The 144179-nt window shown below is 39.1% G+C and overlaps 6 protein-coding genes across 14 annotated transcripts; 1 reads left to right on the forward strand and 5 right to left on the reverse strand.

Moving 5' to 3' along the window:
• Window positions 1-6793: 6793 nt before the first annotated feature.
• On the reverse strand, window positions 6794-44555 carry LOC147165766 (uncharacterized). The gene is made up of 7 exons (XM_086089920.1): window positions 44425-44555; window positions 44237-44315; window positions 42416-42516; window positions 36316-36410; window positions 7803-7945; window positions 7532-7697; window positions 6794-7460 (listed from the first exon to the last, which is right to left on the reverse strand). Exons 1-7 carry the CDS (start codon window positions 44551-44553, stop codon window positions 7307-7309), a joined length of 867 nt encoding a protein of 288 aa, XP_085946046.1. The 5' UTR covers window positions 44554-44555; the 3' UTR covers window positions 6794-7306.
• Window positions 44556-47424: 2869 nt separating this feature from the next.
• Window positions 47425-66889, reverse strand: opa1 (OPA1 mitochondrial dynamin like GTPase). Of its 7 annotated transcripts, XM_086089743.1 has the most exons (31): window positions 66733-66889; window positions 65592-65916; window positions 65137-65233; window positions 64882-64989; window positions 63338-63391; window positions 62125-62201; window positions 59528-59686; window positions 58111-58164; window positions 57846-57950; window positions 57625-57711; window positions 57389-57502; window positions 57202-57282; window positions 57048-57122; window positions 56877-56948; window positions 56540-56639; window positions 56307-56437; window positions 56045-56117; window positions 55867-55939; window positions 55635-55750; window positions 54636-54700; window positions 54100-54176; window positions 52279-52444; window positions 52005-52157; window positions 51793-51901; window positions 50515-50594; window positions 50287-50427; window positions 50084-50200; window positions 49901-49994; window positions 49629-49739; window positions 48306-48377; window positions 47425-48063 (listed from the first exon to the last, which is right to left on the reverse strand). In XM_086089743.1, exons 1-30 carry the CDS (start codon window positions 66759-66761, stop codon window positions 48313-48315), a joined length of 3108 nt encoding a protein of 1035 aa, XP_085945869.1. In that variant the 5' UTR covers window positions 66762-66889; the 3' UTR covers window positions 47425-48063; window positions 48306-48312. The 7 variants fall into 7 exon arrangements, with proteins under 7 accessions (XP_085945869.1, XP_085945870.1, XP_085945868.1 ...); XM_086089744.1 differs by having other exon boundaries at window positions 47425-48377; window positions 59528-59683; XM_086089742.1 differs by having other exon boundaries at window positions 47425-48377.
• A 1070-nt stretch (window positions 66890-67959) lies between these two features.
• On the reverse strand, window positions 67960-97022 carry atp13a3 (ATPase 13A3). Of its 3 annotated transcripts, XM_086088812.1 has the most exons (34): window positions 96791-97022; window positions 89159-89244; window positions 86960-87047; window positions 86696-86869; window positions 86060-86290; window positions 85795-85865; window positions 85488-85571; window positions 84195-84264; window positions 83934-84068; window positions 82580-82652; window positions 81817-81948; window positions 81550-81732; window positions 81127-81284; window positions 80665-80853; window positions 80457-80518; window positions 78768-78918; window positions 78465-78581; window positions 78252-78269; window positions 77734-77887; window positions 77400-77520; window positions 77091-77215; window positions 76785-76945; window positions 76515-76643; window positions 76356-76435; window positions 76224-76266; window positions 76019-76128; window positions 75825-75921; window positions 75511-75583; window positions 75260-75437; window positions 74856-75034; window positions 74679-74767; window positions 74520-74600; window positions 73862-73945; window positions 67960-72239 (listed from the first exon to the last, which is right to left on the reverse strand). In XM_086088812.1, exons 3-34 carry the CDS (start codon window positions 87008-87010, stop codon window positions 72051-72053), a joined length of 3792 nt encoding a protein of 1263 aa, XP_085944938.1. In that variant the 5' UTR covers window positions 87011-87047; window positions 89159-89244; window positions 96791-97022; the 3' UTR covers window positions 67960-72050. The 3 variants fall into 3 exon arrangements, with proteins under 3 accessions (XP_085944938.1, XP_085944939.1, XP_085944940.1); XM_086088813.1 differs by lacking the exon at window positions 73862-73945; XM_086088814.1 differs by having other exon boundaries at window positions 72088-74412.
• A 6771-nt stretch (window positions 97023-103793) lies between these two features.
• On the reverse strand, window positions 103794-110014 carry tmem44 (transmembrane protein 44). Its single transcript, XM_086090128.1, has 10 exons — window positions 109245-110014; window positions 108494-108620; window positions 108341-108431; window positions 108042-108202; window positions 107625-107711; window positions 107352-107522; window positions 107123-107248; window positions 106931-106996; window positions 106680-106811; window positions 103794-104029 (listed from the first exon to the last, which is right to left on the reverse strand). The coding sequence occupies exons 1-10, from the start codon at window positions 109430-109432 to the stop codon at window positions 103847-103849; spliced, it is 1332 nt and encodes a 443-aa protein (XP_085946254.1). The 5' UTR covers window positions 109433-110014; the 3' UTR covers window positions 103794-103846.
• Window positions 110015-110095: 81 nt separating this feature from the next.
• On the reverse strand, window positions 110096-116321 carry lsg1 (large 60S subunit nuclear export GTPase 1). The gene is made up of 14 exons (XM_086090126.1): window positions 116096-116321; window positions 115015-115141; window positions 114721-114841; window positions 114555-114641; window positions 114380-114466; window positions 114235-114295; window positions 113979-114155; window positions 113279-113620; window positions 113026-113127; window positions 112794-112937; window positions 112576-112699; window positions 110997-111076; window positions 110719-110883; window positions 110096-110633 (listed from the first exon to the last, which is right to left on the reverse strand). Exons 1-14 carry the CDS (start codon window positions 116192-116194, stop codon window positions 110454-110456), a joined length of 1896 nt encoding a protein of 631 aa, XP_085946252.1. The 5' UTR covers window positions 116195-116321; the 3' UTR covers window positions 110096-110453.
• A 703-nt stretch (window positions 116322-117024) lies between these two features.
• fam43a (family with sequence similarity 43 member A) lies at window positions 117025-119005 on the forward strand. The gene has a single exon (XM_086088190.1). The coding sequence runs from the start codon at window positions 117240-117242 to the stop codon at window positions 118266-118268; it is 1029 nt and encodes a 342-aa protein (XP_085944316.1). The 5' UTR covers window positions 117025-117239; the 3' UTR covers window positions 118269-119005.
• The last annotated feature ends 25174 nt before the right edge of the window (window positions 119006-144179 follow it).

Below are 144179 nucleotides of genomic sequence, written 5' to 3' on the forward strand. Positions count from 1 at the left end.
TACTGCCATGATGACCTGTTAACCAGCCATCAAGTTAACATGGGCAATAATTATTACTGTATTAGCGGTGCTTTTACATAAGAGTCTAATTTGCACTGTGAACACATTCATAATAGATATAGACTGATATGTTTTTTTTCCTTTCTTTTCCAGAGCCAATACAATACCGATTACTAGTAGTTAGGGATAAACCGATATTTGGCATTATGACAAATATTGGCATCGGCCTTTTTACCAATCTGAAGGCCGATAAAGCTGGTATCTCACTGAATGTAGTGAAGTTAGGGTTTTCATCAGTATTTGTAAGATGTTCACAAACAGCTTTTACTTGTTATAAAGACATTTCGACCATATTCAGGCAATTTTTCACTGCCTGTGAAGATCTTTTGAAGCCTTTTACGAACCCTGACGAAGAACCCAAATTGGCTACATTCGCGTGCATTTGTCACTCAGTGAGATACATGTATGAATCTATTTAAAATTCTACTTTATAAAAAATTATATATATATATATATATATATATATATATATATATATATATATATATATATATATATATATATATATATATATATATATATATATATATATATAAAAGTTAAAATAAAGAAATGTTGAAATTTTGGAAAACTTTACAGTAGAAAACTTTAGGGAACTATTTACTTGTTTAGTGTTTAATTTAGCTTAACACATGCTGATGGAAGCTTCCTGCAATTTTTGTTATATTTTTTTTAACAAAGCTGTCATTATAGTTTAAAACAAAAAAAAGTACATTTTGACACTAATATTTTCAATTTTACTGCAAATGAAAATCGGCTTGAAATATCGGTTATCGTCCTCCTTGACTACTAATAATTGGCCTTGAAAAAGCCATATCGGTTTAGCAGTCAAGGAGGCCGATCAACGATATTTCAAGCCGATATTCATTTTCACTAAATGGGAAAATATTGGCATCAAAGTTAAAAAAAAATACAAACTCCAACACTGTGTTAGTTTATTTTGGGCATATGTTTATTAAACAACTTTTAAGATTGACCTCTTAGGGTCATTAGCATGTCTTTAAAAGTTAAATAAAATCTAAACAATAGCTCCCTATTGTTTTCTACAGTAAACAAATTTTTCCAAAAGTTTGAGAAATCGTGTTTGCTTTTTTTACTTATCTTAGGTTTAAATAAAACAGAATGCGCAGAAAGTTCAAAGTTTAAAGTTAAGTGAAAATTGAAAGAAAGAGTTCCATTAAGTTAACACAGTTTTAAATTGATCGGTTATCGGCCGTATGGTCCTTTCAAAAAGGCAGATGCCGATTTTTGTTAAAAACACAGACTTTTGTGAAGTGACTTGAGCTCACTGCCATTATACAGCACTCGCATCTCGAGTTTTTGCTTGGCCGAACGACGACTTGTATCCCCAAAAACTTGTAAATTGGGTCATTTTTTCCTCAAGGTTCCATTGTGCTGCTAAATGGCTGCTAAGGGTTTTGTCATGGAATCTGACGGGTGGCTGATGGGTGTCTCTTGAAACATCACATTACTGTTCAGAACATCGACTTGTTCTATATCACGCCACCTATCAGTCCGACATCAGCAATTCCAGCAACGGGATAATCCCATGTCAACATGTCCTGATCTATGATTGGACTGCCCCCTGGACTCTGATCTACCCCACCCCCCCCCCCTCTCCAAATCGGTCTGTCCTTCATCGCTGGGTCCCTCTGGCCAACATGGGCCCCGACAAAGCCCTAATCCATTACCTCCTGTCACAGAGGCTGCCCTGGAACACGCCCTCACGGTCCAGCATTAGCCTAATCCACTGGGCTGCGGCTGCATAAGAATGGAGCGCCCACGCGGCTTCGCCCAGGTTCTGTTTGCGCGTTCCATCTGAGTCAACGCACTCCCCCGGAAGGATGAACAACACAGAAAAGACCAGCACACCAAGACATCCCTGGACCACTATCGCATTGTTGACCGTCACAAGCTTTTTTTGTTGTTGTTGTTACCTTGGGTGGTGATGCGGGCGGTCTGTCGGCCTGTCTGGTGTGCTAATGTGATCCCTGAAGCAAACATAAGACTTCCTGATGTACAAAGTGCGCAAGCCACTGGATGCCACCTTCAAGGGGTTCATATTTTCAAATGAATGCAAAGGGGGAGAGGCGTCTGTGTCAAGCTATCGGTGGCCAAAAAGCCTAACATCTATTGTCTCAATAGCAACGATACACTGAAAAAGTCAGTCATTCATCGTTTTGTTTATACATTTTATAAAAAGTTTTCCTGAGACTTGTGAATATTACTGAAATTTGGAAATTGAATACTATGCTTAAGATTGTTTGGAGCTCCATCAATTGAAAAAGGGGATAGATCAGCGAAACCTGAGCTTCCTTGTGACATGGACCGGATTAGTAACTTTAACCTCGACCTATTTTGATGAGCGGCAAATAAGCAAATCAAAACAAATGATTCAATATCTAACTCACCTTTGCGCCATTACACTCACAGCATTGCACACAAACTTCTAAGTAATGAGTCTTTCTGGAAATTCCTTGTGTATATATTTAAAAAGAAAAGTATTCAGATAAGTTTTTTTTAATGAATCAAGTATTGATTTTATGTCAAAATGGAATGACTTTATTTTAGTTTGTAAAAGTGAGACTGTATACATTTCTCACAGTAAAAATGTAAGAAAACAAAATAACCTGCTCAACGTTTATAATGTGAGAGAACATTCATATTTGTAAATGAGAACTACAAAAGGCTCAAACTCATTGCTGACTTTTGTTTACTGGCACAAATAAAGGACAATAAAAACAGATGCGACAGCAGCCTACGGATGTTCCCCTAAAAAAAAATGTTCCATGCACCAAAGCAGTGTAGTAAAGGACCATTTTCTCTGAAGTTGAAGTTAGGCTAAAGTTTAACCACCTGAGGCTCAACATCAGGTAACATTATAAGCAGCATTGACTCTGGGTTAAAAAGTAAGTGTAGATAATTACCTATTCACCTGACCAGCTAACCAGTTGGGAGAAAAAGCAGTAATGGTGTACTTTTGGTGTTTGTCACAACAACTCCTTTATGCAAAACCAACATCTTTTGATCCTGCACATATACTAATACAATATGACAACGCGGGTAGTGAAAATTGTCACCCACGATTAATGACTTCAATTCCAAATGGCCTTCCTGCCATTACTCTGCGTCCTGCTTCTCTAACCTTGTGTTCCAACAGCCTCCGACTGAACATTCAGAGTCAACACTGTCCTCTAGCGGCGGATATAATAACTGCACCCAGTGACAAAATCAAAAGCTATGGTTCATGAAAGTATTGAAAACGCTACAGTAAACTCAAGCACCTGTTGGCAGATAGATAGATAGATAGATAGATAGATAGATAGATAGATAGATAGATAGATAGATAGATAGATAGATAGATAGATAGATAGATAGATAGATATTTTATGGACCATTTGTGCTCATTGATGAAGCAGGCTGTGAGCGCAGTCATGTTCTCACTAGTCAAATTGTTTACTTTTCAGAGGGTGTGTGAGTCACATGGAAGCAAGTAACCCTGCATCTTTTCCCCAAACGTCACTTCTCTGGGTTCCTCCCCTCCTTCCCACGCCTCAGTTACCGTCCCTCGTTGTCTCTCACTTAATCCCGGGCCTAAATGTGATGAGCACATCTCCCCAAGGCCCCATCAGCGCAGAGGTTCACAATTTCTGCAACACATATTGTCTAGCCCGAGATGAACACACAAGAGATTATGGCAGCACGGGGAGTCGTTCTGCCTGAGGGAGAGGGAGGTGGCAATGGGAAATTTGAGGATCTCCTGGGGATTTGCTGGCATCGCGTATAGCTCCTGTGGGGAATAGTCAGGAGGAGTCATGACTGCAGCTGAGGTGTGATGGTAGACTGAGCAATCAAATTGATTTCTACTTATCATACACATAACAACTTTTCCTGTAGGAGTGGTCCATTTCTGTCTCTTGAGGTACAATCTAAATGAATGTACAGTAATACGCGTTATTGGCCTTTATGTATTGCTTTATCCTGTCTGCATCCAACACTTGGGATGCTCAGAGGCCTCTAAACTGGCGTCTGCTCCTCCTCACAGGCTCGAACGCGCAGCACCTACGTTAAGGATCGCCTTGCAACACCTGCGGCGCCACTGAACACGCATGTTCTACCAACTGTGTGTGTGTCCTCTCGTCTGAAGTCCTTTTTGCACAAGAATTTTCCCATTAAGAAACCCCTGAAATTACTTCACAGACTACACTGCCCTTGTCCTCGCTTTAATCTGGCCTTGAATCATTATTATTGCACTCGCAGGCTCAATGAAGGCAATAGAAACATAAAGCCTCGCTCAGCAAGCTAGCACAACACTCTTCTCCCCTCGCCTTTGTCCGCTCTCGGTTTATGCATTCATTTTTGCCGGGCGTGTGGTCAAACTTGGCCCTGGGAAAAGCCGCGTGTATTCCTGCCTTTCATGTGCCCCTCATGGTCGGGGTATCTAATGGTCATAATCGAGGCGGCCATGCTGGGAGCGCATTTGAAGGAGCGGTCAAGGAGCCCCTAATCCTCTCATACACAGTTTGTAGTGGCGGCCCCCGATACAAGAGCAGATTTTGTTGCAGGAACACTGAGAGAGAAGCTGGGTGGATTTGAGTTTGGGGGTACTAGAAACACACACATGCATACACACACAGCCGGCAGGTGGTTTACTGACATCCTGGAAACCCAGATTAATAATAGAAAGACAGAGGAAGTCAATCCAACACATTTTTTTCAATAATATGTTGTATGTGCCCCTAGTCCACTAATATAAACATGCTAGCGTTTGTGGAATTAGAGTTAGCCGTTTTTATCCTCTCCATTTTGCCACTTTCTGACAACTGAAAATTACATCACCGATGATGAATGAGCAATTTTGATGTCATTTTCCGTTGACAGCAAGTTGCAAAATGGCCCCATTGTAGTTGTGGAATATGAATTCAGCAGCAAAATCCACCTGTTTCTATCCATTTCTGGTGGCAGCCATTTTGCCACTTTCTGACAACTGAAAGTGACATCACAGATGCTCAATGACCAATTTTGATGTCATTTTATATATTATTCTTTCTTTACACTTTCTGTCAACTGAAAATGACATCACAGATGCTCAATGAGCATTTTCAGTTGAAAGCAAGTGGCAAAATGGCCGCCACCAGAAATGGATAGAAACAGGTGGATTTTGCTGCTTAATTCATCCTCCACAAGTACAATATTATTCATCGTCATCGAGCTGCGACCATTACGTCATCGCTGGAGGAGTATCCTGCAAATGGTGTCCAGTTCTGAAATCCTTCCACTCTGGAGCCCGGTTTCAAAAGTGATCGGTTTCAAGCTCCGAAACCACGCCATCGTGTTGACGAACGGCCTAAACGGTACGAAACTTGTGAGGATACATTGAAACTGGCTTTCATGTGAACGGGGCCAAAGTTTCCTGATTTCTTTCTATCCCGTTCGATTCATTGGTTGTTTGTACTGTTAATCCTTGTCCAAGTAAAGTCAAGAATTGACTGTGTCGACCCATTTTAGTAACTTCAAACGAGTTCAAAGTATGAGTGAGGGGTAAAGCTATTATTTTAAAATAATAGTCTTTTCTATATCGCATGTGGCACATATCACCAAAAAGTCAGGCAGTATGGAAACATGGAGTAAAATCGACGACTCAAAATAAATAAGCAGTATAAAAAATGCCAATTTTTTACGATGCGTTCATTAAAGCCTCAACGCTGCTGTATTCTGTTAAAATGACTTGATTGTTTCGGTGGCCGGTCGCAACAACTCCGCAGAGGTGGTAGATCAAACTGAGCTTTGGAGATTAGCAGAGTCAAGTGCGGTGCGCTTCTCAGTGCCAATAGCCACTCCTCTCGCGGCGAGAGAGGTGCTCACAAAGTAACACAAGTGAAGAAGATGCTTTTTCTCTTGAGCAGCCAGTAGTGAAAGAGTGGGGGGAACCCTCGTTTCTAAACGTCGGCGGGGGCCTCTCCTGACAGATAGCAGCAGGGCGCCTGCCTTCCGATTACCCCCCGCCTTCCACCAGACATCGAGTTCAGCCTCTCCACCGGCACCTGGCCACTCAGGCGACTCAACGCTTATAGAAGAGAGGAGTGACATAGGAGAACAAAGAATGTCTACTTGTGGAAGTGGGACGTATTATACACACTGTAATTTCTAAAGTCTCACATAGTTCATTGTGGGATGCGGACGGATTTACAATGGATTTTCCCCCCCCATAATGTATTGAAATAGGAATAAGGCCCTTCCTTTTGGGGAAGTTTGATCTTTAGATTGTAACACATTTTTCCTCTTCTGCATTACTAGCACTTTTTGTGGTTTATGTTCTGAATGTTTGTACATTTTACTGTGCTGTATCAATTTTATGTCTATCTATCTATCTATCTATCTATCTATCTATCTATCTATCTATCTATCTATCTATCTATCTATCTATCTATCTATCTATCTATCTATCTATCTATCTATCTATCCATCCATCCATCCATCCATCTATCTATCTATCCATCCATCCATCCATCCATCCATCCATCCATCCATCCATCCATCCATCCATCCATCCATCCATCCATCTATCTATCTTGCTAGCTAGCTTAGCTAACTATTTAGCCTTTACCCTATTTAGGTATTTTTGTCAATTCATGCTCTGATTCAGACAAATACTTTTTTTATTTTTGCTTTTGCTTGAGTCAAATTATTCTAAAGTAACAGCAAGCTTACTTGAGTGCAATCATTGGCTACTGGTACTAGCTTATAACATTAATGCGGTAGAAACGTCCTACTTACGTACGTAAGTACATATTTCTTTGAAAAACGTTTCTATCCCCAAAATATAAAACGATTAAATGAAAAATAGTGATCACAGCAGTACGTGAATGAATTCAGGACACACACAAAAAGGCCTTTCTGCATACATCCGTTTTCTATACTATCATCCCAGAAGACTTGAGGCAAAAGGTAGCGTACACTGTGAAGTACGTCGAGACAGAAAACCATTTACATACCACTAAAGCAACCTGAAATACTAAACAATTGACACGTTTTGGCTTTCAGTTCATATAGAACGGTACCACATACCGAATTGAACTGCATTTGCCAGTTACATGTACCACTTGATGCTACTATGGCTTTGCTATTGCTTAACAGGCCAACCATCTTAAGCTGAACGAAACTGAAGAAGACAAGATATATAACACGTGGAAACCTCTTCTTCGTCTTCCGTGCGGCCCCCTCCTCCTCGTCATCTTCGCCTCTTTCACCGACTTCCCGTGTCACCATGTCGTCTGGTCCCGCAAGGCTGCAGGTTTCTGGTCCAGCGGCCCGGGACAAGGCGGCCATTAACTGGAGGGCTGTGCGGAGGGCGCGGGGGACAAAAGACCCAACACGCTGTCCCTGCCCTCAGACAAGGCCTGAAACAAATGTTACAGAGCCAGCGCAGAATGGAATCATCCGGCCGGTGTCACTGAATACATTTACCTACCTCAGAGTCCTTTCAGACTGCTGCTTTGTTTTAGCCCAGGAAGAAGGGAGGGCGTGAATGGAGGGGGTCGGGAGTGGGGAGGCCAGCGGGCAATGAGAAATAACACAAGGAGTGGAGGGAGGAGAACCAAACAAGCTCCTGGTTTCCACAGTGACGGCCTCAGCTCCTAAAACACCACAGGGTTTGCTTGTGTGTGTGTGTGTGTGTGTGTGCGCGTCCTCCCCCACAAGGATGGCGGGAGGTCTTGTTGATTGTTGTGTTTTTGTTTTACTTTTTGGCTTTCCCTGCTCCTCTTTCTGCTCCTTTGTCTCCTCTTCTCTCCTCTTTTGGAGGCTAATTGGAGAGCCGGACAGGAGAGCAAACGCCACACAAGCTCCTTCTAAGCTTCCCCACTCCACTTTTTTGGCCAAATCTCTGAAAGAGCACACATCACAAAGTCAAATCGGAGGTTGGAGTGGCTCACTGTTGTTGTTTTTCCTTGTAAAATACTTCAGAAGTTTGCTTTTCTTTGCACAGACGACAGGAAGGACTTGAGAAGAGAGAGTTGGGGGGAATCAGTATCATGTACATACACAAACGCATTGAAAGCTTGGTCGTGTTGGTTACAATGGGATCAGCAACGATGTAGAGAAATATATTCAGCCATAAAAACACATTTTCCTCTCTACAATTAATTAATTAATTAATTACAAATGTTGATTTAACTACAATTGCACCAATAAAAGTTGATCCTGTGTACGGTTTTACCTCCAATACCAAGTGAAATCTCATCGCTTGGCCTAACAAAAAGTAATTAGCGAGTCATTTTCTCCCATAATCCCTTGAGCTAATCTCCTCCAATCCACTGCCTTTGATTCAGTCATCTTTTCACTCATATTCTAATCCATTTTGCTTTGGACTTTTTGTGCGGCTTGCGGCGTGCCCGCCTCTGCACAAAGAGCAGTCGCTGAGCTATGACATTAAAAGCTATTGTTGAGTGGGCTTCGGCCGCCGACCGCATGTATGGGGCCCGCATTTGCGGAGGAAGTGCTTGTTTTCATCCCTGTTGTCATGACGACGAACACACTGCCTCCCGTCACACGGATTGCAAGGCAAATCGATTCTTTCATCACTTAATGACATTGTGAATCATCTCTCAATTGATTCATAGCAGCTCTCAAAACTGAGCTGAGCTTGAAACTTGGAGTGTAAAAAAAGTACTTCACTCTCCAAGTACCACCGGTTAAAACTAATGCCAGGTTTTATTTACCTCGAACCTCTGCTCCTGTGTGTAGCCAAACAGAGAGTCACTGGCATGAATATGGACAAACACGGACTATAGGTAGAGTTTTATTATCCGTTTTATTTGCTTGACATTTGGTGGAGAAATCGAAAATAATTTGCGCACTTGGCAAAGCCAAATTTAAACAACATATTAGTTGTATGATCTTTGGCATATATGTCATCTCAGAGCAACACTGACCGGGGAGACAAACCCTCACATGGGTTAGCTTAGCGCTTGCTAGCTGCTACGACAGACATTGATGGTTTTAAAAGGTTACTAAAAGCGAAAAAAAACAAAAAAAAACATCCTTGGTTTCGCCGTTGGCCAGTGTATGGCAAAGGATCCTGGAGGATAAAATAAGTTATTTTAAACTAAAATTGACAACCTTTCTGTAGGGTGCCGCGGCATGTGTTAGCACGTTAGCCGCATATCTACACTACAATATGTTTTTAAAAAAAAAAGTGCATTTGAAGCTTGTAAAGCGCTTTGGACAACACGTGGCACTATAAAAAGGGACTCCATTTATCATTATAATCAAATTTGATTTGCCATTTCTTTGGACTTTTTCAGCAAAAGTACAATTAGTAGCTCATTCAAATTGACTTGGATTTGGTGGTTAAATGGTAACGAATATGCTAATGCTCATTTGCTCTACAAAGGCAATAATATGTATTACATATTACTCAAGGAAACATTTGTGTCAGAATAACAAGAGAGAATGTACAAACTTTAGCAATAGGAAAAGAAAAAAAAAAAAGAAAAAAAAGGAAAAGAAGTCCTATTATGACTTGAGCATCGTACATTGTGTAGTCTTTTCAAGTGGAAATTATGTCACAAATTTGGTATGTTAAAAATGGATGAATTTCAAACTCTTAAGTGTTACGGGAATTATGGGACAAAGACATTTTCAAGAGTATAACTGGAGACCATCCTTTGCTCGAAAGATCATCTAAATCTTAAACTTAAACAAATACCAAATGCATGCATATTGATGATCCTGAGATTTGACATCACCCACAAAGAACCTCATCCCTCTTCACGACACTGAAACTCCAAAGTGTTCTATGCATCATTCATCGTTTGGTTGCGTGTCACATTATCTGGTCCTTTCTCACAAGTTGCCCGGCGTCTGTGTGCGACTGCTTCAGACGTCCTCTTAACTGTCTGCCGCCGTCTCACCGCTAACAAAGAGATATGTTTGCCATACATTCACCAGCGCCGTATGTCTAATAAAGCAGGGGGCTTCTTTTTGTCAGAAAAGACAGACACCTCTTTTAAACGTGCTTGCTGGCTAATTGAGTTTGTGGGCAAGGCCTTCATTCACTGTCAGACCTTTGACAAGAGACGAGGACCGCGTTCAAGACGAGCCAAGTTCTCCCCTCGTCAATCTTTTTCCCCAAAAGTCAACAGTGGGCCAGACGTGCGCACACACGCACACGCACTAGAATGGCAGCGCCGAGGGGTCTGGGACATCCCGCAGTCTGCATCCTGTTCCTGTTGAATGGCCCTTGTGTCACAAAGGACAACTTGGCGACGCTTGCCTGGCTACCTGCGTGGGACCTGAACGCCTCCCAGGACGACTTGCGGAAGTCTCTTCCTCCCTCCTTCTCTTTCACTCTCCCACTCTCTCTCTCTCACACAGCTCATCCCTCCAGGACAGGCCTCCTGAATTAGTGCTTATTAGTCGACTGTTTGACACAGTGACTGGTTTCTCTCTCTCTCTCTCTCTCTCAACCCTTTTTCACCCAATCCCTCTCTCTACCTCTCACTGTTTGCTCTCTCCCCGCTCTCTACACCCCTCTTTCGCTCTGTCTGTCACATCCTCTTTTTCTCTCTCTCTGCCCTTCTTTCTCTCTTTCTATCTGTCTTTATTCAACCCCCTCCTCTCTCTCTCTCTTTCTCCGTCTCTCCTTCGTCTCTGTCTCTCTTCGTCTCTCTGTCTCCCTGTGTTTCTGTCTCTGTCTGTCCCTCTCTCTCTTTCTCTCTCTCTTTCTCCGTCTGTCTCTTTCTCTCTCGCTCTCTCTTTCTCCGTCTCTCTCTCTCTCCATCTCTCTGTCTCTCCTTCGTCTCTCTTCGTCTCTCTCTGGCTCTCTCTCTCTGTGTTTCTGTCTCTGTCTGTCCCTCTCTGTCTCTTTCTCTCTCTCTCTTTCTCCGTCTCTCTCTCTCTCTGTGTTTCTGTCTGTCTCTCTCTCTCTTTCTCTCTCTCTCTCTGTGTTTCTGTCTCTGTCTGTCTCTCTGTCTCTCTCTCTTTCTCTGTCTGTCTCTTTCTCTCTCTGCGCCTCTCTCTCTTCGCCTCTCTCTCTCTCCATCTCTCTTCATCTCTCTGTCTATGTCTGTCTCTCTGTCTCTCTCGCACTCCCTCTTTCTCTCTCTCTCTATGTCTCTGTCTGTCTGTCTCTCTTTCTCTCTCTCTCTGTCTGTCTCTCTTTATCTTTCTATCTCTCTCTCTGTCTGTCTGTCTGTCTCTCTCTGTCTCTCTTTCTCTCTCTCCCCACATACAAATTAACATACAAAACAGTCTGGGTGACTCGCCAATCCTCTCTCTTTCTCGCACACACAAGCATGGGGACAGTGAACTGAAATGTGTGTCTGCCTGCGCATGCCAGTTTGTGTAGCCAAATCTGACTTTGGCAAAAATGCTTTCTTCCCATGCCTCTTGCCCTCTCACTGGCACACTGCTTATATAAGCTCTGCCACTGCCAGCACAGTACTGTGTGTGCGTATGTTAGGTTAACTGAAGACTGTAAGGGCCCTATTTTCGTGCCCAGAGCTTTCTTTTGGTGTTTTGCTAGACTAGCGTCATTGCGCGCCAATGGGGGAGGGAATGCAGTCGCCTCCCGGCCAATTGAAGCGGCTCCCAGCTCATTTCCTTTCAATTCAGCGCAGAGAGGTTCGTAGATGGACACTTGGAAGACCAAGTGTGACATTGTGGGTTTTTCATTGTACAGTAGTTTGTTTTTGTTTTGACGTTTGTTTTGGAAATGTTGTTAGTTTTAATTAGATTTTAGAAGCGGCTTAATGTTTTTTAGGTTTTTTTATGGTTCGTTTTAGTTTAGTTTCTATTAGTTAAATTCATTTTTTTAATATATGGAGTATTTGTTGATTGCAAGATAATTAAAAAAAAAAGTTTACTAAGCATTGTTTAATAAAGTAAACTTTCTCTATGAATGTACAGCAATACAGCAACTAAAATATATACATTTAAAATGAACCCCAATAGCTCATAGATAATATAAGTCAGCTGCCCTCTTGTGGCCATTTTACGAGCAGGGACTTGAAATTAGAAGAATAGAAAAATGTCATTAAAAATGCTATATAGGTCTTTTTTTTGTATAACAAGTACTAGTGGTATCGGTTTTGGTGACTACTCAAACGTTGACTAATATATATATCGGTCTGGAAAAAATGTCCTTAACTCATTCACACCCAGCCATTTTCACTGAAGCCCACAGAATATTGTGTTCTATTGCTATAAAAACATGGAACCTACAAAAAGAAAGATTAGAGTCTCTTCTTTCATCAGAAAAAAAAGTATATTTGTATCCGTTTCTGTTGTGCTGCAATTAAAATTAGAATATAGCTAAGTTTCATCATTATTCACAAACCTGTTGAAAACACTTGCAAAAAGAGCTGAATGCAAGATGGCCCTGGCTGATCTCTTATACTCTGCTGCCACCTGCTGGCCGTTTTTGGTAATAACTATCACTGCTTGAAGTGACCTCTTCAGGTCAGAAGCTGCATCAAAGCCTTTTCTGTATGCTCTAGCATAAAAACGTATAAATAAGTTTTTGGGAGTGAATGAGTAAATAATTGACAAAGACGAGAATAGGACATTTTCGATATAATCATAGCTGATGATAAAAATCATTTTCTTTATTATTTTATTACGTTAACAAAAATGTTTGATCAATTTTAGTTGTAGTTAAGTATAATGGTTTGGTCTGTAATTTGATGTCAAAATGGCTACAAATAACTTTGCCAGGTCACATGATGAACCAGTCATTTACATGAGCGACGCTGGCCCCTTCAAGTTACAAGTGCAGCACCAAAAGCACCAGGTGCACCAACACGCGGCATCACTGCAACGAATCATCCCTCATCTTTGATCCTCGACACATGCGTGTGTACACGTTAAGACAACATGCTGGCGGGTAACCCCAATCCACCGGAGGGTTCCTGCTCATTACCCAGAGGTCACAGCCCCCGCCTGACCACTTCCTGCTCGCCTCCCCCTTCCCGCAGATGCGAGCACGCTGGGCTGCAGATCACGCGTGCAGCTCACTAACAATCCGGCTTCCTGGCCCAGATGGAGGGAAGACACGTCGCGCCAGAGAGCGCTGGCTTCTTGCTGTGCTCACTTCCTGCTCTCTCACGCTCTCACTCTCATTCATGACCCTCCTGACTATTCACGACAAAATACTCTCAGGGACATCTTGTTCCAAACTTTCTCCCTGCTCTCCTTCATATCAAGCGTGACTCATATGGGCCTCAATCAGGCTTGAATGAGGAACTTTCCACAAGTGGGCCTTGGAAAGCTAACTGGAGGAAGTGAGCATGTAAGCAAATTGTGCTATTGATGGCTTGACCTAATGATGTGTGTTTGATTTATGCAGTCAACAAAACAAAGAGTAAACAAGGAGGAACAGCCATTTATGCCCTCATAAGAGCAGGTGAGCTGGAGCCCCCTAACCCACCTGGCACACACAATGGATGGTAAAAGTCTACACACCCGTGTTCAAATGACAGGTTTTTGTGATACCTCAGGCTTCTGCCAGAAAAGCCTACTAGAACATCCGGACTTTATTTACGGTTAATCAGAGGCATTACAAACGGTGGCGGTTGGTAAAAAGGGGTGTGTACACTTTTTATATACAAACAGCCATTCACATCTAATACACGTTAAACTAGCATACACAAAGAAAGGCCATGCAACACAAAGAGACATGGAAACCAAAAAGCCAAGCTGAGATTTGAACCCAGAACCTCTAAACTGTGAACAAGTCATGCTAGCTAGTAGCTACTACATCTCTGTAATTTACAACAAGGAAAACAAAATTCCACATAGAAAACGTTGAAACCGTTCTAGGGTTCAAGTGTTTTATTTTAAGTTTCTTTTCATCTTTTGAGGGGTATATTTTGCACTAACAAGGCGGTTAGCTTCCAATCGAACATGCATGGCTTTTAGGGTGTCCAAATCTGGAGTTTTTTTTTTCCATGTCTACTCTGTGCTCTCCTTTAAAGAAGCACATATTGCGCCTTGTAATTCCCCTCCTTCCTCATATTGTTGTTGTTGTTCATCTAAGAAGCTTGGGGCGCTAATTAGGGAACTGACAGGCTTCCCGTTCACTGTTATGTGTTATTTTTGTGTTTCTTGGACTTTCGTTGTGTGTTTTTACATGGCCAATAAATCTGATTCAGATTCAGGTATGAAAGTTGCACTGCACTGTAAACATGACAGGGAACAGCACCTTAGTAAATAACCAACTACTGTATTCGTTTCTAGAAATTACTGTAAAGTGCTGTAATAATAATAATAATAATAATGCCACCAATTTTGTCGTCAATATCTTTCACAACATCGCCCGTGTGTTGTCAGCTTGAAATTGTACCGTACATAATTCCCACCTGATTCCCACAATTCTTCCGATCGATAGCATGCGTCTTTTTGGAAGTGCTAGCCAACAGCTAGCATCCAGCGAGGCGCTAGGCTAAAAAAAGGCAGTCAAAATGTAGAGTGATGTGCTGAATGGAATCCGAGGACATCTTATTGATGCCAGATGGGCTTTGTGAGTGCTCGATTGGCCCCAAGAAAGAGAGCTTGCACAAACATTATTGTTTACCGGCGCACGGCCATTGTTGGCGCGGCGTCCGCCGCTGACGTAGCAGCATCCTGCCAAATTAGAGCGCAGCGGCAGGGGTGCTGCTCTGCCTTTGCTTTCATGGTCGCCGCAGGACTCCGCACAGGCTCTTTTGTGATTGGTCAGCAGCCGTTACAATGACCCTCCGGGAGACTGACCCCCTGACTCACCGCTGGAGGCCCGAACGAGGTCCGAACGAGGTCAGACGAGTAAAAGCCGCTGGTCAGGCCGGTCCGGGGTTGTTGACTCGGGGACCTGACCCTGGCCCGCTTGCCTCCCGCAGGGTCAGGTCTGGAACTCAGAAGACCTCGGTCTCCCGCTGAGACCAGGGGATGAGCAGCTATTCAGTGGACCTTTTGTCCGGATCAGCGCTGACCAGCGGGGACCTATCGGGTCAAGCGGGCCGGAATCCCGCTGCTGGCCGCAGAGAGTGAAATCAGACGTTCTCATTAGGGAAGCCATTCTACTCGGGAGAAATGTGTGAAAAGTTCCAATTAGCTGGAATTAGTGGTAGGGATGCCCCAATTGATCAGATTGATCACACTCCTGGTGTTCAGTGCAATTCCTCATATTCACTAAAGCATGATGGCAGCATCAGCCATGCAGCACTAACCCCGGAAAAACGACCAGATGGTCAGTCCACCTTTAGTCATCAAAGCAGCTGAACGCCACTAGGCCTCTTTGGAACATCTCAAGATCCATGAAAAGAATTGACAGTTTGTACAGATGATGTATTTAACAATTTTGGAATATTCTTAATAGCCCAATGTTAGATTCATGAACAAATGCAATGCTTTTCTTTGAAAAATTAGGACATTCCTAACTTTTTTTTTTCTGTACAACCCCTACCACCAAATGGCCCCTGATTTTGAAGCTCACACACTCTAAAAACAGTTGGGTCAAAAATGGACCAATCCTCTACTAGGGTCAATTTGACCCAACTTTGAGTCAAGAAATGTGTCTTTTATGTAAAACAACTCATAAATATTGGTCAGATCCTTTACTTGGGTCATTTTATATGAAACCCAGAAAGTTGAGTCAAATGTACCCATAAAGTGGATCGGTCCATTTTTGAACCCTAATTGGGTTACTTTTTGACCCAACTGTTTTTAGAGTGCATGATTGGGTCAATAACTCATCTGTAAGAACTTGATTTTCTGTGGAAAAGATGTAAAAATGTCAACTAATTGTTTGGAAAGACGATATTCTCCTTCTTGGCTACTGTCAAGGTGCCCTTGAGCAAAGCACCATCCCCATACCATACGTCTTTTTCTTAGGCAGGGAGAAGTTCATGGTAGTACAGAGTTAGCGCAGAACTGCAGAATGATTCGTTGGCGACGGGGAGGCTCAACTGTATATTCCTGATCCTAAACTAATCGCTATGGCCAAGTGTGTCACGGTTGGCTGTGGTTTTGGACCCAAGTGTGTGTGTGGGATGGGGGGGTGGGCAGAGCGAGGAGGCCGAGGTAAAGTCCAAAACAAAAGGGTTTTAGTAATTAAACAAAAACAAGGTGGTGCACAACGTGCCTACAAAAAACAACAAAGTCCTAAATCGAAGCAAACTCAAGTGGCATGATGATGAACTACATGGGAGAAACGACCAAACTTGGAAACGACAATGGACCGACCCAGACTGGACAAACACAACAGACTAAATACACCAGCACTAATGAGACACACCTGGGGAACACAATAGGGTGAGGGCACCAATTGGTCAGACACACTGGGAAGGGAAGAAACACAGGTGGACGTGATCAGACATAACGAGACAAGGGGAGAAATCAGGAACACTTAACAAACACCAACCGCAGACAAAAACAACAAACATAATAAACAAAATCCAACCCCTACAAAACCGAAACTTAACAAAGTGCTTGAAAGAAAGAACCGCTGCTCGGCCCGGTTCAAAACGAACCGTGCATTCAAATTTGTTTATTTGCTGTGACGTATTCTTCATGACGCCACTCTTCATAACATTCAAAATGGCGCACGGGGGAGATAATAGTTTGTTTCATCCAACATGAAACTCAGTTTTTAAATGACCAGAAACGCACACTCATTAAAACTCCAGCAGCTGACAGCACGAGAAACATTTATTTCAAAAGAAGACGAGTTTCAAGAATATACTAACAATGCCGCTTACCACTGGCGGCCATTTTACGTTACCACTTGATAAGGCCGCCTAATTTGAATACAAAGATTTCTCCACGGCGATTTTATGTTATTTTTTGTCTTTGGTGAAAATGCCTCCGTGTATGTACGGCATACGGTTGTACTGATAAGATTGGGAGAAGCTCTCCATGCACATTTCATCGGTAAGAATGCTATTACACGATCTGGGTCGGTCATGAGCAGAAGGTCGGCCATATTTGGCTGCCAAAAAACTGAATTTAGCACATTCAGTTACTTCACTCTAGACAAATAAATGTATTGGATTTTTTTCAAGTCAATACTGGAGGAAAAAAAATCGGATCTATCGTTGTCATTTCATTTCAACAAAATATCCCCAAATGGTGAAAAAAGGTGCAGAGGTGAGGAGGCGACTTGATAAGACATCAAGACAGGCGGTGTCTTGTTGCGCACGTCCATCTCCCCCTCATCCATCCGTCAAGCAAGCGGCACATCCATCTCTCTCTGTCAACAAGCGATGACCAGGCTCAGGGCCGCAGAGGAAGCCCCTGTCAAGATAGCCCCCTTATCACGGCCCGCTCAGCCCCGCCTGTTCCCATCATCCATCAGGCGGGCAGCCACCTGGACGACTGCTGACCCTCGCTACGAGCTGATTGGACGGTAAGGCGGAGAGGACACACAGGAGTGGAAGAGATAAGACAGATAAAGGGGCTTGCTTACATTCTTGCGAGTCACCAAGTTGGGATGTCCACCGCGCAATTTTCTACCGATATCTTAAATGAGATGTTGTCCTTTTTAACAACGAGGGAGCATCTGGCCTTTTCTCAACAACAAACAAGAAAGCTATTTTTAACTCCATTTATGATTGCCCAAATTAGTTCATGGGATTAAAGAGATGATAGTTTGCTACAATGTTTCTTCATAACATACAGCCATTAAAATGTAATGTCAGATCTTATGAGTCCTTTGGCACAAGGTGCCATATTGAACTTAGAGTGACCAGTATGAGTGTGAGGATGATGTAACACACCTGCACCTTCACCCCTGAGACCCTGTAACGAGCCAGAGGACAGTGGGGAGGGGAAATGGATAACAATTTGAGAAAAAAAATTTGTTGAGTTCCATTTTCATGCTGATTCCAAAATGACAGTTTTTTTCCCCTCCTCCAGATAAGCAACATTCAACTGGTTAGCTGTAGAAAGACTGTAGTAAGAAGAGCTGATTCAATGATTGGACTCATCTACTGCTGCTTGGCAACCGGTTGTGCAGTCACAATTGAGACAGCTTGGTAAGAGGTTTGTACAGTTCCCAGTGGGTCCGTACTATCAATATCTGATCAATGCTAACAGAAAGCTAGCATAATACAAATTCAGAGGATTAGTGATGTGATTTCATTCTGAGTTGTTTTTTATTGGTATTATTGTTATTATTTAGTTTTTAAAGGTATTCCATCTTAGAGTTTTATTTACATACATACTTTTTAAATATTTTATTTTATTTTTTTTTAAAGAAAACGGGGATCTTAGAGCTAAAAAAAAATTGATGGAGAAAGACTGAGATCAGTTTGGGATTCCGTACAAAAAAATTAGTTGAGAACCTAGACCCAGACTTAACTCACAAAAATTGTGTTCCCCAGTGTAATTCGGCCCAATTTGGCCATTTTTCACTTAGGGGTGTACTCACTTTTGTTGCCAGCAATTTAGACATTAATATCTGAGTTATTTTGAGGGGCAAGTAAAATTACAGCATTACGCAAGGTGTAGGCTGACTACTTTGCATTGAAATCCTATGATAATAGTGTCTCACTCCTCAGGGTCAAGTGGTGTTGGCACCGACAGGGCTTTGCACGTCATGATTTTTAGCACAAACGCGTCAGACAGACACGTCTGGATCCTGTTTAGCATTGGCAGAGGTCTGCGCTCTACTTTCTATTTGTATTTGAGTTATGGAAAGTCCTGAGACATCCTCTGAGATCTCCACCTCCTCTTTTGTTTGCTTTGTTTGTATTAGCGGCCCGCAGGAGTGAATTAGGGATGAAGAGAGGAGCATCCATCTCCGTCTGGATTTAGACTCCCGATCGTGCAAAAATAAGTGGCCAATTAAATTGGTGGCAACCGTGTGCGCTTGTCCCTATCAGACTGCAGATTAATGACCGGCCAGCGCTTTCCCTCCCCACGCCCATTTATCAGAAGCGGCAACTAGGTCAGATGATGATTAAATGTCCGGACCACCGGGTCCTCCTGGGGCCCGGGTCCTAGCTTCGCCGTTGGCTCCTGGCTGGATTTAATTGCTGGCCTTATTCCTGACGCCGAGAGGAAAAGGAGGCCATTGCATTGGCAGCTCCTATTAGCGCCAGAGTACTGCGATGTCTCCCATCTTGAAGAGCCCACTTCATTAAAAGATTCCCACTTAGGCACAATTGGACCTTTCTCACACTCACTGTCAACCACCCAGCACACTTTGACACCCTGCTGTGAGATAGTGCAAGTACCAGTGCAGAAGTTAAGAAATTGATGATTTGGGTCCAATTAGAAAAGTGAGGAAAAGGAAAATAGACTTAGTCAAGTTCCAGCTGCTGTAAAGTGATCTTATTTTGAAATGACAGGAAGTTGATTAATCAGGAGGGGGCAAAAAAGAGGAAGTAGCAAAACAGGAAGCAAAACAAAACAGCTGTAAACAACAGAGATGGTTGATTCTGAAAGATTGTTTGTTGTTGTGGTTTACACTTTGTGTTACATAAATTTACTTATTTCAAATAACTTAATTATTGTAATAATAAATAAAGTGATAAACATGGTTATAATCATGTCAATTGTGGCTTTTTTGCCACTTGGACCTAGGGAAAGTCTGACTTCCCACCTTCCTCTATTAGCCTAGCCATTATGCTAATGCTAATATGCTAAACTTGTATTTATAATTTTCAAATGTTCAAGTGCTACTTTAATGCTGCTCTATTAGCTTTGCAATTAGCTTGTTGCGCTAATGCTAGCATTCATTTCTAATTGTCAATGCTAGCTATCATATGGCCTGCTAATGTGATAAACTGGAGTCATGCTAGCATATCTTAGCTTATGCCATGTGTTTATTTTCTTTGTAAGGATGAATACCTGTACTAATTTTTAGTTTATTTAAAGTAATTGTAATGATAATCTAAGTCTGTTTCATGTTCTTTCATTTAATGGTTTTCAAATGTTCGAGTTAATGCAAAAAAAACGAGACAACCGCCAGATAACTTGACGCTGTTCCTGGGGTAAGCTTGTTCCATTAAAAATACGTAAATAACCATACAGACAAATGTCACACAAGTTTAACAAAAAGCTTAGTTACCTACTGATAAGATGATGATAAAAAATTAATTAAAAGCACATTTATTTTCTATACCACTTATCCTGTTCAGTGTTGCAGGTATCTATCGAAGCTAACTCAAAAGCAAGGAGCTCAGCATTAAGCACTTTCAGTGTGTCACTTTAGGGGGCCTGCAAGCACACACACACGCACGCAAACACTTCATGTCTCTTTTAACTCATCGATCAGCGGGCACTCTTGAAATGTGATTAGTGGGTGCAAAGGCAGCGAGAGACGCTTGATGAAATTAGCCTAGCAGGCGCGTGTAATAAAATTAACGTGTGTGCGCGTGTGTAGGTGGGGTCAGCCACTCTCACATGAGCATCTGTGTCAAGAGTCTTACTATCAGCTGCTAATTGACTACTGAGTCAACAAGCAGAAGCGTGTATTACTCTTAACTCCATAGATACTTGTTTATGCATTCCTTTCAACTCTTCTATACGTAATATATTTGTACTTAGTGTCAAATCTCCACTTAATTAACCTTTAAAAAACACAGAAATTTAGAATGTATTTTTTCCATTTTAGTCCCCTTTTCATGTACAAAAATCGATTTTGAGAGGAAGATAACTGAAATATTCAATCAGCGTGGTTTCACATCTAACCGCAGCGTGAGTTTGGGTATCGTTGCCATGTGAAAGGGTTCCATCGTGACCCGGGCCTTTCAGTCCCAAAGCTTTTCAAGCGGCGGCTGGCCTGACAATACACCACTGGACTCGGAACGGCCCCTGAGCCGATTATGAAGCACTAACAACGGCCATCTTTCTGGTCCTGCGAGGGGGGGGGGGCACAGGGGCCAAGGTCAGCGGCCGGGATGACCTGTGATCTCCCGCCATGTTTGGACACGTCTACGCACAAAAGCGTCTCATTAGAATATGCATGGAGAGGAAGGAGGGCAATAGGGCTCCGGACTGTTGCAAGCGTTTCCATGCGCGTCTACGTATGATGTTGGCATGGCGACCTGGTCAGTGACCGCCGGACCACCGGACCGTCTCCCCCGCATGTGTCCTCTCTTGTCCGAGGTCTCATTGTTGGGTGGCCAAGGGGAGGAATTACACCAGGGATGATCCCGTATTACTGGGCCGGGCCGCTATTCAGGTTGCTCTTAGTTTTGTTGGCCTGCTCTAGTTTTATCCTCCTCCCTGAGTCGCACCACTGAGCCTTGCTCTTTGATGTCCTTATGGAGTGACCACCACGAAACCCAGCGCTGGAAATTCCCTGACTCCTGCCGCACTCCTTAAATGCAACACTAACACTTTGTTGCCTTTGGAAAGTTGAAATGACAAGCTGTCATTGTGTGAATTTTCATTTTCAAAATTTTAAACTAGTTACATTATATATAATACAGAGCAAGTATTTGTCATCAAATGAACATGTGAAAGAAGATACTGGCAGTCCTATTTCTAGATTGGGCATGACCAACATATTTCAATCTATAATCAAGCATCAAATCAGAAGCCAGAAAATAACTGTTCAACTATTTTTCAATTTATTTTAGGGCTGTCAAAATTAATGTGTTAACTCTGGAAATTGATGTAAATTAACTCAGTGTAGGACTCACTGGCGGGAAGCTGAATAAACAGACTCAAGGTAGTTTTACTTTCTGATTTACTTGCTTGTTGGAGAACTCGAAAGTAATTTGCACACTTTGCAGAGCCAAATTGAAATAGCACATTATTTGTACGCACGCCTTTGGCGTATCATCTGAGGGCAAAATACCCTGCTGAAGTTACCTCAATGGGGCCTCGCAAATCAATGCTGCTGCAGTGTAACAAAATCTCGAAGTTCTGAGAATTGTTTCTATGACAAAAAAGATGGCCTGTAAAGCAGAGCCCATTTCGATCGTTTTAACAGTTGTATTTTACAAAGGTATTCTATACAGGATCAAAGAAAGCTATTACAACAGTTTTTGACTCTAAATATACTTTCTATTTGATAGTTTTACATTAATTTCAAGAATTTACCCAAGTAAATATCTGTTACAAGAAAAAGAAAAAAAAGTAGAAGCAGAAGTAGGAAAATTAATTAATCGCGATTAATCACGGAAAATTGTACTATTAACTAATTCACTCCAAGCCATTTTCACTGAAGCAATCCCCTTTGCTCCCGGCTATTTTACTGGATTTTGACTGATTTTGCAAGGCTCATTGAATATTGGGTTCTATTGCTATAAAAACATGGAAGCTAGCAAAAGAAAGAAAGAGTCTTTTCTTTCATCAGGAATTTTTTTTAAATATTTGTATCGGTTTGTGTTTTGTAGCAATAAGCATTAGAATATAGTGTCATCATTATTCACAAATCTGTTTAAAACAGTGGGGGAAAGAGCTTTTTTGCAACATGGCTCTGGTTGGTCTCTTATACTCTGCTGCCACCTGCTGGCTGTTTTTGTAATAACTACCATTGCTTTAAGCGTTCTCTTCAGGTCAGAGGCTGCATCAAAGCCTTCTGTCTGGTCTAGCATAAAATAAAATAAAACATTTTTGGGGAGACCATGGCAATATTTAAAATATAATGTTTTTATACATTTTTGAGAGCAAATTAGTTAATTAATTTTAATCGTTTGACAGCAATAATTCATTTTAAAGGAGGGATTGATAACAAAATGCTTGCAATATCTCACATCTCAGTGTTGTTAAAAGTGAAGAGAATCTGCAAGAAACAAGAAATCAATACACATGATTTGCCTTTGTGGGCCACATAAAATGATGTCAGGGGCCAGATCTGGCCCCTGGGCCTCGAGTTTGATACATTATCTTTTAAATATTAACAAATGGCAATTGTGTGAGGGATCAGGTAAAATAAAATCAAGCACATTTGTGTACAATTTATATTTACTTAAAAAAATCAATTATCATACTTTTAATGAAGTTTCATAATAACCAAAGGCTGTTGTTGCAGTACAAAGAGAAATTAGAATTTTGAAAGTCAGTTCAAGGGCAATAGATTTCTTGGCAAATAGATGAAAAAACAGAATTGTTAAAAAAATTATGTTTATTCAAATGATATGGATTATTTTATTTTTTTTATGTGTTTTTTTCCCTTCAAATTGAGTTGTAAATCTTAAAGGTCACATTCATGGTTGACAAAGTTTTCAAATTATTCCATCTGACATTTAAACAGGGGTGTGCAGACTTTTTATATCCATTGTGTAACTCCTGATAGCATAGAATGGACTGATCCTATTAAAAATGTTGATGCGTTCGCAACCGTTTGAATGCGACTCCTCATCTCTATAGCGCCCCCTACATTCCCAGCTGTTACGACTTTAAACAGCGACCTGCAACTAACCTCCAAAGCAGTGCGTGCGCGTGTGTGTGTGCATGCGCCAGTGGTCCAATACATTTTTATTGCTCACGTCATACACAGCCAGAGGGTGTGTGCGTGTGCGTGTGTGTGAATGTGTTCATGTGTGTCAGGAATGGCTGCCGGGGGTCCTGCTCTGCGTGTACTCATTCAGCACAGAGGTCGTGTGTCAGGGGTCAAAGGGTGTATGCGGAGCGCATGAGGTGGCTTGAGGTGCTGGTGACCTTAGGTGGGGGAGGGGCGTGATGTGGGTGCGTGAGCGTGTTATGAGCGCACATGCCCTGAGGCAGATAGGCTATCTTAATTGGCCTCTGGAGACTTTTTGTGTGCATGTGTGTGTGTTTGAAAGTGTTTGAGGGCAACCTGCTGTGACTTATTGGAGATGTATATACTGTAGTATGATCCTGATCTATATAGTATTGAAATATAGTATTTGAAAATCTCCGGACACATTATTAGGTACACCCGCCATGCAATTCAATGCAGACACTTTTCCATCCTCTGACACCACATTGGTCTCCACATTGAACGGAAGTTAGAATTACTATTTATGGATCATTACAGGAGACATTATGGATTTTTCCCCCTCCCATAATTAAGAGTTCAAAGGGGTCTTAATTTACAATTGTATATAAAAACGTACTTGTACTTTTTTCGTGTTTGTATTTGATGACTTTTTAATCATTTATTTGTAGGTCGATTCAAATTCTCTCAGAATATATATATATATATACATATACATATATATATATATATATATATATATATATATACATATACATATACATACATATATATATATATATATATATGTATGTATATATATGTATATATATATATGTATGTATATATAAATTGATTTTATGTACGCTATTTTACATCCTCATTTATAAGACATTGTCATAAGTTGATCATATAGTTGGTATAAAGCAGACAAAATAATTGAATTACTTCAATTTTGCTCTCCATAATATTCTTAATTTATTGCGATTCACCGGAATGTCCACATGAAAAAGAATCACCCTCGTCTTGTTAGCCAGTGTGCATGTGTGTGTGGCACTGTTTACTGAGGGACTGTCAGCAGGCTGAGCACATTATCCACCTATTAAAGTCCTGACATTATTTACCTCGCTCCTCTCCAAGGGATCGCCTGATGAAAGGCTGCCAAGTGCTTGTGTGTGTGTGTGCTTCACTCCAGTCTGGAGAGACGACGACAACTACAGTCGTTTCGTGTTGGCAGAGCAAACACTGCTAAGCATCCAACAGCACACACACACACAAGTGAAACAAAACACCGATGCTAAACAATTAGCTGAAAGCAGTTGTTAAAATTTGCAAATGTTTTGCTACATTTCATTTGAAAATATGCATGTTGGTACAATTTTAATAATTTTTTACAAAGAATGATTTTGAACAGAAGTCAAGGAATAAGCTTTGGCGGGCCGCATAAAATGACTTGGCTGGATCTTGCACCGTGAGCCCTCGACTTTGACCCACACGACTCAAGTCGATGATTTGTGGTCGCCATGACAACATCAGCTACGCTACTTCCATGTGTCATCCAAATGATTTTCTGTTGATATTTTGTTAACGGATTTCTGCTTTAAAATGCCCGAACAATAAATCATACAGCTTGTGTTCAGTTTTTTTTTTTTTTTGATTTAACAATACTACTAACTGGAACTCTACTGAAGAAGAGCCCACAACACACATGAACAAAAACACTCCGATGTAATGTGTCTGGGTTTATTGTGGTCCGGTTGGCTGTCAAGCTGCTCTAAGATGACCAGTAAACAGTTCTGCGTGACTGGCTGCTCTCATGTTTGCCAGAGCAGAGAAGAAACGTGTGGAGGTCAAAGAAGGTCAGTGGGGCAAAAGCAGTGACCTTTCATCTCGGCCACCAGTGACCAGCAGGTGAACAAACAGAGGCAAGGAGGGTGGGAGCGAGAACGAGAGCGACGGAGTGTGGGCCTGAGAGAGAGCGAGAGAGAGAGAGAGAGAGAGAGAGAGAGAGAAGGGGGGTTGATTAAAAACAGGTAGAAAGAGAGAAAGAAGGGCAGAGAGGGAGAGAAAAAGAGGACAGAGAGAGCGAAAGAGGGGTGTAGAGAGAGGGGAAAAAGCAAACAGTGAGAGGTAGAGAGAGGGATTGGGTGAGATAAAAGGGGTTGAGAGAGAGACAGACAGACAGAAAAACAGAGACAGAGAGAGAGAGACGGAGACAGAGAACGAAAGAGAGAGAGACGGAGACAGAGAAAGAAAGAGAGAGAAAGAAAGAAAGAGAAAGAAACAGATAAGATTCCCTTTTAATTGCATGGCACAGTGTGGATAGCAAATTTCCCGCTTCTACTTTACTGGTCATGTTAAAAAGTTTTGCTTATTCCCATCGCAGGTCTGGGTCAATAGGAGTGGTCAGCGTGGATTCATAGGATTGAAATATTAGGTTTTTTTTTGTTTTTATGGGCAGCATAGTGTATTAGTGTTTATCTTTATTAGAGACTCTAAATTGTCCACTGATGTGAATGTGAGTACAAATGGTTGTTTGTACATATGACAGGCGACCAGTCCCAGTCCCAAACTCAGCTGGGATAGGCTCCTGCTCACCTGAGACCCTAACGAGGTCAATGCTATAGAAAATCTTTGATCAATATTTTATACTTTACTGCCGTGTCCAAAAAAAAAAAAAAAAAAACTTGTACAGTATTGCTAATATTTGTAATTTTTGGGTGACTTAAGAAAATACTTTTTTTGCAGGTAAAAAAAAAAGAAGGAAAAACTGGAGATACACGCAGACACATGTTAAATAGCCACAAACGAGCTCATTTGCTTAAATCGTCCTCATAATCCAATTTGTAAGTGTCATTTGTGTCAAGGTCATGTGAAAAAACAATTTGTGTGTGCGGCGCCAGGATTCCTGACGCCGCTGTGCATGTAAGCATGGCAATTCCCCCGTCTTAATGTAGAGGGACGCTGGGCATGTTGGAATTGAACAATGGTGGGAAACATCACACATAAGCCTGTTTGTCCATTTAGCTGGCAGAAGTCATGTAAAACAGGCCTGTAAATCAAATTAAAGGACTTGAAATGAGATTCACTGAAAAGAGACCCCCCCCCCCCCAAAAAAAAAGTTGACGCTGACTTGGTCAACCATGTTTGTCGTGTGATGCCGCCAACATGGCGGCGCGTGTTTACATTTGGTTTTAACGCCCGCTAAATCACTATTGACGGCCAGTCAAGTAACCTCACCAGACCGTTGTTGGTCGGACACTTAGGCGATGAAAGGTGGTCCTCGGCATCCCCCCTCCGACGACAAGTGACGGCGGACGGATACAATGTCAACCTGGCAACGCGGCCTGGATCTGGCAACCGGGATCAGTGTTTACCTAAAGGCTCAGGCGGCTCAGGCCACAGCTCACCTGCCGCCCTGAATGGCTACATAATCCTCCTTAATAATCCATGCAAACCCACACAAGATTCTCGGGCCCAAAGCGCAGCCCCCCCCCCCCCCCAACCCAACCCCTTACACTCGATTAAGAAACACTTTGTGCCTCCATCACTTGTTCCATGGCAACTTTGCAGAGAGAGAGTTCCCACCCAGCCCATTTTTACACACACAAGTCCCTTTTCAATGCTTGCGCCTGTTCCTGCATTACATCACTCAATCACTCTTTAACTGACTGCTTGACCACACAGGCTCGTTTGAATATATCTTTACACATCGTTAGCTGGGGATTGTCTTTTTAAACTTTATTTATACCACACAGTTTAACTACGAGATGTACAGAAGATGGGTTATTTTTAACTCATTAACTGCCATTGACGGCTATAGACGTCAAAAATTATTTTTTAACGATTTCTGTTAGTTTAACATTTTTTGGTTTAACGTATGAAAACCTAAAAAAAAAATTATTGCACATTTAGAACAGATTATTTTTTTTTTTATTAAGCGTGAGTTAACTAGTGAAGTAATGCGATTAATTACAATTTTAAAAAAATAATCTCCTGACGCCCCTAATTTATAATAATCTTTTCTTTTCTTTTTTTAATTGTGAGTTAACTAGTAAAGTCATGCGATTAATTACAATTAAAACATTTAATAACGCTTAATTTTTTACATTTTTTACTTAAAAAAAAGAAAATATTTAAAAAAGGCAATTAAAATTTGTCATCGTAATTAATCGCATGACTTCACTAGTTAACTCACGATTTTATATCGGTTTTGAATATAAAATTTAAAAAATCTAGTTGTCATACTCTTGTTAATGAAAGTGGAAAAAATGTTAAACTAATAGAAATAGTTCAAATGAATTTTTGACATCTATAGCCGTCAATGGCAGTGAATGAGTTAATAGATTAGCTTTATGCTAAATGGACAAGCTGCAGTCCCATTGGTAATCAGGTGGATACAAGGCCTTATTTCAATTTATCGGCGCTCGCAACGACGGCCGATACCTTTTAGATGGTTTTACGATCAGAATTTGACGTTAGAATTTAGAAAAACAGAAAATTGCCATTAATTTCATGCAATTTTAGGGAAAAATGCTTTATTGGAGATTTCTTTAAAAATGACCTGTCAGTTTTTTGAGGGGGAAGTTTTCTGAATCAAAAGTACTAGTGTTCGTAATCGTTACTGGTGATTATTCGGGTTGAGAAATCATACTGGTATCTGTCTAGAAAAAAATGCTATCAAACATTTCAAATTTTTATACCACGCTTTGTTCGATACACACAAAATGAATGTCAAATAACTACTCTAAAATACAATTATAAAATTGATGTAACAATTTAAACCCCAAAAATATAACAAAATTAACACACATATTAAGTTGATCAAGCATAAACGATGAACATATTAGGTTACTTACAACAATACTATTCAAACAGAAATTAACAATACCTTAATAAAAATAATTTAGATACATAATAAATTTAATTGAGTAACAAGTTGACATGTAATATTTTAAATAATCTAAATGGTGCATCATTTTGAGTGTACAAAAAAATTTTTTAACCGTTAAAATGAATTTATAAAATACAGTACTTTTATGTCATCCAAGCAATGTTTGTTTGTTCACATAATTAATGTTTACATTTAAATTTGTGTGTTAGGAAAAAAATACATAACTGTTAGGGGTGTAACAAAACCTAAACATTGAAGAAACTTAAAATAAGGCTGTCATTGGCACCGATACCTGGTATCGGTACTCGCCCATCAATACTTACAAGTGTTGTATTTTAGTAGGCAGATGAATGTTAAAATAGCATTTTAAAAGACTGATACTTACTAATTTGGTCTGTAACATGTCAGGACATTACATATGGAAAAATGCTGATCACTGTTTTCCAAAATAAAAGCAGATGTTTGCAAATGTGCAAATTATGAGATTTAGATAATTTTAAATTAAACAAGATATTCAAACAATTAATGGACTATCAAAATAATTATAATTGAATTTGGCAATAGACTAGTTGTCGAGTATTCAAATAACCGTTGCACCGAATCAAACCGAATCGTTCCATTTTTAACCGTTCTTGTATCGGATCGCTTGACTGGGGAGATTTACACCCCTAATAACTGTGGAATCAAAGCAAAAATAAGGAAAAGTCAATGTTGACATTTTTTAGGGCTAAATGCTCAAATTCATGAGGTACGCTCAAAGTCAACTCAGGAACTCCTTCACAAATTGTTCCTAAAATACATTATTAAGATTTTATTAAGCTTTATGAATTTTACATTTTGTAAGAGGTGTTTGTATTATTTAATTATTATTATATTCTTCTACATGATGGAATGACATTTTCAGTGACTGAAGATTCGATTTGTCATTCAATTAGTTAAAAATATTTAGTTATTAATTCTTTCTTAATTTTTTTTTACAAGTTTGTAACTATTTCACCAGAAATAATGTATATATATATATATATATATATATATATATGTTTTTTTTTTTTTTTTTACATGTTTTTAAATTATACTCATTTTGAATTGTCCATAAATATTAGCTTTTTGGTATGCTGTGTTTTCTCATGCATTCCATATCATTGGAATCCCAGTCTAGCATATGTGCGAGAGTTTTTTTTTCTTTTTTCTCTGTGGGTGCGCGTGGTAGACGAACGATTAGCTGAGATGAGTCGGAAAACACAGACAGCGCATCACCATGTCACAAAGGACTGATTCATTTGTGACGTCTCGTGCGGGGAGACGCTGAGGTCATCTTGCGAATTCTTGAATGGATGAGATCATCGTCTAACTGCACACACACGCATATATTAATGCATACTGGACCACCTAAGAATTCACACTTCCATTAACTTGAAGCTTTAAATCTGCTCATAATTTATAGCTCACACACACACACACACCCACATACACACACACAAGAACAGCCTTTTCTATATGTGTGTGTGACAAACAAAGGTCAGTAACCTCCATGACTTGGCTAAAATCCCCACGGGCCCAATTCAATGGAATGGACCCCACAACGCAATGGGAAGAAGGCCCGGACATAATGAACACAAAGGGCAATTGTGACGGCGCGCTGCAAAAGAACGAGGCCCCGGGGACAGTAGACGTTTTGTGGGCTGAAGGCGAGAAGCGAGATTTGGACTCCAGAGTCTCAGATAAGATTCATGCGGGAGGTGACTGTTTACATTGACATCCTTTGTGTGGATGGGACGCCGCTGACTCAAGTGCTGACAAGTGACTAGCATTGGCCAAATGTAGTGGCCTCTACATGGCGAAGGGTCACTTGACTTCCTGTACAGTGTGGACAATACGTGCTTGTTGGTCAAAGCTCAATACAACAACGCTACTTGAAAGGGAAACAGTTCTAGAATTTAATATCACAAACGTCTACAATTATTAGAAAACATACACGAAAGAGAGAGCTAAAATCGAAAAATTCTAAAACCTAAAAGACGCTTCTTATTTGGAGATTGACCCGACGTTTGGAATCTGTGGTTTGGAACACAAAGAATTTGTCACTCAGAGCAAATTGAAAGGGAAAAATTCCCATTAACACACCCCACACCACATGATAATCGTCCACAGACATCAGGGGAAATGCTTAAATTTGATTATCGGTATGTGTGCACACCAACAAGCGTTTGTGATCTTAAGTCATTCACTGCCATTGACGGCTATATACGTCAAAAATTCATTTTAACTATTTATTTGTTTGATTTATTTTTTTCACTTTTGTTAACAAGAGTATAAAAACCTATAATTTTTTGTATTGTACATTTAGAACAGATATAACATTTGTGATTAATCATGAGTTAACTAGTGAAGTCATGTGATTAATTACAATAAAAACATGTAATGGCCTGACGCCCCTAATTTTTAATAACCTTTCCTTTTTTTAATCTTTTTTTCTTCTTTTAAAAGAACAAAATATTCTTAAAAATTCTCGGCGTCAGGCGAAATTTATTTTTTAGTTGTAATTTTATTTTTTTAAAGAAAAGATTATTAAAAAATTAGGGGTGTTTGGGAAAAAAATGTTAAACTAATGGAAAAATTAATTTATGGCAGTGAATGAGTTAATAGTAAATTTTGTCTTTAAAAAAAAAATGGGTGGACCTAATCCGATCCACAAGCTCAATTAAGATCTCCATAAGAGAGGAAGAGAACAAAGCCAGTGTTGCCAACAAGAAGGCAAACAAATGCAGACATGGTTGCTAATGTCCAAAATCAGCCATCCTCACTATTTATGGCCTTCTTTCCCAAGATGTATTCACATTTTCCATCATATACTGACCAGTGCCACGCCCTCTGCCACAAGACAAAATGCATCTGTGTGGTAATGTGGGGGATTTGGAAAAAAATGAACAAGACGGGCTCTTTTATTGGGAAGAAAGACTAGAAATGATGCTTTGTGCGCATCCGCCGCTGTGGCACATTTGACAGGTCTGGCCCGGCAGCTTTTGTGTGTCCAGCATAAAGGGGATTGAGGGAGAAACACAAACTCAACTAGTATGCCGTTGTGGTGCTGGCTATTAGTCAACGTGACGGCCTTTGCAGATGCTAATGGCGTCTAGTGTGTCCCGGTATGCCTCCAGAACGTGGCCATGTGATAGCACAAAGGCATCCTGACGGAGGTTGACTTTCAACCACGCACCCCCAAACCCCTCCCTCCTCCCTTTTCTTTTCACAGCTGCTACATAGTCATTAGACACTTTTCCTTCAAAATTGCCGCACTGAAGAAGCATGTTGGCGAGAGCCGTCTAAAGCCTCAGGTGATGGTATTGCCCCGCCCCCTTCGGTGAAAGAACTCTGGTGGCTGACTTGATCATTATTCAAGCCCTCATTCAGATCCACAAGCAATCTGATGGGCCATTCATTTGACACCTGAGAGTCCACCACACAACCAGCAACATCACTGAAAACAAATTAACTCACGTAAAGTGCAAGGTTTGGCAACTAGTTTCAATGAGTGGCCGACCGCTGGTCATTAGTTTCCAAAATTAGAATCGTGTATAGGCTCGAAGCTCGAAATAAGTGGTTTGGCATACAACTACTTCGACAACTGCTTAAAGAAAGAAGAAGGACTGTTATGTCGAGATTGTTCCAAAAAACTTTACGGAGTTAACGTCATCTAACGTGGGTTGTCAGAGGTCGAGGGAAGCTCTGTGCTAGTTACGCCGAATATGCTAGCTAGCTAGCTAGCTAGAGTGACAAAACACGTTGCGGAGTCGCTCCTAAATCAGTAATCATCGCCTCGATGGAGGTGAATAAGATACATTTCTGATAAGTATCGTCCTGACAGAGGGATGATGAGAAAAGACAAAGAAGCCATGCTAATTGCTAAGCTAACCTTAAACTGCCACGGCTTGAGATTTTAACACCGGAATAAAGTGCTCGTGAGATTGAGTTCACTTTTCACAGACGTCTGGCTGGAACTGCATTACAATGGAGGACATTCAACTTTAAATAGCAAAATAGCAGGCAAATTAACAAACTGAACTCTGAAGAGAAAATCATACTCGCTAAAGGGAACCGGAAATGTATGAATTTCTGTTACGGTGCACGTCAGCCAGGAGAAGTGGCCTATGAGCTTAAAGTATGTTAATATACTATTAAATATTGTAATGTTATTGCTTTGTTTTCATAGTAGTCTTGAGTTTTGATTGTCACAATAAATGATCTTTTTTGCGTTAGATGTTAGATCAAAATCAATTTAGTTTTGCTTCTAAAGTCTAAAAAAACAACAACAATTGTTTATTCATTCAATCTTGCTCCAGTTAAAAAAAAAACTCCACAAAGTTAAAAAGTTTCTGTAAACTGCTCTGCAAAAAAACAACAACTATTTCGAGCCTTGAGTATATAACAAACATGCCCAATAAAGACTAAATCACATTTTGATAACCTGCATGTTTTTTGAATGGAGGCCTTTCAAGAGTAGTCCAAGTCCATCAGTGTCTTTCTTCCCTCCAGGTAGAGATTCCATCACATTCTCACCAAAACAGCAGATGGTCCATGCTGACAGGGACAGTCAAACCTTAAGGCAGCTCTCCATTCACATCATATGATGATGAAGACTTGCACGTGCAGTCTTTCCCATAGAGGAAAGGCCACATCAAAGCATGTGGTGATACGTAACCGGCGGCCACATGGCTAATGGTCAGAAAGAGATAGCATAACAACAACAAGTCACATGAAAGAGAGAAGGAAGAGATTACTGGAAAAACTTCCAGTCACTTCCCCTCATGATCACACATCTTTTGTCCAGACATTACATGGGACGAGCGAGCTCTTCACTCTCACGTACTGTCACACGAGATGAGCGAGCGGTGTAAAGCGCTCTTAATCGCTGATTAAACAGTGGCGGAAGAAAGTCGGACTCAAGATGGTAACACAGCCTCGCAGTCTTGGGCCTGGCTGGCTCTCTACTTGCTAATCTGCCTTGATCTGCCTCGAGCACAAACTCAAACAAACAGCTGTGATGAGCAAACTGGCAGCTCGATCCTGCTCATTTGGCTACGACCACCTTCAGTGGATTTGTTTTCCTACGAGGAAGCCCGATGACAACAAAAGCTCGAACTCGCCATTGCAAGGAAGATTAATCATTGTGGTGTGGCGCTCAAGGCGACACTGTCCTAAGTGTCCATTTCAGGTCAGGACAAAGGTGACAAGTATGCACGTGCTTTGCAGTGAAACCAAATCTCACCACGGCCTGTGTGTAGCACCTTTGATGGAGCGCGGCTGCTGAAGTATCTCTTTCCTAACAGATGAAAAGCACACGCTTGTTAGGAGAAATGTGAGCACCCCGCCCCTCTCCTGAAACAGTAGCACAGATTTGGAGGGCTAAATAAGACCTAAAAAACGGAATCGCATACAAATGTTTTTGTACGGTTAAGAAAATTCAAAATCCCAACCTTAAATTCTCTGTTAACACACTCAGACAAGGTGGCAGAGCATTAGTGGGAGATTACGACACCTAATGGAAGCATTAAGGGAGCCTGTGTGGGGGCACGCTGATAAACCAAAGGAGCAGGTGTGGGCTCGAATGAAACATGAACCGAGCTCCGCCACAGCGCCACGCGGGTCTCCACAAGCTCGGCTCAAGCGCGACCGGGAGTGAGCCGAGTGAACCACAGGACGACATAACTCAATCCGGGCCAATCAGAGCAGGATTACCAACATCTGTCCACACGGATGAAAAGGATTTTGGAGGTGGAGGAAAAGTAGGCTGCCAACTGTGGGATCATCAAAACACGGGAAAGCCCCCAGCTTGGGCTTCAAAGCTTGACTTGTTCTGATGTGGCTGATGATAATAAAAGCACTGCACAGCTTAGTGCAGGTAAAAACGAATACATTTTTTACTTACCAAGAAGTTAGACTAAAGGGTTTGCGGGATATCACGGTACCTGAAACCAGACACTGATCCACTACTGATGTTGGACATTTCCTCGCTAGTTTACAGGATAACACAGTCTAACCCAATATACTCTCTTTCCCTATCCTGATCTATTCTAAAACCCAATACTGAAATGGTGGCAGGATTTACAGAAAAATAACTACACTAAGGGTCAGGAAACGAAAATAAGCTAGCAGTATTAAAGTGACAGTGTGTAAGCTTTAGTGGCATCTTGTGGTTAATTAATCATTGCATCGATTAAAGAAAACTCTATGGATTTCAATAATATGCCCAAATTTTTTTATTATTATTCTTTTTTAATATACTTTTCACAGCTGGGGCCTGCACGTGGTCATACGTTTTTGGGTTTGAATGAGTTAAATATAACGACCAAACTTTCATCACAGATATCTAGTAATCCTTCCCTTTTATCGGGATGCTACATGACTTCAATATCAGTCTACGTCCAAGGGTACGACTGAAGGGTGTCTTTCAGTAAAAAAAGCTAACATTAAGAAACAGATATTTATTCCCCCAACCAAGGACTTCAGCAGCCCACAACAAGATTTTCTTAGTGAAAAGGCAACAAAACACAGCGGACAGAGTCACCATTACTGTTCCTCTATAGCAGTAGCAGTTGAGATCTAAAACTCGATTCCTGTTTACTTAAGAGATGAGCCCCAAAACACGGTCATTCAACCGCTTGTCCCTTTATCTCGTCATGAATATTCCCATAATCCTTTGGCTTGTATCCCAGAGGCCCCTTCTTTTAAGATGTGGGGAGTTGTGTGGGCTACTCCGGGTGGAGGGATTCCTGCCTATTGACAGAAAGAGAGGGAAGCCCAATCCTCTTTCTTGCCGCTTGATCTCCACATTAAATGATATCTCGTTCACTCTGTAGGGTCTGCTAAGCCTGCGCAGCAGAAGGAGACCTGCACCACAAAGCTGCTAATTGACCTGTAATTACCTCAGACATTGAGATAAAGTTTTTATTTGGGGATTTTCCCATCTATCCTGCTTTTTAAATACAATGGGGTAGGCAAAAACATTTCCATAATATTATAACTAGAATCAACAAATCATGAAAATGGGGTCGCAGGTTGTAATTCCAAAGGAAGTTTTGTGATTGCACACCGAAGCAAGAATCCTTGAAGAATCGGTGGGCAGAAGAGAGGGTTCACAAAATGAAGGACAGCGAGGCTCACATCTTACCCAGAGGCGAAAACAAAATAATCCTCTTTCTAGATTGGTGCTCACTCTTTCAGACTGGAGGTAAAGCAGAATGATGTCAGTGGTCAGGTGCCAAATGTCGAGGCTTCTTTTCCCTCCCAAATACTGACAACAGCAGCAGCAGCATCTCTCAGGATGGTCACTAGAGATGCAGTATGAAATTCAAGTCCCAGCTTGTCATCAAGCACATCTCAACTTTACATCATCTGAGTGCCAAGGTCACGGTGTAGCTGAGGACCTGGAACAGTTAAACATTCTGTTCTTTCCATCTTTTGTAAAACAATCTCTTAATGTAACAAACAGAAAACTCCCTTTTTTTCCCTCCACGTGAGGCTTGATTTGTTACTAAATGTGGATTGTCACAGTGTAAAAAGCAGGCCGAGAAAGACATGGAGCAAAAAAAATAAAAAAAAGAGCAGTGATGATAGACTGAACACCATGTCAATGACAGAGCAATGAATCAGTTCTCGTACTTGCAGGGCTTATCTAGAAAACAGATTCTTGGGAAAAAGCAGTCAAAGATGAGGAAAGACATGCGGAGGTCTGAAAAGGTTCAAGCTTGAGGTCAGCCACGGAGCAGATCGAGCTAAAACTACATAAAGCCGAGGGAAAAAAGAGGGTCAAAGGCTGTGAATTGGCATATTATCATTTTTTTTATATATAGAAAAGAGGCGGGCAGCAGCACAACACTGGGAATTTGGATCTGATGGGTTTAACTAAGGTCATGAAAATTGTGTGTCATAACGAACAGGTTACAGACAATGAGTCGACAAATTGTTTGCATTGAACTCAAGCACGCACCTGAAGTTGTAGTGAAGTCTTGAATAACCACACGAGCCTGAGGATGTGATGCTGACAAGTCTGCTGTACATGCAGATCTTGTCATAAATCTCCACCTACACAAGTGAACGCCCGCATTAGGAAAATACCAACTACAGTACCAATTTGTGGGGAAAGATAACATACCATGCACATACTGTACATAGCTAAAATCATTTTTATTGACATATCAATAGCATTTTCTGAAACCACTTATACTCACTTTTTAGGTAAAATTTATTCAAAACGGATATCCCAATCATACATTTTTTTGCACCCGGGTCCGAGTCTCTAGTTTTTGAGCATCTCCCAATACCGAGTCCCAAGCCAATATTTCGGCAATGCATCAGCAACAAAGTAAAGTACTAGTTTTAGTGTATGTGTACGTGAACTACGCTCGATTTGGACATTTTTACTTAGGGGTGTACTCACTTTTGTTGCCAGGGGTTCAGCTTTTAACGGCTGTGTTAAGCATTATTTTGGGGGAACAATACATTTACACTGTTAGGTAATAGGTCACACTAAATGGTGGTCTCAAAAAGGGGCCGCAGCCTCAGCCACACCGGCCCACTGTTATATGGAAACCAAGGGGAGTAATCTGATGGAATCCAGAAAATGGAAACATTAACTCATTCACTGCTATTGATGTAAAAAAACATTTGAACTATTTCTATTACTTTTGTTAAAAAGAGTATGAAAACCTGGATTTTTTTAAATTTATATTTAGAACAGATGTAAAATGAGTGACTAATCGTGAGTTAACTATTGAAGTCATGCAATTAATTACGAGTAAAAAATTTAAATCGCCTGACGCCCCTAATTTTTAATAATCATCTCGTCAGGCAATAATTTTTGAATTGTAATTAATCGCATGACTTCACTAATTAACTCACGATTAATCACAAATTTTATATCTGTTCTAAATGTACATTAAAACATATCCAGGTTTTCATTTTCTTGTTAACAAAAGTAATAGAAATAGTTCAAATGATTTTTTTTTACGTCTATAACCGTCAATGGCAGTGAATGAGTTAATTTGTTTCACTAATTTTATGTTCTAAATGTACATTTTCATACTCTTGTTAACAAAAGTGGGAAAAAAATGTTAAACTAAAAGAAATAGTTCAAATGAATTTTTGACGTTTATAGCCGTCAATGGCAGTGAATGAGTTAATAAATAGCAATAGCAACTAATTATCATGCATTCTTGTAATGTCAATGTAATTTCGAACCGTCAGTTGCTGCGCATATACCGTACACGCATCATGCCAGGTGCTGGCACTGACATCGTCAAGCGTCTCATTATCTGTTTGCTGGAAGTGTGTGAACTGGAGATGGACAAAAATTCACACCTACAATCACAGAGCAGGAATTGATTCCACACTGACTGAGTGAAAGTCCAAAAAAAATGAACTACCCAGCTTTGTGCCAGAGAAGAAACCGCACGTGCACACCATCTCCAGTAGATGCGTCGAGCAGAGGATAACAGATGAACACTTCCCTTCGAGCCTTTGTTAATCACTCTGGACGTATCTGCTCTAAGGAGGAGATGAAAGGAAAGGCAGAGAAGGCATTCCTGTGTACAATCCTAGACAACCAGAGCGTTTCTAGAGTCCTCCCTCTTCCCCATTAAATCAAGAGAAAACGTGAGTGCAAAGACTCATTATCACTGTTCTATAACTACAAGTACCCCCAACATCTCTAGAAAAAGTTTTCCTAGAAAGTTAGTGGAGGCAAACTATTGTAAGAAACAATTTTCTATTGACTTCCATTAGCTATTGTCAACATTGCCATTATCACGATCTTTTAGGTTGGATTTACACAAGGGCCCAATTCAGACTCAATGTCTCCATATGGCGAAGGCAACGCAAATCCTTAATACTGTGTTCATGGAATAAGAATTAAGCGCATAATAAACCCGTTTTCATCCATCTCAATGTGCTGATATTTTTATTTTGCACCACCTGCTGCTTTCATTTGACGTCAAAGTGCCCTTGACACCTGGATTTTGATTTTTTCCTGAATCCACATTTGGAAGAGGCCAGATTCCAATCTGTTATGCTGCCATGGCACATATCTGAATTGTGTCACTTTAACATACAATTTCAACTGAGCCTTACATACACACAGGCGACGAAGATCACAGATACTGTACAGTTACGCTCATACAAACTAGCCGATACATCGCAAAAAAAGTTTAAGAATGCCAAACTTGTTCCAAATAGTCATCTGCCTCCAAGACTGACGATGTACGTCCACACTTGTACACTTTGTGAAGCATCTCACAATGATGAACATGACATCTCACACTTTATTAGCGAGTAGTCATTCTAGAAACATGCTAGCATCCTGCACTTTTTCCAGTGCAATACACACAAACGATCGTTCCGATGAGGTGCAGCCAAAACAGCCAAGCGACATCCCAGTGGGTCTCCAAAGAGGCCTGTGGTCGCACGTTCGAGTCTGGGCCTCGCTCCAACGGAGGCAAGGTGCCATACAGCTGGTCTGGCACACGCTCTTGTGAGTGTACACACACACACACCTTGTGCGTTGTCGTTTGAACCAAGTGATTAGCGCTGCTTTCACGCTCTCACTAATGCACACACCTAACCCCGATTTGCAACCTGAGATGTAACAGGCCTTTGTGCAAGTAGGGGCAAATACAAGTTAACAGCAGACTGCCCCTAGGAGCAGATTTCTGCCTTGGTTAAGTGTTTATTCTTCCTCCCACCTCCTTTCTCTTCCTCCTGTATTCCTTCGCTTGTGTTCATTTCAGAGGTGGTCAGGTGGAGGTGCAGCCCGCTCAGTGGGCTGACCGAGGCTATTTTCAGGTCATAGTTTAGGCCTGAAGTAAAATGATCTCTTGGAATTTTATTCCTTTCAGAGCATTAGGAAAACAAGTAGGGTAGTAACTTAATAAATGTTATAATACAATAGGTACAACACTGCAATATAAATAATCTGTTTGGGGACTCTAGCTGACCTGTTTTGTAGATAAATATGATTTAACCTTTACAGAGGAAATAAAGAAAATGGAACTAATCTACCATTACAGTATTGTAACATTTCAACATTCAGGAAGAAAAAAAAACACAAAAAAAAAACGTTTTTCTAATACTCTGTAATAAAACTAAAGTGTTCAAAACACTTAGTTTTGAATGACACCAAAGCCTTAGAAAATAAAGTTTGGACAGTGACAGGAGAGGGTGCCATCTTGTTACCCAGCTTGACATAATGTCACTATGTAATGTAATTGACTAGTGTTCCATGTTGACTTTCTTTAATATTATTATTTTTTTTGTTTTATTTACGCTTCTACTGAGCCATTACAAACCTACCCCCACCCCACCCCCACCCTTCTGAACACTTGTTGCACTTAAATTTAACCTTTAAAATGTTGAATAAGTACCGAGCTGCTGATTTTTTTTAGGCTATGTTCATAAATTAATGTGAGTGGATGCGCTCCTTGACACCGCATGAGGACAGTGATGACAAACCACCATCTTAAAAACTACGTTCAAGTTTGTTTGTTTGTTTTTTTTAATCTTAAAATGGCTTACCAGAAACTGGGTTACAAATGTCCCAAATGAAAACCCGTGATAGAGTGAAACTGCAAAAATCGAACAGTTAAGTAGGGGGGAACACTGCATTTCCAAAATGTACGGCATATTTTCAATAGAATCTTCACGTTAATCTGAGATTATAGTCATGGACAACTACAAAAGAAATGGGCTCCGATTCTTAAGAGAGCATACCGGTAAACTTTTTGCTTGTTTGTTTTACCAAGGTAAGCAGCCTGTATATAAAAAAAAGAAGTATTTTCTCTCTCAAAATGAGTTCATAATTCATCTCTTGAAAGTAATGATGTTGGATTGATCTTAAAAATTAATGAACGTAGGGTTTACCTCGCACACCCACAGTTGTCGTCTTTTGGAGTTTTTTCGATAAACAATGCATCGTCCAGGTTGAATGAAACAGCCTACAGCTGCACAAACAACAATTTTTCCAAAAATCCACTGAAAGAGCATAATGCAAGACAACATGGCATCCGTAAAATATAGTATGTGATGTGGATTTTAATCAATGCGGAGCAGTGTGGGGAGATTGAAGAGTGAGTGCCCAGTTAACATGTTTTCTATGACTGACTGACAAATAGCATATAGGAACGCAAGCATAGCCAAAAGTGTGTAGACATGCATGAACTCATTGTTGCTTTGGTCATATTGTCCTGAGCAGTAAAAACATAGACCAATTTTGCCCATTATACGGACACGAGATTGCAAAATTTTTTACTTGTGTATCAATGGTCATCATGACACGCTTTTCCTGTGTGCCATCATCCACAAACCTTCGTGTTGGCAAAAAAAAAAAAGGGAGGAAAAAAATCAAAACTCACTTGAAAAATGTATCCTTCGATCCTCACTGTGCTGACATAATGCAGATTTTCCAGAAAACCTGGGTCAAATTCCAAACTTTTTGACTTTATGGGTTAAATGGTTTTCCACATTTTTAATACAAATATATACAAATGACTGCACTGTCCAAAACGAGCAGTTAAAAAAAAATCTGTTTAATTTTGAAGATGAAGATTGCCATTATGGATGATATCCTTGACCACTTTTTGATCACTTCACTGAGGCTGCTGGAATTATCGAGCTATGTGGCAACGATGCCAAACTATAAACAGGACTACAAACCTGCGAATGTACTTAAAAGAATAGCAGTCAAATGTTTCTGCAGACTTTTGCAGTTGGTCCAAGAAACCATTGTGCTTTGGGCCTTGTCAATGAGCCAGCCCATCCGCCTGGACTGATGCAGCCCACATATGCACACACACATCCGCAAAGTCTTCAGCAGAACAAGTGTCAGACAGCTGATGACCCACAACTGCCACTCAACCATTACCCTGACAGGCTCTGCAAGATGACGTTTTTGAAAGGAAAAAATATATATATATTCTGTCTATAACCTAGAACAATAGTGCAAAAAAAGTGACACCATGTTTTTAATTCCACATGAAGAAGTGTACATGGGTGTGTTGCGCTATATTGTTCAAACTTGCACAACACATGAGACATTCCAACTAGCGCTTGCATTCCCACATCTGTTGCTGAGTAGGATTTGGTTTTGGGAATTGAGAATGTCAAGTCTGTTTGGCGAAGTTAGGGATTTACTTGCAAGGCGAGGTGGGTGCACGCATTCCCACGTGTGTGTGACTTTAAGGGAGAGAAAAGCGTGCTTGTTCGTTGTTCGAATGTCGGTTTTAGGTGGGCTTGCCCTTCAAGCTTCACTCTGCTAACCTGACTTGTGTGTAAGAGCTGTTAATAAACATTACACGAGATCCATGTGTATTTAGACAAACTATAAACTTTAGATCCTGCTCCTTAAGGATATGCGCATGGGTGCTTGGCAGTACAAAAAGAACCAATAAAGGCCTTTGTGTGCTTTCTAAGCACAATTACCTCTCCTGGTCAAGCAAACCAAACATTGAGATAGACCAACTGGCCTTGTTTTGATCAACTGTCGCATTTTACAATGATCCCTTATCAGGATGCCAGGATACACGTTCTAAGAGGAGCATAAACAATGGATATTGTATTCTTAGTTTTAAATAAACGTTTTTTTAGGGTTTACTATGAAAATATACTACTAATTCTACTTACTTTTAAGTCAAGGTGTTCTGGGAAAACTGCATTTTCAGAAATACACAGTAGCATTTTCTTCTTCTTTTTCTTTTTTTTTTAACAAACGTATTATTGACTTCAAGACAGTATTGATACTCGTTAACAATCTTGTTGGGCATAAAAGGTTTTCTTTTCTTTTTTTTTTATTTAACTGACTGGTCTGGCTCAATGGCTGAATTTTACCACACTAGTTCCTTTCTTAGCCACTGCTGCCACCTACTGACCACTTTGACAAATGTTATAAGTGTTGCAATCCTACACCCTTCTAAAAATGTAGACTTTGATGGCGAGACGGTGCACATATACACATACACACATGCAATCTTTCACACCTACAGACAAGTCTGCAATTCTAACTAACAGGCAGGTTTTTCTTATGTGGGCGGAAGCCGGAATACCTGTAGGGCAATCCATGCAAACTCCACACAGGAAGACCGGAGCCCAGATTTGAACCCCCGACCACTGATCTTTTGATATAGCTGATGCCATATTCTTTGACCTGGAGTGAAAATCAAAGAGTTACTTGTTGGACCACAATATACAACAATTATTAAAGTACTGGTACATTATATACAGTTGTGTTAAAAAATAATAGCAGTCTAACATGATTAACCAGATTAATCTTTTTTGTTGTTGTAGAAAATCTATTTCTACATGGCAAACAATTTACCAGTAGGTGTAGTAGAGTAACAGAAAACTAACAGACCCAGCATTCTTGATATGCATGGTCCTGAGTCTGTGCAATTAGATAATTAATTGAAAGGGGTGTGTTAAGAAAATAGCAGTGTGGAGTTCAATTAATGAGGTCAATCATTCTGTGAAAACAACAGGTGTGAATCAGGTTGCCGTTATATAAGGGTGAAGTCAGCACCTGTCCTTTCTTTTAGAAAACCTGAGAAAAATGGGTCGCTCCAGACATTGTTCAGAAGAACAGCAGACTTGGATTTAAAAAAATCATTGCATAAGGGAAAACATATCAAGAAGTGCAGAAAATAATAGGCTGCTCGGCTAAAATGATCTCCAATGCTTTAAAATGTAAAGCAAAACCAGAGAGACATGGAAGTAAACGCAAAACAACCATTCGAACGGATCGAAGAATATACTCAACCAGTGATCAGCTACAGGGAGATCAAAGACGGTCTGAAGTTACCTGCGAGTACTGTGACAATTAGAAGACGCCTGTGTGAAGCTAATCTATTAGCAAGAAGCCCTCGGAAAGTCCCACTGTTAAAAAATAAATACAAATAAAGACGTGCTGAAGAGGATGCAATTTGCCAAAGATCACATCAACTGGCCTAAAGAGAAATGGAGAAACATTTTGTGTATTGATAAAAGTAAGATTGTTCTTTTGGGATCCAAGGGGTTGCAAACAGTTTGTCAGATGACCCCCAAACACTAAATTCAAGCCACAGTACACTCTTAAGACAGTGAAGCATGGTGGCGCAAGCATCATGATATAGGGATGTTTTTCTTACTATGGTGTCGGGCCTATTTATCGCATACCAGGGATCATGGATCAGTTTGCATAGATCAAAAGGGGTCATGTTGCCTTATGCTGAAGAAGAAATGCCCTTGAAATGAGTGTTTCAACAAGACGACGACCCCAAACATACGAGTAAACGAACAGCATCTTGGTTCCAGACCAACAAAATTACAGTTATGGAGTGGCAAGCTCAATCCCCGGACCTCAATCTGATCAGGCGATACCAAAAGTGCTGTTTCTGAGGCAAAACCAAGAAATGCAGAGGAACTGTGGACTGTTGTCAAATCATCCTGGGCTGGGATACCTGTTGATGGGTGCAAGAAGTTGGTCGACTCCATTCAACACCGATTTGAAGCAGTTCTCAGAAACCAAGGTTATGCAACTAAATATTAGTTTAATGTGTCACAGGAATGCTAAATCCAAGAAAATTTGAGTTTATAAAGTAAATAATCAAATCTGTAAAGAAAAATACAGACACTGCTAATTATTTTATCAGCACAATTTTCTTTTCTTTTTTTTATTAAAAAATTGACAAATTTCTTCATGTTTTGATTTAGAATATATCTGCAGTATTCCTAACATATAAAAATAAAAACTATTGGACTACTACTTTAGTATTTTAACACAACTGTACAAATTAGCCCATGTGATTAAGTGTTGGTATGGTATTCAACATACACAAGAGATCATATGTCAAGCGTGCTTGTGGGGGGAAAAAAGCTTCCAAGACACATACTGTCTTTGAGGCGTGACTGCAAGGTTTGTTCGATGAGCAGAAATGTTGCATCCCACTCAAGCTCGTCTGAGATCACCCTCTAATGGACACACACCACAACAAGAACATTTTAGGAACATTACAAAAGGCCATCTGACATATAATGACTTTGTATTCAGTTGGCCAGAATATGCTGACAAACTGTTTACCAGGTCGTCGTTCCACTTGATGCTCTCGTCCTTCAGCTTGTCAAAAATGTCACCCTGGTCTTTGCCTTTGTACTCAGCCATGAAGCGAGCAAATTCGTTTCCCAGGCAACTTAAAAACAAGACCATCATTGTTGAACAAGTTAGATGTAAACAAGTAGCTCTGTGAGACAGGTGAGAGTCCTAGGAGAGAAATTAAGGAAAAGTTATTCATGCGCATGTGTAAGTTGTGTGTCTTACTACACTATAGCAGTGGCGGTATAAGTTAATGAGGTGACAGTGAGGAAACAAGCATGAAATGCTTTCGATTGACTCACTTCCAAGTGTATCCCCACAAGTGCAGTTGCACTTGACTGCAGATTCCAATACAGTTTCACTATGACCAGTTAAGTCTCCCCTTATGGAATTTTGACAATGGAGCAGTATCACATCATGTCCCCATGAGACCAAAGTAGAGCTATGACTCATTTATCATGACCGGATGCTCATATTTCAATATGGCTCCCTTTTGTTGCGGATAGCCATCTACACTGTCAATAAGCATGATCTTCAATAGTGCGGGTTGGATAACATGTCCATGGACCATCCATCAATGAATGCCGTTAACAGCAACTCCCAGACTGCTAATGGTGCTAGTTTAACAAAAATCAAATGATGACTTAACAGACTTAAGTACCTCTAAGGATAAGAGAGGATGGGGACTATCGCACACTCTTGTCAAAATTCTGTCGTTAATTTCTCATTTAAGTGACGGCTTCTACACGTATACACAGCCCCACATGCACCCGGTGCCAAGCCACTGATCCCTATTCACAGTGCTGATTAGGCTAATTGCTGGATTGCGGGGCTGCAGTGGCGCCAAACAAGGATGGTGGCTGGCTGAGGGGAATTTGATGGGCTGTGGATCGATACAATACACAATGGACCAATGGGAACTGCAGGAGCATGGCTATAAATCTCTGGTTCTCTTAGCCTGTGATTGTCTCAACTAATTGCTGCAGGAGGGCAGAGCTTACATAAGAAAAGTGGCAGGATAGCAAACGTATGGCCAATCAAGTGGGCTGGGAAAGGGAGGTTGAAAGGAGTAATAGTACATGTTCAGTTAAAGGACAATGTCCTACTGGCACTGTAACCGCCAATGGATTAATAGCTAAATGAACAATAAGATTAGTTGTTAGTAAACAGTTAACTAAAATCTACTTTCAATTAGGATAGATTAAATCAACACTACTTTGCTTTTGCCACGAACAATGACGAGAAAGCTAAGCCCATCAGGAGAAAAAATATTTCAGCAAACAGATTCTATTTGCGGATCAATAATTAGGTCACTGTTAGTCACATTCAAGATAGTGAGATAATATACTCAAGAGACTCTCAGGGATCCTGGCGGAATTTTTATTTTTTTTAACAGTGTTGTCAGTGAGAACTTGTAACAGTGGCAACACAAGATGGCTGCCCTCTGACTTCAGAAAAAAGAGGCCACTTGAGTCCAGATTTTTCGACCTCCGTGGCAAAAACTAGGCTGGACTTGAAATACTTCCTGTTTTCATTCTTCTTTCAAATTTAGTGTCAAACAAGTACAGTCATTGAGTGGTCAACATTGTTAAATATACCCAAATAAATGTGGCTCTCTAGAATGGATAATAATTATATGCTGTCCATTTCTGCATGTGTTACGCAAACTTTCCATGATACTAACCTTTTGAAAAAGTTATGAAAGTTTGAAACTTGAGCCGACAGATGAGCCGGGACATTTGCAAACTGTGATGTCAGTTTCAGTTGACAGCAGGTGGCAGTGCAGGACAAAATGGCAGCCCCTCAAATGGATAAAAATGAGTTAATTTTTCAGCCTCATTCATTAAAAAAAAATCTGTACTTACTTACCCAGGGATGGTGGCTGGTGGTGAGTACATGCCATCGATCATGCTTTGTAATGTGCAAACATGCAAAAAAAAACAAAACTGATTTTAATAATCAACCCGTTAACACAATAAATTGTTGACTCACCTTCAACTCTAGAAGCTGTCAAACAACGATTATTACATCTTGTTCCTGGGTGGTGAGTCTCTTCACATAAGAAATAAAACACTGTTCTATATTCTTTTTCAATCCATCCAGTGCTGATTTTGTATGTCACAGTAAACATAGCAAATGTATGGTCCTAATATTAGCATCACATTTTTCTTCTGTGCATCTTGTGTGGTTTTCACTCTCACTACTTAAGACTGTTGGAATTCTAAAATGCAATAAATGACCACTTGATCATGATGACGAAAAAAGTTTTCTGTGATCTGTTAATTGAGAAGTTGTGGGAAAAAAACATCTTTCATTTGTCAATTTTATTCTTTCCTTTAAACACAAACGTAATAAATAAAGAACATCCGCTGGGTCACACCATGCAAACATGACTTTCAACATAAAAGATTATTTCGCAACCATCTCCCTGGCTGGCTTTGTTTTGGACAAGTGTGCTTGTCCTCATATGTATGATGCAGTGACATGGGTGCCCCTAATTTAACATCAATGTACCTGTTTGACAAAGCACAGGCTATTATGTCTGTAGCCAGCCATTTACACATATGGTACATACAGAACAAGAATACTGGGGTGCACATAGCCTGTCCGCACACCCTACATCAAAAGTAGGAAGAATTAACGTTTACATGGGCGACAGTCAAAAGTAGTCCAAATCAATGTGCCCTGGGGAAGAAAATTAGATCTGGCTTATGAGAGGAAAAATAAACTATTGTGGTTGACAAAGTGCAAAATATTAGAAACGGCTGTGGGTACAATTTAGTGCTCTTTCTGCACCGTTGCAGACTACAACCAGATCGGTAGATGCTTTAATATATTAAACATTATGTTAAATTAATACCAATAAAAAATGAACAATTACATTTGAAAGGGCATCATTTGTGTTACAATACAGTATTTGTGTTGTTACTTAGTAATCATGTGTAGCCATTGTTGTGTTCCCAAGTAGACCAGAAAGAAATGCGGGCCTTTTCCCATTTATATATTACACTTTTATTACATTATTCTTAGTTTACTATTTGTCCAAATTAACACACAGGCATGCTAACCTTTTATTGTAACAATTGTATTTACACATTTAAATAAAGTGGACTATTTTAGTAAAATCTTTTGGAACACTGAAATATGCACCCAGCTGTGAAAGGTTGATGATGCAAACATGACGCGACAATGACACAAAGGCACACATTCGCACATACAGAAAAACAGAATATGGAATATGATTGTATATATTGTACGGACTTTGTGGACATAATAAAATAAGTACTTTCTGAAACTCCAGTCCAGCAGAGATGATGCTTTAAATTATTATGTGTCCAGGTCCACAGTAGATTCTGTCCAAATGGTGCCATTACGATAGATGGGGATTCAATGTGATGCAAACTTCAAGGGACAGCACAAATACTTTGAATCTTTAGTGCAACCAAACGGGGGAGAGGGGGGGGCGTTCAAAAGGGGCAAACAGCCAAAAATGTGTCTTCCTCCAGATTTAACTACAGGAGGTTCTGTCCTACTTCTGACCGGGACAGCTCCCCCCAAAAAAGAAAAAGAAAAATATATTCCAAGAGAAAGTCTTCCTTCTATTAAGGTCCATCTTTCCACCGATGTCTGAGGAAGTCAGGGAGGGAAGGTGTGTTTTAAAATCAGATGAATGGGCTGTGGGTGACGTGTGTGTCATCCGGCAGTCTAACACGGTCACATTTGATTAATCAGTGCATTTTTTTTTCTCTAAGCGAAATATTACCAATAATTCTCAACAGTTCTGTGAAACAGAGTAGCGGAATAAAGAGACAAGAGACATTCCACATGTAAAATGAAACATTTGGTTTCATATCTCCTAACTAATCTACCTGTCTTTTATTTCTCCTTGTGTAGCGCTTCTATGAAGGCTTCAAGCTTCTCCTGGATCTCACGAACTTTCTCTGCAAAGAATCACAAATATCAGGTTTCGCTTAGACACATACTCAATAGTCACACATTTGAGAGAAATGACGAATGCATTTTACAGAGTGTCATTTGCAAAAAAAAATATTCCACTCAGACTTGTTTTCAAGTTCCAAAACATTGTCACCAACATGGACAGCCTAAGATAGAACTCACTTTCTGTAGTCGGGAGAAAGAAACCTAAAAATTCCAACCTTTAATTGTCTGTTAACACACTCTGATTAGGTGGCACACAGCATTATTGGGAGATTACGACACCTAATGGAGGCATGCTAACAATCCAAAGGAGCAGATGTGGGCTAGAATGAAACATACAGACGGGTCTCCACAGACTTGGGCTCAAGTGCGACCACAGCGCCAATAAGAGCAGGATTACCAACATCTGTCCACATGGATAAAAAGTCCTTTGGAGGTGTAAGGAAAGTAGATTGCCGACTGTGGGATCATCAAAACAAGGGAAAGCCCCAACTCTGGCTTCAAAGCTTAACTTGCTCTGATGTGGCTGACGTTGCATGTGCTACACAGACTCAGTGGGCTGTTCAGCGCAGGGAAACATCGACATATTTGCATATTACCAGTTGGCCAGAGGGCATAAGAGGTTAGAGTAGAGGGCTTGTGGGTGTATTAAGGGAACTAAACTGAAAGGAGACACTGATTCACGACTTGATAATGGCCGACAGACACCTCACTAGTTTACATACACAATCTATTTTAGGATTACACTCTCTAGCCCTATCCCGATCAACTTTCTGTCAATACTTTTATTAAGTCAGCATTGTTGTTGAAACCACCAAAATATGTGTTAAGATATTTTAAAGAGACACTTCCGGCTGCCAAGAACAGTCATTTGGGTCGGACCACTGAAGCCCTCTCTTTTTGAGGTGGGTTTTGCATATTACTGGCATCGGGTCAATACTTCCATTGTCCAAAGTTAGTCAATTTCACTTTTTTTTTTCTATTGACAAATCGATACTATTGGTCAGTCCCCACGTGGTTATGTTATTTTGACAAATTCTTAACCAAATTCACCAATCTAAAGTGTTTAAAATGGCTTGCTCTCTTTGACAATCCAGTGTTAACAATCCTTGAACAGAGCTGAATAGTTTCACATTAGCCGCTCCGTTAAACACTGCTGCCACCTACTGACCACTTGGAGAACTCATTTTATTGTTGCGATATTACACCCTGCAAAAAAATAAATGTACAAATACGTTCAAATTATGTCTTACTGAGATCCTCAGCTAGTTGGACTCGGCGGCCAGTAATCAGCTGAGATTTCTTCTCCGTATCCTCTCCAAAGTCCTCCAGCACCTCCTTAACATTTTTCTCTAATCGGCGCACTGAGGAGGATAAGTATTGAGTGAACAAGTCCAAAACACACACAACAATAACTCATAATCTAATAGCTATGTATTGAGACAATCACTTCAAAGACTAACTGACAGGCAAAAACTTTGGATATTACAGAATGGAGCCCGATATCCAAAGTTTCTATCTTTACCTTCAGTGTTGGTGAGCTGTTGTCGTAGTGTGTTGGCTGTGATGACCAACATCCTCTGAATTCTCCAGAACAGAACGACATCATTGCACTCCAACTGGGAAAACGTGTCAAAGTCACTCACCGAATATAGCTGAACTGAAGATGATAATGACAACCTTAGAATGTGTCTTCTCTTCTTTTTACCTCCGAGTCAACAAAGTGCCTCTGGTAGTAGTAGAAGCCCCTTTTGCAGAGGTTACAGTGGGAGAGAGCTTTTTCCAAAAAGTGTCGTCGATATAGCTGATGCCATGTATCTTTGATCTGGAGCGGAAATCACACGGTACTCAGTGAAGCACATTATAGAGCAATTATTCCCGTACAATAAAATGTCAGTATCATGGACTCACAAGCACTGGGTCTACCTCTACCGCTCGTCCTTCCAGGTTCTTCCTGACAGTGGTGACCTCATCATTGGCTAGGTAAGCAGTGTGCTCATCGTGCAACTTAAGCAAGCGCTCGAGCTCTGTTTTTGTTTCATTCCGGATATGCTGAAAAAGTGAGGCAAGTTAAGCACTTAATCATGTGTTATATTAACTTTAATACAAAATAGCCAGTGAACAGTGCAGAAACACTACCTGATCTGGTGTTCGGTTCTTCCAGTTCATCCACCTCTCCTTCCAATCTGGACCAACCATATCTTTGATTACAGCTTCGGCTGCAAAATACGGAAAATGATAAGGGAAGATTAACACACAATTCCCCCCCCCCCCCCCCCCCCGCAAAAAAAAGGTCTATTTGGTCCAGTGTTAGTGAAGTGGCACCATACACAAATATCATCAAGCATATAGTCACAATATAAACTTTTCCAGAAAAAAACAAACAAACTCTTCTTGCTTGAGTTACCGGACACCGCATTGCGGAAGTTGCCAGCTAGCTAAAGAGGAGACTGAAGGGAGAAACCCCCATAAACAAACAATAATTGAAAGAAGTAGGGAATAAAGGCCAGGATAAGCATTTCAAATGAAGTACGGTTGCAGGCATGATGCAGTTATTGCAGGTAAGGGTTATTCACGTTTATTTAATTTAATAATGTTTTTTGCAATAATTTTGTTCACTTGAAATATGGGTAGCTTCAAAAAATGTTGCTCTAACCGTAATTGATTAACACAGCTAGATGTAAATACTATGAAATAAAAGCTGGAATTCTGAACTTTTTTTTCTAATAGTCATCTTTTGATCTGAAATGCAAATGTCTTCAGTATACAACAAAAACAAAGAAACGGATGACCATTTCAGTACTTTTGGAGGTGACTGTATTTAAGTACTAATGGAAATAGCAACATAGCAAGATTTTGCAAAAATGACAACCTGAGTAAAAGCACCAAGAATTTTGAAAATCAGATGATGGATGCCAAGAATTTTGAAAATAGGATGATAGGTCTGGAGAAAATTATTTTTTATGTGTATGATATTTTCAGGCAACATTTTTGTATAATATCACCAATAGAAAATCTGGTCAAAAAACACATTCAAATTACAATAAATCAGTATAACTTGATTATTTCTCACCTTATCTCCTTGACCCTTTTATTTTCATCTGCTACTTGGAAAACCCCCTTCTCCAACTTACAGACAACTTTCAATTAAAAATACCCCCAATAAACTCATACAGGCCGAAATTCTGAGGGGTTCTCCAAGTCGATCCGTCAAAATTATTGGGTTGTTTTAAATAGTGTCACTTGCCCTAAAAACTTGACCTAAATAATGCAAATGGGAATCGCAGTTGAATAGGTCGTCTACTTTTTGGAGGTGTTTGAAGTGCGCACTCATATTTTTTAGAAAATTCCACAAAGGCGGGTCACTTGTCACATCGCTAACAGAATGAAGTTTCCAACACAAAGCACGTCACATACTGTCTTTGAGGCGTGAATGCAAGGTTTGTTCCATGAATTGAATTGCTGCATCCCACTGAGGCTTGTCCGTGATGGAACGGTCTTCTAAGGCATTGTGCTGGATCACCCTCTGATGACACACACCACAAAAACATTGCAAGAACATTACAAATGTCAGCTGACGTATATGACCTTGCATTCAGTTAGCCAGAGTATGTTGACAGTCTGTTTACCAGGCTGTCCATGGCCCTCTCGTTCCACTTGTGCCTCTTGATGCTCTCATCCTTCACGGCCTCCTTCAGCTTGTCAAAAATGTCATCCTGGTCTTTGCCTTTGTACTCAGCCATGAAGCGAGCAAATTCCTCCTGCAGCGTCTCCCAAGCAACCTAAAAACAGATCAGTGTCGTTAAACAAAGCTGAAGAAAAAATATGGAGGAAGTTGTAATGAGGTAATTTGCTTCTCAACATTTGAATGAATGGATCGACATCTTTGTTAAAAGTCTTTACCTCGAGGGCTTTGTGTGGAAGCTGCTTGTCAGTCCACTGCTTCAGTTTAATGTCTACAGTTGTGTTAAAGGTCCCAGAGTCCATTGTTTGTGCAGCAGGTAGATAGATGTTCTCTATCACATGCGTTGAAACACGCTCCCACAGCTTCTTCTGCAGGATGGCTTCCCTGTTACGGTATAAAATGAATCATGCCAACTTCAAGACTCAACATAAAGGGTGACAGCATTCGATTGATAATCACGGTATTTGGTTGTTTATAAAAGCAGGCATGCACTTAACTGTATATTCCTATACAGTTTCACTATGACCCTGTTAGCAGTTAAGTCCCCCTACTATCCCCTCATGGCAGGCTGACAATGGAGCAATACCGCCCTTGCCTGTGCACCAAGTCCCCATACGACCAAACCATAGCTATGACTCATTTATCACAAATGGATGCTCATATTTTAATATGGCTCCCTTTTGTTCTGGATAGCCATCTACACTGTCAATAAGCATGATCGCCAATAGTGCAAGTTGGATAACAGGGCCACCAATGCTCATGTCCGACCATTAATCAAGAAAATTGATTGCAAAGACATGATGGCAAGCATACTGGGCACATCAAACCAGTATACAAAGATCCCTATTCCCTTCAATACCTCCTTACATAAGCTTCCCTCTTATTGAGCGATGGTATTTTTATTAATTCCAAGATGCCTTTTCTTGTTGTCCAGAGCATCTTTGCGTTTAGTATGCCTTGAAAGGCTAGGCCTTTTCTCTGTTCCATGTTCTCTCCTGCTTATCTTCAGGATCCTCACCTTTTGCAGCTGACTACAGGTTGAAGGCAAACAGTGGCAAGTATATAGCAATTATAAATGGAGCAGTGTGGGGAAATGATCAATTTATTACACTCACTTCCATCAATCTTCTCAGTTTCAGAGACATTTTAAACCCTGTTTACAAAAGCCTTATTCAAATATGTTTTTCTATTGGAGTTTAATTGTGATGTATCCATATCAGGTCAGTAGTTGGTACAGTAGTCTGAAGTTCCTGTTAAGTGATTATAAATGTGCCCTCCAAATTTGACACATCACAGAGAAAAGTGTTCTTAACAACCCTGCCAAATTTGGGCAGATTGTAAAGTATATAGAATGTCAATTAAATACTACAAAAAGATGCGATAAAAATCAGGATATTTCTTATGCCTACACATAACTATTTGTTTAAGCTGGGAAAATATGTCTGCGTAAAGCCGCCGGCGTATGAAATACTGTACTGTATATCCCCACCCAGACGTCACTGGATTTTTCCAATGAGGCACTTGAAAGCGGCCACCCCAGCGCAATCCACACAGACTATAAATCAAGTGCGTCACCCAAAAAAAAATCAGGAAAACTGAAATGGTGAGAATTTGTTTAATGCTATGTCTCCACAATTAAAAACTACATAGATCTTAGTCTTTACACATTAAATTTTTTTATTTTTTTTACTTTTGTCATAAACAGAGCATTTATCCAGCATATTACTCCCACTGACCCCGAACTATGGATTGTTACACACATCCAAACTTAGCCCACCATCATCTTTCGTCTACTCGCATCTATTTTTTTGCTTCTTATATAGTGCATAAGCACAAATTGGGGCTTGGACCAACTTTGTTTTTAGAGCAAAGCCAGTGTCAATTTCCAATAGCATCCATATGCAATTGCTAGGTTTGTAAAAATGTTAATCTACCAAATAAAAGTTGTACATATACATTGCATCTTACCATTTACTTAAAAAATATATATATATTATTACTTTTTTTTTCTTTTTTTTTTTAATATTAAATTATCTTACCAGTGCTGTGGGGTTACTTGACTCAAACTGATGACTTCATCCAAGATTTCATTCTTGGCCTTTTCATATAGTTCATTCTGTAAAAATATATCTGTACAATTAGTCCAGTATCAGATAAATTCATTTAGTTTGTTCATTAAAGCATTATTTCTATTATGAAATTATTAGTTCATAACATAGCTGCAGTAATTTCTGGACTACAAGCCGCTACTTTTTTCACTTGCATTCGACCCTGCGGCTAATACAAAGGTCACAAGGGGGTGCACTATAAATGAAGCGCAAGAGCGTCAGGCAGAGCAAATCAAGTGAGCCCAAATACAGTAGGAGAGACAGAACGAGAGCAAGACAATTTGCACCCTCATTATGGAAAAGAAAGTAGAGGGAACCCGGTGCTAGGGCGGCTTATAGTCAGGTGCGCCTTGTAGTCCAGAAATTACTGTATATGTGACAGTTTCTTGTTTCCATGTCAACAATTTGTATTTCAGGGGAAAATGTTGTAATATTGAAGAGGTTACACTGTGTGTGTGTTTTCTTACTCGGTCCAGTTCTCTCAAACGAGGGTATTTGTTTTTCCACTCAGTTTCCAGGTTGAAGCGGGAAGCTAGTAATAAAAAAAAAGGTATAATACTTGAATTCTGAACATATAATTCATGAGTATCATTTTAATTTAGAATAACATGCAAGGAAATTAAAATTTTGAGATAATATTCCATTTCCACGAAAAAATGGTTTGCAAATCAACAGCACAGACATGACATGAGCTTGTGTGTTTCACGTGTATGACGTAACAGCAACTCCTAGACTGCTGCTAATGGTGCCAAGCTAGACTAAAATCGGGTGACGATTTACACACTTACTTACCCCCTAAGGACAAAAGGGATTGGGACCATCATCCACTCTTGTCAGAAGTCAGTGGTTTAGTTTATCATTATCATTTATCTGAATAGTTTATACATGTTTACACAGCCACACACACACAATAGCAAGCCACTGTTCCCTATTCAAATTGGAGATTGGGCTAATTGCTAGGTCTTGGTGCCACAGTGGCTCTGAACAGAGATGGAGACTGGTTTAGTGTGATTTGATGAGCTGTGGATCGATACAGTACACAATAGGCCTATGGGTACTGCAGGAGTATGACCATAAATCTCTGGTTCTCTTAGCCTGTGATTGTCTCAACTAATTACTGCAGGAGGGCAGCACTAACATGGGAAAAGAGGCTAGACAGGAAAAGTATGTCCAATCAAGTGGGTTGGAAAGCAAAGCTGGGTGGGGAGCACATGTTCTGTTAAGAGACAATGTCCTACTGGTACTGGCACTGTGAAAACCAATAGATTCATACCTTAATGAACAAGGTAATGGAGCTAGTTCAATGAAAAGGGAACAGTGTTTTTGTTGTTTGTTGGAGGTAAAATGATTTGAGTCTCTTTGAAATGGATGAAAGGACGCCATTGTATGTAGAGCATATGTGAGGTCGTAAGCCAGCTTGTTTACTGATTGTTTTTCCACAAAAGTAATTTTTTTTCTTACACTACCTTTAAAGACGTCAGCTTGCTGCTCTACAGACTCTCTGACCATTTTCCAGAAACAGTCCGAGACGGCCAGACTCAAGTTCTTCGTGGTCACCTGGTGGGCCTTCAGCATGCCGTCCCTAGTGACATAAGGCAATAAATTGGCAGCAAAACTCTAATGAATGCAATAAAACATTGCATTTAACCTTCTAACAAATGTATAAATGCAAGGAATCACTACATTGATTACGCTTACCGCAATAATCTGGAGTTCTGGAAGAATTCCTCCTCATAGTCCTTAATCGAGTCAATGCTCTCCCCACTGCTTCCTATACATGGATCAGCAGCAGGAGAAATTCCGTCATTTCTGGAGTTATACTAAATTATATTACGAAATAACATTTACTCAAAACAAATCAAAGCCAAAGAATGACCTTTTCCTGTTACGACAGCAAAGTATCCCAGAGCCTTCATGGGAAACAGCTTGCCCTCAACTATCTGTTGGATCTGAAATAATAGATTTGTTTTTTTATACCCAGCAGTCCATGAGCATCAGATTAAACTAAGGATGTGTGCCCTCTTTTGGAGGAGCAATTTTTAGCTCTAATTGATCAATTTCCTGGCCAAATAAAGTATTTCTGTACTTCAGTCATATGGTCTGCAAATATATTTCAAAGGACTCTAAAGCAGTCTTACTCGGCTGGGGCTGGCCAGGTTCTTCTCGGCTAAGTCCACTTTAGTCAACACAAAGATGGTCCTTTTCCCGTGGGGGTCCATTTGACTAACCAGATCAGTTACAATGCTCCGCTCTGCATCCACGCTGCCATCTGGAGGGAGACAGATTAAAAATAAGGTTTACGCTGCCAGTCACTGTTACCTCCTGGCTTCAATATAGTAATTTTAATTGGAGATGCAAGATCACAGCTCACCCTGAATGCAAAGGATGATTGCATTGGGATTCTGCATGTAAGCCTTGCTAATACTGAAGATGGTCTCCTTAGTGTCTAATGCCATGCCTGTCGTCACCGTCTGGGAAGGACGTATAAAAAAACACTTAAAATGACTGCACTTTAAAAAAATTAATAAAAACATGATAGAATGCAATGGCTGTCTGTGGCCTATAATTGGCTGGTGGCTGGTCCAGGGTGTAATCTGCCTCTCGCACAAGTCAGATTGAGATAGGCACCGACTCACCAGTGACACAAATGAAGATGAGTGATACAGAAAATGGATGGACAACAAAAGACATCAGACAGGTTTACTCACACTGATGACCCCTGGCAAATCAACAAGGACCATTCTCTGGATTCCTGGGCCTTTGACACTCAAAGATATTGTCTGTTAATTAAATATACAATCAAATTCACAGTTAACACATTAAGATGGAAGAACCAACATTCCATGCTTTCAATTCAAATGTAAAACTAAAGGACAAACCTCGCAGCTGACAGTTTGTCCTTCTTTCACGCTCTTTCTCATCCTCAGCTCAATCTCATGCCTCAGAGCAGCCAGCTGCACAGCACGAAGAAGAAATTTTGTTTTTCTGAATATTTGTGCCAGATGGACAGAATAAAACAAGTTTGTGTCTTACATCTTCCTCCTTGGTCAAGTCAAACTCGCGGCCACTGTCTTTGAACAAAGCCACATGGTGCGGGCCTTCACTGAGGGTCACCTGCAGGAGAAAAAATAAATAATTTTATTAATAAAATAATAATGCACGTATTTCCAAGTACTTAAAAAAAATTGCAACAAATTACATTCACTCAGGTCCAATGTACCTTAACAGGCGAACGTGTCATCATCTCTCCAGATCCTCTAGGGAAAATCCTGGCCTGTGCAATCATCTCCAGGACGCTAGTCTTGCCAGCACTCTGATCGCCCACTACAACCACCTTTCAGGACACAAATAGCGGGAGAGGAAAGGATAGGAAAAAGGATGCAATCCTGGTTAGGATAATACAACGCAAATCTTCACTCATTAATCAGTCATGCAGTTTACCTAGTGCATTCTTACCCTGGGTAAATGATCCTGTGTGTTGTAGTTGGCGTCATAGTCAGATAAGATGTCCAAAACTTCAGAATACAGATCAATAAGGGATTTCTACAAACACAACAAAGTGAGACATACTTTGACATTCCTGTTATCTTTGGTGTAAAGACAATTGTCCATTCAACGATTGAAAATACTTCCTAAAATAGGTGGGTTTCAAACGGTGCATTTCTAGAGCAACCCACCTTTACTTTCCTTTGGTGAATCCCTTTATCGTCTTTTTGCAGAACAACTTTTCTCAACTCCTTGTTCTCCTTCTCCAGCCTCTCCAACATGCGCTGATACTTAAGCTATGAAAGAATGTCAGAAAACAACCAGTGTCAGCAAGGTCCTCACATTCACTTGAGAACAAAACAATAGGTATATACTGTATTTTTTTATATATACAATTGCAGCCAAGTAAGGTATTATAGCTTCATGCAGTAAATAAGTGAGTGAGTGCGAGTCTACCTGGGTACGAAGCAGGTCCTCTTGGAGCTGGTCTATCTTTTCTCTATCTGAGGACTAAAAATCAGAGAAGAGGGGAAAAAAAGCAAAGAACAATAACAAATTGAGTTAACGCTTCCTTGCTGCAGGACTTCGGATCTTCTTTAATTCGGCATAAGCATGAAATGTGACCATTTCCCACACAACATGCACATTGTAACAAGAATAATTTAAGTGTGAGATGAAGAATAAAGAGACAGTGGTGGGGGGATCAGGCACACAGTCCTTATTCTGATAGTGTTCTGTTCCTTTCACCTGATGCAAAACAAGAGCTCACACTTCACACCAAAGGACATAAGCTCTTAAAATGATTCAAAGATTGCAAAAATTTTCACAGGCAATTCAAGAGTGACTGTTGATTCAAATCCCATTCATTTACATGATTTGTACATGTGCAGCAGATTTGTTTAAATTATCACCAACAAAACAGGAGACAGCCCAACAGGAATAAATGGGAATTGGCAGGAGAGAGTAAAGACAAGCAAACAACTGCAGAGCGAAAGACTGTTACAAACTTGATGAACTGCACAAACCGTATTAGATTGTTTGTAATGTTAATAAATAAGAAAGCAATGTATTTAGAAGTGATAATCCTGCACACTCCTTGACTGCACCAGAAAAGTTTCCAAAAGTACAGTTCACACCATGCATACGTTTTCCATTCTTAACCCCATGCTCCCATTCACAAAAAGAAGTAGTAGTAGTAGTGACATCTGAGACCAGACAATGAAGGTCCATGTTTGGCCTGCCAACAAGCTACTCACGTAGCACATTGTAGCTTGGCAATATATAGCTGAAGGTGGTGGGCAAACGGACATTCATGTAGGGGGTTAACTAATAGTATAGATTTTATTTATACAATTCCTCAGCTATTAAATATAGAAATGAAACATGTTGCAATGTATTTGCTGAAACGGTTAACACTTCCACTTCAACTAAATGCCTACTGAAGCTTACGCTTATAAAATGAGGTAACATGACTTTTGGAAAGGCACTGCATCATACTGAGAGGGGCTTCTAAAATTCCAGCTACTTCATTTAGCATGGGAGTTAAGATATAAGAAGTATTAACATTAGTTTTTTTGGGGGTGTGGCAGTAAAATGCAATATTGCGTGTAGTTACAATAATGGTTTACTCAACATCTTGGCGGGATTTAAACTTTAGCTCCAAGTGCCCAATTTCGATTTAATATCTTTACTTTATTAGATTCACTTGAACCATGCAGTGTAAATCTTGCCCTTGTTAGTGGCATACGTTAAACGCTTTTCATCAAACAATGCATTCGGCCATTGGGTACACGATTAGACAAGCTGTGAACCTTCTAAGTGGGATTTGTTTTATTGATAGGGTGGCTCTTGGCGCGGTGGGACCGGGGTTCACCTTGCGTGTGTGTTGAGGGGGGCTGGGGTTCGGAGGCGGAGTGGGAGCAGGCTCTGGCGGTGGGGGACGCGCATAATTGGCAGCAGCAGCCCGCCGGACCTCCTCCTCATGCTGTTGGATCTGCTGCTGAATAAGAATGAGCTCGCCGAGCAGACCCTGCTGGGGTACGTCATAGTGAGAGACAGGCAGGAGCAGCAACACAAACAGCAACCAGCCCACAAGGCCATTGCTGGATCCCAACACAGGGCTGACACATCGCACCATTCAATGGTACGGTTTCTGTCAATCATCCCTGGGTCAAGGATTCAATTATGAGAGTCTTGCCACCATCGTCAGTGCACCGCAACAAAGTCTGAGGCCAAACATTTCAAAACTGACGTCAGGAAAGGTGACTAATACCTAATTAGCACCTCTCAGCAAGTGGCATCATTCGGTTCCCTCATCGCTCATCATGATAGAAGAGCTGCAACGGGTGTCGTGATTGTAGGCTGCTTAAGACACAACATCATTTGTGGTAGTACTTACTATTACGGATTAAAACCATATTGACACTGAAGCACGGTGAGGCTGCTGTAGATGACAATGATTAAGCAAGCGCAGGATATTACTCCATGAAGGGGTGAAACACATACTAGAGCGCATCTAATGAAATTTAGATCACTCCACCCCCATCATGACAATATATTTGTGCAACATTAAGCAGTGTAAACACATCTGTTAACTTATCAATTCATCATCACAATATGGACACAAGTCTTGGGGGCCCATCCCTCAATGACTTAATTAAACCTTTCGGACAACTATTTGCTTCCAACTTTGTGAGACTGTGCTCCAGTGCACAAAGTAAGGACTATTCACGTATGCTTGGCTGAGGTTGACATGGAAGAATCCAACCAACCAAACATGTTATGAATGAACAATCGAGCCAGGCACTCTTATTGACATCAAATTCTTGTTTCAAGTCTTCCTAAAAGAGAGGATGCTGTTTCAGCATCACAACTTGAAGCATTCCAACTTTATCCATGTATTGTATGTTGAGTAACTTGTGTTGTATGCTATTTTATGCGTCATGTTGGAGATGTTTGCAGATGGGGGAAAAAAGCACATCAGGGGAAAAGAGCAACATTTTATAACCATTCACATACAAATAAAAATCTATACATAAAACAAACTGGGGGGAAAAGGGACAGAGAATAACAAAATAATACAAATGGGATGACGCAAAGATGACGTGATACATGAAGGAACAACTCAGCAGTGTGCATAAACAAATACTGCCGCACAGTGAGTACAATTTGGGTCCTCGATTTACAATGGAGCTCTGTTTCCCAAGCGGGGACATAACAAATTTGTACACAAGTTGAAACTAACACAGTAATAAAATCATAATTAAAGTATACCAGTATATTTGTGGTAACTGAGCGGGCTTTTTTCTGTGTAGTGTGACAACGTGTTCTTTTTCTTTTTTCTTAAAAAAAAGAAGGAAAAAAAAAGACAACGTGTTCTTCTACTGCTGCCCAAATGAGTTCATTGCATGCTGTTTGAAATCGTGTATCTTTTGACCATCTTAAACCAAACACCCAATTATGTGATAATAACATTCTTTTACATACTCAGCACCGGTCTTCTCCATCCACTGACATCCTTTAAACATGTCAATTTTTCTAAACCATAATCTGTTAATAAAGGTCTTTGGTCAATTAAGCAAAAATACGTACCAACAATCGTGTCATTGCCAAATTTGAACATTTTACCTTTCAAATCAAAGTCAGCAAAGGCAACATCCTCAGATGTCTCAAAGATTAATGTCAGAGTGATTATCCCGTGGGGTGTGTTAAGAGGGATTCTATTTTTATTTGTTTTAATATCTGGTTGCTCAACAATCAGGGACGACGATCGTAAAGATTAAACTCATTCAACACAAAAAATCCTTATATTTGTGGTCAACACAGTTGTTCTGCAGTTCTGAGTTCATCTATTTTTCCAGCACTACTTTTTTCTTCTTCGGATTTCTCACAAAAACAGATATTTGGTTTTGGGGAGAATCTAACTCAAGATGCCATTACATTGACTGTAATTATTTGTGGGTGGCCCTTTCAAACGGCAAGACCCCATTAGCATGCATAAAAAATTCACCAGCACCAGTTTTTTTATTTTTTTATTTAACCAATTAATATATACTATCATTTCCATGTTCAGCCAATGTAGTAAGGGCGCATTGTGTGCACCTTTCCTGACTTAAGCACACAGGAGTGGAGAATATGCCCCTGTAAGAGCAGTAAGCACAGACATGGTGATGTTGTCCACATCATGTGGGAGCTCTCAAGTTTTTCAAAATTTGGTCAGATGGAAATAACTGGGTATGTGTGTACCCTGCTTAACATATTTCTCCACAATCAGCAGAAAACAAATTGTGCGCTCTGAGCATGTCAATGTCAACATCTATACTCAGGGTTGCTAAATGTCATCCATATTCACTCTGTCTAAACAAAATAATATTATAAAATGTAGTTTGCACCATACATCTTGCAATTTTGGTGAGCAAGAAGAGGCAAGTAGCAGGAAGCAGATATGAGGCCGAAGGGTGGTGAATTTACCTTTTTGTACTGCTTGTCATCTTGTGAAGCAGCCGTAGAAGCATCTGTAGCTTTCAATGGCGGCTCCCCTGAAGTTTCTAACGGAGAAACAATCGCATTAGATGTGACTGAGAAATATTTTCTGCATAATGTATACATTCTTCAGGTGACGATATTCATTGCTAAATGTCAGATGTGTGGAAAATCTATCCGATATTTATTTCATAAATTTTAAATGTTCAAAGTGTATTGTAATGTATGTATTTGCATCTAATGAGATCTAATAAAGTATTCCAAGATTCTGCACCCTGGCTGAGAGGTTCTCATTTAACAATACTGTACGTTTATTAGTGGGGTTGTAGTTTGCAACAGAAATCCAATTATTTTTGTCATTAGATTCAGCTAAAGTTATTTTCACAAAATTCAAAACACATTATCAAAACGTATAAACAACTCATGGAGGTGACAACAGTGATTTAACATTTAATGGCTATGTTTGGGTGTAAATGCCTCAGGATAAATACATGTCATTACTAATATGAATACAGAGAAATCACACACACTGGCCAGTAGACCGTTATGCCAGATTAATTTTGTGTTTTTATGACTCACAGTTGTCCACTGAAATTTTGGTTTTTCTGTCTCACTGGAAACATGATGACAAATTCACCTCAGAAAAATGTGTATTTTCCAAACATCTGAGCATTAACTAGAGAGAGTGATATTGTGCCATTTAAAACAGAACATACGGAGCAGAGGATAGAGAGGGTGGAAGTCAAAGGAGGCATAAACACACTAGTTAGCAAAGATTAAAAAAATTAAAAAGGATTAAAAAAAATACAAGGAAAACATCGTGGGATTGCGTTGGTGAGGTTTCGAACTGAATAAAAAGCAGAAATCCATGTTCTGCGGCAATTTAAATAGAATTTGTTATCTAGTAATAATTGGATCCAAGCAAATTCAAAGGGATGCTTGAGACTAGTTTGAACATTCAAAAGTTCTATTCTACGCAGTGAGAATACTACTGCACACTAAATTCAGAACCTGCATTGACTGTTTGATAGCAGTAAAATAGAAGCCAACATCCAAGCATGGCAAGGACTCCAAAAATGGACAGATGGGCCACCAAACCACTCGAAGATGCTGGTTTAAAAAAAAAAAAAAAAAAAAAAAAAAAAAGCAGCAGAAAGAAAAGCGGTAGGTGGACAGCACTAATGAGTTTTGGTGTACACACCTAACAACAGAAGCAGACCAGAAGCTCCTTTGACTTCACTACCCAAACTCACACCTGCGAATAATGTGGAGGAAAACAGAGGGGCATGGGAGGAGGAGAAAGGAGGAACACAAGAAAAAAAATTCATGAAAGACAGAAGCAGAGGGATGATGGTCAATGCAGGGCCACAATGAAATGATGTGCAAAATAACGCATGCTTATGCAATTGTTAATTGTTGTGTCGTTAAGTTAAAAAAAAACATGATTAGTCTAATTAAATGTCTCTTCTTTTATTGGCTATATATATCTGGAGCGGTTCGTATTTCCCCACAAGTCGATTACAGACGGCATCTGCTGCTTAAAGGCCGCTTCAAATTGTACGTGTTTTGTCGTGGCTTTCAATGACATTCACAAATCTCATATGAAGGATCCATGCTTCCATGATGTGAAGCAAGACCTCATCTGTCAAAATCTGTTCATTCTCAGTATATGTGTGGTGGCTGTGTCAAAATTCTAGGCAGGAGAACGTGCATTAAAAAATGCCAATGCCTTTATGGGGGTCTCTCACATTTTAAAGAGGTTAAAAATCCGTATGTGTGTATCCCGCCTAAGTACCAAGATTGTAGCAACTAACCAGCTGCTTGAGTTTTAAGAGATGGAATGTTTATCTTTTTTTTATATAGATTATATTACAGGTTGCCATGCATACAGACAAGTCACATGCACTGGACATGAGATGAAACGCTTATTAAGCAATCACAAATGTGTTCGCTGACATTTAAGTATTTCTACAAAACGCTGGGAATGTTGACAATTTCATTTCAGAAAAGTGGTCTCATGGCTTGCTCCCACATTCCAGACACATTTACTGGAATGGACAGATGACTATGTTTGTTTCACGCACTATAAAAAATAAATGGATGGACATTGTCAGTTAGCTGTAAACTAATAATAAAGACCCTCCTTATTGGTCATTCAAGTTATTGTTTTAAAATATCATTTAGTGTTAAACTTCTTATTTTTTTCTTTTTAAATCTATGTGCAAAAGGAATGTTAAAATGTTACTTAAAACGTTGCCTCTTCAACTTCAAAATATTTCATGATGGTGACAATTTGGCCCGCAAACAGATTGATTTCATTTGTCATTCCTTTCATAGAGGAAAACTAGTTTTGAAATTGGAACAAATTGGAGGTCGACCAGTGTACTTACTTTATGGTGAACTGATTGCGTTTTCCCCCACACCCATCAGATAAAGCCCACACAAAGCAAAGAAGCAGGTTAGACCCTCGCTGTGTTAGCTAATAGGACTTCATATTTCATTTTAATGACTGCAAGCCCAGTCACAGTACCCACCATGTAACTTCTAAAACTACATCACAGTCATAAACAATCTGCTCTGTGGCAATGGTTGACTTCCAAGTTGTTCTCATTTCAAACTACTTCTCTCCGTGGGAAAAAAAAGTGCAAAGTTGCACAGGATTTATTTCACAGCTGCTCAACCTCCAAGTTTTGTTTGACTTTTCAGGAACATGGATGAGGCATGTTAGAAGCTCTTTTGACTCACCAGAGGACAGGAGACTTTTGATGAACGTGAAGTTCTCTCCTATCTTGTCAAAGTCAGGCAGTAGTTTGGCTATCTCCTCCATCTCCGGTAGAGCTTTGGCCAATTTATCTGAGGACAAAAAGACTGACAATTAAAAAAGTGATTCAATGAATTACAAGCATAATTTTGCCATCAATCAATATACTGTACTGTCACACTGTATCACCAAGTATGTTTTTGTCTTTCAGTATAGGGTACAACAATGTCAACACTTACCAAGATCTATTTGTTCGCTCAGCTCCCACACAAAGTCAGGAATGACCCAGTTGTATTCGCTAAAATCAGGCAGCATATCCTTCCACGCTTCGTAAGTCTATAAGTGAATTGACAAAGGTGAGCAAGCTTCACACTGAAATACTGAACAATAAAATGTTAGCTTTTATGAGGAGTCTTGTTTTTGGATGGTGGCGTAGAATTTTTGTATGGCTGCAAGTGCACCGATTCCTAAATGTGGGATGTAGACCCTTTCTGAGTGCACCATTAAGTAAAAAAGTGTCCTAACCTGTGGTATAATTCTTGATTGTTGAATAATTTTGACAAAAACATATCACAAAGACATGAAATGTCAAATTGTAAAAATGAGATTTAAAGCTTTAAATGATAACTTTGCTCTGGATGAGAATTGGGGTGATGGTTACCATTCAGAAAAAAACACAGACTTGCATGCATACCTTTTTAGCCGTGTATCCTCCTCCCACAGCGCTGCCAAGCAAAATGTATCGCAGCTTCAGCAGCCTCGCAACGAGTCGGCCCACCCAGAAGTTGCGCTTCTGCTGGTAGCCCCTGCCCCCCGATCCCGGAGGCGGCTTCGGTGGCCGCATGGGCAACCGTGACATGGAGGTGAAATACCGGGCCGCCGTGCGATGAGGAGGACGCTGAGAGTTTGTGTTTCCGTAGTAACGGTGGTGGATGGCACGGTACAGAGGGTGCAGCTTCTGAAGTGGTATGCGAAATTTTACCCCCGTCCTGGTGGGGACCAGATTCCTGCATGCCATGCTAAAAGAACAGAACAATTTGACATGATTCTCTCATTTTGTTTCACCTGTTTATTGAAGAATTGTGCAGTTACTGAACTTTCCACATTTAGAAGAAGTAGAAGACGCGATTGCTGCATTTGAAAATATGCGTGTGTGTCCTACTGCCTGATGACCCTGCCCTGAGTGTTATGGTCTGGGTTAGGCAGGGAATGCCGATAACAGTCTATTTTCAGTGGCAAAACAAACATCGTGAAAAGACAGAAAAGGGGTGAAGCAGGTAGGTACCGCCGCCCAGTGCATTACCCAAGCCAGGCGATTGACCAATCAAGAGACGTTCACGGTAAAATAAAGCCAGTAGGACAGTTGCCGGTCACGGCAAAATGTCCACTGACTACACTCCATTTTCCCCCTCCTTCCATTTCTGAACCGCTTGTCATTGTGACAAAATTGTCTGCGTATAATGATGACAATGACGCGTTGTGATAGAAGTAATGTATTAACACGTAATTTAATCAAGGAGAATATACATTGACTTAAGAGTCAAATCATTCGTTATCTTTATCAAGCTAGCTGTTAGTCTAACCAAGCTAACGACAACATACGCCCAAACAAGTCCAGCTCACGCTACAGTATTTTACATAATGCTTTGAAAGAATTAGCAGATATTTCAGCAACTACATGTACATAAATATTTACTGAGAAATCTAATAAAATGCGATTAACATATCTCTTCTAAGACTGTCAGCTAAGCTAACGCTGCTTGCCTTTTACCTCATCGTAGACGACTGGCTAATATTATTAGTATTAACCGTTTCTTTATTAAATGTAAACTTACCATGCAACTTTACTCCCAACGCGCAACATGGTGCTGATGTTACCAGCCGAGATGATACAGATGTATTTATAAGTCACACATTAAGCTTAGCCCAATGCATCTTTCCACAAGATACACACCCGCCTGTCTCGTTAGCTAAAGGACACAGGCTAGAATGACAGCCAAGTTCCGGTATCCCGGTCCCACAAACAAATCAGCCCTGACGGAACACAACACGGTAGTTCCACCACAGATTCAGAGTTCAGTGAGCAGTGAAAATATACTCTCAATTGCCTTCAAGTTTCCCAAAATTAATTAAATAAACATTAAATAATCCAATGATTAACAATCTATTTATTGAAAATTGCATCAAATAATTAAAGCGTTAAATAATTAAAGAACATTTGAAATATTCTTCTGCTCAATATAATACAGTATTTCACACTTTTTAAATTATAAAATTTTTACATTATTTATATTATTTACATTATTTCGAAAACTCTTTGCTGTCATTTACATACATTTCATATTTGCACAAAAATAAATAATTGTAATAAACACTCAATTAAATGTTTATAGTATTTCATACTTTTGAAAAATTATTTAAAAATAAATAATGCTGGCCTTTTCACAAATTTTATATGGGCACAAAAAATAATTATTGCAATAAACACTCAATTAAAAATTGACAGCGCTTACAGGATTTTTAATAGTTATATTTACAGTACTGACCGCTATGATCTGAGTAGTGGCTGTTGGGGCGACCGGCCAATTTTGATCCCTCCTGAAGAATTTTTTTTATTTTCTTTTTCTGACAGGGGAGCGTACATAACTTTTGTTAAATTTATGGTCATCAAACACAGCAGGATTTTGGTGATTGCTCCACCCTCACCGTGGTATGAAACATGGTACTTTGAAATCCTACCTCCTCTAGCATTAAACCCAAATTTGAAACACATGTTTAAAACCCTACTTTGAAACCCCAAACCAATAGTTTAAAACCATACATTGAAACCCTAACCCCAGTTTGAAACCTTAACCCTAGTCTAAAACTCTACTTTGAAAATCTATCCCTATTTTAAAACCCTGCATTGTAACCCTTATGGTAGTTTAAAACTCTAGTTCTGCATCACAGATTGTAAGATTCTACATCATTGTTATCTGACTCAGAAGAATATCTGCTTCATATTTATAATAAGGATATTTTTCGTACCCGGACCTATATCACAATGAGCATAGGACATAATTGTTTGAAAACATTTATTGAAACAAAAAAAAGTCTAAAGAACAATTTTCAGGGGTAAAAAGACAAACATAAATATAAAATAAATTATTAAGTAGAAACATTTCCACACAATGTACATCTCTGCTGATAAAAATATATATATATACACCCAATTGAATGGATGGCTGATGTGTAGAAGCTGTCAATAAAAGCAGATCCAATTAGCTGTACTGGTGGTTGGTCAGTAATAAAGATGCCTCTGCATTCGACTTGGATCATAATCTTTGTTATACACACCCTGAGGAAACATCCATCTGAGCCTATACACTCAGTGGCTGACTCAAATGCCATTCAACCGTTTGTCAACAAAACATGAGAATAGGAAGCTAATGCTGCCTGTCAGTATATTATTGTACCTGTGTTAAAGCAACATCTCTACATAAACCCAGGGATTCAAAATTGTCACCAAAAAAAAAAGGGCAATTTTTTAGCATAGAAGAAATTTTCATATTTACACTCAGCAACAACATATTAAAGTGGCAATTGGTTTTAAAAATTAAATGTGCATTATGAAGGTGCACAGTCAATGAACACATTTGTTACAAAGCAGTGGCAAGTGAGTCAATTCATGGATGTTAGCGTTTATCAGTTTTCACTTTTTTACACTTCTCCAGTAGAAATTTGCTTTATCGTGTACATTATAGACCCAAGCCAGACAAATATTGAGCCAAGTAATAGCAGCAAACTAGTTCCAATTTTAAAATAACACAAATGCCCATGATTCATTCCCAAGTGAGGAAAAGTACAAATGAATCCAACTTGATATGAAAGTGAACACACAAATAAATATAAAAGAATGTATAAATTAATCAAAACTTGATTGTAAAAAAAAAAAAGAAGTACAATACCAGCCCTTAATATTCCAAAAACCTATACAATTTTAGATAACCATATATTCAGATTTTTATGCACACAGAAAATGTACATCTCAAAACATAATATAGACAGAACCCAACTTTTCATATTACAGTCAACATTTGTTCTGTTAAATGCATTGTGTACAGAATGTCTATACAACTTATTTTGTTTCTCAAATAACCAATCAAGATAAAAAACAAATGTCTAACGAAAATAACAGCTTTGCATTAGTAGCATGTTACTCTCTTCATAACAATACAATCGTGCCTTAGGTGGTCTCGCCACGAAGAAAATGTTAAAAAGCTTGAGTACATCAGGTCCCCGAGCAAAGTTTTTGGCCTGATTTTTTAATCATTCTGCAAGGAGGCAAAACATAATAATAATACTAATAATCCCAACCATTGTGCCAATGCATACATAACAAAATAATCTACTTGTTTTCAAAACTGAACAGGTCACAGGTTAATACACATGTGTTACCTTAAAATGTTATCTTATTGATTAAAAATGGCTTTTTCACTTTTAATGCCACCCAAAAAAGTTGTGATGCTGCAGCTGCTTGTACTGGACAAAAAATCCTAATGATTAAGCTACACATGATGTATTGTAGCAGTAAAATACGCACAATCCTGTTACATTATTATACTGACTTTTTTGTTTGGACACAGAGACCAAGCGACTACATTGGGTTGGCCACTGAAGAAGAAGAAAGAAAAAAAATAGAAATACAGATTTCTGTGATCCTCAGAATGAACTTTCTCAGATATTGGAGCCTACAGCTTTGTGTCCTTATTTTAGAGTCATATTTGAACATAAAAACTACAAATAATACTATTTCAGCATTCTGCAAAGAATTAGTGTCTTAAATTCTATGCAGTGCATATCTTTCCCTTGCTATTAGTCTGCTATATACGTAAGTGGCGAACAATTGACATATTACCATCACATGTAACCATCTGATTCTACCACACTGTTGGCAGCTAAAAACATGTACTGTCTCCAAATGATACATTTTTGAGGAACATTGATTTCAAAACATAAGGGCATTGAATATATTGGATAGCCCTTATATAAAGCATCAGTGTGGATTTAAACGATTTCAGTGTTGCACTAGGGTTGCTTGGCAAAGCAGCGATTTGATGAGATGCAGAATGCATAAACATTGCACCTTTAATGATTCTTCCATGGGAAGAGATTTATAGCTGAGATGAGCACAGATTTTTTGGGGGGGTGAAGTAAAAAACAAACATAGGAGTGGCTCGCAGAGTTTGTAGTTACATTCCCAATGCACAATTGTACAGTTTTAACCTCATTTGCTCTAACAGCATTTCAACATCCTGCAAATATGCACCGTGTATGTTCTTTCTGAATGATCACATCATTTTGCCACTGAGATGACTACATACTGTTGTGGAATTTTCATCTCGCCGAACTGCTGAAAATTCCACAACAATATTGATATTTAGACAACATTAATGATCACACTTATGGTCAGCAGCAAAATGGTTTAGCTGGTAAGGCGCAGCAAAGCAAAAGTTATTTTGAAAAATTAGGATATACGTTCACACTGTTGTCTCAGAGGCAGGTTGTTGGTGGCATGACATGGTCTTTTTCATGTGACAAATTAATTGTTGGCTGGTTTCAAGAAAAGATATCTCTCACTGTCCAGAAAGTCATTAGTGTTCAGTGCTTGTTGTGCTTTGTTGTTGAGTATTTGATGCGATTTAAACAGTATTTCACTAACTTTCACAGTCCCTGACACTGACTTACTTATAAGCATCCACGATGAATATATAGTGCTGCGTTAGACTTGCAAAAATAAATACAGCAGACATCTATCTAAAATGTAATTATACACTTCTTTTTTCGTGTGTGTATTTCGTTTCAGGTATCAGTCAGAGAGGTGTAAGGCCATCCACATTTAACGTCTTGGTTTTTGTAAGAACATCACTACTTTGCTCATGGCTCGCCAATTAACATTGGTGCAGTGTTAAAAAAAATGTACACCTGCCAATCAGTTTCCCTGTCCATGACTGCAGTTCTGCCCCAGTTTGAGAAGTTTAATGGCCGCCAAAGCACATAGTGCAATTCACCCTATTCAATACAGGATTTGTTCTTGACAAACCACACAGTGAAAGGTCTGCTATTACCATCACTGCTGAAAACAAACTCTTATAGCAAGCACAAAGCCAGAGAAAGTATCCGGGCAAGGCTGCACTGACCAGAACTGCAGCCAGCACAAGACATACTTGCCACGCGGCAATTTCCCAATGCTACTTTAATGTTAGCTGAAGTGTCCTGGGCAAAGGAAGAACACAATATGGTTTCTTAAAAAGACAAGATGTGAAACGCTGATGGCATCAGCTCTTTTCCAAATGATATCCAAAAAGGAAAAAAGAAAAAATGAAGTATACAGCAACTGTGGACAATCTGTATGATCAAGTTGACGACAGCAGTTAATTTTTTTCGTGCCGTTTCTGAATGAAAACCTCGCTAACTAGAGATCTTATTTAAATTGAACTTCTACTACACAGTAAGAAACAGGACTTGCAGCAGGACACCTTCAACCCAATCATCTAATCCACTTTGTAATAAATGCCCCTATAATATCGTGTCACAGAACTGTGATAAAATTGAGCAATTTAACATTTATCCTAAAAGTTCATTCACCTATTTTAAAGGTACTCTTTTAGTCAGACTAGGTCATGGATTTGAAAGAAAAACCTACTCTTAATTACTTTTTGTCATGAAAACCTTTCCAAGACTCCATCCAATACGGCACAGGGCTCTTTCAGTCTAACTCTTAATACAGCAGTAGCCTGCAAGCTTCAAATATACAAATATATCTTTAAGCTGCATTTCTGAAGTTTCCAATATATGCATATGAACCTCAACATATTAACAAGACATAGCTTCTAACCCTCTGCCAAGCTTCACTTCTAATATTAAGGGTAAAATTATTTCATTTAATTGACTCAATCTCAGTCCACAAGTTGCTGAACCAGACATCATCATTCAAACGTCTTGGGAGTGGTTGAATTTGTTTGAGCTACAGCATTTTTACAGAATACAATCATCAAGACCAGTGACAAGCAGAGATTATGTGATCGCTTCAATAAGTTAATGTGCAAACACACTCTTTGCTTTGATAGTTCCTGTACGAAGTGTTGGCTAATGGTAAGGGTTTTTTGGGATGCTAGAAAATGTTCTTAATTTGATAAGAGGAGCCATTTTCAGGAAAGGCCTTAGCTTCAGTAGTAGTGGTTGGTTTGGGGGGCCAGTCAGGGTCCACGCTGAGCTCCTGGGCCAGATGCATGTAGCGTGCCTTGCGCGTCACCTTGCTTGGGCAGCATACATACCTGTATGCCAACAGCTCAATGCCTTTCTGAAATGTCCACAATCCCACACACAAATTATTCATTTAAAAACATTGAAAAAATGTGGAGGGTTTAAGTAATTGATGTCACATAATGTGGAGTTGTTTTTTTTTTAAATATTTGAATCACAGGAGACAAAGACATACTCATTTGCATGCAACATAAACATCTCTAAGGAATGCTCTATTCTGAATTAAAAAATATATGTATTGCCCAAAACGAGGAAAATGTGATCTCTTAAAATACACCGAATATCCAGGTGCTTGTTTAAAAGAAAAGAAACATTCAAGTGAAATTTAATTTGTTTCAGCATTTCAATTCAAAAAGTGACTCATATAGATTCACTGCAAAGCATAATTCTGAAGAGAACTGTTTGCATTTCAAGAATTTAGAACATTATAAAACCCTTTTAAATGTTTGCTGATCTCAAGGTAGGAATTGACCTTCGTAAACGTGCAAAAATAAAAACCGTAATAAATTAAAATAAATAAATAAATGAATAAAAAATAAATAAATAATTTCAGTGTGTCACTTTTTGCATTGAACAACTGAAATAAACTAACTTTTCCAGGATATCCCAATTTAGTGAGACGCACCAGAATTAGTATTATAACTGGTTTGCAATGCATTGTGGGGCAAGGTTTGAAGGTCGCACAGGACAAGATGATTCAAGATGACCACCCCAACCCCCCACCCCCCACAGTTGTCTGCTGGAACAAAACAAAACAAAAAGCCAAAATAAGTAGTTACACAGAGCCAGCATGTTTAACTACCAAAACAAAAGCCATGTCCTAATTAATTGGACACAGCCCATGTGGTCTAAAGTCAATCCTTGTTAAATGCAGCAGTCCCTCAAATGTCTATGGCTTTATGGGCTAAGCTCATGTGATTGCACGAAAAAGTCACTAGTATAGTTAATTATGCTGCCTTCTTTCATTATGGATTGAAGACCTTCAAAAGTCAGCCACCTGAAATGCATTGCACATCAGTAAGATATCAGCCTTGATTTTTGTAAACTGTATCTATAGTAGATAATAAAAGCAATACATTGGCAGACTGGATATTGTTTCCTTTTCTGACCTAATAAATACATTTGTAACGCTTTAGGCAATAAGTGTCATACTTTTTCACTACAACAGACTTACATGCACTTCAAGAACCAAAATTGAGCATAACATTTAAAAGAGGCTTGCTGAGGAAGTTTTTCTGTCTAACACAACCCGTAAAACTTCAAAAAAAGCGTATGGAGTAACAGATAAAACAAAAGGAGTCAAATATGAACATATGGGTGAATGAAGACATTAATGATTAGTCTTCTTCAAACACACATTTCACTGCGGTAGCAAGATGGGTAACTGGTTGAGGGAATTAGATAAGCACTCGTAATAAGGAGTGAAAAGGCAAATGCAGCAAGTAGAGCTTTGAGGCTAGCAAATTGCAACGGGAGGGGTAGCAGACTGAGGGAGCAGGTGGAGTATGCAATCATAGGTCCGAGGGGAAAAAAGCCTTGGTAAGTTGACCACCGCAAAGATATTACTGTTGATCATGATGAGCCAAAATAAAAAGGGAGGGAACACCACACAAAAGGGAAATGAAAGGGCTAGAATAGGAGATGTCATTTTTTCCCAACCTGTGGTGGTGGGGCAACAGGAGTGATGCCCTGCTTGTCTCTGCTGAACACAAACTTCCATAAGATGATGTCAATGATGAAGGTCTGTGGCGCAGTGGGCAGGGACAGAATTACAGAGAGGCTAATTTGATTTCATTTAGTTTTAAATAATTTTTTTGCAGGGTCTTGTGTTTTTGTTCCCTTTTATTATTGCAATTAAGTCATAATTTGGGCAAAAGCAACTACAAAACCAACAGGACAATGCACCAGTGTATTAGCTCACAAACAACGACAACGATTTTGATTGATTTTAGTCACAATTTCATTGTAGTTAGCAAAACAGTATACTCTAGGGTGTGTGCTAAGCATGGTGCGGATGCAAAGGCAGCCAAGTGTTAGGAAGCTCAATTAAAACTGCTCCACAGAGTGGAAGCAAGAATGACTACCAATTGTCATGCACTTGAAAAACAATACAGTAAATCAATATTTCCCCTGAAACGCAACCAATCTGACAAATATCAGGAGGAGTCTAAAAAAGAACAAATTGCATTTTAGAACATATTTAAGTGATCCTGCTGTCAAGAGAATGGGACAAAGATGAGGACATTGCAGGACAAACAAACAAAAAATCATCATGAGAAAACCACCTCCTGTTACCATATTGGTTCATGAGTCTTACCTCTACCACGACAGAGACGGCAGCATTGACCACGATAATAAGCAGGAGTTTTAGTCTCCAATTAAGAGGAACGCAAACAATCTGTGAAGACCAAAATAAAAATGTTCAAACAAGCAACTCCTTTCATTTGTGTAGTCTGATATTTCTACACTTTTTTACCTGTAGAAATTCATCAATGACCTCAGCAGGGTAGAACATGTTGGTGAAGAGGAAAATGTACAAAATCAAAGTAGTCACGACAAAAGGCCCTGGCAGAAGCATATAAAAGAAAAGATACCGTTATGTAAATGTCCAACTATTTACAATGTTGTTATTGTTGAGAAGCAATGATCATACAATTCTTGTAGCTTGGTTGCCTAAAAGGTTTGCCCTTTGAGAAGACGATTGCGACCATAAGGTACTGGAAGCAGGAAACATAGAAAAGGCTGGTGTTCTCATAATTTTGGATGTTGTGGTCATCAACTTCAGTTTCATTGAGGTTGGACATATTTATGTGTGATGACAAGTTGCAGGCACTGAAAAAAAATAAGGAGATGACCACTGAGTCTTAAGATAAAAATTATAACATTTGCATAATCCTTTTATACATTCAACAATTAAAACTAAAGAATTGCAGTCATTTTCTATTTCAAAGCTTTTTCAACAAACATATAAGTTTTCCAAGCACATTAAAGCTATTTTTAAATATATTTTTAAACTGCCAAGAACAACTATGATCGTGAGTGATGTCAGGTTCTCACTCAGATAGTGGTGTCCAGACAGTGTACCAGGGCTGGACTTGGACCCAAAAAAATGCAAGCATCTGGAAGCCAAAGCAGATGAGGATCTGGCTCAGCACAGAGAAGAGCAGAGGTCCTGAGATCAGGCCTGATGGAGGCGGATGTGCAACTAGTTCTTTCCATGCTGGGTTCAGACTCACTGAAAAGGGAGAAATCAACCACCGATAAATACCACTGTTTATTTTCTTAAATGTATTTGGTCAGAAACTTACTGGTAAAAACAACGACAAGGATGATGGCTATATCAATGAAAAGGAACTGGAAATCTCCAAGGTTACTGAGAATCTAAGGGGGAAAGAGAACATTTACTTTGTATGAGGCAATTCACTGCATGAATCCCACAGGCAGGAGTACCGTAAAAGAAGACTCTAGGGGTGCATGACTAACAGGGGCCAAAATATAGTATTTTCAACTTGCAGCATTGATGTGGTGGAACAATAGTGATATTTTCTCACACAGTGCCCCCAATACCCGGCGGCACCCCTGCCAATAGTAAAATTATTGTGAGCAGAACAGTAATACATACGGAGTATAGGAGAGTGACACTAATGTACTGGATGATGCTGTAAAGGGCCATGAACTTGAATACACAAAAGGAGGTGACGAGAGCAGCACGGCCCTCCCTGCAAAAAGCCAGCGAGCACTTGTTATTGTACTATCCCATTTAAAAATATACACTTTAAGTATGCATAAAAATAAAACTTCAAATGTGAAACCAACCTAATGAGGCTTGGGACACAAGAGATATTAGGTGTTCTGGAGGTGAAAGGAGATGCTACAGAAGCCTCAAGCTCTGATAAAGAGATGCCACTATGCGCCCTCTTTAAAGCCTGAGAAAAAATAATGGCAAAAATAAAGGTTTAATAAAATCTATGTTTATTATTATCACTATTATGTTCAATAAATGAAAAGGCCTGCAACATACCCCACAGTCGTTTGCTCCATCTCCACACATCCCAACAAAGTAGCTGTGATAAAAGGACATTTAAAAAAAGAGGTTCAAAATGTTTTATTTTGTACTATCATAACAGATTTTTCTAAATGTTTTTATACTCACTCCACATCCTGTAGTGCCTCAATGAGTTGGGTTTTCTGATCCGGGGCCATTCTGGCAAACACCGTCCCATGTAGCACCAACTTTAAGGCAATCATAAAACAATTATTAGAAGCAAATGGTCTTTAAATATACAGTAATCCCTCTGTTAAGGCCTCACACCTTTGGTAGCATGTCTGGAAAATGCTCCAAGATGATTGCAAATGATTTTCCATTCATGGCAAAATGGTACCGCTCTTGCTGTTTGGGCTCATTTATAGAACATACATCCTCCAGACTAATGTTCACGTCCTAAAAACAGTAGTTATAAATAGATGAGCACATTTCAGTTTTATTAAGCAATGACATTGGGGCAGAATCTTCCATTTTCAGAAAAAAAATAATACTGTGTCTAACTAAGGTCATTAGTGCACGTATTTTCATTTGTCTCACCTCCAGATGTGCTGCCTTACTTGGCCTGTCAGCACACCTCCAGGTGATTCTGGCCGTCTGTCCATCATGTGGTGGGATGGCGTCTGATATTATGACCGTGTCCTGTGGAAGAATCATTCCACAGTCCCGAGCCACTGAGATGGCTGTCAGCATGTTATCGCCTAAAAATGCAGAGAGCATACATATCATGATAAATGTAGTGGTTATATTGGCATCTGGTTTTCATGTCATCGTTCTTATATAAATAACACACAAAAAAGTGACATTATTGCCTTTATTTTTGCTATGCTGGCAGTTCATTCTTACCTGTCACCATGACAGTTCGGATGTTGGCTTTATGGAGATCCTGCAGCACTGCTGGCGTTTCTTTTTTCAACTTATTCTGCATTATTATTAAACCCAGGAAGTCCATGTTTGTCTCGATGTGATCTCTAGTATATGAAAAGATATACGTACATATTTTAACTCAGCCCCAAATTACATGCTGATTCCAAGTACGATATTCAAAGATGTTTGATTTTTTTTTTTCAGCACTGCAATACAAATAAGGCCAAATTACACATAACAATCCACAGATTGTATTTTCTATTTGTTAAAAGTAAAAAGGCACTTTACCTGTTTACATTCTGGACCTTGTGCCACGTGAGTTTGGATTCAAGACGACGGTGAGCCAAAGCTATTACTCGGAAACCTTGCTTGGTATAGCCCTCCAACACCTCTGCAAAATTATCTGGCACTACAAAGACACAGTGAGATAATGAAGAGCGTTACTATTTTTATTGAAGAATAAAACAAACAAACAGTAAAGGCTGACAATCTATAGCCTGTTTCAGTAAGTTATAATTATGACTGAGCCACAGCAAAACTGCATACATTAGACTAGAATCTTATATAGTAGTATTTTAAAATAAAATAATCACTGAAATAGAAGGGAACGTTAATAGCTCACCTGTCTCTGTCTTGCAGTGGCGAGCCACCACCTCTGGTGCTCCCTTCATGTAGGCATCCATACGTTTCTCCCCTAGCAGACGAGCAACCACACACATCCTCTGGAGTGCAGAGGAAAAGGGAAACTGCCGTACGATACCTATCTCATACTGGGACTACACAAAAAACAAACATACAGATTTTGAAGTCTTGTCTACAGTATGTCACTGAAAGGGAGAGTGAAGTGCCCTTAGAGGCCACAAGTTACACATCCTTGGCTGATAAAAAAAACAAACAACAAAACAGAATTCTATACAAATAATGACAACTCCAGGAATCTCCCAAATTCTTAAAATCTTCTGAAAAAGCAGGAACTCTAAATTAAACAAATCTGAGAGCAATTATTTTATGAAGTTAGTTGAATCAGATCTTACTCTGTCATAAGACATTTTATTAGATTAATATTTCCAGGAAAACCTAGGAACAAAACAGCAAGAAGAAATTTGATTGGTATTTAACAAAAAAAAGTGTGCTACTTACAGGCAGGTCATACAGTTCCTAGAATGAAGGACAGAGAATAATAATCATTATTAGAAAGAAAAATAGTTTGTTTTCTGCAACTGATGAATGTTTGGCTGGAAAATGTGATTGAATCAATCATGCTTAAAATAGAGCACTGTTGTATTTCCAACTCTTTGTGGGATCTTTGGGGTCTCTCATCACAACCACCCCTCAGAGAGTTAGATTACTTACCATGTCCTGCTCTGATGATATGGGCTGCGAGGGCAGCAACTGCTTTGTGGGTCTGACCACAGTCGGCATAATACGGTTGTGGAGAGCCGTTTCTTCCTCAGTGGCTTCTTCCAGGATCTGGTGGGAAAAAGTTGGAATTTATTACCTAGATTTAAAAATAAATTTTTCTCAACGCTCAATTAGCTGTTTCAGTACAGCATTGCAGCAGGCTATCCAGCATTAACTGTGCAACAAAATAACACAAGTCACATGTTATTGTACCGGACTGTATTCTGTAGACCAGTATGCAGGTACTGAACTCACCCAGCCAGTAGCCTCAAACATTTTGAGGTCCAGTGGGTCTCCAGACAATTGGCCCTCTATTTTGGTCAGAGAATGGCATGTAGCCATGCAAGCAACAAACTGGGACTTTACTAGACTTTCCTTGGAGGCTTTTTCATCAGATTGCTGGAAACTGAAAAGGTCAATAAACAAGGGAGATCAGTTTAATGTTAGGAAAAACACACATTCACAATTTTAATTGAATTAATAAATACAATTTCTGGGAAAAATTATGAACAGCGCACTATATCCAGATTGGTCATAAAACGTAGTCTGATCATCTAAATCACAAAAATAAATAGCATGCTTAAAATAATACCCCACAAGCACGTAGCCTACCAATGTATATATACATGTTTTCATAGAGCATAGCATCAACATTCACAGGAAAAAGTAAGTGAACCCTTGGGTTTATTTACTAGTTCATGGCAGCAATAATCTCCTCTAAACGTTTCCTGTAGTTGCAGATCAGACGTGCAACGATTAGGATTAATTTTGGAGCGGACCATTCCTCTTTATACAACTCTTGCAGTTCAGCAAGATTCCTGGGATGTCTGGTGTCAATAGCACACTTGAGGTCATGGCATAGTCAGAACCTTAAATCAGAAAGAGGTCAGGACTGTATATACACTTGAATAAAGATGGATAAGGTTACAGAAGTGTCTAATGGTCTTGATGTTTGTTTATCAGTCCACAGTTACACAAACTGTCTATAAATGGAGGAAGTTCAGCACTGCTCTTCCAAGGAGTGGCTATCAACTAAAGATCACAGCGCAGAATGCTCAATAAGGTTAAGTTATTATTTATTTATTGTTAAAGGCAACCCCAGTGTCAGCTGAAGACTTACAGAAATCACTGGCACATGCCAGTCTCTCTGAAAAAACAAACAAAGCAAAAACATTCTTGCACAATTAGTGTTTAATTTAAATTAAAGAGCACTTGGATGTTCTACAGCACTACTGCCAAAAATATTCTGTGGACAGATGAAGCCAAATTTGAATTGTTTGGGAGGAATGTGTGGAGAAGAAATGGTACAGCGCAACAACAATTAAGACCTTATCCCAACTGTGAAGGGTTGGGAGTATCATGGTTTGGACGGGCTTTGCTAACTCATGGACAAGAGAGCTTGCTATGATGAATGGAAAAAAATAATGTAAAGGTTTATCAAGATATTTTGCAGAAGTGCTTGTACAGAACAGCTGAAGCTCAAAAGAGAGTGGGTGAAACAGCACAATGATCCAAAAGACAGAAGCAAATGGCTTAATAAAAAAAAAAGGAAACATGTTCTGTAGAAGCCCAAGTCAAAGTCCTGATCTAAAACCAACTGAGATGCTGTAGCATGACCTTAAGAGAGGTATTCACAGAAGACAGACACACCAGGAATCTTGCTGAACACCAACAGTTTCTTAAAGAGGAATGGTCCAAATTTCATCCTGATCTGTGTGCACATCTGATCTGCAACTACAGAAAACAATTGGTTGATGTTGTTGCTGCGAGGTCAACCGGTTATTAATTCCAAGGGTTCACTTACTTATTCCTCCCTGTCCTGTAAGCAATTACATATTATGCTTTATATAAAAAAAATATGCATACCCTTTCCCATCCCACTGTATCAACTACTCAACACTAATTTATTATGTATTGTATGTAACCTGAATAGTATGAGATTACCTGCCATTCTCTACTCTTTGGACTCCCCAGAGGTCTAAACCATCTTCAGTAAGAGTTCCTGTCTGGCATAAGAGTGAGGTACACAATCATCTACATTTAGCATTTTAATAACCCACAGTGAGATAAGTAAACATGATAAAATGTAAAAAAAAATTCAAAAAGGGTTGGCATTGCAAAGCATTTATCATACACTTGGCTTGGTACTCACCTTGTCAAAGCAGACCAGATTGATCTGCCCACAAATATTAATCCTTTGTGGGCTGATGCAAAAAATGCCAATATTTTTAAGGCGTCGTTGGGCATACACAATACCAGCCGTCATGGCTGCGGGCAGAGCTGGGGGAACGGTAATGGTAATGATGTCCAGGGATTCGATGATGATGATATTGGCTGGCACCTGGGAAGTCAGAAAAAATTCATGTTTTATTTAAAACTGCTACTTAGTATGTAACTCATCTGGAAACTGTTGAGGGGCCCTTTTAAGTTCAAGTGCCAACAAATCCAAAAACTGGTAAACAGAATACATATGTGGTAACCATTTCACTTGCATTGTTACACTAGTGTGAAAAGCTATATTCAAATCAATCTTTGGAAAGTGCAGAATGAAGAACTTTTGGTTTGACTGAAGTCACTTCAGAGTTTGCTACCTTAGTGTGTTCACAAAGATTACCTTGTTTCTAATGCTCATGGCGATGGAGTAGACAAAGCCAATCCCAGCCACACCCACCAGACACAACAGAAAAAGGTAGGCATCACGGTACAGCTTGAAGTCTGTGGGTTTGGGGTAAAGGATGGAGCGTACCAACTGGCCTTTGGCTGTACTGAAACCTACGTGAGATGAGGTGAAATTTATAGTGTTAAACATGTAAATGGCCAATTTCTTAAGAGTTATCAACATGGTCTTTGAATCACGTTCAAAGTATTTAAATCATATTTTAAAGGCAGTATGGGTTCATCAGTGGTTAGACCTTTGAAAAATGTATTAAGATGTGTGGTAACAACTGTTAAAAAAATAAATAAAAATAAAAAGGAAGCCTAATGGTTATTTATTGGTGGAAACAAAAGTATCAAAACTCCTGAGACACACGCCTACCTGTGCAGACTACTACAGCTTTGACGAGTTCACCAGTGTAAAAACGTGTTTGGATAACATTTGTGCCGCAGAAGAGTGTGTGTCTCTTATGCTCATCTATGCTGTAGGCACTTTTAGCCTCGTCACCACTCTCCCCTGGCAATTGGTTTGGAAGGTTGGTCTTTGTTACTGGAACACTTTCACCTGTTGAAAGGTAAACCGGTATGGCATTGTGCATGGCATTGGATTTTGCAAGCCTCTTTTAAAATATCAGATTATTTTTCTGACCTGTAAGCATGCTTTCATTGACAATGCATGTGCCGCTGACCAGTACGGCATCACATGGCATAATGGTCCCATTACTGGGGATGACTATCACATCCCCAGGCACCAAATCAGTAGACATAACCTCTTCAATATCTGTCAGAAAATAAAATACATGAGAACCAAATAATGGAAATTTTAGGAAGACAATTTGATTGCCATGATTGGAAAAAGCAAAAGAGGATGGAGTATAAATGAATAAGATTTAACATTTTGCAACAATGATTAACATTATGCTCATTTTCTGACAATGTTACGGACCAAATCAGTAACTGAATCATAGCCCATTAACGGAAAAAATAATTGTACGTTCAATCTATTATGAAAATAATTATTCACAACCGTAGGAGGAATAACCTGAGATTGACAGGTGAGGACAGAACGTTAAGCAGCCTATAACAAACTAGTAGAACTTCACATTACTCAGTACCAAAGAAGTAGCCCCGTTTCAAAAAATGTGGTGAGGATAACATCACTCACTCTCATTTTGCTTACAATAAAAGTTAAACAATAATCAAATATTTGCAATAAACTAATGTAAAATACACATGTACTGCATCTGAAAAAAGATAAAATAATTCAATAGCTGCAGCCGTATTTCAAATGTATAGTATGCACTATGCAGCACATATAGTACAACTTCTGCCAAACATGTATCAGGCACAAACACTGAAGCCAAAGATGATCTTTTGATAGTAGGAAAATAATAAGAAAAAAAAATACAAACCATTATTGGCTCGGCATACAGATACACGTACAATACTGTGAGCTGCTACCATATCGTGAAGCATGACATATTGCTAGGGAATGGAGACAGGTAAATATAAGAAATTGCACAATACTTTTTGATTTAAAAAAAACTAAGCACAACAGCCTTAAATATTGAGGGCAAATGTGAAAAATATGATGACAACCATTATACCATGAATGGAATTCATGGTGACAATGAAAAGGGTTAAATAATTATCAAGCAGCTGCAAACATCTTTACAATTATTACACTCCACTTCTAATTACAGCTATTTATGACAGTGACATTAAAATGTTACTGAAATGATTGAGTAGTAATAAAGGTACTTGCGATAGGGAACATATCAGGTTGGAATACATTTATTCACAATCAATAAGTACCAATTAGAAAAATTATTTTGATATCACAACAACCATACAGTCACCAAGTGACACGGGAACAGCTTATGTATGACCAAGTGTCTGTGTATTAATAGTTACTATAACATGACTCAATTCAATCCACGTAATATTGAAATATTGAAATGACAAAAACATTATCAAAATCTGTTACAGCAGTGGTTCTCAACTGTTGCAACCCTAGGACACACATTTCCCAATTAGTGGTATAAGTCAGGGGTAGGCAACCCCGGTCCTCGAGAGCCGCAGACATGCGTGTTTCAGATGTCTCCCTCCTCCAACCAGCAAACCCTGGAGAAGCCTGATAACGATCCTCCCTTGTGTTGGAGTGTGGAGAGATCTAAAACACGCAGGACTGTGGCGATGATGATAAATGATTATTTTTTTTTTTATTAACCAATAAAATAAAATCAGATTTTGCTGTTGAATTGAAATGGAATTGAAAAACAAACTAATTAAATAGGCTCTGGACAAAAGTCATAGTACCTTTTTGTGACAATGTCTGATTTTCATTGTTCTATCTTATTTTTCTTTTATTATCAGAGGGCTACCAACAATTTTGTTCATGTGTGTATTTTTAAATACAAGACCATTATTGCTCATTATGTGTGCGGGGGGTGGGGGGGGGATCTGAAAAATAAAAATCGGTCATGAATCTAAGAACGGTTGAACCCCCTTTTTTTTTATTCTTATTTTTTACTGCCTGACCACGACCAAACCCATAATGAACCTGTGACCCACTTTTGGGTCCTGACCCACCAGTTGAAAATCACTGTGCTAGAGAGTGAGGTGTTTAATTTATTTTCTGCCCATTACCTCGCTTTTGATAAGATTGTTGACAAAGTCCACTATTTCAGAACCTGGCACACGTTTTGTTCTTGGATCGAGTTTGACACAATGGTTAAATGCGTTTTAAAATTTCAACATGCTTACCTTTTTGATGGTATAGAGAGAGGTAGCTATGGATATAAATGACATGATAACAATGGCAATAGCGTAATAGTAATATTCGTCGGCACTCCACAATATCACACTGAAGAGTTGGAAGATATAGAAAGGATTAAGGACCTATAAACGAAGGAAGAGATAGATATCAGATGGGCTAATGCAGCAATGAAAGATGTGAGAATTGGAATTCTGAAATTGGACATTTTTACAGCTGAAACGTTTTTACAAACTCCTCATGGGGCCTACCTCTTTTATAAGCAGCTTGAAAACAGAAGGCACTTTCACTTCAATTTCATTCAATCCAAAAAACAGTCTCCTAAAAACATAAACAAATGAAAATGTTGAACCATTCTAATGCCCATTTTGTCATCAAACAGAATTAGAATTACGATAAACTGGCAAATAAAGGGAGGTCACAAACTCTACCTGTGATCATATAGTGACCTAGTAGTGGTGGTTTTTGGTCAGCTAAAAAGTTTGCTTAGCTGATGTAAAATGTGAAGCCAGAAAACATGACCAATACGGAGACATCATGGCAAACAAATGTAATCATACATCTAACATGCCTAAAAGGTCCTCTTTCGTGGGCCGAACATTGGCACTTAATTTGTCGGGGGAAAAATCCACCTAAAACAGTCTGTTGTAATTTTAGGCAGATTTGGGAAATCTCACATAATGTTGAAAACTGTCATGTGTGACTAACGTTACAGGGGTAAGACAAGCCCAATTCCACATAGTAGTCTGTGTGTCTAGTAGGGATGTAATGATAACGGTAAAATCGTGATACAGCGATATTAAAACTGCCACAATATATCGCCGTCGTCATGTCAAGATATTAAAAGCAAAAAAATCGGGTTATTTTCCATTTGTGCAGTTCTAGCACCCTCTTGGCGGCTAGTTTTTTAGTGCAGCTTAATTTTCACAAGGCATGTTTTGGCCCTTCCATTTTTAAAATCCACGCTTATCGTCAGATGAAGGGAAACGTAATATGCTTGTTAACAGAGTCAATATGTGGAGGAACTCAATGTGTGCTTGCATTAGCAACTAAGTGCCTCAATATATATATTATTATATTTTTTATGTATTTAATATTTATAATATTTGTATCATATTTTTCATTGCTGTAATGTACAAAAGCACAATATTGTGTGTGGTTTTTTTAGTATAAGATCATGTTTTTACAATATTGTGACCTTTTTTTGTACCTCTCCCCACAAAATCGTGATAATTATCGTATCGTGGCATTCATATCGTGATAATATCGGATCGTGATGTTTGGATATCGTTACATCCCTAGTGTCTAGTGTCCTATTTTAGTGATTTAAAAAGAAGCAATTATTTATAGACTGTAGCCAAAATGTATTGATATTATTGAAAATGAATGCCAGTTTCCTTTTTCCCAGCAAATAATACAGAATGTGAGCATGTTAGTGAAAAATTGACCTTCTTGACATTATATGTCCTTGAAGAGGCTAAATGCCAACTGATGAATGGTCAGGAGATGACCAGCAAAAGTAAACGTTGTAAACCAGATATTACCTGTACTCTTGCTGGTTCCTGGTTAGGCCTTTGCTGTGCTCTGAATGTAGAGTGGCAGCGGTAAAATTGAGATAATCCAAGCCACTGTCGGACAAAGTCACAGCATTATACAACATTGACTGCATAGTAAAGATTCCCGTTGTCACTGACAGCAATTCAAGTGTTAACTTTCATGTCAAAAGAATGTGTATTATTTAACAAATATGTAAATTACATTTTGATGCTCATTGGTTTACACAGAGTTTGGTGAAAACTCGACCAATTTGGCTAACTCACATATCACAAAAGATAGTGAAAAAACACTTACGATAAAACTTCAAAGTTCTGCACTCTGTCATTCCAGTAATATTTTGTGCTGTGTAGGGTAAAATAACGTATCTGAAAGACATAAAAAGAGAAGAGAAAATTATAGCTGCTGCTCATGTAACGTTTGCTTAATACATATGTCAGCGGTCTGGAATTTATTTTATTTTTTAATGTTTATGATGTTTTCTGGTTCCAATCATGATTGACCATAATTGTAGAGGTTATTTACATAAATGGAGCACACCGAGGAGACAGGTTTTCCCTACCTTTGCCGGCTGGTATTCCACATATCTTCTGAAGAGGTCCCGAGCGGGGATCCCATCAGAAGAGTGCCGTGTGTCTCCATTGGCCAGAGACTGGGAGGAAGAGGAAAAGGGACAAGAAGGGGAAGAAAGGGAGGAAGGGGAGGTGGTCTGGGTCTCCAGGCGGTGGAAGGGGTTGCTTCCTGGGGCTAGAATCACTCGAACCTTAGCCAGGAACCAGCGCCGGAATTCATCCTAGTTAAAAGTACAACTTTAATTGATAAAATGAATATACATAATATATATATAAATAAGTTTTTGGAACCATGGCAATATTTAAAATAGAAGGTTATTGTGTTTTTGGGAGCAAATGAGTTAACAATGATCCTTGTTTGCTTCCACACAGGCAACAAATGCTTTTTAAATGACTACTGTTGCAAGTTATCAAATTATTGCTGTAATTATTACAGTGTAACGTTCCTGGAGTATGATCAGGTGTGGGGTGGCCATCGGTTATTTCGGGAGTTTCCTAAACGGCCGGTCCATTTTTAGGCACAAATACAAATGGAACCACAGTGGACGGCCAATGTCATTGATCGCATATGTTACATTTTAGTCAAACATTAATAGCCTCACAAAGCTTTTTCAACGATTACAAACCGTGGAACGCAGCAACACCACTTCGGCATCACAGGCTGTGGTAGGGATGCAGGTGGCCTTGACACACCACTCTGGCATCCAGTAGAGCAGCAGGAGTAGGAAGCCCCCTGTACAGAGTACCCCAAGACCCACAAGTGCCAGCCGCCAGCGGCACAAACGGTAGCCTTGTAACTCCTTGAAAGTGGAAGTAGAACAGAGTGCACTATGTAAAATCTCTGAAGAAATTGCATATTTGCACTTGACACATCAATTAAGGATGCTCACCATCTCTTCTTCTTCCCCCTTGTTGAGGACCTTTAAGTCTTCCTTCTCCATGATTCAAAGCTGAATGCAAAGCACCCTCCTTATGTCACTGCAGCGATAAAAACGTACAAAAATGATTAATGCGCCCAATGTAATATTTTGCAAGAGTAATATGCAACTTTTTGTTGACCTTGTACATTGATGACATGCCAAAATTTCTTCAACACAACATCAAACTGTCTAGTCATTTTTGGTTATTGTCTTATTCAACGCATAGATTCAGGGTTGACCTCAGTGTGTATCATATGCAAAACTAGCTGGGGCCCAATTAAATGCCCCTGCTTGTTGTTGGTAAGTGGTGGAAAACATTACTTTAAGTACCAACATAACAGACATTCATTTTCTCTTGTGTCAATCATGATCAATTTGTACGTTTGATTTTTTTTTTTTGTATTACGGTAACCAAAATTGTATTAATCGATTTATCATGTGATGCCCAGCTCCAACAATAGAGGTGGAAATATTGTTGCCTTGAGGGGATTCCCACTTCTTGAGGATGATTTGAAAGCATAGCTCATAATATAAAATGATCTTTATATTATTTCAAATTTGAAGTAACATGCATCTGTAGTACTTGTTATTTTACTAAAATTGGTGCTCACTTCAATGATGCTTTAATTCTAACATCTAAATTATAAGACAGTTTTATCTCCATGGTTAAAAAATAAATAAATCACTTGGCCACCTGACCAACACATTAGCCTTTCAGCTAGAAAGGCCAGATCGCAAAAGATTTTGCTGTCAACATGTTTCAACCTCCTAGGACGACGTCTGACTTAATAACTTCTGTCGTTAAACGTGTGATAATGAGTTGTGTAATAGGTATACTGTAGTCAATAGTTTGGTGCTAGTACTTTGAGGCCGGAATGGCACCAAAAGTTTTGAATTTTCTGCGAGAAGATAGCGTTACGCCACAGTATTGGCTGGAGGAGCTAGGTGCAGCATTAACTCGGTTTTGAGTTTGAATATGTTTTCACTATGCATTTACATGCTCATCAGACGTTATCATGTCACCTTACACCTAGCGCAGAAGTGCTGTGTGCCTACAGTCCATTCATTGCCCAGCAATTGCTGGAATCAGCGTGATCCTCTCTTGGCTATGGTATGCGCATGTATTATTGCTCCCTGCTATATTCTGGAAACTCGATTCCCTGAAGTTGAAACAAATTTACAGATGGATGTTCATTAAGCTGAAGGCAAGGTGCCAACAGCAGTAAGAGAAGCATCTCTCCCACAAAAATGGACTTGATTATATGGGGCTGTCATATCAAAGTGTCAGACAGCTGGTTTGCTATTTCTTGTTTTATAGTTAAAAGGTAACCTATTTGATACCACATCCTTTCCGTTAATTTCTTTATGAAGTTCCAGATCTTCCAGTCAGGGTTTACTTTTAAAATTTGCAAAAAGATCCAGACAGATTATTTATTTATTTATTTTTAAGATTAGGGGGAAGTGATTACCAGTCAAGGGTGAATATGCACTTATCCAAGGCTATATCCGTCAAGTTGAGGGTGAGGATGGTGATACCACATTTGAGTATCTGGTCATCTTTTTTTGACAGAATCCTATTTAGTGATTGTTCTATGGATAGCAAATCTTTAAGTTAAATTAACAGCCCAAGTTTGCTCACTCCCAACAAAGATATTAGAGTGATGATGCCAATTCCTTGATTTTCTCTGCTGAGTGGAAAGCTACCCGGTTTACTGTCAACAGTTGAATAGGTTAGTTTTTATTGTTATGTATTTAGATCTCGATTTGACACAACTTAAGACACCTTCTTCTTCACCTTCTCTTTGAACGCAGGCATTTCTCATGCAAGAAAAAGTACTGGAATTACACACAGAAAAGCACATCATCATATTGGAATTATTATTATTTATTTTTTTTAAGAGTAAGAAAGTTTTATGACAAGTATGGATTTGCGCCCTTCTGAACCTGTGAAATAAAGTTTACTCACAGCAAACTAGTCACCTGGATACGTAGGCTTCCTAGCAAATATTTACATTTAATAAACTGAACAGGTATAACTTGAATGAGCCGTTCTGTCAACAGGCTTGTAAGGGCAGAGTCACTTTCTGATGAAGACAATGAAACCACCAACGCTCACCCCCTTCTTAAAACATCCTAAGACTGCATCATTTTAAAGAAGATACCACTAACCTTCCTGCTTCTACCCTGAGAGCCTAGGACAAACTGCCCCAGGTGGTCTCCTGCAGATAGCTTGCTCTTCCCACCAACCTGGAACCCTAAAGGAACAAAAAAAAAGGTCACAAAAGCTTCACATTAACACATCATCATGAGGAAAATGACAATTAAGGTATATTGATGTTATTAACCTTTCATTGAACATTATTATATATTACGAAATAAACCCCACAAGACGACAGTTGGTCATTACAGGGGTAAGTTTACTTGAGCTAATTTTTGCACATTTACCTATTTATAAAAGCTCATACAGAGACATAATCACCATGATTGTTTGGTATCCAGTGGGGTCAACACACACTAAAAGTGGTAACTAAACAAGTGTGGCTAGGAGATTGCTGGCCACATTTTGTAAGAGGTGACCCAGTGCCAACCCTGATTGAACTCATTTATAATGAGTCAATAATACCTCTCATATCTTCATAAGAAACAAGTTCAATATCTAATTTAGCATGGCCAATCAAAATAATGTATGAAATTATAGAGATATGCTGATAATTATGACATTACACTGTTTTAATTAATTTGAAGGTGTTTTGTCACATGTAGCTACCAAAACTTGGCTGCCGCTAAAAGAAAACAATTGTCTCGAACATTGAAGCGCATCGTTAGTATGGTTTGGGGAGCAAGCTGAAACAAAAAGGCCCTTGTGCAAGATATTGTGGCAGGCAGAAACTATTTTTATTACCCGAGAATGATGAGGACTCCCATCAAGACACATTCGTAGTTTAAGTACATAGGCTCCAGTATCACAAACATGTAAGGGACAATCAAGGACCTTAGAGCTTGACATTAAAACGACAGGATGTACTCAGCTCTCGTTATGACTGTGGAGCAGTGGGATCAACTTCTTTGCCGGTGCGATAGCAAAACCTTTGCAATTAACAGTGAGTACAAATCTAAATAAACAAGAGCTAAAAAAGAAAGAAGTGGAAAACGTTCTACCTCATATCATGTGAATGATGTTGTTTGAAAAAAAAAAATACATCAAAACGGTAACATTTCCTTTCTAGCCATACTCCATCATGACGAACACAATGTAGCAGCCACGGCGTGCTGCCATGCACGTGCATTGGTGAGCTGGGGGTGTTTTCTTTGGGCAGCGAAGCAACGCAGTATGGACGTGAGGTGGCAAGTGAGGTGATACAAATCTTGCAAGCAGCTTCATGAATGCAAACTAACTTTATTTTATTATTTTTTTAAACACTATTTCTGACATTTAAAGTGAATAGAAGCAGCTGAGGTCCACACACACTCTGAAAAGGACGGGGTTTTGTTTGTTTGTCTTACAGATTTGTCACTATGATACCTCAAACTGTTAAGCAGTAACAGTTAAGTCCAAAAATGTTTCATCTTTGTACAAGTGCTCAGCATTAGTTACATATTTTACACAAGATGACCTCTACCTTTCTGTACTGTTCTTAAGGAGAGACACGAAAAGGAAAGGCGGAACAATGAGCCATGACCTAATGACAAAATCCATAATTCATGGAAGCATTTGGAGGAAAATGCATTTTGTTATCATCATGCTGTGACCTCAATGTGCTTTCTTTATCACCCCCCCCCCTATTCTTGAGCCATAATAGCAACGCTTTGCTCCCCTCAAGGACCAATCATGCCATTTATCAAAACAGGCCTTAACAAAAAATCCATGACCACTTACCCTTCCTCTTCTGCCTGATGGACTAAACAAGTCATCACCTGCCATTCTTGAGCATTTATCACCTTCTAACAACATTGTGAGTGGTTATTAGCAATCAGCTAAGGAAAGACTAGACACATGTAATTAGTAGGAATGTGTATTTAATCAAGCTTAATAAAGATTTTACATAAATGTTGACTTACTCGTAATAGTTGCATATGTTTCAGCAGCTCCACCTCACTCTTAAGGGTTGTTGTTTTTTTTATACCTTGTTTATCTAGTCTCTCAAATCTCCATGCAGTTTCCCTAGGATTCATTCAAGCAGCGGCGGCCTGCCATTCCTAAATCATAGCCGCCCCTCCTTCAAATTTCTAATTAAAGCAGTTAGAGACTGGAGGGGAGGTGAGTGCAGCGCGCAGCTTTACACCGCATGCATAGTAAAAAAAAGACGACCAGACATCATTGGGAACTTTGTGAACGGCCGCCATCCCAAAATCATATTCAATCACTAATCAAAGACGCCAAAAAACCGTGTGATACGGCACAAATCTTCGGCTTAGCAGCTAGCCACTAATCAGAGTGTGAACGCTGACGTCTCTAACTAGAGGTGCATTCAAATACAGTTAGACATTTCATACACACAGAAGAAAAGTCCTTCAATGCATTACCATTAAATATTAAAAACTGCAAAATCATGCTGCACCTCCCCAAAAAAAAGATTGCCACCACCAAATCCTGTGATACCAGTGCAAAAGGTAGTGCAGAGCCCTCCGACAATTCAATGTATGCCAGCCCCCGCGCCCCGGGCTCGATGTCTAAAAAATTCTCCCGATTTTTCACAACACAAAATTGGAAAGTATGGCAGACTGGCTAGCCCCCCACTGCTGAAAAAAAAATCCTACAGTAAACACTGCAGTGAGTTTCTTTCTAAACATGGGCACCTGGTTTAGGCTGGCTATGACTCCTGGTTGCAGTCAGAATTTGTGTTTTTCTTTCTTTTTTTCCCCCTGTATCCACTATTGTTGCTGAAACGGTGCAAAGATCACCATTTTTGGATGAATAAATGTTTTATTATCTTGATCTTGATCCTCAGATGTATTTTAATTTCCTTTCTTCCTCCATGCCTAACTGGATTAATAAAGCCTGTCATGTGTTTCGAACTGGTAGGCAACCACTTAGTGGTGCAATCAAATACGGTTTAACATTTAACTTACACTGTCAGTAGCCATTCAAGATACATTTTGACTTGGGTGTGATTTGTGCATGGAAGAAGTCCAAGATGCAGTCAGAGCAAAACCAATCTGGGTATTTGGAGGAAAAACCTGGGAAAATACAGTAATCCTACAGATCTAAAGTTTAAATCCAACCACATGCTGTTGGATTAACAATATTCCTTTTATAAAGATGAAAGTAGAGGCTTGGTACTCTCAAGTATTGTGTCACATCTCATGCTGACATTTTGGAAAATCATATGCTTCCATCTTTGCGTGAACAGTTTTCTGTACTGAACTGGAGTGACCTACAGACACAACTGAACTCCATGCCACGGCTGTTTGATATACTTTTGAACTTCACAGAAGCGGGTGTGCACATAATGTGTAGTTCTCAAATGAGCACCAGAAGTTGTTGTTTGATGTTCATTTTTCAGGCTGTCAAATGCTTCAACGTTTTCAATCATGATAGCTGGCCAGAGAACAAGGATGACTAGTGGGCCATGGTGGTGCTGATGACCTTGAATGCCTGTCGGGAACACTTCGCCACAGTCCTGAGAAGGTTACTATAATATTACGAGTGGTGGTGGACTGGTGGTAATGGTAGCTATTTTTTTCGTGTGAATGGGGAATATTTTTGCGATCAACATATTTTTCAAAAATGCTGTAAACACTGAATTTGCAAGAGAAGAGTTGGTTGGTAGGCTTTAAGGTAATCGCCATGATGTTTAAAAGACAAGACCTATCTCTGCCAAGAGGATTAAATCAGACACTCGAGCATCTCTTCATTCAGATACAGTGGAATATCTGATAAAAATCAGTGTCGCGGGGCCAAGTCTGTAAGATTGGCTAGAGAGTGTATAGCAATCATGGTTTACCAAGGCCAAAGATCAAAAAGGCCAAACTACATGAGAGTGGCATGTGATAGATAACAGAAAATAATTTAGAAACAATGAGCTAATGCTTTACCAATAGCTAGTAGGGCTGGGTTTAAAAAGAAAAAGAAAAAAGAAAAGAATAATCAATATCAAATCGATTTTCCTTTTCGAGCCCGATATCGATTCATATAACCATGAATCGATTATTTTTATATCTCTTTTTCCCATAAATTTAAAAGAAAATAGATTTTTTAAGGCCAAATACTTTTGTATCTTACTGTTTTCTTGAAATTTACTGTTCACATGAATTTAAAAGTTATTTCTTACATTTATGAAAGACCTGACTTATTAACCTGGCAGTAGCCAGATTGATATTGTGATTCACTCAAGGGAGTTTCTCCACAATAACAATCTGAGACTGCTCCACCGTGATTTGCTCGGGAAAGGCGGGACATTCTGTACAATACTTCGAGCTGATTGGACGATGCGTCATGCGCGATTGTTTTGACCAATCACGGCCACGGATGAAAATGCCGTCTGCGTTCTCGTCGATAAAGCACGAACATCCTTACCAGCTAAAAATGCACGAAGCGCCTCTCGCTGTTCAACATTCAACAAGGAAACGGTGAGTAATTCTGAAAGAACAAAATTTATTGCAGCGTCTATTCACCCATGTTAGGTTTGTTTGTTTGCCCCGGCGGTGGCTTCCTGGTTTTGTCACAGCTGCACATCACGCCCCGAACACAATGTCGCTCTGTGATTGGTCCGAACCACCAGAAAATCAAGGGGCCCGGTACAAGATGTATTCTACGGAGTTTGTGAACTCACAAATACCGCGAAAATTCATCTTGCAGAGCAAGGGTGCTGACCTATTGCACTTCAACACAATTCAGAATATTTTCAATTAATATTTACAATTTTTTAATTAGAATTATGAAAATATTTTTTGTTATATATTTTTGTCAATGTTTCTGTAAAAACTTCATTAAAAAAACTAAATCATTTAACCAGTTGCTTCCTCAGCAAATTTTTATTTGGAATTTAATGTTTGTAGAGTTTTTATCATGTCCTTGATATTTAAGATTAAGAAGTTATGTTCCATAATTAATCAATATCGGATCAAAGTTAATCAAAGGGGGGGGGGGTGGAATGGCGTCTAAATTGAATCAAACTGAACTCTTGTGAATTTAAATCGAATCAACTCAGGAAATTAGAATCGATACCCAGCCCTAATACTCAGGTTTAACAGTTTAAAAGTGTGACCTTATAATGCTAGCAGGCTGTGACAAACAGGTGAAAGCTAATGTGTCTTACATAAGTTTGTGAGTTCACCATGAATTTTACAGTATGATATGCGATAAACACCTATTCCCAAAGTTGATAACAACATTTTATTAGCACTAACAATCCCTCCCTTGGATAGTCAAAGATTAGACAGTGATGAAACAATTTTTCAGGAAAAAAAAGAAAAGTGTTTTGCCTTTTTAATTATGTTAATCACTGAACTCGTACAAGTTGGGTACCTGAGCATCATAATAATAATCATCAGATTTCCCCAAAATGTGTTGTCAGAAAAAGGTGGAAATTAATGCCAATGTGTTTGGATGTTTGCTACAGTGGCCATGGAAGGTCAAGCTGGTCTTCCAAGCACCTTTCTAAACATTAGCAAATTACATTGGCAGCTGCAGTGAAATAAAACATTAACTATGCACATTCCCTGGGTAACTAATCAAGTGTTGGCTCACTTAATGTTTGACATACTTTTTTCAATGGCTCATATGGTGTATCTGTATATTTGTATGTTATTTACATTTTATTGACTATGCATGGACCTCAGGTCTGTCACTAAAGCTGTTTGATAAATACTTTGACAGCATTGTTTAAGACATTACACTCAAACAACTGAAACGTAATCAAACAGTGTAAACTTAACAGTAAACCAAGTGCTTTGCATTACACCCATTCTTTTACCATCTCCTGTGTAGTAAAAGCGTTTTTGTAAAAAATAGTTTAACTAGATGTTTTTTTTTTTTGTTTTTTTTTTAAATAGTCTTGCTAATCAAATGTATGCATAGTTACTTCAGTCCAGTTCTGTTACACCGATGGCATGCTTCCACTTTGACCTTACACAGCCTGACATTGCATGATTTGTTCAGCTGCTCCATGACTTTACAACTCAACTGTATATTCTTCTCAGTGTAAAACGTCAATTTATGTACAACTACAGTACTTCTCTTGTACTGTTATGCCTTTATTTTATTTTCCTTTTTAGCTCTTTTTGTATTATTTTATCTTTCTCTTTGTATTTCAAACTCTGTGGAATCCATGTGGACAGAAATGTAACACGCTAATTGAACAGGGTAAATAAACACTTCCCCTACTATTATTAGCAACGTGACAAGTAGCTGCCATCTTCATGGAATTTTAGATTTAAAACAAAACATGGAATATGCTCTTCAAGCAGCTCTATAATCATGATATATAATATATGTTAAATTCACAAATTAAAAAAATAAAACTCTACTGCAGTTCCCACACTGGTCTTCTCATGAAAAATGTTCCATTTGCGCGTTTGAACCGCTCAGACCATATGGGCTTATGTGTGGATATTTTTAACTGACATTTTTTAGCAAATCCGAGAAGGGATTCCCTAAATAGCAAACAAAACAAGAGTCAAGGAGACTTGTTGCGAAATATTGAAGTGACACTGTTTTACGAGCACAAAAAAAGATTTAATATGTTTCTTGGTATATGGGTTATGATATGACTCACTCAAGGATGTAAGAATTTTAAAATGAAATGATTTGATTCAAGTCTGTGGGATTACAATTTGATATGTGGTGCAGCTGTAGCTTTTGTCTTGAATATGCAACAACACATAAAAGCTCCTCGTAGCCCAAACTATTCAAGTTGACCAAATTCAAAGAAACAACAAATTATCAGCTACGTCAAATTGATTTATACTGACTGATACCTGGTGCACAGCTCTGGTAAAAGACATCCGACAGATCCGATGCAAATTGGTTTTTGTTACACCCCTAATTTGAAGGTGTTTTGACCAAATTTTCTATAAGCATTGGCACAAAATCCTTCTACCGATTTTCAAATTCTTGGCGCATTGTACTCTGGTTGAAGTGACCATTTCAACCACACTCAGCATTTTAACAATTTGTCATTTCACATTAATACTGTTCTAAAAAGAAATGCCTTATTCAATTTGTACCGTTTTCAGAGAAGTTGCAACGATTCAAACTTTGCGGCTCAGCATGACCTGGAGGAGTGAGAATTTTTTTTTTTTATCATGCACATTTGGATATTGTGACACGAAGTTTGATTTGGATAATTACGTTGATAAATACTTAGAATCTTCAATTTGATATGTCGACAAGATAAATAAAGACTTTATTCATTGCGCGAGGGAAATCAGATAAAAATTACTAAACAGTGAATAATCCTTTGATGACTGTAAACCTTTTGAATCTCGGTTTTCCTTTGGTTAACCATCAAGTTTAGATGTCACGTTGAAGACATTCCAAACATCAAGCAGAACTGACTGAATTTCGTACAAGCCCAAGTGGGGAAAACATTGCGAGATGTTAGCGAGCTAGCTGGCTAACGTCGGCGAGGACGGAGTTAACCCGCCACCCAAAACAGCTTCCATACTGAAGCGTCCACCATGTCGCGACCTTAAATACAATCCATAGTCTTCATCTAGTGTTTCATCAGCCTCATGCCGGTGCCCTGTCTTCAACGAGGGTCTCTCACTTGCGGCTGTTAGCTTTTAGCGTTAGCAAAAGCTAAATAGCGACTGCTGCCACACATGTGTGAAGATGACAGCGGTATCGCTCACACTCACCCAGAACCACCGGGACACGCTGAAGATCACCTTCGAGTCATCGTGAGGTATGAGCAGCTGCTACCTTGGGGGGGACGTCGTTGAAGAAGAGATGCGGCTCGTGACAGCAAAATGTTGCGTGGACACAATGCCAGTGGGGAGGCGGTGCTGTGTTGACAGCTCGGCTCGGCGAGACACTCCACTTTTGCGCGTTGTGAACTGGCCTGAACCGGCTTGTGAGTCTAGCTACAGGACGTGACAACGTTACGCTTCTGACGTCACAGGACATAATGTAAGGAACCAGCGTCTGAATATTATGATTATTATGATTATTATTATTATTATTATTGGGTGAATTCTGAAGCTCATTCCACACTTCACAATGGAATTCTCACATTTAAAATGCAACATAACTCTTGGTGGGGTTTACTTATTTATTTATTTATTTTCGAAAAAGGTGAATTTCAGACGGCTGGCACATTAACGCACCAAACAAACATCCATCCATCCATTTTCTGTACCGCTTGTCCTCGCAGGGGTTGCTGGAGCCTATCCCAGCTGGCTTCGGGCAGTAGGCGGGGTACACCCTGAACTGGTTGCCAGCCAATCGCAGGGCACACAGAGACGAACAACCATACTCACAATCACACCTATGGACAATTTGGAGTGTCCAATTCACCTGCCATGCATGTTTTTGGAATGTGGGAGGAAACCGGAGTACCCGGAGAAAACCCACGCAAGCACGGGGAGAACATGCAAACTCCACCCAGGAAGGCCGAAGCCCGGACTTGATCTCACAACCTTTGCACTGGGAGGCGGACGTGCTAACCAGTCAGTCACCGTGCCGCCAAACAAACAAACAAACAAACACATAAATGGGAAATATCGTGCTTCTCCAAAACGGTTACCGTCATAGTGTGTAAACCCCTATGATATCAATTAATCAATCAATCAACCAACCAATCAAATGTGGATGACTTTTTAACCTCCGTTGTGGTTTATTAAAAAAAAAAATTATATATATTTAAAAAAGCCTAGTTTGACAAAGGAGTATAGGTGCACTGCGGTACAGGTATCTTTTACCAAGAGGACTTGATGGAGTAAACATAACAAGTAAACAAAGACAAATTTTGCTTTGCTTGTGGAACATGTTGCAGGCATCAAATAAGATGAGTACCCTATTTGCAAACAAATAAATGAATAAAGAAAATAAAATTGATCAGTTTGAACTAGGGCTATTACCACCAAATATTTTTAGAATCAAGTTATTCTATCGATAATTCAATCAATTAATCAAATAATTTGAAAAAGTGTACTTTTGCATTAAGGTGTATTATGAAAAGTTTTTCCTGATTACTATTTATTAACCAAATATTGTTGTTTATTCAGTATAGTATAGTATAGTATAGTATAGTGACTAAAAACAACTAAAGAGTAATTAAGCAATATCACTCACAAGGGCGTGATGTACTCACCAACCTTTCTGAAACTGATCGAGTTACTGGTTTAGTCATTGTTTTCCAAAGTATAAGTAGATGTTTACAAATGTCTTATTTTGATGAAACACAAACGAAATATCTGCTTGCATGAACAATTATAGAAATCAGAGAATAATTACTGTTAAGGGGCTGAAATCAGAAGATTTGGACAATTTTAAGTTAAATAATGCTGCTATTGATTACTCGATTATTAAAATATGTTGATTATTTTGATAATCGGTTGTCATTTCTTCGATTAATTTTGCCACCTCTATCGCTCTATATGTAGTAGTAGTAGTAGTAGTAGTAGCAGTAGTAGTAATAATATTAGTAGGCATGCAGGACTACATGTCCCATAATGCTTTGTGCTGAAGGCTGTAAGGACTTCCGGGTTATGACTAAAGTCAAGTGTGTAATTACGTTTACACAACATCCCAAATTCATTGGCATTGAGGTTTATATGTAATGAACTTTGAGTCTGTTTAACTCAATGGCATTTCCAAACATAGTCCAATTCATGAGTCACATAAATGTTTGCAGCTAAAGATTGGCCTTTAGTTCCTGTTGTATTGTATTCTCATGTTTGACAATGACTCAGCTTTTTTGTATTTATTGTGTCTAAAGCAATTGCAAAATTTGCAGAATAGACAAAAAAAAAAAAGTCCTGCGGGCTCAGACAATATGGCGTCGACCATGCCTTCAGCAAGTAAGGCGATCGCTGACGTACAGGCCAAGAAAAACACAACGGGCCTTTGCAAACTGTTGCTTGATGTCCTAATCCGTGCCCCTCATCCCTTCTGCAAACAGGATTCCATCGTTTTATTTGGGACACCATGTGTTTTCCTTTGACACCCGATCTTGAAAGGGGCAAGAGGAGGCCCAGAGATAGATATGCCAACTCAGCATTTATGATGACATCAGTCTGCGTCAAACGCACACAAAACTGGACCAAGCACATGAAGCACTGCAATAAACGACTCATTCGAATAGTTCAGTAACCAGATACTATAAAAGAAAATCAAACTGATTCCAACTGTTTTGTTCATGAGACAAAAAATGTTAATGAATATAGGGATTAAAAAACTAAATTGAAGCCTTCCTTAGTATGATTTTTTTTTCTTTTTAAAAAAATTATAAATTTCAGGAAATATCTCATTAAAACGCCATGTAGGAGTTGTTGTTTTTTTAAGACATGAGGGGTTTATTAATTAATTTGGACTTTGCATCCACCCACAACTAAATTTGCAAAAATGTCATTATAATTGCTAATTATATTTCAACCAGTAGTAACTGCTTCAGCGCACTTCATTTGTTTTTTTTGACAGTCATTCAAGGAAACATAACAGGAAGGAGTACAAATGTGCTTCATAAAGTTTATCTAATCATTGTATTGTTCTACAATCAAACTTCAGGAAAGTGCTCATTTAAAATGTGAGCACTGCTGTTGTCATGAAGTAAAGTTCTGGAGCAAATTAAAATTTCTTTCTATAGAGAATTCACACAAAGCAGAATTTACTGTAGCCAGGAAAGGACAATTCCGAGCTTAGGTTACAAGTCAAAATGGCGGTCTTACTCGGTGAAAGGAAGTTCTCCGCTCAATGAAAAGTATTGGACTTTGGATCATTGTAATTTGATTTGTGAGGATTATTTAGATTTTATAACAATCTGCCTGGTTTGTATGATAGTCACATGCAAAAGCAATTCAATACGCAGCTTGTTGTTTTTTTCCCATCATGTAAAGCATGCAACAGTCAAAATTCTAAATGATGTTTGCACTGCACTTTCCAAGTAGGCTACTGTACCAGTACAGTAGCTGTTTGTCTGGGTGTGAACTTACTTGTCACTCACTTATCTTTATTTTATTCAAATAAGGGACAATCAGTATTGAAACAAGAACCGGTAAATTTCATTGTAAAAATATTATGTGTAGCACTTTAGTTGGTGATCTCACCTTCTTAATTGTAAACACACAAATGGCCACAGAAAAATAAGAAAATAACAGCGAGACAAAGGTAGCGACACAAGCAACAACTCTCTAATGTTTGCCTTGTGTATCTTACGACAATGCAGATAGATTGTAACTGCTTTTTACTGTACTAAATTACATTTATTTTACAGAGTGATTTTTCTTAAGCCCTTAAAGTTACTTATTTTAGAAACCTGTGCAACATTGTGTAGCATGTTTAGCTATAGCGCCCCCAAGACCGGCGGACCTGCATAACAAATAGTCTCATATCGTTGATATTTATAGATTTTATTTTACTGTGGTGTTTTGCAAAGGTTATAACAAGCAATAACAGAGAAATTACTCACTCTAAGCAGAAGCCATTGAAATGTTGCCAAGCCATTACTACTGCGTTTGGTTCATTTTGTTCTCGTAGTCCTTCAATAATCAAACTCTGATGACTGCTCAGAGGTCAACATTTTTTTTCCAATCACCAACTTCTTCTGTATGCATCAGTTTGTTATATTATGCTGACAAATATTAATTAAAATGTAGTTCAAGTGTTAAAATGTTGGAATGAGGAACTTTGGCGGAAATGGCCCGTGATAGGAAAGTTCCCTACCACCAGTTTAAGACAGCTTCAAGTAAATGGATAGATGGTTATTGTTTCAATGCTGTTGTAAAATTTGGTTTAAAAATTTACAGTAGCTTTATGGGAGTTTATGGCTACAAAAAAGTTGAATGACCTTTTCTCATGAAGCTGGAGATGGAAGTATTAAAAATCTCTTTGGAAACGAAGGTGTAATTCGTCATTGGATTATCCTTCATGTTCTTGAAGGTGGTCTGGTCCACGATGCGGCTGATGATGTCATCAGAGAGAGACAATTTTTCCACACATAATTACTGTATTGTTTATGTCAAGTCTTGTAAGACGCTCACGCTCTTCTTGCACCCACAACCTGTAAATACCTGTCCCGGGAGCCACAAATACTAACCTAGGTCTTACTTGATTAGGGTGACTAGATTTTCTAAATTAAAAACCAGGCCATTATAATTTCATTAAAAATCTAATATTCAATAAATTTTCACCAGGAACTATCTAACAAATGTAATCGCTAGTCAATCTGGTTGTGTTATTGCTTTAGCTAATGCTTAATGCCATTTTGGTTGGCAGTTCGACAGCGCTAAACAAGTCAATGCACTTGCCATTGCCCAACCTTTTTTTTTGTTCTGTGCCGGCAGCTAATGAAAGCTGGCTGGGCCGTTTACCTCGGCCAGAACTTTTGGAGAACTTTTCAATTTACCTTGGTAAAATTCAGTTTGCGTTTTTTTTTTTCCCCACCAACAACAATTTCCGGTTTCATTAAATTCCCCAGGGGGCATCCGAGTACTATCTCATCACCACGATCTTGCAGAGCCAGGCTAGAACTTTGAGGGGGCGGGCTGCACTGATCAAGGCTGATTGGTTGGTCAAATTTGGGGTCGTTGTTGTTTTTACATCGGCTGGGCTCATCAAACTCATACGTCATCAAACTCATTTGAATTAATTACAGAGAACTCAAAGAAGCTGTGGAAACATAATTATACATTTTCTGCGGAACTTTTACAACCAAGAACTTCATTTGCCAAAAGCGCAAAGATCCTGGGCTTGTTAGTGGAAAAGCAGCAATTGTAACATTGGAAATATACCACCAAAAAAGCTCAGCTTGCACTGGGTCTGACCGGCGACCGCAGCATTAGGATAGTAGGACTACATTTCCCATGATTCTTAGGCACGGAAGCAGTTGGGTTAGGATGAGGTAATATATATAAATAAATCACTGCCTCCTTCATGTCGTCATAGAAGAGGTAAAGGATGTTCCTCTTTTCTCGCTCCTCCCAGTAATCTCTCACATGATCGTACCAGGAGCCATATGCCATTGCAGAGGCGACATTCAACAAGTCGCTACAATCGTCAAATAGTCCTAATGATTTTCATTGTACTTACATTCTCCATGAATGAAGTTTTGGATGTAGTAATAGCTAGTGATGGCAAAATGAAGCTTCATGAAGCACTTGTAATATTTTTTGACTCCCCTAGATGGTGCTCTTAATTTAAATATAAAGGCTAGTGCAAAGGAAATTGATTACATTTCCACTGCATCTTTCAACCAAGAGTGGCAGCAAGAGGAGTCAAAAAATATTACAAGTGCTTCATGAAGCTTCATTTTGCCATCACTAGTAATAGCCTCCATTGCTTTGACGTAGTGATCTGAAATTCAAATTCCTTTTACCATGATAATGTGGGATGACTGTCTTGTTTTCTGACATGACCGAACGGTTTGTGGTACGAAAAACAAAATGATGATCTAGCCCTTTCAGGATACTGTTTTAAGTCCTTTCTGCTCACCAATGCCAAAGATCCATTTTCTCTGTACTTTTATAACTGAACATTTAATTAAAAATCTGTCAGTAGAGCCACGCCCAAAACGTAATCAAGCGAAGCCTTAGGGCAGTGATGTGGCTGCTCTCGGAAATTTGGGAGGCCAGTCTAGACCAACATGGTCCAGGTTTTTGTTTTTTTTGTTTTAGTAGTCCCTAATTCCTATACAATTTCCAATGCACACAGCCGTTTTTACCTTTTAACAAAACATAATTACAGACTGTTAAACAAATCCAGAACAACTTGCATGCACAAATGAGTTTTGTATTAAGAGTCTCTAAACACAATATATTTGAAACCAATTAAATTTTTTATAGTTTATAATAATTGGTGTTGAGTGGTAGCTTGTTTAAGTAAAAAAAAATAATAGGGAAAATAAGTACAATAAATTGACAAATTTTTGCGTAGTTCCATGCAAAAAATGTCTTCCAGCGATCACTGTTGATTTAAAAATAAAATCCAGGCATGCCAATGTATGGTTAAAAAGTGTGTGCTAATTGCATCTTGGCTTCTAAATATTAAATAATAAAAAATGAACAATCACCAAACATTTTAAAAGTCATGAATATTAATTGAGATGTAGCAATAAATGATACATCTACTTTAATTATTGAAAAGTATCGGTTTTGATATCGTGATTCTGGCCCAATGCAGTATTTGCTTGGTATCAGATCAATACAAAAATATGCAGTATAACACACCACAACTTTACAGTTGTTTCCTTCTAAACAATATTAAGAAAGGGCTTTTGATAACAAAAAATACTAGCAATTTAATCTACTACAATTTACTCTCATATTTACTTATAACATATCAAATCTGTGCTTGCTTAGTGTAATGGCAAAAGTGAATACACAGGTTAATGTACCTTCTCCTATTTAGTGGAAGAGCATTTCATCTGCCTCTCACTTTACATCACTGGCATAGGGAGATGGAGATATATCATTTGGAATAAATAATTTTTGAACCAACTGTAGGATAATTTCCTACTGCAGACCTCATGATCTCTCGGCACATTAATATCCCGTTACAGAGTGGTTGGGAATCACTGGCCTAGAGTGACTAGCAAAATACAATATGTAACCCAACAACCTGAAAGTGCAGCAAGAGAGACATCTTGTAACCGTTTAAAAAAAAAAAATCTCTCACAGTATTCAAGATCACATGCTTTTTTTTTTTTATTGAATCTCAAATATGCATTATAATCCAACTATTTGAATGAGAATTCTTTATCATTTGGACTGGTTGACAGCCTGGTTACAAGACACATCATTCCGAGGGAGTATACATGAGGCGTAGGTGCGTATGTCAAATGGTTTGGGGTTACTTGGCCACTCTTGCAAGGGGAACGCCTCTCCATTCTGTGGTTTTGTGTTTGGTTCACGCCACTGTGCATTTCCCGCTTCAAAATCCCACTAGAAAACAAGGAGAGATCCACATATAATCACTTAGAATCGGCATAATCACACATACCTCACGAGCTGAGCACTAAGACAAGGTCACCTTACTTGCATTGGGTCCATTTGTTTGTTAGTAAACATGCTTCTTCCTTGCTCATATAGAACAGAATAGAAGTTATGAATGGAGCATTTTTCATTCCATTCATTTCAGAGTGAATGATTGTCAAATTAATAAATGTTGTATCCACACCTTTATCCAGATCTCAATCAATAATATTATGGAGATACAAGTGCCACGTCTATGTAAAATTTTTACTGAAATTTGTTGTGGTCTTTTTGTATCTTTACCTCGTCAGTCGCATAAACCAAAATTCTTCACAAACCAAGGTGTCCTCAAAGCAATATACCACAAGCACAAATGAACTTTTCCACATGAAATTACAGAAAAAGCACAACACTGATTCATCCAAAGCATCTGCTAGATGCTACAATGTACTGTATGCGCACGAGTGCTTTGCAACCACCTGTTAGCAACCACCTGTTAGCATGAAAGCGCTATTTGGACACTCGCTATCGCAATGCTTTAGCACTCGAGTTGGCACTTATTAGCTTCCTGGTATAGCCTTCTTGTAAAAATTTAAATAAATGTCATAGCTTCTACCCGTCAGCCCTTCTTTCGGATGTCAATTATGCAAATGATATGATGTGATCGATGTAACCTGTAATAATGTGTCCGAAAGGAGAAAAATTAAGAAAACAAACCAACTTTATATCGCTCCAGAGTACAAGACACAGCAATAAAATAAAATAGAAAACTCATCTAGAAGGAAAAACATAAGCTGCACTGCACTATAATTTTTGCACATTTTTTGGGGATATTTATTACAAAAACGAGGACCAATAGCGCTCGGACTCATACCCAAAATCCCTGTTCGTGTAAAGGCCAGCAAACGCATTCCGGTTGGAATAGGAATTTTGCTTCTAACGACAGAAATGTTTTTCCTTTTTAGTTTTATAGTGTGTTTTTTTTTTGTTTGTGTTTCTTTAAATGACTTAACTAGAATCCCACATCGCATTATGGCCAAAGGTAAAATCCTGATCGCTTACTGCGCCTTTTGGTAATGCAACAAGTACATCCTCGTTGTGGTGCATGCCTTGCACGCTAAACCAGTGAGCTACGTTTCAAGTTGCAACCAAATATAAGTCGAAGGAACGACAAAAATTGTGACTTGCAGTCTGATAAACACAGCATTCATTTTATTTGACCAGACAACAAACTCGAGTAACTCATGAGAAGGAGAAAAAAAAACATCTCCCAAAATAGCAGCGCTTGCGCGTCCCCTATAGAAAGCGGCAACCACTTTCCTATGCAGACGCGCCCCGCCCAGCATTGGGCTTTAATCAACAATCTGTCACAGGAGAACAATTGAGCAGCGCATAAAACGTCAAACGTTTCCCGGCACTCGAGCCTACTCTCTGGTTCATCATGATGGAGAAACTGCACAATAATGGCGCATTCTATGCCAATCTACTGGAGGAAGTGAGTCAGAGGTATTAGCAACATGTTGAGTAGTCACAAATGCAACTTCAAAAAGTAATGTACCTTTTCATTGTTTGGAATGCATTTTAGTAGGCCAACTGCGACTCTAGGTCTCATATGAAGGATTCTGCATAAAAAGGATTTAACACGTGTGTCATTTATCGGACCAGCGTCCTATCACAGAATAAGGAGACACACCCAACAAGAAGACACAATCAATACTTGTTAGGGAGCAGAGGTTAGTTGTTGCTAAAGGTCTGTAAAGATACATGAACGTTTACTTTATATGGTCCTCCAAGTCGTTAGATACAACTTATCACAACACACACTTGCTTTTTCCAGGAAGACAAACAAAAAAAATGAAGACAAGCCATAACAGATCCAGTATTAATCATTTGATACTGAACTGAAGCCAAGTCAGGTACACAGAGCTCTTGGGTGGCATCATGCATGACGGTAGTTAGAAATTTACCATTTCCAACCCAAAGAATGTTGATCGAATTGCCAATGGTACCACATTTTAACTACAGTGGTTCCGCTGTATCAGGCATGCTAAGCTTACCTCTTATGTTTATCATCCGTAGCTTTATGAAGCCATGATCACACACGCATTCCAAGTTCTCGCTGTAAGCATCTTATCAAACTTGCTGACCGCTTGTCTCGTGGAAATGACCTCTAATAACTGGATGACTCACTCAACACAACAGTCATGTGAAAGTCTGATTGCTACTTTCTTACACATTGCAAAGCAGTTGCGCAACAGCTGAGGACATCTAATGCATGAGCTTGGATTGGCACTTTAGTAATTATTCATTCAGCTATATGTTTATTACCATTCTTGTCGTTCCCATTGTACAGCTGTACTATATCATACTACAAACAGTATTATAAGCATTTTCATTATTATTTATACCTCCAAAACTGCTCAGTCAAAACGGCATCGGTTGAGTGTAAACTTTTAGAGTAGTCAGGCGCCATCTAGTGGCTTTTCCTCAGTGGTACTCGTAATAGCGTGTGATTACAGTAGTATTGTACCGCACTGGTACCCACGAGGAGAAATGTTGTATTCGTGATCATCCCAAGTAACAGATAAGGAATGAACATTACTTAATCAGTCCTACCCACCTCTAGATCAGAACTGACAATTGAAGAGTCACATGATGCATCACAATCATCAACTCGTACCATTGGGCCCGTACTGCTCAGAACCTGGTTGTCCGCCACCTTGGCGCACTCTGTCGCCTCTCTGGGGTACATCTGTCAACAATATAGTATGATATGCAGTACATTTCTTTACACGCTTGAAAGGACACTTTTTTATTTATTTATGTGACGTAATGAGGACAGTGTTTGGTTTGTGCGACAACATTGCTTACTTGTTTTGTGGTGTCAATACTGACGTCCATGTAGCCGCCCATCTCGTTCAAATGGAAGTTTTTGCCCTTTAAAGAAAGAAAATGCTCTTGGTCAAATTTAAAAAAGTAACATTTACCTGTATATTAAACAAAGAAAGGTTTGATTTTTTTGGAACATCTTCAAAAGGACCTACTCAAAGAAAAGGGACCTACTTGTTTCCTATGATGCTTCACGGCACCTTTGTCCTTGGATGAGTCGCCCAGGAGGCTCTCCATTTCTAGAGAAAAGGTCATAGGCTGCTGCCTGGTTCCCATGTGACACAAGTGGATAACCATAATCTGACATGCGTGTCAAAAGGTCAACCACAGCAAGATCATGATCATGGACAAATGTGTGCTTTGCAAATTTTAGATGTGTATTGTTTTTGGATGAACAGGATACAAGAAGGTCTAGTAAGGCCCCACAGACAGCAGCCAGCAGCCAAGGCATGGCCCTGAGGAGGAAGCTGACCCGAGTGTCGTAGTGAAGTATGGCAGCAGCATAAAGGGCGGCAGCCAGCAAGGACAGCATTCCAGTACAAATGTGAGATTTTGACAGTGTCTTCCCTCTGTGCTGCATGCGGGAAACAAAAAAAACATTTTATTTGAAATCTATTTGCAGACTGGAGACAAAGACTTGATCTTGACTTGAATTGAATTGAATACAATTACTTACAACTCTGTAAAGTTTGGGGAACTTGGAGGTGGAGGTGATGACAAAAGACAGCAGGCCAAGGGTGTACCCCAGGATTTCAGTGTTGTCCTAGTACAATATCCAGGTGTTGGAAAAGGGAGTAAGAGGAAGGCAGACATACGTACATACAATTTGAATCCTCTTCTTTTTTTTTTAAGAATATTTTTTACAAATGATATCTGCCAAACTGCTGCTTTTTGTGACATAATGGCATCACTGTACAGTATATGCAACAATGCCCCCTAGTGGCTGTGACAAGTATATGGGCAGACAGCAGAACAACCTGATTGGAGTGTGGAGGATTTGTAAATGCTTTTAAAGGTGATGACAAGACATCACCATCTCATCATTGCTCTTCTTTCTCACTTTATATTTTAGTATTAGTAGTCGGAATCTTACTTGCAGGGTAACATAAAGCAGCCTCCTCCCTCGGGGGATCCCGTCTGCTGCTGGACTGTGGAGGATGCCTAACTTCAGGAAACCTCCTGTGAGTGCCGTCAGGAGACAAACTGCAAGAAGGTGAGCTCTCCTGCGTCTCTTAATCATTCTTCGCCTTCTCTCTGAAGCACAATGCCACATAAAAGCCTTTGTTGTTTAATCTTTTAGACTATTAGTCTTGAATATTTTGACAATCAGTAGTCTAGAAATCTATTGTACAACATAACATCAGATTGACTATTGCATTATTTCAAACTTACCTGCTTGCAAGTTCCTGCAAAAACACAGTGGAATACAGCAGGAGATAACATTTACCATATCCAAGGCAGCAGAGGTAATTCCCATTAAAACCTGCAGAGAAGTGAGACTTAAAATCTAAAATGAGCTTTAAACACCCTGATTGTCATATTTACTTGAATGTGCAGCTGTCTGGACAAAACAGCTCCAGTGAATCCACACACATTACCAAGGAAACAGTAGAGAGAAGTCACGGTTTGTCCAGGACGTCCTCCATATCGTTTGCACCTCTGACCCACAAGACTGGAAAGGTAAAGGCAGGAAAAAGGAACAAGTTAGACATCTAGATTAGGTGAAAAAGCAGACCGTCACCATGCAATAAGAGTACTCTTTGCTTTGGTGGTGCAACCTGATCACGCTGCAACTTGAAGCACTGGCATTTGGCAGCAGATAAATAGCATTTGTACACAAAATCATGATGAAAAATAATTTCCATATCTCAGTCACATAAATAGGCGCTTAGCTTACTTTTTTTTATATCCTTCACAGAAATAAAAATGTATCATCATTTTAAAAGTTAGGCTACATACGTTGTTTTGGTGAACATATTTCCCCCCCAAATGTTTTGTAAATTGTGTTTGTGTGGGTGAATGAGTGGCAGTAACTCTGTGCATTAAATGTACAGTAATTGCATATCTGACACACACAATATGGCGGACGCGTTGACGTATAGTAACCCGCTCAATTAGGTATCTATGTACATATGAATACATGAACACAGCTGTTCAATTATTGTGCTATCGTTGCGTCTTTTAGTTATATAACGCCATCCAAACAAACTGATCAATCTGATTGATCAATATATATTAACCTAAAGATTAAACTGGGGGGGGGGGGTAGAGAAAGTTTTGAGTTTAAGGTACTTACTGTAGACATGAGATCAGTAGTAGCAGAAAAGATACGCAAACTAGCCGAATGGAAAAACAACTTTGTCCTGTGTTAATACTACTGGTAAAGCAAGAGGTGAAATAAATGGTGCAAAACTTGAGGAGACTCGAAGGAAACGAGTTGTAGTCTTCTTTGGTCCAGTCATTCTCCTGGCTCGGTGTGGCCATGTCGATACCTGGTGGGACGTTTGCATGCTGTCTCGCGCTTGAATAAATTGACCAATAAAATGGCACGAATATTTATTTGGAGGTGGGACTTGACAAAGATTAGTTACGTTGTACAATAAATACTATGGACTATATGCCGCAGAGGAGGCGGGCCTTCTGGGTTTTCACCCATCAACTTTGTTTCCGTTTCCGCTTTGCGACGCGTGGGTAGCGTCTCAGTACTTAAGCTTCCGCCTTTGTGCCCCTCAGTTGCGCATTCCCGTCGACGGGTGCGAGACTGCGAGTGTGCAGTGTCTGTAGTGTAAACCCCGGAAGTCCGTGGCATCTACCCCATTCACTAGCATTTTGCTATCTGTCGATTGGGTAACTTTAATTTTAAAGGGGCATCTTTCCTACTTGAGGAAGTGTTTAAACGTTTGCCATTGTTTCACTTGACAACTCTCCATATTTCACATATAATGTGAAGTTATTTATTTGAACTGATTTGCTTTTCAAAATTTCTGTAGATTCTGCAGTTGCTCCAACATATATGTGTTTATGTAGCTGTGTGGATATCCTTATAGGTGTGTCCTATCCATATTTTTTTTTAAATACATCATGCATGCAAGTGTGCTACAATGTGAATGTGTGGAAATGGAAAAGATGTAACTCATGACACATACATAATATCTCATCATTTTATCCAAAACACTGATTTGGTACATAACTCATGTCAAAATGTTCTGTACAATGGACATGGGGTGATGTACAGGTTGAATGAATATTTATGCCTACTGGGGTATTACAAAAATGAGTTTATGTTTACTAATCCTAATGCTCCGATTTATAACTGATATTCCAGTTGATTGAATGTATTCCATATGTTGAGCTACAAACCATAGCACTCCATAAATGACACGTGCCATTTAGTTAACATTAAAGCATAATCATGATTAAGAGGCCTTTAGACCCATGGATTTTGTTCCCAGTTAACTAATTAATGGCATATATTGAGTGTTTTCCATCCTTCACTTTTGAACAATCAGGCATCGAGATGCTTGTTAAGTCGACGGACTTTTTCCTTCTTGTTCCTGTTGCCGTGTTTCTTCCAAGGTTTTCCCACCATCGTCTCAGTTCCAGCTTTCCCAGGAGCCACGATTCCGCTGCCTGGTTTGTAGCCCATCACACCCTGGACTCCTTTAGAGAGCGCTCGTACATTCTCCTAAAATAAGCACACAGATCCCAATCAAACTCATGTCAAGTCTTTAAACCGTCCTGATAAAAATGCTGTTGCTGATGTAGTTTACCGCATGAAAGAAGTTCTTGTCCACCGTATTTTCAATTCTCTTGACTTTTCCCTTTTTACTGGGAAGGTCACAGTTGTCTACGTCACTTCTCTGGAATTTGCTGTGCTGTGGCTGGAAGTCCTCGGGCTCTATGTGAGGAGGAGGATGGCAGTAGAGAAGTTTTCCCTGTAAAAGAGTAAATTGCTTCCTATGATGGTATCCTGGCTTTGAAATGGAACTTCAATTAAGGTAAACTGCCATTGTTGTTATAAATATGGCGCATTTTAAACTTGACTCACATTGACGTAATCCTTCAGGATGTAGCGAGCAGATCGGGGCTGATCAGGCTGACCGTGTGATGTCATGAAGCCTCTCATGTCTGAAAGCAACAAAAACAAATGGTTGGTATTGGTAATACACAAAACAGAACAATTGTAAACAGAAGAGTCAAAAACTGAAGACCATCTTCTTTGTCTTTGTTGGTTAAACATGGTAAAGCTGCATTTGGCTGTTATGCTGCACACAAATGGAATAAGCTGCCAACAGAAGTAAAGTCAGCCCCGAGTGTAAACGCTTTTAAATCCAGGTTGAAAACGTTGTTTTTTTCACAAACCTTTGATTAAGGTATTTTAAACAGTTTTAAATCATGTATTTTCTCTTTTATTATTATTATTTATTTATTTTTAATTTTCTTATGCTAAATGTTTTTAAAGTTTGCTGTTTAATGTTTTAACATTGTCAATGTATGTTATTTTAGTACATTTTGTAACTTTTGTTTTCTTGCTCTGTTAACTACTGTGTTTGTCGATGCTTATTTCCTTGTGTAAAGCACATTGAGTTGCCTTGTGTATGAAATGTGCTATACAAATAAACTCCCCTTCCTTGCCTTGCCTATCTCAGCTGTCAATGGGCGGGAGGTGGGGTACACCCTAAACTGGTCGCCAACCAATCGTAGGGCACACATGGACAGACAACCATTCGCACCAACAGTCACACCTACGGACAATTTGGATTGGTCAATCGGCCTACCACGCATATTTTTGGAATGTGGGAGGAAACCGCAGGACCCGGAGAAAACCCACGCAGGCACAGATTGAACATGCAACAAGATCTAATCTTGCACCTCAGAAAGTGAAACTGGACAAATGTGATATCTAATATACTTTATGGCCCAACAAGATCAACTAATAGAAAACTTTACTGCATAAAAGCTCATATCAGCATAAAGGCGCGCAAAAAAAATTATATCAAGAAAAGCCACCAGTTGACCTATTTTACTAAAGGAGAAGACAACCCCCCAAAAATGTCAATAATATGTTCTATGCAGCCCCACTAGTCTAAATATGGTATTCTGGTTAATATTATGTTAGTGGAATATGAGTTAAGCAGCAAAATCCAGCTGTTTTAATCCATCTGACTTGCTGTCGACTGAAGATGACATCACAACCAATCACAGCTCAGCTTCAGAAAACAGGTGAGCTGTGATTGGTCATGGCCTGAGCCCTGAGCAACTGTGATGTCATTTTCAGTCGACAGCAAGTGGCAAAATGGATAAAAACGGCTGGATTTTGCTTCATAACTCACATTCCACAAATGTAATATTAATCAGAATGTCATGTTTAGACTAGTGGGGTCACGTAGGTTGACTTCCACTTTAAAGAAATGTTTTCTAGTTCCTGGTAAAACTGTTGCTATGACAACAGTCATGCTAATACAATCGAATAGGACTCTGGTGCTCTTAATAATCAGTGAAAATGTCAAAGTTTGAAGTTAAATTTATTTTTACACCTGCTATGACAGTCAAGACTTTTACTTATGACATCGCCCGTAACTGATTATTTCCACTTCTATTATTTTCCTGTAAGGAAGTAGTCTTACATCCATACGCCATAAGCAGCTCCTCCGAAGTGGGGTGTCTGTCGGGGTCTTCGTCCTCTCGTGGCCTGATGATGTTGATACCATACGTGCCCTCCAGTACATGCCGAGGGACCGTTTGGCAGACTTAACACATTCGTTAAAGTTCATAAAACTGTTTTGAGAAGGCGATACCGTGACATTTTCGGAAATACGTTTCTCTGTCGTGGTGCAAAGGATATGAGAGAGACTGCTGGCACATGGTCTCTCATCTGGTCAATAGGCAGGATCCCACAGCAGATCATATCAGCTTTGGTGGAGACGAAGGAGGGCATAACCAGACCAGGGCAGTCACACAGGCACAGCCCTGGCTCCACAAACAAAGTCTGTGAAACATGAGGCGACACTCACATTAATCACAAATCGGTCGACTCGACAGTGCATAGTGATAAAAGAGGCGGTTGCGGTTTGCACCTGAAAGTGTTTTGTATGTCCAGGAGTTGCAGAGACTGACACTTTTTTGTTTCTAAGAATGGTGTTGATAGTTGAACTCTTCCCCACATTAGGATAACCAACCTGTTGAATGCGTAATGGTAAAAAATGGTTCATTTCAGCTAGAGATGCACTCGACAACTAGTCCACTCTGACCCCACGGCTTGTTTCGATTCCTGATACACTGAATTAAAAATACAAGGGAGCGACAAGTAAGTTGAAAAGATGTACCCACCAGTCCGACTGTAAGTTGCCCCTCTTTACATTTGGGCCCATCGTGAACCATCTTGAACACCTCCAACAACTCGTCCTTGTGCAACAGGCGAGAGGAATTACGGAAAGGGGTCTCATTCGATTTGCCAACAATATCCTCCTCATCCTGCCATTCATCTTCTGAGGCGGTAAACCACTCCTCCTCCTCAACAGTTATCCTTTCCCGCAGTCCCTCGCTGTTGTCGCTGTCTTCGCTCTGCTCATCCTTGCAATCTGCGCCCTTCAAGCTCAACCTCTCATTGTCTGGCTGTGCTCCATCTTCTTGGTCACTCTCTGCAGATTCTGGCTGTTCCGTCGCCATGCCCTGTGGAACGTGGAGGAGAAAAGTTTGTTTACTTCAGTATATTCAATTACAAAAGAGTAATTCAAAGTTGTTGTTGTTTTTTTAAGTAATCAGAACTATGATGATTAAAATTACATTAAAACAAATATTGAAATATTTCATTCTGTGTGTAGAGAATCTATAAAAATTGAACATTGTTTTTTTAAATAAATAAATAAATAAGCTTTCCATGATATTCAGATTTATGTATTTATTTGGAGGTGGGGGGGGGGGGGGGGGTTAGGGCACTTGAACTCTATACTCCCTCAAAATATAAACAAGTATAATATAGGGTCCTTGTGTATGTTTTAATCTATAGTTGGTTTCCATGCGTGCTCACCTTTTCTTCTGCATCCAACCTGTCACTTTCCGCCAGGGCGGACCAAAAAACTGCCCTCAGGCCTTCTTTCTCAAAGTGTCTGGCCCAGGCTCGCCTCTGCTCCCTGGTTAGCAGGTCTGCCTTATTCACCAGCAGCATGTTCACCTTATTTTCTGACACCTCGTTTACATATAACTCCTTGTGGCACACAATCACAATGTAATGAAAACCACACAATGGAGACAAAATGAATCGGAATAAAAACAAACATGCTTACCAGGTCAGGACATCTGAACAGTGACGGGTTTCTGCCATCCACGATCTGAACAACAACGTCACTGCAGAAAGTCACAAAATGGCACCTCGATTTTCAAAGACTGCATTCTGAGATAGACCGTGAATGTATTATTATTATTTTTTACCTCCTCTCAATGACTCTCCACAATTGCCTCCAGAACTCCAGATTCCTCTCAAATGGAGTGAGACACAACTTTTGTTCCTCTTCCAGCCTAAGGAAGCAACAGTAATTACATTCTTGATAGACTTATAAATGACAGAAGTTTAAAGCACATAAATAGTATTCAGAAGATGACTCACTCTGCAAGCTGTCTTCTCCACTCCAGGAAGCTGTCCCTTTCTGTCATCTGCAGTGCCTCGGAGCTGGTGCTTTCATCCCAGTGGGGGCTGGGGGAAAAACAGAAATAAAAATACTATAATATAAAATAGTAAATGTTGATTTTGTTTATTTGGGGGTTAAAGTTACCGTCGAGGGATTCTGAGAAAATGCTTGTTGTCTTCATGAAGGTTCTTCAGCGTCTTTCGCTCCTCAGCTGTTAATAAACCTGCTCTAGCTTCTGCTGGTACAAACTTGATGTTGAGTTTCTCTATGATAAATACAAGAAAATACAACAAGCTATAAATTGTTCTCATGAAAATAAAATTATGTTAAATCATGGCATAGTAATTGATGCCTAAGGCAGAATATTAATGAAATTGTGGAACTGATGTTTTTTTTTTTTTTTAAGTCATTACAAGAGTGCATAATAGGATCACTTACCAGCTACAAACTCTGTTCCTGCTAGTTCCGCAGTAGCCAAAAAGTCATCCATGGAACTCTGTTCAGTCACTGACTGCAGGTTCAACCTTCCCCAATCATAGCCATCATTCAGCTCACTGGTGTGCAGCTAGAAACATAAAAAGTTGCCCAATAAGAATTAAATGACATACACAACATTGGCATGAGAACATACCGCTACTGTTACACACACCATGCACAACATTCTACCCTACCGCAACAGTTGTAATACTGCACTCAGTTCGGATTGGCACTCAAGTAATTCAGTAATGTTAGACGTATTTTGTCATTTTAATTGTAAAATTTAGTGTTGGGGTGCACCGATCGATCGGCCTGCCGATTTCCTTAATTTTGGAAGATTGGTGATTGGTCAATCCCTTAAAAAAATTAACTGATCTTTTCCACCAATCTCATCTCCCTCCTCAGAGGTCTGAAAAAGTCAGCCACTGTCCTGTTCTGCTGAGATGACTAATGGGATGTTCATTTTTATTTGAGAGAACTACTTCATGTGCAGTTAAAACAACCCATTTGTATTATTTCACCGATATTGTTCAATGTTTTCCAATCAAACAAGATTGGAACACAGAAGGTATATGTTGCTTGTAATGGGGAAAAAATTGGCATCGGCAAAAATCGCCAGGTCAGACTTTTTAAAAGATCGGGGATCGGCCAGAAAATTGTGATCGTTGCACCCCTAATTGAGTGTTGTACCTAATATTTGTGTTACCTCCTTTAGCAACAGTAATATTATATACACCTGTCAGCATGTTCTATACTGCAGTTGCTCAATGCTCATAGCGGGAAATGCAATCACAAACGTCCAAATCAGCCATGCTGATCTGTAGTGCCCAACTACAAAATTTCTTGACAGTCACAACGAAGGGCTTACTTAACTTGAAAAAAATTAACTGAGTGACAACCTTCTGACAGAAAATTCTATGTGGAACGACGTATTCACTCCCACCGTGTTTAACTACTTAAATGTCATTAAAGAAAACTAATTAAAGACAAACTAAGTGATAAAGCATCCCGATTCGAGAACATATCTGTGTAAATGTCGTACCCATGTGTCGCCCCTCTTTTTGCTTCGGCTTGTCTGAAATCTCTCTTTTATCAGAGCTCTGCCCAGTGCGGGTCCTCCTCCAGCCTTCTTCTTACTCATCACACCTCTTACAGTATCACTTCACCCTCTCAAAAAAGTATTTATCTGGCTGTAAAAATACGAGAAATCACCACCTACGGAGGTACATGTGCAATGGGTTGTTGACGGAAGAACCGGAAGTGGAACATACCAATTCAGTAAAAGCTTGACAATGACAACTTCTATGTTGTGTAAGAATCGTATTCTTAGAATGATGTATTTGAATACAATAGAACAACATTTTTTATATACAAAATCTTAAATGTATCATTTATCTTGTAGCCAATCTGTGTTATGCGGTTGTGGAACATTCCAAATATGTGTCCAACTATCAAATATGTCCTGAAAGGAAGCGGGACGATAGCAAATTTGTTCCCCCAAAAAGATACAGGGAAAAAACAGATACAGGAAAGAAAAAAACATATGCTACAGAATTTTAGGACGATTAGTAAATTTAACACAAAATATTACATACAGAAACTAGTCTAATTTGTTGTGTTCTATATCGTAGCTATGTGTCCATCTATCAGAGAATGTAGAAGGAAATTATAAAAGTACCATATGTAAATAGTTTTTCTTTTAATGCTAAAATAATAATGAATGTTCATGGTTTATTCTAGTACTTCGGCTATATTGTATTTAATTTCGTCATAATAACAAATGCACAATACCGTACTGTACTTGAAGATGCAGCTCTCGTAATAACCGGAGGGTGGCGTCATACATACGTGAGGATGACTCTTGCCTTATGAGGCTTTCGTTTCACAACATTCTCAACATCAGCATCCTCATTTGGTTCGGTCCCTCCCCCCTACACAACCGAAATGGTTTGTGCCACTATATACGCTTCAGAGCCGAGTCGGCTCGCCTTCAGTTGACAACTTCACGCACAGCATGCTGCGATGGATCACTTTAGAGGATGGACACATGAAGTACGGCGTTTCGTAGAGTAGCTCACACATGACTACGATTAGAAAGCACTAGACATTCACTAGACTTTTTTTTTTTTTTAAAGTTCCCTTTTCCTTCTCTCTCAGTCGAGGTGCACGCTGCGAACGGCTCTAAAATGCTGCCCTGGAAGAAGAATAAGTTCGACCTGATCGAGGAAGACAAACAATCCAAGCAGAAGGGCTATGCGGTGAGTCTCAACTACTCGGCGCTCACCTCCTTCGCCAAGTCCTGCCCCGAAAGCGCGCTCAACCGGGTGGGCAACATGTTCAAGTCCAAGCGGAAAAAGGTCAAGATCACCAGCGACGATCCCACGTACACGGTACTCTACCTGGGCAACGCCACCACCATCCAGTCCAAGGGGGACGGCTGCACCGATGTGGCGGTGAGCAAGATCTGGGGCAAGAGTGACATGGGGAAAAACGGCACCAAGATGCGGCTCACCATCAGCTCGCAGGGCATCCGCATGGTGCACGTGGACGACAAGACGAGGAGACCGGGACACTTGTACCTGCTGCACCGGATAACCTACTGCGTGGCTGACCCGAGGCTGCCCAAGGTGTTCGTGTGGATTTACCGGCACGAAATGAAGCACAAGGCGGTGATGCTGCGCTGCCACGCCGTGCTCGTGTCCAAGCCGGAGAAGGCGAAAGCCATGGCGCTACTGCTGTACCAGACCTCAGCCACGGCTTTGGCGGAGTTCAAGCGCCTGAAGCGGAGGGACGACGCCCGGCACCAGCAGCAGCAACTTATCGGGGAGCAAACAATCCCCCTGGCGCCTCTCAGGAAGCTGCTGAACGGCCAGTGCTGCTACAAGCCACCGGTGGAGCGCAGCCGGAGCGCGCCGAAGTTGGGTTCCATCACGGAGGACTTGCTCGGGGAGGAGGAGGAGGAGAAGGCCATGCACTTTGAATGCGAGGACATTCTGGACACGGAGGAATGTGTAGCCAATGGTAAACAAGAACTCACTCAGATTATTAACGATTTGGGGGAGATGAGCATAGGCAACGACGTGCAGACATTGAAAGCTGACCTCAAAGTTACCAGACTACTATCAGGGGAGAGCACTGGGAGTGAATCGTCCATAGAGAGCAGCCATGAACTCCACGCACTCTCCAACGGCTTCGAGCAGATAAAAGTACAGTGAAATAATATGACACTAAGCCATTGTTGTGTGTTGAGCCAACGTGTCTCCCCCAAGACACAAAACCACCTGTTGACAGCATGGAGACTTTCTTAAACTTGTGCCTCTACAACAATGCGAGGAGGGTTTAGAAAAACATTCACACTGATGCGTGTTTTTAACCTGCCAAATTGCAGGACTAATTCCGTCTCTTTTATTTAAGAGGATTTGTCTCAAGACTTGTTTACCCAAGTTTTCCCAGTGGTGAAACTAACATCATCTGTTGAAAATGTGATATCTAAGATCCAAAAATATATATTTTTTAGTTTTTATTTTATTCGGTCCTTGGTCCGCAGGCCTTATATGGCATGCAAAGTGCATTTGTTCCCACCTGCCATGCAACATTTCCCCCACATATGCTCATTAGTTGTATTTTTTCAGGTTACCCACCCCTGCCTTAGTGGGGCCAAACTTTTTTCCCTTTTTTTTTTTTTAGCTGACAACCCCATCTATTGTTTAATTTTGCACTCTTGTGGACTTTACTCAAGTGTCACATTGACTACAATGTACATTATGTCTTTTTTTGTTATGTTGTCTTAAACAGAAATGTGATATCTTTGCTGTGCAAAAGAAAAACACATTTTATGTAAGATGTAAGGTCAGATGTTTTAAAGTATGAATATGTATTTTTTCTAAATAATACAAAACGTGGTTTGTTCTGTGAACCTCATTAATAAAAAAAAAAGACGGAAGTTATCAAATGTGTCAATTCATGAGTTTTGTGTGAGACCATGTGCTCTTTGTTGCTCGCTTCCTGTTTTTGTCCAATGAAAAGCATATTTCTCCACTTTGGGTGAGTTTTGCTTATTATTCAAAATCAGTTTAAAAAATATATATTATTGCATCGATCAAATGCATAGATAGACACTGTTAATGCGTATTTAATGAGATTTCCCTTCAATAGATTTGCGTGTGTTTTCCCCAATGGGAATAGGCTTATGAGAAGTTATTTTGCAAGGCCACTGAGGTCTCATTCATTGTCACCGGCCTCCGGGCATGCACCAAGCACACGTCACAGGCCGTTTGAACATCACATGGCTCTTAACGACTATGCAACAGAAGCACTGGGGTTAATAGGATTGTTTTGTTGTGTTATGTGCACAAACATCAGAGTCACATGGTCGTCAATGTCTACTTTGCACACAAAAAGCACTGCCTATCTTGAGTGGAACTTGCCCACAAATCAGAAATGAACCTTAAAAACATGTGACTTTTGCAATTGTTGACAAGTTTTAAATATGCTGTACATTCATAGTTGGCGAGCAACACAAATGTGCTCGTCCCAGTTGCCCCTCATTAGGCTCAGTGATATAACAGCTCGTCCAGAACACACATCCCTATTGATTGTATTGACGCATGTAGCGCGGTATGCAGTGCAGAAATGAAGCAGCACACAGTCACAGCCGAAACATGCACAAGGAGGGAGACAATAGAGCCAAAAGAGGAAAATACTGTCTGCATGGCAACCTTTATCTTGTAAGGACAGCTGATACAATCCTATTGGTCACGCTAGGCTAACACAGAAAAACAATACTCTCCCTCTCTATGGATTTAGGTAGAGAACCAAAACACAAAAAAGTAATAATAATAAATTGGAGTTCAACAAAGGGATTGAAACTGCTGCCTTATCTGCAGTGCTTTTTATTTGACTTCTTCTTTCTTTTTCTTTTCTTTTTTTTATCCCTGACGGCAATAAGATTAAATTGCTTAACGTATACTCAACGCAACACTTTTGTTTTTGCTCCCATTTTTTATGAGAAAAACTCAAAGATCTAAAACTTCTTCCACATTCACAATATCACAAATTCTCTCAAATATTGTTCACAAACCAGTCTAAATTTGAGGTAGTGAGCACTTCTCCTTTACCCAGATAATCCATCCCACCTCACAGGTGTGCCATATAAAGATGCTGATTAGACACCATGATTAGTGCACAGGTGTGCCTTAGACTGCTTACAATAAAAGGCCACTCTGAAAGGTGCAGTTTTGTTTTGTGTTGGGGGGGGGGGGGCACAGATAATCAGAGTCCACAGAACCCCCCCCCACCCACCATGGTGTATAATCAATTTCTTCATGTCCAATTCAATTCTTGAATTTGAATTGAGGTGTCAGACAGGAAGCAGAATTTCAATTCAAATTTGAATTGCAGTCAGTAGAATTGAAATGAAAATGAAAGTGGATTTAACAGTGAAACGTTACAGTATATAATCCTATTTACAACATGAATCATTGTAAGGACTTTATATACAAAATACTTAAATGGTAAGTCAACCCAAAAATGATCTCTACAATAATATGTTCTCAGCCCCAATGGTCCCTAAACACAACATTCTGATTAATATTGTGTTTGTGGAATATGAATTAAGCAGCAAAATGCACCCATGTTTATCCATCTTAGGGGGCGGCCATTTTGCCACTTTCCGTCGACTGAAAATGACATCACAGGGCTCAAGTAACGACCAATCACGGCTCACCTGTTTTCTGAGTTTGGCAATGAGACGTTCACAAGCTGATTCTGATTCATCAGAATGCTGTGTTTAGACTAGTGGGGGTGCATAGAACATAGTTTTGTAAAAAAATAAAAGAAAATGGGGCTGACTTCCTTTTTAATTATGGTAAATAGTAACATTTTTTTTTTAAATTAACATTAAAAAATCTACTCAGTTGAAACAGATCATTACAATTGTAACAATTATTTGAACAGCCCTTCATTTCCCAGAATACATTGTTTTTAAAACATTTTGGAATTTTTTGGGGAGCACGCTCGTGAAATACATAATTGTCTCATTTTCACTGATATGTGATAAGAAAGAGTTTCTATGAATTGCATTGCATTTAATTCCACTTCTTGCAATTCAAATTCAATTCAACGTCCTGTGACGTCGTCATGCGCCCTGTCGAGTGTCATCTGTGGACATGGCCTCGCCCACGCAAACAGAACACTCGCTAACAGCAGCTCGATCCGGTTCTAGGTGAATGCATTTTCCCCTGACCTACATTTTCACAGCTGCATCTGTTACACCGGAGCGAAAATCATCAATGTTTTCACAAAGGCTTTGCCGAACTAAGGCCATATACGCAGCGTGTGCCTATTTAAAAACGCGACAGTGTTTGCGATGACGAGTGCTTTTTCAAACATCCAAAGGTGGCTATGCATGCACTACCTTACTGATAAGGAGCGTCCATCGACATTTACTTGTTAAACAAACACCTAGGTGTTTGCTCAACTCACTATTTGGCGTGGAAGCATGAAAGAGGCTTCCCCTCAAAAGACAGTACTAATCAAATATGATCTGCGAGTTGGATTGACTCATGTTGCCATGTTTAATGTTATGGCTCTCAGTAGAGTCTCCAAAATAACACTCATGTGACGGTACTGACTGAATCTTCAAGAAATACAAGTTGGGAGTGTGGAACTCTGGCATTTGTTTAGTCTTGTGTGTAATGAAATGTATATTGATTTGTTGAACATGAAATACAAATTGAAGTAGTCTTTTAAAGCTGATTATGTTTTTAATTATGTTTGTATAATTTATGAAACTTTATACACGCATTCACCGAACCCTTTGTAATTGGAAAAATAAAAATGTCAAATTCGCAACAGATATATTTTGTGCACAAATTAAAACACACAAAATCAACATGTTCACAAAGCAAAACCAAGAAAATATGAATTTCACACAAAAAACCAAAACATTTCTCAATTAAAATTGACTGCAAATGTGTGTGTGTGTGTTTTTTTAAAATTTGTTGCCTTTCACCTTGGCAAGTGCCCCACTAATTTTATTTACTCAACATACTATACCCTTCATGGATCAAGCCAAAAGGAAAAGAAGAGCACTCAGTTCCTTTTCTTTGTTTTTATGTCTACTATCTAATTAAAAGTAGAGGTTAATATGTATATATATATATATATATATATATATATATATATATATATATATATATATATATATATATATATATATATATATAATAATTAAAAATTTTAAATAAGAAAACGTAAACAAAATGTTATAAATAAAAATAAATAAATATCCACATTTAGCCATTCAGTCTGTGCCAGAAGTAAGCATGTAAAAGAACAAAGTTTATGAATGGGAAAAGAGTGGAACAAATCCTCTGAGCCAAAAGATGATTACAACTAATGGTTTGCTACCAAATCTTCCTCTTTATCATTCATGAGGAGTCTCACAATTGAATCTAATGATAATGTCGCAGTTGTCTGAGTCAGAGCTGTCAAGCTAATGTGCGGGAACAGTGCCAGAGACTGATTGTGACAAGTTCATGCACACCCGGAGAACATAATTAGACGTTTCAGAGTGGCGGCACTGAAGAACTCCCGGCAAGTGCTGAGCTTGACGCTGCCATTCATGTTGACACAGCGTGTAATTAACACACATACTTTAATTAAAGGCACCTCTGCTGGAGGTGATTTCAATGAGTCACGAGGCGGAATAAGAAGAGGAATTGCCGCCTTATTTAGAGTGCTGACCGCAGACAGCTTGACGCAATGATATCCAAAGGCGACACCTACTTTCAGTTTACACTCCTGTGGCAATTATCTTTCTGGACCTTAGGGTAAGTGTGTGTCATTTCAGTCACATTCGTAATGAATAATTAGTGTGTTGCTCTCAACGAAGCCTCAATGAATTCCTGAGAAGTGACGCCTAAAGAAAAATAATGGTCATTAAAAAGTGGGGATGCCTGCGCAGTCATTATATAGTGCCTTAGCAAAAGAGTGGGCACGTGATTAGGCTGAGACCTGCTTGGGAAAACATTATGGAATAAGCCCAGACCCATCCCTAAGGGTGGACCACAGGGGGTCCTGCCCACCCCCACTTGAGGCACAGGTTTCTAAAAATAAACTTTATTTATTATAATTTTTTTATATAATTTTTATTTGGTTTTATCATCGTAGCTATTTTTGTGTAGGGAAAGTTGTTTATCTCAAAGATATAAAAAATGTAAATAAATAATCCGGTGATTTGGTTTGATTGACGGTGATTCTTATCTACAACAGCCAATCACAGCCTTACTGAAAGTAAAAAGTGAACCTGCAAGTTTATTTTTTTTTTGGGGGGGGGGGTGACATTGTGTCATGATGTTTGTTAGGGTTGAGGTCAGCATTTTTGACACACTAAATTCAGTCATACATTCGTTTATGGACCTTGCTTTGTGGACTGGGGCATAGAAAAGGGGCCTTCCACAAACTGTTCCCATCAAGTTAGAGGTATACAATTGCGCTATATTAAAATGTCGTCAATCTTGATTCACTGTGGGAAATGTGTGCAGGTGCAAGGGGGCTTCCACTTCCTTTCACCGTCAAGCATGCACTTCTATATACGGTACACACAATTTTCTTCCGCTGTGCTTATTGTATGAGTGGTTGACATCCGAGAGGATCTGACCATGTCATGATTTGACAACAGGTGTTTACACGGACCAATATCCAGCATAAGGCTAACCATGGGAACATACTGTAGATGTGCTCCAGTGACAATGTCAACAAGCTTATCTTGAACAGTTTTATTTGCCACCTAAAACGAAATAATATTTCATAGCATGAATAAAAAATGAATGAGAATGAGAGCAGATTTTCAAATATATTTTTATATAAAATTGTGACTTTATTTGTGATGTTATTTATGTATTATTATTTCTTGTTTGTCACTTGCAGGTATGTACGGATTAAATCAGTTCAGTGCCCCTCCGTCACCATTGAGTTTCAGACAACATGGTGCCTTTGAGACCTAATGCTAAGTGTCACACTCATCACTGGCTCTCCTTACAGAGTGCCCGTTGAAATAAGTGGTGTCTGTGTCCATTGACTCACTCCCACCAGGCCCTGAAACTTTATATCTCACAGCGTCCTATTCAGCGAGTGGCGTACTTGTTTTCCACTTGCTGCAACACAAAAGCCTTGTCCCTGGAGAGCCATAGATTTCAGCAGGGTTATTTTTGGTCTTTCCGCTCACAAGGAGGAAATGGAATAATAACCTAGCATAGAGAAAAGAAAAATCACTGGGTGACCTCATGGACGCTGACTGCCTGGGGGCGATGTAGCCTGGGGGATCCTTTCATGAGTCTAATCAGATACCCATCAGTATGTTTTGAGCTTGTGCTGTTCAGTACTTTTACAGTCTTCGTGCTTCTTTCTGATCCAGGCATGGCCAAGTTTGGTTCTCGAGAGCCACTATCCAACCTGTTTTCCATGTCTCCCTCCTTCAGCGCAGCTGAATCTAATGATCAGCTCACCAGCAAGCCTTGTAGAAGCCCGATAACGATCCTGATCATGAATCAGGTGTGTTAGTGGAGAGAAACATGGAAAACAAGTCAGTTGCTAAGGGCTCAGGTAATGACCAATCACGGCTCAGCTTGCGAATGTCACATGACCAAACTCAGGAAACAGGTGAGCCGTGACTGGTTGTTACTTGAGCCCTGCGCAAACTGTGATGTCATTTTCAGTTGACAAAAACATTTCAAAATGGCCACCCCTTGAGATGGTTAAAAACGTGCGGATTTACCTGCTTAATTAATATTCCATAATATATTACATATCACATAATTTGAACCTTTATCAAAATCAGCAAAGGCCTGATTGCCAAATGGCTATAAAATAATATTCTGAGTGTTTATTGTGTGGGCTGAGATGAGTTAAGACTAGTGTTAATTTTGTCAAAAAAACGAAACAAAAGTAAATTTGTCAACTCACATTTTTCACTAGACTAAAACCCTCATTAATAAACAATAACTGGGACTGAATCAGCATGCATTTTCGTAGACTAATAAAGACGAGACAAAAATTGACTTCACTTAATAAAAACTGGACTAAAATCTACGGACATCTTAGTTCATGAACAAAAACGAGACAAAAATATATGCTTTTGCAAAATCTTGTCTCTGCTCATCTGTCACTGTGACACTGTCATGTCACACAGTGACACACCCCCTTTCAAATCTGCAGCTAGCGGTGCAATATGCACAAACATGGGACAGACAGGAGGTGGATTCACGGAAGCTAATTATAGTATAACGTAATATTAATCCAAAGGCTATAACGTTCCAACAATAATTGTTGTTTTTCCGACCGCTAAATTACTAATGCCGGCTAATTTACTAGCTCATAGCATGGAGCCATAGTAGCCACTTGTTGATGTACTGTAATTGTATGTGAAGTTGTTTTTCATAAAAAAGATGAAATACAATTTCATGTGAAATAGTTTTAGATCCGAAATGTTCAACATAATCTGCTGAGGAAAAAAAACATACAGTGGTAAAATGATTGTCCTGACTAAAACAATACTAAAACGTTGACAGTTTTTGTTGACTAAAACTAGATCAATAACATTATTTTTTCCTGGACTAAAATAAAGACTAAAATGTTAGATTTATAGTTGACTAAAATGGACTAAATAAAAAGAGGATGAGGTTGACTAACTATGATAAAAAATTAACAAGCGTAACTAAAACTAGACTAAAACTGAGACTACATTTAAAAATGGCGGATAAAATTAACACTAGTTAAGACAGATTTTTCTTTCCACATCTGTTCTGAAAACGGTTAGAAACGACAATCATAAATGGTAAACCTGTTCAATATTTACAAATGTAAATCCTTAAGTCTGTGGTAAACGCTGAGTTCAGCCGATAAACGAACTGGAGTGGAGGAACAACCGACTATTTTGAATGTTAGGAAAACATGTCTTATCTCAAGTCATTCACCAACAATACACTTCTAGTATTTCTTTTATTTCTTCTTTGTATTTCCCATAGTGTCATGTGGCACCATGCTGCCTCTCATAGGTCAGTCTTGGTATGACGGTGTTGGTCATCTTGAATACACCTCATGCTATAAAAGCAGGAAACACAAACAAGACACTTTTTCCTTGTGATGTATGGACTCATATAAAAAAAAAAAATCTGTTATGATGTTAAATAAAAATTGTTATGGCTGTACCGAGATTACCTCACAGACAAATAAAGGTCCACACTGCTATAAAACGGTTACATAAACGACTATCACTGCAACACACGCCTCAATACTGCACTTTGTGCTTGTTGTCTAATGTCTTCTGAACCGTAAGTTATTCTTCAATTGATTATTTAGCAATAAGCGTATCCACCTGAGCTCACTGACACATTTACTAACACACTCTAGACAATAGAGGCAGTGGTTACATTGGCATGGGTAATCAATGATATTTTTTTTCCATGGGCTGACTGATCTGTACACCAGAGACAAACTGTCACTGATGGAGGGGTGCCATCGGGGACACTGCTATCGACTCACCGTGGCCGTGAGAAGGGATCAGCCTCTCTGTTTCTGCAGGGGATATGTGATTCACTGCATTTCGCCCATTCTGCGTCCCATTACGAGTCCAGATCAACGCTCGTCGATACAGAACCAGGCTGACTGGGTGCAGTCACCCCAGTAATTGTCCAAAAACACATTTTTTCCCACCCATTTACCACACACACACACACAACACAATGACGACACGAAATGTTCAAGCAAGACTGAAACTCACTAGTCATTGTTTGATGAGCAGCACATATTTACAAATCGATTTTGATGTATTTTGTGTGCAAATGCAAAAATGAGCATTTTTGATAAAAAGAAAACAGCATCTAAAAATTGAAGATGCATGCATGTTTTCAGCCATGAGTTGTCCTGTCACAAGTCAAAACAATGAAAGGGAAAACTCGTTGTTTGTACTTCTGGTATAAAATGTATCTTTTGCTACACCAGCCCTGTTCTAACACACCTGGCAAATGCTCCCAGAGAGAAAAGCACATGCTCGCCGTTTTGCAATTATGTAACAATAGGAGCTGGAGGGTCTTGATAGCATCTTCCTTGCCCAAACCACAAGAGCAACAGGACCGAACCTTCGGTGTAGTCACATGAAGAGAGCAAAGAACGATAATTGCTGGAAGCAGGCAGTGCCAAAAATGTGTGTCCCTCCAAGGGGGAATGCAATAAAAAGTATTTTGATTGCTGAGATCTTTGCGATGTTGTTACTCCAGAAAAGAACAGCAAGACTAAAAGTGTAAGCATGGAAAGTTGCCTCAGGTAAATTCAAGTCTGTGGATAGTTATACAGAATTGTGCTTGGATATTCCTGTTAGAACCTTTTAAAAAGAGCATGTAATGTAATCGGGGCACTCACTCACCGCACAGAAATGTGTCATGGCACACTGGCTGGGATTCACTGTTGTAGATAATACTTTAAAGAGCTACAACCTCAAATATAAGGAAAATAAAAGTTAATATCCAATGTAACAAGTGTAATCTATTTAATCTATTTTCAGTAATAACGTATTCTGATGTTTTTATAAAATGTTTATACGTAGACCACAAAAAAATAATGTATTTAATCATTTATTTATTAATTATTTAAACTTTAACATTGGACGCGTGCTAGTAACAAATCAATATATAACAATGACAACAATGTAATTAGTTTAAAACATACTTTATTTATTAATAATATTTATTTGCCCGCTTGAAAAATGTAACTGCTGTATTGCTGCGGATACGAATAAATGTGCACATGCATTTTTTTTCCTGACAATTATTTATTGACACAGACGGACCCTGGACTGGTTGCCAGCCACCATTTATTTAAATTTTGTCATTTTTCTATTTCTTGACGCCCAAAACTAGATTGAAAGTAAAATTGGAGTGTGCAATGAAAATGGATTACATTTGCATTGCATCTTTGAATCATGAGTGCCATCTAGAGGAGTCAAAAAATATCGCAAATGCTTCATGAAGCTTCATTTTGCCATCACTACCTGACGCCCCTAATTTTTAATAATCTTTTCTGGTTTGCTTTTTTTTTTTTAAGGAAAAAAAAGATTTTTTTTTTTAAAAATTAGGGCCGTAGTTTTTTTTCCATAATTAATCACATGATTTCACTAGTTAACCCACAATTAATCAAACATTTTATACATCTGTTCTAGATGTACAATTTATTTATTTATTTTAGATTTTCATACTCTTGTTAACAAAAGTGGGAAAAAATGCTAAACTAATAGAAATAGTTCAAATAAAATTTTGACATCAATGGCAGTTAATGAGTTAAAGGTTTTAATTTTAACAATTTATTTATTGATATTATTTTTAACACTAGCCACAGCAGTAATAGTAGTAGTAGCAGTAGTAGAAAAAAATAAAAAATAAAATCTTTGATCTATTTCTTGCGAACTTGCTGCAAAGGTTTTCATCCGGCTGCTTCTTGCACATTGAGACTAGAAGGTGGCACAAAAGTTAAAAGCCTGGGCCAAGTCAGTGTTCCGTGCTTCTTTTCAAACTCCCAGTTTGACATCATCTGCATGTGTGACTGGCTGCAGAGGGTTTAGCCAGATGGCGGCTCAGCTCTGTGAAGCCTCTGAAAGCCTCTTAAGACGAAGGTCATGAGCGCCAGGAGACAACGGAGCAACCGTGCCGCCCGACTGTAATTCCCCTGCAATTGGTCGCAACCTCCGCCAAATTAGCATGTCATGGGCTCCCAGGAGCCAAACACCGTCCAGGAAATGCTCAGCGACTGTGCCTGTTGCTATGCCCGCCTCCCTCACCCGGAGCTGAGCCAGCTTGTACTCATACAATGAAGGACCATGTGTTAGACTTCTGCTTTGGATCACAAAGGGCAAACCTTTTATGCAACACAGCATTTTGTTTGTTTATAGGGGAAGTTAAGTCAAAATGTTTCTCAATAATAATATGTTTAATGCACCCCTACTATTCTAAATATGGCATTGATTAATATTACATTTGTGGAATATGAATTAAGCAGCAAAATCCACCTGATTTTATCTCAGTGGGCGGCCTTTTTGCCACTTGTTGACTGAAAATGACATCACAGTTGCTCAGGTCAAGGTAACGACCAATCACGGCTCACCTATTTGAGTTTGGTCAAGTGACTTTTGCAAGCTGAGTCATGTTTGGTTTCCAGTGTAATCCAAACTGGATTGGTCGGTTGAAATATTGTTTAACATGAAACTAGCCCATGGTGCAAAAAAGGGTTGAGAACTGCTGATAAAAAGAACTGACTCAAGTGTGTTTCGCTTTTTCTTTTGTTTTGTTTTTGCTATACCGCTTCACAAGTGTGTGATGATTAACTAGAGCCAGAAATGACAACACGGGAATAGGTCTGGCTGTTCAGTACATAATGAGCAATAATGTAAATGTATCCTTAATGTTATAAACACTAAAATGACACCTGGAGATTTTAGCATTAAAACCGATAACTAAGGCAGTCTAGTTAGCAGCTTGAGGGCAGCTTCTAATTTCATCTTGGGCTACCTTTACTAGCTCTATTGATTTGTCTGATAATTACACTACAATTACTCTTCACTGCTGGGAGTCAAGGAGACAAACAAAGAAGATGTCAAGTACTTGACAACCACATGTTAATAATATGCACACAGGACAGAACACCGACCACATTCAACCTAATTTCAAATATAAAATGTGTATATTATATTATTAATCATACCTGGAAGTTATAATCTACTGTTGGCTTATAATAATAATAATAATAATAATAATAGTTATTATTATTATTATTATTATTATTTAATTTTTTTTCTCCATACACAATTGATCCCCCATTGACATTTTATTCTGGACCTCTCATTACTTTGGAACAAAACATTTTATGCACTCTGCATTTCAACAATCCCATTTAGAGTGGATTGAACAAAATTTGAATGCAGCAAACGTACAATTTGCAGACCAACCGAACAACATTATGGGGGGAAATATGCCTGACATGTTTTTCTTTAAAACCTTGAAACTTGGGAGCACCCTCAACAAGAACTCTTAAGAGAGAAAAAAAACATGAAGATGAAAAATCAAACCCACATTTGAAGCCGTAAGCCACATGAAAAGGAGACATTGCTCATATGTCTCCCTGTTACCATGATGACCAAGGCTGAAAGCTTTTTTAAACCTCATATTTTTAATCTTCCAAAGAAAAAGCCAGAGTAAAACACCTACCGTAAAGATAAAATAAAATAATTAATTGCATTTTCACTGGTGGAGGCAGCACTTCATTACCAAGCTGTTGAATTATGTATCTACATGCAGCAGACACGTTGCCAAACACAACTACCGAAATGTCAAATTTAAATATAGTTTTGAGGTATTGATATTAATTACATGAAAAAAACCCACACTTTAAGATACCTGTACAGTTAATGCATGCTTCATGATGGCAATAGGTTGACCCTGTATTTCCATTTCCATTATGTCCCATACAATCACACGCTATGTTGTCTGACATGGTTGGAAAAAAAAAAAATCCCGACTGAATGCGTCCCCACACTTACGGCCGCGCGTGTGCAAATATGCGATGACAAACATGCCAATGACATTCTTGCCGCGGCCTTTGACCTTCCATTGACATTCCTTTCTTGTTTGTGTGTCTCTTCCTAACGGATGAACCATAATTCCCTCAAAGCAACTTTTCGTTCAAGTGATCTTTAAATACACAAACTCCACTGTGGCGAACAAGCCAGTGTTGCTTACCCACTTCTTGTTATTAATTCATTGATGTAAATTTTATTTACTTGTATACTTACTTACAACGTTTGTTTTGTTCTTGTTTTACTTATCTTTTACTGCATGACCGATTTCTGTTCCAAGCACTTTGTATATAGCAATGCTTGCTTTAAAGTGCTTCATGAATAAAGTTGAATTGACTTGAGTATATTATAAAACCCTAATCAATCACAGCAACGCAACTAACTCCCTCATTATTTTCGTTATCTCCTGGCTGATTCTGTCTGTGTACCGAACTTCTCATTCTAGTCACAACAACAACATAGCATGCATGTGTGTTTGTGTGAGTCCAAGTTTCCACACAGGATGACAAAGGCAGAGTGGTGGTTGTGCGGGTTCAGAGGACGGCCTTCGTCATTTCCTTCCCGTTTCCTTGATTTTATTCTCCGGTCTCCTGCTGCAAACGGCCCCCTCTTTCCTCCACCTGGAGGCTCACATAAACGCTCCAACACAAATTAAAGAGCACAAACAATGTACAAAACTAAACACGCAGAAGTTCAAACCTGAAAAATTGCATGAATAATTAACAATTGTCACCCAACAATTTGACTCTTTTAATTATCTTGCCTGGTTCAGTGTCCTTTCATACCTGGGGCAGGTGTGTGACATTAATAACCTCCCAGGTGCACTTGTGGATTGTGCATGACAACAATGCAGCCTTTCAGGTGCAGCAAGCTATGATAAGGTGGAAAGGAAAGTCAATGGGTGCTTGGGGATATGTCTGTGCTCGGGGTTTTGCTCTAATACTGGAACATTATGTCCTGGACGAACACTTCTCACAAAAAAATAGGGACAATCAGATCTCTGGTGAAATTTTAGGGCCAACCTACAATTACTACTGTTAACTGTTCCCTTAATTTGTCTAACTCTTCAGTGAATGTCAGAGTGTGACAGTGTCACCAGCATGTTGCAACACAGAGACCGGATGAGTCACAGAAAGGCATAGAAGTGGACATCCTTGGAAACCTCCATTTTCCTTGTACCTCCAAAATAGTCACTTTTCAGGAGACCCCAATAACGGCATATTTGTTCAACCATTAACATTTCATCCTCCAAGATAGCAAGCCATTTTCAACACTTTAGATTGGGAAATAATTAGCAAAAAAATATGTTTAACTCATTCACTGCCATTGAAGGCTATAGATGTCCAAAATTCATTTGAACTATTTCAATTAGTAAAATTTTGTATGAGTATGAAAACCTAGGAAAAAAACGTCATTGTACATTTATAACATATTACATAACATATACACATAAAATGTGTGATTAATCGTGAGTTAACTATTAAAGTCATGCGATTAATTACGATAAAAAAATAATAATCACCGGACGTGATTAAAAAAAAAAAAAGATTACTAAAAATTAGGGGTGTCAGTCGATTACAATTTTTAATCGTAATTAATCGCATAGATTCACTAGTTAACTCACAATTAATCACAAATTTTAAATCTGTTCTAAATGTACAATAACAAAATTCTAGGTTTTCATACTCTTGTTAACAAAAGTGGAAAAAATGTTGAACTAATAGAAATAGTTAAGATGATTTTTTGACGTCTATAGCCGTCAATGGCAGTGAATGAGTTAATAATTTTAAATAAATAAATAAATAACAATAAATTAAAAAAAATGAATTATGGTTAAGGTTAATGAAATTAAACAGGCTAATAATGAACAATATAAGATTTATTCCCTTCAAATTTGAATGAAATATTCAAACATATGTGGAGTTCATAGCCGATCACACCCGATCATAACCCCAAATACGAACATTATGCATATTGACTTTTTTATTTAAAAAAATAGCCACATTACTGAACACCAGATATTCCTTGAACTCGTCTTCTTCAAGTTTCTCTTCAAGTCCAAAATTGAAATCCACATATCTTTGAATTTTTCATTCAAATTTGGAGGAATAAATCTTACATTGTTCATCATTAAGCCTGTTTACTTTCATTAACTTTGATCATGTAGTTTCTGTCAAATTTACATCTGAAATGAAATCAGATTTTATGAAACACCCTGTATATGTGTTTATTATATTATACTAACATGTTTCTTCTTTGCCGCCACTGGTATGGTTCTGTGATAGTATAACAGCGAAAAAGCAAAATAAACACTTGCTCATGTTTTATGGCATTAGAGACATATTTTTGACACAGGGCTGGTAAATTTGGACCAGGACATGTGAATTTACTCAAGTTTATGTCAGGTCAATAAAGAGATGGCGGGTTATCATGTGAGAAATGGAATTGCCAGTCCCATCGTGTACAAGGTGGTGCCTATGGGACGTGGGAACGCAGAGAAATTGCGGTGCACTGGCCTGAATGCAAAAGATCAACGCGAGGGTCTATAATCCTTTCATTTATGAAAATGAAATTGACAGTTACTATTGTTTGCTCCAATAAGCAAAATACACTGACTTAGCGTGGCAGGAATGTTCCCAGTCAGGATACATTAGATTAAATGGGTGTGTGTGAGCGTAAGCATGTTTTGAATACTGGGTGTGAACATTGAGAATCTTTACACTTTTGCTTCGACGACATAATCCGGCACAACCAAATTTATAGACATTAAAACCAAATCAAGTAAAACAGTAAATAAAGTCAATACGCGTGGCACAACAGAGATGTTCAGGAAGTAACTTAACATAATAAGACAGTGACCGAGGAAACCCTGCTGTGTTACAAGCTGCACTTCATGAGAAATATAAGAGGCTTTAAAATGAAACCAATTACTCCAAAGTGCTCTTTTAATCTGCCTCATATTTAATCCAAGGAGTGCAGAGATAATAGGATTAATGCTGTCATTTCATTTCGGCTAAAATGGGCAAAATATATGAAGACAAAAATAGACTACGTAAGCAACAGTTTGGGCCCCTCTGCATTAGGGGCCCAAAATCCATCAATTCATGTTTGTTCTGTAGATTGCAATAAAGTTTTTTTTTTTTAATTATCCAGCTTCTTTGCTGATTCTTCTTCTACGCTTTCTGTTAACTCCCTGTGGCTGCGCTACAGCGCCACTCCAGGCTTGGCATATACATTACAGCTGTTAAACGTCCTCAGCGTCTTCTTTTGGACACACGCAAGTCTTGAAATGCTTCTGTGTGTACGAGATTTGTTTGAGGAACGTACGTCTGGACGGGGCCTTAGACTTGACTTTATTGATCACTTTGGGATGACTCCCTCTGGGAAATGTACATTTCCAGCAGCAATATGAGCAAATAGGCATGCAGACAGGAAGAGTGTCACACAGATGAGGAAAAATTAAAGAATTACAAATTTAGAAAAAAAATATATAATAATAATAATAATAATAATTAATAATAATAATAATAATAATAATAATAATGAAAATAAATAAAAATAATAAAAAATAAACGAAATAAAATAATAATAATATGTCTCTATAAATAATAATAATAATAATAATAATAATAATAATAATAAATCAAATAAATAAATGAATAAATAAATAAATAGATGGATAAAGTTATTGCACCAGAGAGTAGGGTATTGCACATTGAATAAAGTGTCCATTTCTGTGTAGTGTAGTGTACTCTCCGCCCCCCAAGTAAGGAGTTGTAGAGTACGATGGCATGGTGGACAAAAGAGTTGTTGGCAACGTCACTGAGCTGGGCTGCTACTGCGTGTCCTAGCATGACATTTGAAGCACGTGTGCTTTTGTAACACATTAATAGCTTGCCGGTCATTGATAGAACATGGGTTCATTAGCGTTGGTATCTAGCTTTATTGTGCTTCCATCACCCCAAGTGAAAACTTTTGTTCGCCACAGTGAGTTTCACAAACGGCGGGAGTCTCCGTCTGGGCCTGTACCAGACATTCGGGTTAGGTCGGGAAAAATATTCTTAACAATCAGTCTTGAATTTCTTGATTTATTCACATTATTTCCAGCTCAGCACAGAGTGCATGACATCAGACTTCACCTTCATGCACTTCTTCTGTCTAAGTCATGTACGTCATTGCGTCGGCGCCCTCCAGTGTTCAGACCGAGACACCACAGTTCAATTCAACAGTAACTAAAGAACGAGATTACAAACTTTGTGTTTATAAAACTTGGGTTAAATGGTAGGTATTCTTAAATTTTACTTGAAGCACTGCTTTATTCGGTTTAGTTATTTGCACTTACTGTATACATATATATATTTTTTTTAAATGATCTCTCTGTATCCTGGATTTTACAAATTTTATTATCCTTCCTATTGTGTTTGAATGAAATGTAACTATTTTAAAATTGGAAATAAAATGAATATGGCCCAGTTATTTTCTTTACTTGCACAACAGGTCACAATAACTCATGAACATTTTCGGTTTACCAAATAAATAAACAAAACAGGAGGGCTAACAGCCTAACATGCAAACTCTGTGATGTTCTGATGTTAATAAATAAAAACAACCGCAGATGCTTGGCATACCATCACAAGGCGTATGCGGGATCCTCTAGAGTCTAGAGATCCAACCTGCTGATGTTGGCGTAACTTTGATTTGACGTTGAAGAAATGTTCAGTGGCAGTCCAAAGTAGCCGTCAAGCGCCATAAGCGCAACCCTCGCTCCCATGGATAAGCTAGACAAAAAAGCATGACAATCAAGCTCGAAACTGCACACGGTAAAAGTAGGCCGATGTCAAGCGCTGTCTGTTTTAGAGCAATTAAATGCGGTGTTTCAATGGGCTTGCCAAGAACAGCAACTATAATATCAGCAGGGTGGAGCCAGTTTCTGTTCAACTACAAGAATTGTGAGAATTGATCCTGTTTGGTTAGTTTCAATTCACACTTTCGATACACTCATGATGAAAGGTATGCATGACATCACTCTCGGATGACAACTACTGCATACAGCAGATACGTCAGACACGTTGACTATGTTTACATGCAGGCAATAAACCTTTTAAAATCTGAATATTGGCAATATTTGGGGTTTGTAAGGTCATGTATGTATAATAAGACCCCTGGGTTACTCCGGAATTCTCACTCATATAAACGCATTCGGAATACCTCGAACGATCGTTTTTCGCTGTGCTCATGCTTGCTATTTTCTTCTTCGTCTTCTTTTCTTCTTCGCTGATTTGATTCACAAGTAATCTTGGTCTATGTAGTCACGACTTGCTAAACGAGCCTCCCTAGAATACATTAATTTCTCCACTGCGTTTTCACATTATTTTGTGTCACTAAGGTGAAAATGTCACAGTTTGTGCCTCTATACACATACAGTAAAAATATATAAGTCTTTGCTTCTGGCGTGTATATACTCAAGCCGTTGTCAACAAACATGACGCGAGCAGCAAAGAACCACACTACTGGAGCGAGGAGGAAACCGACTACTTTATTGTGCGTGGTGGGTGACATACAGTAAATGTAATGTTTTTTATTGAACGTTTAGTAAGTTAAAAGCGGAAAATAACGTTATTTACGTAATTAAGTTGTCCGCGCGTCGCGGTCCGAACGGGTTATTCCAATCGAGCACAAATGAGCATGTAAACGGGAGTAACTCTTTCCGCCACGTATGTAAACGTGTTACCTCGATTGTTTCAGAAATTCTGACCTTAACCCGAATATTGACTGCATGTAAACGTAGTCAATGCTATACATTAGCTTGTATATTGTGTGTTAGCATTGAGCTAGCGGAAGCAAAGTTGCCTGGTTGTTTGAAATGTCTTTGTTTTACATTTAAAGTCCCTTAAACAATATTATTATTATTATTATTATTATTAATAATAATAATAATAATAATAATAATAATAATAATAATAATTGTTCACTATTTGCCAAACTGCTGCTTGTTGTAAAGTTATGTTCACTGCCCCTACAAAATATGTATCTAAAATGTTTGTTCACAAGTCAAAGACAAAAAATAAATAAATTAGCCTAGCAATACTCATATCTCTAAAAACTTATGAATTGTGTCACTCGTATCTCAGAGCAACACTGTCTATTTACATTTGTCAGTTGCTATTTGTGGCAGCATAGAAATGCTGCCTTAAGGTTACAGTAGTGTACCTTGTTTTGGGACAGTACAATGGAAAGTGGTTGGCATGAATGTCTGTCTCAAAGTTCTGTGGTCTTGGGTTCAAATATCTGGTCCTCTTGTCCTGTGTGTAGTTTACATATTTCCCCCATGCTTACATATCTCAAAGTACTCAAGCTTCCTCCCACATTTCAACAGCATTCATTAATTTAGTTAATTGATTAATTACAGACTTTAAAATTTCCATCGCCTGGAAGTGTCTAAATGCACTATCCTAATGAGAAAAAGCATTGTAGAAAATGGATGGATGGATTAGGATTTCATGTTTGTTAGCAGGGCAATGCAACAACTACTTGAGGCAATTACGAGAAAACTTTTCAAAACGCTACGAGATTGATATGTTTTTCTTTGATCTCCACTGAATAATTCATGAATCTTAGGCCTACACTACAAGACAGGAGTATAGGATAATTGAATGCTTGTCTGCCTCCGTGTGTCAACCCGGTGATTGACAGGTAGAGGGTGTACTCGTCAATCACAGCTTCCCTGTGACGTGAACAAAACGTACGCTCTAGAAAATGGATGGCATTTTACAAGTTTGTAAAAACTTCACACAACTATGAACAATTACCTGAAACCCAAGAGACTATTCTCCTTTTTAAAGCCAGTGTACCATCAATGTGGTTCCAAAGCTGTAGCAGTTTAGAGGGCTTTACTTAGTGAGGGCAAAATGAAGCTTCATGAAGCATTTGCGATATTTTTTCACTCCTCTAGATGGTGCTCTTGGTTTAAAGATAAAGGCAAGTGCAATGGAAATGGATTACATTTGCATTGCATCTTTGAATCATGAGTGCCATCTAGAGGAGTCAAAAAATATCGCAAATGCTTCATGAAGCTTCATTTTGCCATCACTAGCTTTACTATATGTCTATGTAGGCCTATGCATATGTACACACATACACAAACGTGTTTGGGGAACGGGTGAGCTCGAAAGAATGTGAGCGGGAATGTGCATGTTTGTTTTGCACGTGTATCTTCAGCCAGGCTCATTGTTGTTGTGCAAAGGCTTCCTGTCAACCAGAATAGCAGAAAATCTCTTATCTCCGTCAACTGGATGGGAAACGTGGCTTTACAGCATTTGTGTTAGCAAAGCCACAGATCAACGCATTGGAACACACGAAGCTGACTCTGCCCAATATGCAAGCGGCAGTTTATAAATAGGTTCGCATCTCTGCCTGTCGACCGTCTCGTCATGGGCTCGTGCTCGGGTGTGAGGGTGACTCTCTTTGGAGGTTTTCTTTGTTTTGTCTCTCAACACTTCCGGCAAACAGGGAGAGCAGAATCCTGCCCGCAAAAAAACAGATGGTCAGACTGAACACAATCGCTTCCGTGATGCTGATTTTCAATTGAAAATAATGTCAAGTTAATTCACTTTATTTAATACTACCTGCGTGTATGTTTAACACCCGAGATTCGGTGCTCTGTGTTGAATGCAATTGTCTCTGTCATCGAATGCAAAGCAATACTGTCATCTAGTGGCGTTTTATATGTACTACTTGAAAGTTGTGCAGCGTACTCGATATATAGTAAGTTTATTTTGCCTTCTCATTTTAAATGTGATCCACTCTGGCTAAAGTGTTCACATGTCCCAAGGTCTAGTTTCGAATAATCGGGAAAAATCCCCAAAATAGTCCTACTCTCCTTCAGGTCTCTAATTTCATTTCCAAGCAGCCCAAAAGTAAGAGTGTATGAATGAAGTGATTAGTGGGCAATGTGCATCATTTGCTATAAAAATACTTGACTCATTGCGCCATTTTCAACAGTAAGAAGGTAATATTTTGACTATAATGAATGTGCTAACTTCATTCTTTTTCTTGAACAATTAATACCTATAAAAATAAATTTTGCCACTTGCTGTCGATTAAAGATGACATCACCCGTGCTCAGGAAACCGGTAACAACCAATCATGGTTCAGTTTGGTGACCAAACCCAGAAAAGGTGAGCAGTGATTGGTCGTTATTCGCTATTTCCACAGCACAGGTGATGTCATCTTCAGTCGACAGCAAGTGAAAAAAAAAGTGTTTTAAAAGGTATTTATTGTACATGAAAAAGTTATCAAATTAATTGTGGGCAAAACATTTTTTTTTCTTTACTACTGAAAATGGCTCAATGACTCAAGTATCCCTTTAATATAATTTCATCAGAGATGATCAAATGTTTGGTAAAATTTGTATTAACTCATTCACTGCCATGAATTCATTAAAAAAAAGATTATTAAAAATTAGGGGCGACAGGCGAATAACATTTTTAATTGTAATTAATCGCATGACTTCACTAGTTAACTCACAATTAATCAAAATTTTTAGATCTGTTCTAAATGTACAATACAAAAATTATAGGTTTTCCTACTCTTGTTAACAAAAGTGGAAAAAAAATGTTAAACTAATAGAAATTGTTCAAATGAATTTTTGACGTCTATAGCCGTCAATGGCTGTGAATGAGTTAAGAGGCAGTAACACGTTTTTTTTGTCTGTTACCTAATATTTTCTACGAGGGAACTCAGCACATCATAATGTAAATTGCAGTAGGCCTGTGGGCAATGAACCGAAGTCTCACAAAATGTTGCATTTGATGATGGTGTCAGGTTGACTTTTGAGCAGAAAAAGATCTCTGCTTCTTTTCCCACATGTACTTCCTTCTAGTCATTAGAAGCGCATGAATCCTCCTGGGCCTGAGCTGACACAATGACAAAGTGTTTTATCTTTGGGTTTGAGTATGTGTGTGTGTTAGGCTGAGAAATAGGCCGTAAAAAATAGATGCACAACAGGGTAGACTAATAAAAGGACACTTTTTTTCCCTTTTTTTAAATAAAGGCACACACATTTGAGCGCACACACACCAGCGCACACACACAGGATGTGTGATGGATAAACAGGCGTCAGGCTAGAACAAACTGCTCCACTGAAATGTTTTTCTTTATGATGTGACCTGCACTTGTTAACCTTACACATCATCACCTTTGACACATCTCCAAATATAACTTCACAACTTTTCCTTCTCTTAAATGCTGTTGTCCATATCCTTAATTGGATAAAAAGTGGAGACTATTGTTGAGATTTTGCACCATGGGGGAAATAGGACCTAAGTGAAAATAGCCGCGCCATGAAGTGCAGTTAGTTTAAGGATGTCTTTATGTTTACACTATTTGTCAAATTTGCTTCGTGAGAGGTGTCTCATATTTCGAATTCTCACTTTATTTAATTACGGGTGAGGTCAAAATAACATAAGTAATAAAAGTAAGAGAACTGTGAAGCATGGCAGTTTTACTTCACTGAAAACTGCACCCACAAATGGAATACACATCAAGCTGTTCATTTATCTACAACACTGAAAAGACAAAGAAAAAAAAACTGGGAAAAAAAGCTCTGAAGCTTTTTACAATGGCATCTGTCAAAAGGGACCTTTCAAAAAGAAAATAGGTCAAAATAAAAAAAATGCCAATGAGGATAATGCCTGTGACGTTGAGGAAATCTGGTCAGAGCTAACAAGGCGAACAGATTCATAATATTTAAAGGGACATTCAGCATTCAGCGATCCTTAGCGCCATCTGGCGGGTAACAAATAATTAATTCATTTTTAAAACCAGGAGGTCGTCACCAACTCCCGTGACTCGGGCTGCTTTGCTCTCGCAAGTTTTTACTAGCTTTTTCTTAACGAGCTCCTCCCGCTAGCCGCTCTTGTTAGCCACTCCAGCCTATGGATCCGACTAACTCCCGCTAGCTAGTGATGGCAAAATGAAGCTTCATGAAGCATTTGCGATATTTTTTGACTCCTCTAGATGGTGCTCTTGGTTTAAAAATAAAGGCAAGTGCAATGAAAATGGATTACATTTGCATTGCATCTTGGAATCATGAGTGCCATCTAGAGATGTCAAAAAATATCACAAATGCTTCATGAAGCTTCATTTTGCCATCACTACCGCTAGCCGCTCTTGTTAGCTGCTCCGGCTAATTCCAGCTCACTCAGTCTTTCGGTGTCGCTCGCCTGGCTTCACAACGGCTGCCAAGTCGCCGTCGCTCGCCGAGATGCTCGTTTGTTAACGCAAAATAAGAATTGGTGGTAGGCTTCCGAAATGTTGTTTCTCTGAGCCACCGTAGTGTGTGTGTGTGCTCCTGCATGCGTTTTAAGCTATTCTTTTACCACTCGACGGCGCTGAGGACTACACAATGGGTCTTTATTTTATCACATTTTCTTTCTTTTTTTTCCTTCTTTTTTATGCGAGTCAAAACTAACTGCTTCATATAGGTACACACATTTATTTATTTATTTATTACCATTTCACTAACAAAAAAAACATTATAATCTTGGATTTTTTTTTTTATGTATCTCATAAAATTGCAATTTTGTCGTCCATTTGCAATTACAATTAAAATGTTTTCAATGTAACCTCGATACTCTACTGTCCAGTCACAATGCCATTTTGACAAGTGGCACTTTCTGCAATCAGCAGGATGCGCACTGGCGGAAGTAATGAAAGGCCAGTTATAGTGAAAGCGCGCACAAATTCATAAGCCAAAGCCTGCCGGATCATCTGAGTGAAATGGAACAGATGATTTGCAAACAGGAAATGGACGTGTGTTTCCAGGCTCCTTAACACTGAGCCGATTGTTCCACTCGAAGGCCTCGTACATATGTGTGGACAATAGCGCCTCGCGGTAAACAGGAAACAGAACAGCGGTTTGGAGAATGTGTTTGGAAGCTGGATGACCTGCCAGTGGCCACCGCTCGTCTCCTTTGTCAGCCTGTCTCGATGTATTCATCATCTGGGCCTCATATGCTCGCCATTAGATAACAAGTGTGTCTTACTGTATTTATGGCTCGACTATCGACACTCTTACAAGAGGATCAGCTGACCACACACACACTATGTAAGAACTGAACTGGCAGTTGGTGGTTGCTGTTGCGTAAATGTATTTATTCTGATCTTCGTTCAAGCACATCAACAAAATAAAAAAATTGCACAATCCTGATTAGTAATAAGTAAGGCTAAAATGCAATAAGAGTGGAGCAAAATATGATGCTGCCTTCTGTGCCTTTTCTAAATCATCGAATTGATTATATTTACTGTATTAGATGTCTTGATTTATTTCAAAGGAGAAGCTTGTGGAGTGTGTATACATTTGCGTTCTTAAGTCCTACTGAGTGAAAATTGGATTTACCCACTTATGTAAATGTAGACACAACTTGTTTTAGCACACCAAAAGACGAATGCTTCAAAAGTGGTCAAATTTGGATTTCAACGTAAATTTGCTACAAACATCCATCCATCTATTCTTAGGGATAATCGATAAAAACAATTCCCCAGACCGATACCTGTACGAGTAGTAAGTACTCAACTCAAGAAGTCACCAATACCGATACCAAGTACTGATACTATCAATACTTTTAAACCATAAAACTTTACCACCCAAAAATGACATGTTTTTAAAGAAAGACCTACCTGTATATATATCACCCCAAAATTTTTAATTTAATAAAATATATATATATTTTTTTTTAACAATGCATAAAATTAATAACAACTTTCCATTCTTCTAATTTCTACTTCCTTATCGTAAAACAGAAACAAGAGGGTGTCTGATATTAGTTTCAGCTGATATTGGTACAAATCCCTTGAAATTATTGGCCTGATATTGCTCGCCCATCTCTATTTATTTTCCATTGCTCCTGTCCTCATTAGGGTCGCGGGTGAGCTGACCCCATCCTAGCTGAGTTCGGGTGAGAGGTAAGGTACACCCTGTGTTTGTCGCCAGCCAATCACAGGGCACCATTGTCAACAGTCCTGTGATATGTTTTGCTTAACTTTAGCATGGACATGAATTATTAATTGTTATTATTTTTAATTAATTGATCTCATTAAATAATTGACCAATTGCTTTATTATGAAGAATCTAATAAAACAAAATGTAAAAAATCTAAATAAACAATTCAAACATTTCAAATTCAAAAACTTACATACATTAAATAAAAAAATAAATTAATCATAATTATGCAATTTAAAAATCTGAAGCAATTATAGTCAAGTTATCATCATGTGTCATTCCTTCCAAATTGTATAATAAATTTAACCATTTGGCTTATTGTGATGATAGCACAGAAGGTTGCAGGTGATAACCATAGAGCATGAAATTATCACAACATGTCTCATTTATTCAGGCAGTTCAACATGACTAAAAAAACAAATAAATTGATTTCTTCCAGCTTCTGACTGGCTAAATTATTCTTTGGCAGTTTTGGATTCTCGCACCTCTCACATTTGCACACACAGGCCTGAAAATGTGTTTTTAAAAGTTCTTTTCCAACAACATTATGTTAATGACATAGCATCAGGAACAGTTGTGGGTGTACACATAACTATACTAAAGCATCAACCTTCTGACAACATGTCTAACAACGCTGGCACCCGAGTACATGATGTAGACCAAATTAGGATCACTATGAACACGCGTGGATTCCATTTAGCAGCGCTTGAATGCGCTGCTACCGGTAATTGAAATGTCTGACCCCTGTTTCTCACATAACAGTGAGCATGAAAGTAAAAGAACACAGCGTAGGTGTGCGTGGGAGAGTGCTTTTCAAGTATGCTTGACATTAAATTGCATGGACTTTGAGAAGAATGGTCCGTCTCGTGTATATTTATTAATGATGACCATCATTTAAAAAATAAAAAAAACAATGCATCAGCGTGTGCGTGACAATACACTGCTGTCATGAGGTGAAACATGTTTCACGTGCAAACGTGCTGTGAAAGAAACTACTCAGTTGAAGGACTGACATTTTCATGAAATGATGTCATTCTAACACTAAATGCATTCCAATTCTGTTTCAACCTTGAAACCTCCTCTAAATGGCAACTTCAATGGTAATACAATAACTCATATTAACATTTCACAAGATTTGCCTGTTGGTGAAAGAACTGTAAAAAGTACTCTTGGACTGTATTCATTCTTTGTACTGGAATTCTCGTGGTCTGTTTAGACCTGCCTGGGCCCTAACCCTAATTTGAAAATGTTCAAATTTGGATTGCGACAAGATAAAGCGTTTGAGAGGATAAAGAGGGTTTGAGAGAGTGTGGCAAAAGGTTTTGCAACCTTTTAGGAAGCCGGCAGAAAAAGGAACACTCACTACATGCACGGACCCTCCCAAACCTGTGCCACTCATTGAGATATGAGCTTCAAAGACACATTTTTTAGATTTTAGTCTTTAAGTCAAGACATGGATATGTCTATAGACGTGAGTCTTAAGATGTCTTTCGATGTCTCTAG

This window comes from Leptonotus elevatus, chromosome 11, assembly GCF_054856555.1.
Source record: "Leptonotus elevatus isolate MCC_2025b chromosome 11, RoL_Lele_1.0, whole genome shotgun sequence".
NCBI classification, from domain to species: domain Eukaryota; kingdom Metazoa; phylum Chordata; class Actinopteri; order Syngnathiformes; family Syngnathidae; genus Leptonotus; species Leptonotus elevatus.

Bases quoted from the DNA above. Each gene is read 5' to 3' on its own strand.
- LOC147165766 (XM_086089920.1), bottom strand. From the start codon at position 44,553: ATGATGGTCTTGTTTTTAAGTTGCCTGGGAAACGAATTTGCTCGCTTC. The intron at 36,411-42,415 runs GTATTCCGGCTT...TCACTTGTGTAG, and splicing joins TTGCATGGATTGCCCTACAG to GTGGAGATTTATGACAAGAT. The intron at 7,946-36,315 runs GTGCGTGCTTGA...GTGCTCTTTCAG, and splicing joins AGACTTCACTACAACTTCAG to AGATTTGGCCAAAAAAGTGG.
- opa1 (XM_086089743.1), bottom strand. From the start codon at position 66,761: ATGTTGCGCGTTGGGAGTAAAGTTGCATG. The intron at 57,283-57,388 runs GTACATTGGACC...TTTCTCCTGCAG, and splicing joins TGACACGTTCGCCTGTTAAG to GTGACCCTCAGTGAAGGCCC. The intron at 50,595-51,792 runs GTATGTGACGTG...CGTATTTTGCAG, and splicing joins GCATTCACGCCTCAAAGACA to CCGAAGCTGTAATCAAAGAT.
- atp13a3 (XM_086088812.1), bottom strand. From the start codon at position 87,010: ATGGAGAAGGAAGACTTAAAGGTCCTCAACAAGGGGGAAGAAGAAGAG. The intron at 77,216-77,399 runs GTAAAGTGCCTT...TTCATATACTAG, and splicing joins AAGGTCCAGAATGTAAACAG to AGATCACATCGAGACAAACA. The intron at 76,267-76,355 runs GTGAGTATAAAA...CTTTTATCACAG, and splicing joins GAGGCACTACAGGATGTGGA to CTACTTTGTTGGGATGTGTG.
- tmem44 (XM_086090128.1), bottom strand. From the start codon at position 109,432: ATGGCCACACCGAGCCAGGAGAATGACTGGACCAAAGAAGACTACAAC. The intron at 108,203-108,340 runs GTAAGTTTGAAA...ATTGTGCTTCAG, and splicing joins TTGCAGGAACTTGCAAGCAG to AGAGAAGGCGAAGAATGATT. The intron at 104,030-106,679 runs GTGGGTAGGACT...CTTGTTTTCTAG, and splicing joins TTGTCAGTTCTGATCTAGAG to TGGGATTTTGAAGCGGGAAA.
- lsg1 (XM_086090126.1), bottom strand. From the start codon at position 116,194: ATGAGTAAGAAGAAGGCTGGAGGAGGACCCGCACTGGGCAGAGCTCTG. The intron at 114,467-114,554 runs GTGAGTCATCTT...TTGCTTCCTTAG, and splicing joins TGGAGAAGACAGCTTGCAGA to GCTGGAAGAGGAACAAAAGT. The intron at 110,884-110,996 runs GTGAGTCAAGTT...ACTCTTTTACAG, and splicing joins TCCTGAAGGATTACGTCAAT to GGAAAACTTCTCTACTGCCA.
- fam43a (XM_086088190.1), top strand. From the start codon at position 117,240: ATGCTGCCCTGGAAGAAGAATAAGTTCGACCTGATCGAGGAAGACAAA.